Genomic DNA, 144,179 nt, shown 5'->3' on the forward strand with positions numbered 1-144,179 from the left:
TTTTCTACCTAAAATTTAAAGTAGGTAGGTATGATAATTAATGCTATAAATATGAAACAACCACCTTTAGGCAGACTAGTGTATTGTAGAGAGGCATTGTATCATTTAGCATACATAACAAATGTGCAGGTTGTAAAGTTTTATTTGTTTTTTTTTTTTTAATCTGTCATTCAGTTTTGTATTTCAAGAAATTTGACATTGGGACCACCAATCTTTGAAGAAAAATGTAACCCTTCACCTGACATTTGACAAAAATCTTGAGAAATTATCAAACTTTAAAAAAACAGCATAATAGTTTCATCATTACAGTGTATACCTTTGCCAAACAGAAGATTTTTATGTCTGGTATTTCTGAATACCTCAATCCATACAGACTGCAAAATAAAAATACTTAATTCCACACCACTTTTATGATGTTCTGATTTTTACAGTATATTTAACCAAATATTGAAGTAACCACAATGTATAGCCTCCTTCAGTTCATGTAGAATGAAATTATCTCTAAGATCCCGAAACCTCAACAACTTTTGTTTCAGAATAGTACCAAAAATATTTTTAAAATTTTTGCTTAAAAGAGCCTGCCACATTTGCTATAGCACAAAAATAACCTCAGTCAAGCACAGGTATGCAAGGGCTCCTTATGATTCCAGCCTCCAAATACCACATCTGTACAGTAACAGGCAATATTGCTGTAAGAGGTGTGTTTACTCATTTTCCCAACTAGCAACGCTGTAGTGATTTTACATAGCACATATTGCTAAAATTTGAGAAACTGCATCAGTGTAGTGATGTCTAGAGAACTGTGCAATGTATCAGCTTCAACATTCATGTGGCATGTGTTCAAAATGAAGGGGCTAAATAAACTAAAGTTTGCATCACTTAAAAAAAAAAAGAATGTAGGGCCTCCCTGGTGGCGCAAGTGGTTGAGAGTCCGCCTGCCGATGCAGGGGATACGGGTTCGTGCCCCGGTCTGGGAGGATCCCATATGCCGCGGAGCGGCTGGGCCCGTGAGCCATGGCCGCTGGGCCTGCGCGTCCGGAGCCTGCGCGTCCGGAGCCTGTGCTCCGCGACGGGGGAGGCCACAACAGTGAGAGGCCCGCATACCGCAAAAAAAAAAAAAAAAAAAAAAAAAAAAAAAAGAATGTAGTGCTATACTAGATTTTAATAAGAAAATTTAGGTACAGAAAAAGTAGGGTATGAAAATAGTGTTTTCCTTCTGGCATTATAACTAAATTACATTAAGGTTTTTGTCAGTCTCACATATAATATTTAAACTCCCTTGTTGATGGAATGGGAAATATTCACACATTAAGTGAGCATCCTGGTGTAAACGTGCACACAGTAACAGGGAGTAGCTTTGCAGAGGATTATGACAAACCCTTACAGATTAAATGAGGTATTGCACAGATTAATAAAAAAAAGCAAAAAAGGCAACAAAAATATACAGCAAATTGGTAGAACATTTACATGATAATTTTACAGAATCCATAGACAGAAAGCAGTGTTTAGTATTTCACCTTAAAAATATATATATAATATATAGATCAGTCTTCCCATTCATCATCATCCTCAAAATCTTCTTCATCATCTTCATCCTCATCTTCATCTAGAAGAGAATCATTAATACAAACAATTAAAACATATATATAAATCGAATGACATTTCATAATTCTTAGGGGACTTCTCTAATTATTCAGCTTCTAAAACACAAACCTGGAGGAATCTAGTTACTAAGATGGTTTAAAATGAATCAATAAAATACATCTGAGGGCCTCCCTGGTGGCGCAGTGGTTGAGAGTCCGCCTGCCGATGCAGGGGACACGGGTTCGTGCCCCGATCCCGGAGGATCCCACATGCCGCGGAGCGGCTGGGCCCGCGAGCCATGGCCGCGGAGCCTGTGTGTCCGGAGCCTGTGCTCCGCAACGGGAGAGGCCACAGCAGTGAGAGGCCCGCGTACAGCAAAAAAAAAAAAAAAAAAAAAAAAAAAATAAAATACATCTGAAGAGTATTTGATAGTAAGTTGAAGATTAGAACATGACTAAGAAGACTTGGGTTCTAGTCCCTAAGTATCTATGTAACCAGTTTCAACCTGTGTTTCTTTATGTGTAAAATCACATTTGAGTTGATCTCCCTGAATTTTAGGCTCACATATTGCAAATCCAACAAAGGCCCCTTCAATGGCTGTCTTTAAAGAAAAGTTGTAAAAAATATAACCAGTACGTTGTTTGGCTACCAATTTCAATTATAATTCCAGTGACAGGCGGGAACCGCATCAGCACTAAGCCATAAAGGAAACGGAGTAGGCAGTCCCAATACCTAATCTCCTTTTCTACCCTCTTCTCCCTTGAACCCACTGACACCGCTCTTTCCGGGTCACCAAGGACCTACGGTCACTAAAGTTGAAGCTCAGCTCTCTGTTCTCATTTTCCTGACCCGTCATACCCACCTGACCCAGATGACCACTCCACCCTCCTTCAAACACTTCCTCACCTGACTTCTAAGATACCACACTCTCCAGTGCTCTGAACTCATTAGACTTTCTCTTCTCCATTTATACCCACATTGATGATCTCATCCAGTTCCATAACTTTAAATACCATGTATATCTTAATGACATGCAAATTTATATTAACCGTTCACATCTCTCCCCTGAATTCCAGACTCATAACCAAATGTCTACTCAGTATCTACTTTTCATTTTTTAGTAAGTATCTCAAATTTAGTATGTACAGAATCCAATTCCTAATCCTTCCTTTCAAACTTGCCACTCCTAAATCTTTCCCACTCTGTTAATGAAACTTTCACTCTTTCAGCTGCTCAGTTCAAAAACCTCAGAGTTATCCATCACTCCTTTTTTTTCCCAAACCTCACTTCCAATCCATCAGCAAACCCAATGACCTCCACATTCAGGTGTAACTGGTATCCAACCACTTCTCAGGTGCTACCAACCTGATTCAAACCTGCATCATCTCTAGCTTGGATCACTGCCACTCCTCTGCTAAGAACCTTCCAGTGGCTTCCCATCACATTCATGGCTTCCAAAGCCTTACTCCTGGCCCCCTGCCACCTCTCATACTACATTCCTTATTCTTCTTTCTCTTGCTCTCTTATTCCAGCCCTACTGACCTTGATTGGCGCTGTTCCTCAACCTCAGGAACTTTGTACTGGCTGTACATACTTTCCTGTTTTCTACATGGTTTACTCCCTGAACTCCGTCTGGTCTTTTCTCAAATGACATCTTAGGTATAGGCCTCATTATCCTATTTCAAAATGAACTTCCCTCTCATGGCCTGTTAGTCCTTATATCTCCCTTTTCTGATTGCTTTCTGTCCTTAGTACATATCATCATTTAATATACATATTTTCTAATTTGTTTTATTTATTGTCTCTCTCTCACTAGAATGCATGCTCCATGAAGGCAGGAATTTTTGTTTTGTTATTTTATTATTATTCCACAATAAATATCTGTGGACTGAATTAACCTATCCTATCTTTGTAACACGGTATGGAAATAAAAAATGCCTATTTAAGAAAAACAAATGTTGCTAAAAGATCTTAGATACCCACATCCTTAAGGAGAAAGAAAGAGAAGGAAAATAACATTTACTGAACACCTACTATGTGCTAGGCAATCTGCTGGTTAGTTGCATATTAGTTTACTTACTGTTCATATCAATCATCTGATTTATGAATTCTCTCCATGTAACAAATTGGAGAATTGAGGTCCACCACAGGGAGTAAGTAATAGATTTAATAAGAACAAAGATCTGCTTCTACTACATCATGCTCTCCAGTAAACCTCAACCATCACATCAGCAAAACCCATATTCTTTCTCTCTTTTAAAAGTGATATTCATTTACGTGGTGGTGTGCATATGTTTAATAACCTCAAATAAGTACTAGTTTATTCAAATAAACCTTTTAGGAAAAAACAAAAAAGAGGAAACAAAAAACTTTAGGATTCTTTACTAAACCCTAGAAACAGTATAAATTATCTCATTTCTCAGCCCCAACTCTTGCAAATCAGGGAAACCTAAATTTCTTATGTCACAAGAATGTCACAGGAATGAGATTCAGGACTCTCCAGCCTTGATAACAAGTTGTTTGCCAGGCATTCTATTAGTATTTCTGGTTCAGGAAACAAAATCGTCATTTTGCTAAAGTTGTTCTTCCAATTTATGGTTATGACAGTGGTGTCTTGACATCCATTAAGCTTCAAATAGACTAGTCACAGTTGCAACAACTTAAAATATATCCTAGAACCTACATCAATAAGTTATTCAATAGCAGGGAAAAATCTAGCAAAGACTGTGTCACAGAATAAAAAGAGAAGCAGAACTTCAAATATTCAAATTTATTAAATATACATATATACACATGCAAATATACCTGAAGAATGAATGGCTTTGCTCCTTTTCTGCATCACTTCCATTAATGCACCTACAATTCCTGAAGTGGGTGCAGGTGTTGGTGGTGTAGACTCTTGGCCATCAGATACCTTGGAAAGGAAAATCAGCAAAATTTAGTAACACATCCTTAGCAACAAATCTCTGTCTCCAGAAAATCTTTCTCTCTTAGAATCACTTTATTATTTTAAAACAAAACAAAACAAAAAAAGCAAACAATCAAGCCTAGAATAGGATTAACAAAATTAAGAAGAAAAAAACTGCTGCCTTAAAAGAATTCTCCAAGATACATTTCCCCTCCTTAATGTATAAGCCATTAATACATTTCCAAATTTAATACAACAGTCAAACTTTTTCCTAAATAATACTTGCCCTTACAGCTGGGTTACTTCTGTTCATTCTAGTACACAAAGCCTTGGCTGATGAGAAACTTTAAAACGATTATCAAAGGACATCATTTTACAAAACTAAGGTAGTATTTAGATTCCTAGAGTTATCAGAGGAGAAGAACATTTTAGGATATCTAAGAGCAATTAAAGAGACTTACGGTTTCCTAGAAAAACTCAGCTTTACTAATAGGCTTTATAACTTTAAATATTACACTTAATATAAAGTTATAATGTAAATATGTACAATATATAATATATATACTAGAATTCAAAATGAACCTTCCTTCTCATGTAACTTTTCTTTAAGAAGATCAGATGCATAGCTTTCAAAATGTACCTCACAAGGCAACTAACTATCCCTAACTAAAGTACTTTACCTAATATAAACTACATTTGGGGGAAAAAATCAATATCAAAGGGTCTCATTAAGATCTAATTTCTATATAAAATAATCCCTGATTCCAACACTCATTAAAAAAGAGACTATAGGAAGTTTGTAGAGATTTAGGGAAAAAAATACAATTTAGAAACTATTGCTGTATGTGCACTCTGACTAAAGTGAGCAGTCGTTTATACAAAATAGTCATTTTGTTAACTTTGTCCCTGGTATGATATTGGTATAATTAAAAATGAAACAGCACAGCTATACTAAATAATTACATACACACACACACACACACACACACAGAGTTGACCCTTGAACAACACGAGTTTGAACTGCATGGGTCCACTTATATGCAGATTATTTTCAACAAATATATTGGAAAACTTTTTAAGGATTTGCTACATTTGAAAAAACTTACAGATGAATCACACTGCCTAGAAATATGGAAAAAGTTAAGAAAAAGTTAGATATGTTATGAATGCATAAAACATATACAGATACACATCTGTTTTATCATTTACTACCATAAAATATACACAAATCTATTATAAAAAGATAGAATTTATTAAAGCTTATACACAGACTGTACACAGCACCATTCCCTGTTGAGAGAAATGTAAATAAACATAAAGATGCAGTTTTAAATCATAACTGCATAAGATTAACTGTAGTGCACATTGTACTACTGTAATAATTTTGTACCCACCTCCTATTGCTATTTCAGTACGTTCAAGTGTTGTGAGTATACGCTTAAAACTCCCTATGATGTTAATAGTGTGAGCAGTTTGTCCCTCCAATAAATTGCGTATCACAGTAAAAAGTGATCTCTCGCAGTTCTCATGTATTTTTCATTGTATTTAGTGCAATACTGCAAACCTTGACCAAAACCACGGAACCCATACGAAGCACCACTAGTAATGCTGGAAGTGCTCCCAAGAAGCGGAGAAAAGTCATGACATTACAAGAAAAAGCTGAATTGTGTGATATATATTGTAGATTGAGGTCTGCAGCTGCAGCGGCTCACTGTTTCAAGATAAATGAATTCGGCATTAAGGACCATAATAAAAAAAAGAACAAGAAATTCATGAAACCATCGCTGCAGCTACACCATCAGGTGCAAAAACCTTGCACTTTTTGTGAAATAACTTTATATCTCGTATTGAAATGCAGCTTCCACATGGATGCAGGATTGCTATAAGAAAGGCATACCTATAGCCTCTAATGATTTGAGAAAAAGTGAAGTCATTATATGACAACTTAAATGAAAAGGAAGGTGAAGGATCTAAAGCTGGAAAATTTAATACTGGCAAAGGACGGTTTGATAATTTTAGAAAGAGGTTTGGCTTTAAAAATGTGAAGATAACAGGAAAAGCAGCTTCCGCCGACCAAGAGGCAGCAGAGGAGTTCCCAGATGCCATTAAGAAAATAATAGAGGAGAAAGGATATCTGCCTGGATAGGTTTTAAATGTAGACGAAAGTGTCCTAGAAGTGCCCTGGAAGAAAAATGCCACAAAGGACATTTATAAGTAAGGAAGAGAAGCAAGCACCGGGATTGAGGAGGGATAGGCTAACTCTGCTGCTCTGTGCAAATGCAGTCAGGTTTACGATCAGGACTGCCCTTATCTATAAATTTGCTAACTCTTGTTGAAGGGAAAAGATAAACACCAGCTGCCAGTCTTTTTGGTTAGATGACAAAAAGGCCTGGACAAGGAGAACCCTTTTTCTGAATTGGTTTCATCAATGCTTTGTCCCTGAAGTTAGGAGGTGCCTTGCCAGTAAGGGACCACCTTATAAAGTTCTTTTAGATATTGGAGAGTGCCCAGGCCACCCAGAACCCCATGACTTCAACACCACAGTGGTCTACTTGCCCCCAACACAACATCTCTAATTCAGCCTCTAGATCAGGGGGTCATAAAGACCTTTAAGGCTCATTACACATGGTACTCTGTGTAAAGAACAGTCAACTACAGAAGAGAACTCCGAGAGAGAGAACATCATGGAAGTCTGGAAGGATTACATCATTGAAGATGCCATTGTTCTTACAGAAAAAGCGGTGAAAGCCATCAAGCCCGAAACAATAAATTCCTGCTGGAGAAACTGTGTCCAGATGTTCTATATGACTTCATAGGATTTACAACAGAGCCAAGCAAGGAAATCATGAAAGAGATCATTGATATGGCAAAAAAGGTGGCGGGGGGTGGTGGCAGTGGTCGTGAAGAGTTTCAAGATATGGATCTTGGAGAAATAAAAGAGCTAACAGACACCACACCAGAAAAATTAACAGAAGATGACTTGACGAAGATGAGTGTTTCCAAACCAGTGCCAGACGATGATGAAGAAAATGTAGAAGCAGCAGTGCCAGGAAAACAAATTGACATTAGACAATCTGGCAGAAAGAAGGGTTCTCGTATTATTCAAGACTGCATTTGACTTCTTTTACAACATGGACCCTTCTATGATATGGGTACTAAAACTAAAACAAACGAAATTACTGGGTTGGCCAAAAAGTTCCTTTGGTTTTCAAGTAAAAATAAAAGACACATTTTTCATTTTCACCAAGCACTTTAGTGAACAGTGTAGTCACCCTTTTGTTCCACTATCTTCTGCCACTTTTCAGGCAACATCATAATTCCATCTTCCAAAACCTTTTTATCTTTTTGAGCAAAGAACTGTCCCAGGTGCCCTTTATAGTCTTCCAGGGAATTGAAATTTTTTTCATTAAAAAAATTCTGTGAAGACCGAAATAAATGGAAATCCGAAGGTGCAATGTCTGGTGAATATGGAGGACGAATCAGAACTTCCCAGCCAAGCTGTAACAGTTTTTGCCTAGTCATCAAAGAAACATGCAGTCTTGCATTATCCTGATGGAAGATGATGCGTTTTCTGTTGACTTAATTCCAGATGCTTTCGTCAAGGGCTGATTTCAGTTGGTCTAATTGGGAGCAGTACTTGCTGGAATTAATTGTTTGGTTTTCCGGAAGGAGCTCATAATAGAGGACTCCCTTCCAATCCCACCATATACACAACATCACCTTCTCTAGATGAAGACCGGCCTTTGGTGTGGTTGGTGGTGGTTCATTTCGCTTGCCCCACAATCTCTTCCATTCCACATTATTGTACAGTATCCACTTTTCATTGCCCATCACAATTTGTTTGAAAAACGGAATGTTTTCATTATGTTTCAGTAGAGAACTGCATGTGGAAATACGGTCAAGAAGGTTTTTTTCGCTTAACTTACGTTGAACCCAAACATCAAAGCGATGAACATAAACCAAGCTGGTGCAAATGATTTTCAACGCGTGATTTGGATATTTTGAGTATGTTGGCCATCTCAAGCGTGGTATAACACTGATTGTTCTCAATTAATGTCTTGATTTGATCGCTATCAACTTCAATTGGTCTCCCTGACCGTGGAGCATCATCCAGCGTGAAATCTCCAGCACGAAACTTCGCAAACCACTTTTGACACGTTCGATCAGTCACAGCACCTTTTCCATATTTTGCACAAGTCTTTTTTTACGTTTCGGCTGCGTTTTTACCCTTCTTGAAATAATAATGCATAATATGCTGAAAATGTTTTTCTTCCATTTTCAATATTAAAACGGCTACACAAAAATACACCAATTTTTGGTAAGTTTTATTTTTTTTAAGGCACGCTGATATGACAGCTGTCACAATACAATCTAATAAAATTGTTTCGAATGAAGTTAAAGACAACTAAAGCACTACTAGAGCCACCTTACGGGAAAAACTGAACAAACTCTTTGGCCAACCCAGTATGATATAGTTCTATAAAATTAGTGTGCCTGCCTGCCTCTCCTGCCTCCCCTTACCCCTCCCTCCACCTCTTCCACTGAGACAGCAAGAAAGACCAACACCTCCTCTTCCTCCTCCTCCTCTTCAGCCTACTCAACGTGACAACAAGGATGAAGCCCTTTACGATGACCTACTTACACGTAATGAATAGTAATCATCATGCTGTACAGTTAATAAATTTATCTGTTGTGTATGTGTCTGTGTGAAAATCTAATAACTATACGGCAAGAACTGTATGAAATATTTTTGTGTCCTAATCATCATCACCTAAGTATTCATCATGTAGAACACTGTGTGTAAGAGTTGAAGTGGACAGCCGCTCCTTACATAGGCGTAAGGTGAGGGATATTTAATATAAAATTAATACTGTGTTAGTTTTCTTACTGTTTTACAACTTTGCTTTTGAAGAACTACATTACCATACAGTATGCCCCTCTCTCTTGTAACTGGAAAAACTGCATATCTGCCTACCTTCACAGGCAAGTGGTTTTTGAAAAAAAATATAACAATGTTCCCAATACAGTATTATGAATATGACTGTACTAACATATGCCATAAAAATTTTATAACGATTCATTCACTAGTATATAGGCTAGCTACTGTGAAGCAACCATATCGAATATGCTAGGCTACCATAAAGCAATCATATGGCTGCCTCTCTGTTATCGCTGCATGAATTATTATACCTGTAAATAAATATAAATCTCACATTCTTTTCATTTTTGATGTCTACTGTTAGTATTACATGTAACATCTACAGTGTTTGTATTATAAATAAGACAATATTGACCAAATTGATGTAGGTACTAACAGATTATTCATCTTGTAAACAGATGATGTAAACTTACAGCATCGATAAATACAGTTCAGTACTCTAAATGTATTTTCTCTTCCTTATGATTTTCTTAATAACATTTCCCTTCTCTAGCTTACTTTGTTGTAAGAATACAGTATACAGTACATATACAAATTATGTGTTAAATTAACTGTTTATTAAATGCTTCCAGTCAACAGTAGGCCATCAGTAATTAAGTTCTGGGGAGTCAAAAGTTATACACAGATTTGACTGCTCAGGGGGCTGGCACCCCTAACTCCCATTGCTGTCCAAGGGTCAACTTATGTATTTGAAATTCTAAAGTATATGACCCCATTAAAATCTGCTATTCACCTGGGCTGTGGTCATTTTGACAATAATTCTCCCCACCAACAACTATTCTAAGTTCTTCAACTGCTCCTGAGAAACCTGTAGTCTGAACTAAGTGGGGAGAGGGAGCAGAGGTGATTGTTCACAGGCTGATCTAAGATCTGTGCTAGGTTAACATTTAAATGCTTTCATTCGATTAGCTGTGTTCCCTAGCCATCATTCTCTTCCTAGCTAAAGCTTCTGAGATTTAGAAAGTTATCATAATTCTCTACACATTGCAAAGTAATTTTCAATTAAAGTCTCCTTTCAGCTCCATTTACTGCATAGAAAAATCTACCATCCATAACCTGCCTGAAGCCCTGCAGAGCAAATGTTCCTCCTGGAACTGAGAGACCACACATAAAGGCCCAGAGGAAGCATGTGAATGTCAGGCAGGTTAGGCTCTAGGTCAGGGGTCAGGAAACTACTGCCATGGACCTAATCTAGCCTGTCCCCTGGTTTTTTTTTTTTTTTTTTTGCGGGACTCGGGCCTCTCACTGTTGTGGCCTCTCCCGTTGCGGAGCACAGGCTCCAGACGCGCAGGCTCAGCAGCCATGGCTCACGAGCGCAGCCACTCCGCGGCATGTGGGATCCTCCCGGACCGGGGCACGAACCCGTGTCCCCTGCATCGGCAGGCGGACTCTCAACCACTGCGCCACCAGGGAAGCCCTGTCCCCTGTTTTTGTATAACTTTTTTAAAGCTAAGAATGATTTTTACACATTTTTAAACGGTTGAAAGAAAACAAAAGAAGAATATCTGTGATATGTGCAAATTATATGAAATTCAAATTTCAGTGTCCATAAATAAGGCTTTATAGAACACAATCATGCCCATTCACTTATGTGCTGCCTATGGCTGCTGCTTTTGTGGTATAATAGCAGAGTTGAGCAGCTGTAACAGATACCATATGGCCTGCAAGCCTAAAATGTTTACTATCTGGTCCTTTAAAGAAAAAAGTTTGCCAACCTCTGCTCTGGAAGATTAAACGATGACCTCAACCAATTCAGAGAATCCAAAATTATCTGTCACTATAGAAATTCTAATTAGAACTCTTTGAATTTTCTGTGGAGTCTGATTCTCTACTAATCTAAATTTCAGACACAGAAACTTTAAAATATGGTTTAGTTTTCATAAAGTTAATGGTTTGACTTTGCCAAAATGATTACAATTGGTTTCAACAGGGCTATTTTTATTTCTGTATAGTTTAATAAAGATTTTTCTTTAAATTAAAATTATTTAAAAGTCTAGAACGACAGATTGCAAACATAGTGCAATATTCTTTATATGAAGTTCCAGAATAGGCAAACTAAACCTATGGTGATAGAAATCAGGTCAGTGATCCTTTCTGAGAAGGGAGAGGCATGAGGGAACTTTCTGGGGTGATATTTGATACAGAAGTATGGACCACACAGGTAAAGGTATAAACTTATGCATTTTAGGGTATGTAAGGGTTAGAAAAACACACACCAAGAGAAAAAGTAAAAACAAAATTTTTTCAAAGATGTCTTGTAATTGCTTAAAATTCCATTAAGACAGGCAGTCTAAACAGAAAGGTACAGATTACTTACAGATTTCAGCTGAATACCCTGCCGTATCTGGTCTAAAAGCGCATCCCTTCCAGAGCAGGACACCGGTCGACTGTTCTGTTCCACTTTTTTTAGCTGAGCACCCTCTCTGATTTGATCTAAAAGAGCTGCTTTGCTTCCTGCAGAAGTTGGAACCTGATGGTCACCATCGGAAGGGAGGCCGGGGGGAGGTGGCGGCCCCGGCGGCGGGGGAGGTGGAGGCGGCGGGGGCGGTGCCGCCGGCCCCGCCACCGACATTGGCGGAGGAGGTGGCGGCGGCCCGGAAGGCGCTGAGGAGGGCAGGGCTGGAGGAGGAGGGGGGTACATCCTGTTTGGCGGTGGCGGAGGCACCCCAACACCTGGCCTGGACGGAGGCGGCGGTGGCGGCGCAGCCGAGGGAGCTCTTGAAGGGGGCGGGGGAGGAGCCCCTCTTCCCCGGGCAGGAGGGGGAGGAGGGCCCGAGCTGTGCGGAGGTGGCGGGGGAGGAGGCGGCCCTCCCCGGGACGGTGGTGGAGGTGGTGGTGCTGAAATGAAAACAAAAAAAGAAAAGCATGCTTTTCCCCCAGCAAACATGATACTGAAAAAGCGGCTCATTTCAACATGTATTAAAAAAAACCAATATGAGGGGGAAAAAAGAGACCTCATCTTTGTATGTTACTTTACAAAGATATCTGGGCGCAGATGATATGTTACAACTCTGGAACTACTCGGCCTGAAGATCGCCTTCCTGGTCTATCTTGAAAAAATATTAGCTAAAACAGCAGAATTTAGTTTTTGGGAATCAGCACCACTTCTCAAGGTAAAGGAATAAACACATTTTTATGTAATAATAATAAAACTATAACAATGATATCAAACATTTTGGGCAATAAGCAACATTTTACATTTTCATAAAAATTAATGGATACCTTCCCTCTTTAAAGAATCAAGTATATTTAGTTGTTTTATAAAATTAATTTACATTCAGAATTAAATAGCTAATGTAGTATAATCTATTAGAATTTATTCAAGTTAATCTGAGCTAAACTCAAATACTTTTTCTTGGACAATGTAAATCTTTGTCACCTAACTTACACCTGTAATTTATAATGTCCTACATTTTTACATGTATAGAACATATAATATATAATACAAGTTATGTAATAAATATATATTATAGTGATATATAATATAATATATCATGTATATATTGTATATATTGTACTACATTAATAAAAGATGGTCAGCAATTCCAGTGATGGCATTAAGGGAGGCTGGTTGCTCAGCTGAAATGTTCAACTACTTATTCAGGAGACATTAACAAATTAACTGAGAATTTCTAAACACTGTAAAATTAAAGTTATTAATAAAATATTAACATTATCCTGGTAGTAATGACATATACATTCTTATTTTACTTAAGGGAAAATGTAAGCTAAAATAGAGAAATTCAAAGTACAAAATTTATTACATTTCTAGAGACATGATTTTACCAACAGCATACACAAACTTATATAATAATGAGCTTCATTATTTCTCCGTTCATTTAAAGAGTGACTAGAAAAAATAACTATTTTTAGGAATAAAGAAATCCTAAAATCCATAACAGCTATTTGTATTTACTGGTACAAACTAATATATTACTGATGGATATTTCTACAATCTATATAATAAAAATACCTACCTTAATTTCAAATAATAATAGACTCAGATGCTCAATAATGCAATGATACCAGAGAAGAAAAAGCCCCCCTCAGTTCAAAGGAAATCAAACATTATCTTCTGATTTTATTTGGGACAATCATGGGAAATACACTCTAAAATATGCTATCAAATATAGTCATAAACATTAGATAAAATATACAGAAAGGCCAAAGCTCACAAGAGTATTGTCTCCTGGCATAGAAACTTTTAAAACTGGAAATAATATATAGCTGCAAACAGGAGAGTCATCCTACTTGGATACAGGCCATCACTGAGGGAAGTTCCTATGATTTACACTCAAGGCATACTGGAGATCTGGGTGTTGCAGCTAAGGCTCACCCAATTTTCTCACCAGATCCAAGGCAAGGAGATTTAAACTTGCTAAAACCCCTAACATAATTTGTAATAACAGGGTAAAACCAAGAGGATATGGCATATGTATATTATGTACACTCTCTGAATAAGACAGTACATCAAATCCTTCAAGCAGATACAAAGATTTCATTTTAATCAGCTGAGGTTTACATTTCAAAAAACAATGTTGTCTGAACTAGCATTTTTATGATTTAGTTGTTTGTTAATCAAGAGGAAAAGGACCCACTCTATTCTACTACAAAAGGTATTAGTCCATCATTTCCTGTGGTTTCACCAAGGACTCTGGAACCATAATCTTTTCTATGTACAATGATGTATCTCTTCAATAGACAGATTTAAAGTTCTTTTGAACCGGGAATAAGCACATTTATTGGAATAATTTGGGATTCAGCTAATACCCATTCAAAGAGACAGTAAATTATTGTTCAGGCAAAGGGAGAGCCTTAATTGATAGTGAATAAATTATCAACTGCACCAAGTTTGGGTACAGCACAAGTTCAGCATTTCTATTATCTGAAAAGTGAGTGGAAACATCTCTATATTTTCATGAGGAAAACATCTATTATGAACTTTCTATTTTTACAATCTGTATTATGCCTACATAAAAAAAGGAAAGTAAGCAAAAGATATGCCATATCCCAAGGTAAAAATGTGAAAGAATTAAAACAGGAGGAGAGGAGAGACGGCACGTTAGTTAGGTTCATATGCACAAAAATGTCTGCTGAGCAGATCACACACCACTGTGAGAAAGTCTGGCGGCCTACAGATTTTCAAAACTGAGTCACACAAACACCAGAATCAGAATGACAATGATAGTTCTTAGATATTTAATAAATAAAGTAAAAAGCATGACACAAAAGTTACAACAAATAAAACTGTTCTTACTATCAAAGCTTAGCTAGAAAAGAAGAAAGACTGAGGCTTATGGAAAAAACCTCGTCTTGATGCTGCACTATAAAGAAAAGTTGATATACTTAACTTTCAGATATTATTTCAGATCAAATTAATATTAAGAGTAATTGGTAGATAACTCTAGATATTTATTTAAAGGAATTATAAGCAGATATTGTAAAATAATATAACTAATATCTAAAAGAAGTGTAGTTTTATAGAATTCAGGAAACTACTCTCATGCACTCTCATCAAGATTAAGCAAACCAGGCAAATATTATTCAACACAAATTTAAATTTATGGGAATACTAACAACTCTCTGAGTAGTCATTTATAACTACGTGTTTGCTTATGTTTAGTCCTCCCCACTGCCCCAAATTAATGTAAAAATGTAAGTATATTTTATGTAGGTTATTGAAATAATGCCAAGTGTGAAAAGCAATCACTAAAAATAAGTATATTAAGTAATAATAAAAACAGTGGTGCTGTTAAGAGGTAATCCACAGAATTTCAAAAAAATTATCTAAATTACAGATGAAATATGAGCTCTGACTCATATAGAAATAAACTTCCTTTTTTACTTTAGCATCTATGTAACATTAGTTACAAAGCCCCAAACATTAGTTTGAATAGAAGGCAGAAAACCTTACTGGATGTTAGATTTGGAGGCAGGATAAATGAGTTCTAGCTTCTCTGAAAATAAACACATGCATAATTTAGTACACTGGGCCAAATAACAGCCCCTATACATACCACTCCACTGTGGTGGACCTAAGAACAGATTATTAGAAATTAATGGACTTCAAACAATTGCAAAGACACACACACAAAAAGATACACTGGAAATCACAAGGTCTCCTACTTAGTACAAATTTGATTACCTGATTTTGCAAAATAAATTTCAAGAGATTTGATTCAAGTTTTACAAAATATATTTTTATGACAACTTCATAAGCTTCTGTCTCTAATTTTTTTCATACTTCTGACCACACTGTATGTTTTGCCTAGAAAACATTTCCTTAATAAAAATCATTAATCTGTCTTTTATTCTTCCTCTAAAAAAATGTACCTTCTATAAAATCAATCTTGGTTGTCTAAAAAGTTTCAAACTGGGAGTTAGATTCTTGAGTATATGAATCTTGAGTATAAGTTCCCAAAGCATGGTTTTTGTAATGCCTGTGAATTTTTTTTGTTTTAGGTAATTTAATTGAGGAAAGACCTTGCCTAATTTGATGTTTTAAAAGCAATTAGAATAAAAATCAGTAATAATAAAGTTTAAAAAACAAACTCAATCAAGTTAATACAGACAACTCTCAGTTACAGATATTCAGGTCAGAGGGCAGCAGTATGGACTAATAAATGTCAAGAGTATTTATAAACTTATAAATTCAGAGAACTCAGAGAGACCCTGAAAATATTTTGGTATAAGGTGAAGGTGAGTGGTAACAGTGGAGAAAAAGAGAGTCAAGGAACAAACTAGGGGTCCTCAAGACCTTCCATCATCTGTATACTAACTGTAACTACAACTCATTCTGGCAGCATTAAAAAACAATAATGTTGCTGTGCCCCAGATGTTTTTATTAAAAATCCAAAGAATTTGGAAATGTAATCTTTTCATGAAATAAGATAAATTAGCATCACTCTAGTTTCAGTGGAACTAGCATTGTGTTTCCACAACAGTAATTATGACTGTATACTTGTTTACATACCTGTTGTCACACCAGACTAAGATTTCTGAGGGCAGAAACCGTACCCTTTATATCTAAATATCCTGAGTAGAGACCAGTGCTGACATAACAATGTTTACTGAATATATGAATGAGTGAATGAATGAACATCAGCAGTGAAAAAGATACAGGTAAGTCAAATACCTAATTGAAAATGAGTTAAATTCTTCAGAAGAATGCTATGATTAACTGGAGCTTTTGTTTTGCTACACTATCTACCATGAGTATGCAAAAACTAGGAAGAAGAAAAGTAACCCCAAATGAATAAGGTGGCAAAGAGATAACTGTCATATTAGAAAACTCAGAATTAACTGTATTTGCATTTTATTGTGATAATTATTAAGATATGACCAAAAAACAAGGTGATTTAAATAAAATATCAGATCTTAAAAGGTTGCAACTCGTTTGTGCTCTCAGGTACCGAATGACAAATTTTATACTTTAGCCAAGAAAAAAAATGTATTTCAAAATAAATAGATTTTTCATTATTTATATTCTGAAAATGCTTATTATACATTACAGAATTCATGATTATATTTAAATTACTACTTCTGAATTGTAATAAAAACAACATTGATAGTGGTCTCTAAGATTCAGTAAGTGAAATATTATGTAACTATTATTTTTTATTCTAAAACAAATAGCCAGAAGATTTTGTATGAATTTTCATTAATTTAATATAAGACTTTTTAATAATAAGTAAAGCCTTGACAAGTTTTTCAATTATACTGAAATAATGTAAAACACAGTACACCGGGCCAAACTAGTTCTCCATAAATTTGAACATTCTGCTTAAGGAAGGTTCACATGAATGTATGTAGCTGTCATCCATGAAACTGACCTCAAAAGATTCAAAAGAAAAAATAGATCAGAATGCCTGAATAGAAATAAAAGTTACCTTGCCTTCGTAGTTCATTTTTAACAGCTTCAACACCTCCTGTTTTTTCAATGAAGTCATATATAACTTTTGATGTTTCTCTGTCTTTAAGTTGTGCCTCTGAGATTCCACACAGATCAAAAAGATTCTTCAATTCTGGATCCAAATTATTCAGCTACAACAGACAAAATAACTGCTAACTATAAAACCTATGTCAAATTTTTTACAATAGCAAGTTGAAATATTATTCTCATATCTATGCCCTTTATGAAATTATTTTTTTATGTTTATAAATTTTTAATATAGTTAGATTACTTATATGCTAACTAAACTGTCTTACAAAAAATAGAAAAGATAACAAAGAATAGGTTTTATATTTTATCTCATCTCTTTGTTCCCTACCTTTAAAAAGAAGGCATTCTCATTTAAATTTTTACTAATCCTTTCATGACTCAGACATTTCTAATGCTCACCTACTATTCCACCTTGTCCTAAATAAGATTTAGGTATAATCACAAATAACCACAAAAAAGGTAAATCATTTGAAAATTTGAGGTCAAGGACCTCTTTATGACCCAAGCACCCTGTACAGTGCCCAACACAAAGAGGCACTCAAAAACTTTGTGGTGTTAACATTGTAGTTCTAACAAAAATAACCAAAATAATTTTTGACCCCAATCACAAATAATATTTCTTTTCAAAATAATTTTTCCAAACCCTGATTATCTGCCAAATGTTAAATACGTGACTTAGGTAACCAAGTTTCAACTATTTTGCTCACAATGCTATAAATTAATGAATGATGAAATTGCCAAAAAGAAAAGTAGAATAAAAAGATCTAGATAATTTTAACAACTGGATATTCAGAATTTGATTATAGTACTTTCCAGTAATTTGGCATATATTCCCCTCGAATGATCACTTTGCAGAAATAATTTTCTTCTCTTGGCTTTCAAAACATAGAGTTTTTATATTATAGTAGATAAAGCCAAGGAGTTAAAAAAAACTTTCTCTTTAGAGACTTGGCCATCAATGATAGAACAATCTATGATTTAAAACCTCAGTGGAATATGAACATAAATACAAGCACATTCCAATAAACACTAGAGTTAACAAAAATGAATAAGAATAAAAGTCTAAAGATAGGCCATGACATTCCCACATATTTAGAATAATAATGCTTATGGCTTGAAAAGACACTTACATCAAAGCCAGTATTCGGATCCCAACCAACATGTCCAATGTGCCTAAAGCAGTAGATAGAAAAATATAGAAAAATAAAATGCATAAATGGCATTAAAAACCTAATATATATGAAATCCAATCCACTCAGTGAATTTTTGGCCTGAACTAATAGTTCTCATAGACATAACCATATTCAGGGAAAAACTGTACAAGTAGTCAAGAAACCAGGATTCTAGCCCAGGCTCTGCTACTAATTGAGCCGTAACATTTTTGCACAATCTTTCTGAGTATCCATTTCCTTAACTGACAAACTAGCATAAGAACACAAGCATTATATGTATGAGAGGACAGGAGTTTTGTAATGAAGTAATGAAATAATGGATAAGAGAATGCTTGAAATATGTCAAATAAATACCAAAGGTTTGATGCCTACTATAGACTGAGTGTGTCTTCCGAAAATTCCTATCTTGAGACCTAATCCCCAATGTGATAGTTCTTGGAGATGAGGATTTGGGGAGGTCATGAGAGTGGATTCCCCAAGAATGGGATTGGTGCCCTTAAGAAAGAGGTCCTGGGGCCTCCCTGGTGGCGCAGTGGTTGAGAGTCCGCCTGCCGATGCAGGGGACGCGGGTTCGTGCCCCGATCCCGGAGGATCCCACATGCCGCTGAGCGGCTGGGCCCGCGAGCCATGGCCGCGGAGCCTGTGTGTCCGGAGCCTGTGCTCCGCAACGGGAGAGGCCACAGCAGTGAGAGGCCCGCGTACAGCAAAAAAAAAAAAAAAAAAAAAAAAGAAAGAGGTCCTGGAGAGCTCTCTCGCTCTCTTCCAACATGTGAGGACACAGTGAGAAGATGGCTGTCTATGAACCAAGAAGTGGGACCTCACAAGACACAGAATCTTGCCTGCCTCTTCCTTTCTCACAGCCTCCAGAACTGTGAGAAATAAATTTCTGTTGTTTATAAGCTACCCAGTCTACTGTATTCTGTTAGCAGCCCAAACAGATTAGGACAATGCCTTTAGGCAATTTTCAAATATCATTTATAGGGAAAAGTGAGATTTCATTTTCATGTCCAACAATTAGTTGAAAAAACAGCTCTAATTTTTCTTTTCTCATGGGTGGAAAAGTAAATAAACTAAGATTAATAAAATGTCTATTGGGCAATAGCCTTTAAAAAACTCCAACAAAATTTATAGCTAAAAAGGTATGCAAGTGATAAATATAAGTGTTCTCCCAAAAAGCAAACCAAACTTTCTAACAATTTAAAAAATCAAGAGCAGAAATGAGTAAATCAAAAGTAAAGATAAGAATAATAAAAGAACCGTCTTACTGGAAATTGCTTGGCGTTCCAATATCTGCCTTAGTTAATCTCTTCTTTTTAGCTTTTCCTTTTTTCTTTTCTTTGGTATGGGAGATGTTGTTGACTTGTGGACCATAAAATCTATTTGTTGTAATTTCTGGATTTTTTATGTCAACTGTTGCCATGGGTAGATTAGGACCTGCAAATAAAGTCGAAATAATATAAAAGGGATATAATTTAAGATAACAATTATTACAATCATAATTTATAATTTTTTTCCTGAGGTAGGACCACTTCATTACTATAATTTAAATTTTAAACCTGCATGTTAATTTTTTATAATTTCAAAAATTCCTAAATTTCCAAAGTCTATAATAAATTTTTTTTTAAGTGTCTGTCTTTAATTCCATATAAATTTCTTACAGATTATACCATCAGTTACCTGAAGTGAAAAAGCAAAAGGAAGAGAAAGCAAAGCAAGACGCATATGCCCAAAACAGAGCAAGGGCAAAAGAATTTCATAATGTGAGCAGCCACTGCCCACCCCCCCCAATTTTTCATGTCTAAGGCACATCAGAACTATAACTGATAAATGTTATTATTCCCTCCACAGAAAACATTAGAGACACTTCGAGCCAAAAATATATGCTGACTTTCCGCACAAAGTGTAAAGGGTTTTTTTTTTTTATTATGTGCAACACAAAGTTATTTAAGTCAATAAATTTTTAAGGAATTTCACACGTTCTGATTCTTTCCACTGCCAATCACCTTAGTTCCTCCAAACTCATAATCTTCAAGATAAAACAGCCCTTTCAAAAAGAAGTTACCATGTGAGTCAGCCCACAATTCTTTTAGTTAGGCTTCTTTGATCTCCAATGAAATATGGACACACTTCAAAATTCCCCACCTGTAATCTTTGGGATCCAATTTCCTCAAGCAATTTACTTTAGGACCATGTTTAGGGTCAGGAGATGGATCTGCCTGGTTCTGAATTTGACACCCTCTAAAAATGTATTAGGTTCAAATCATATTCACTCCTAAGCCATCACATCCTAGAACAGTACAGATCACTGGGATATGCCAATACCTAAGATAAAAAGTTTGTTAGGTTTTTCAAAGTTTACTTGGCAGCTCTGTCTTGTAGTTCTTTCCCACAGATCTAACAGGTAGTTCTATGAGTAAAGGAAACCACACAGTTAATCTATGAGGCGTTTCCAACGATGTAGATTCACAGAAAAAGCCCCATCGGGATAGACCTCAACTATAATAAATTCTTAAACAAATTAGCATAGATACATTATTTCAAAGCAAACTCTTTTTTTTTTTTTTTTTTCGGTATGCGGGCCTCTCACTGCCGTGGCGCGGAGCACAGGCTCCGGACGCGCAGGCTCAGCGGCCATGGCTCACGGGCCCAGCCGCTCCGCGGCATATGGGATCCTCCCAGACCGGGGCACGAACCCGTATCCCCTGCATCGGCAGGCGGACTCTCAACCACTGCGCCACCAGGGAGGCCCGCAAACTCTTTTTATAACATTAAATCTCATGAATATAAATTTTCAACAAGAATTTAAATTTAATTGATCTGCTCCATCATATCTTGACTATAACAGCCTCACATCCAACACATTACTCATTGGTAAAGTGGCATATATTACATAGGAAGAGTAAAAGAAGCATCTACTTTGTTTTAAATCTAGTAAAGAAGTCTAGTCTTACTTCTTTATTTCAACTTTATTAGTCTATGATGAAAAAAACTTAATACAAATATTACTACCATTTTTTTCCAAAACTGTCATACTGAAGTCTAGTAGTATTCTCCCCATTATTATACATACACTTTGGCTAGCAGAAGTACAGAGCTCAAAAATCTAAAATAGAAAAATTCTCAAAACATTCCATCTTCCGCAAGGGATCAACAGTAAAAAGATCTCAGGCATCTTCAGGTATTATTAATAGCATCTTCAGGAATGACACTAAACGCAGCACACAAAAATTTGTTTTATAATTCACAAAAGTATTTTGGTCTTAAAAGTATGAGAGTCTGAACGAAATATATTCATCTTAAAAATTCCTTAAAAAATTGAACCAAAGGGCAACACATGTTCCTTAGAGATCCCATTTTAACATATGATTCTCTGACATAACTTCCTATTAGACCAAATTCCTCTGAGATGATTATATTAATGACGACTTTTAAAATACTGTATAAAATATAATCACTACTGTGCAGAGAAACAGTCAACATAGCAGGCCTGAGACTGCTATCTTTAGAAAGCCCTGCTTTGCAAGGTTGGCCCTTAGCTGGCATCTAGGATCTAGGATTTCAAGAGGGTTCCCATTATCCCCTGATAAGATGGGCTCATTGTGTCTCAACTACTTGTGCTAACAGTGTGGTTTATGCTGAATACTTGCTTTCCTTCTGGGAGTCTAGAATCTTGGTATGTCCTAGACAGAAGATGCCACGTGACTAGCCGCCAATAAACCCTAAGCACTGAGCTTTTCCTTTAGGCAACAGTTCATGTGTGTTGCAACAATTCATTGCTGGAGACATTAAGCATATCCCCTGTGACCAATGAGAGAATACTCTTGGAAGCTTGTGTGTAGTTTCCCCCAGACTTAACCCCATATGTCTTTCCCTTTTGTTAATTTTTGTTTTATATCCTTTCACTGTAATAAATCTTTGCCATGAGTACCACTATGTGCTCAGTCCTGTGAGCCCTAATGAATCACCAACTGGAGGGGTGGTCTGTGGAATCCCCAACACAAGCATAGAATGGCAGACGGAAATTCCAAGACATTACAGGCTAATGTATATTGAGTGATCACTAAATGCCAACTTGACTATAATTCTTCAATTGTGCTGAAAACCTTAAATGCATCCTATTCATAAAAGTTGTCTGAAATAAAATATTTACCTATATGAGAAATTATATATAACTAATTTTCTCTCCCTCAACTCTACTATTAAAGATGAAATAGAGTTAAAATAAAATTATAAATGCCATCTGCCACTTTATCAAACAATTTTGAAAGAGGTGCAAAATTCAGCTATTTTCCCTTAATATTCAAAGTCTAGGTCTAAAGTTCTATTTATAATTTCACACAAAATTCCATGGGAAGTTGCTCATATTGGCAAGAAATAAAAATTCTTCTTGGAAAAAAGGAAGCTAGTGAACAATACGGATAAAACCTTTTAAAGCTGATTCAGTGTCAAGGAATAATCTGAAAATAATTGGATCAAAAGTTAAAGGTTAGTTAAGCAATATAGAAGGCTTATTAAATAGTAGATAAAGAACTGGATTTTCAAATTGGTTCAGATTCAAGATTTCAGAATTCACTGCAGTTTCACAAAATAAGGGACTTATTAAAAATATCCAGAATTTGAGCGTTAGAGGGTTGAATTGGGGTGATACTAATATCTTCATAGACTTAATCTAGTGATACGTTTTCACTTCTCATTCTTCCCTTTCTGCTTTTTCTCCTCTTATAGTTTATCATTACTAATCATCATCAGCAACACCGTCCAAATTAAGATGTTGCAAATTATTACTCTCCTATCTGTACACTTAATAACATTTAAGAACTTCCTTAAGACAGATTTAGGTAAGTCAGAGTTAGGCACTCTCTTTATACATGTCATCCTTCCTGAAATAGGTGTCCAAATAGTAATAATGAAGGAACAACCAGATTCACCATTAAAAAATAACAAAAAATTTGGGAATTCCCTGGTGGTGCAGTGGTTAGAACTCTATGCTTCCACTGCAGGGGGCCCGGGTTCGATCCCTGGTCAGGGAACTAAGATTCCTCAAGCCATGTGGCATGCCAAAAAAATGAAAACAAAAATTTAAAAATTATAATTAGTTTTTAGGAAAAAAACAAAAATAAAAACATTTTGATGCTACTTTAGTTTACATAAAAGTAACCACTTATACTATGGATGTCCTAAATGGTATAGAGTTGGTAAGGTTAATAGTTTAAATTATCCAAACCAGTAAATTCTCTTCTGGGAAACAATAAAGTTAAGGTTCTTATAAGCCTGATTTATAACTCGTTAGAGAAAATAACTCAGCCATCTCTGAAGAAAGCTCAAGGATGAAGAGGACAGGAATAAAATATAAGTGATACGTAGAATGAATACCAAAGTTTCCCCTCCTCTCTCTACCCCAAAATCAGGTGTGGATATATTGTTATGCATCCACCAAGCAGTTCATAAAGCTGTGGCATTAGGTCCTTAGTGTCCTTACACATGAACTTCATTAGTAATGGCTAAAACATTATTTAATTAAGTCTACACAGAAAAATCGAGATTATAGAGATGTACAGAAAATTGATATTAGCTGGGAAATTAGAGAGCTTTTCTAAATCTTTCATTTTATAGATAAAAACTAAGTACAAGAAGAGTCAGGTGACCTGTCTAAAGTCACACAATTAGTGACAAAGGGAAAGGTGGACTCTGCTATCTTGGTTCCTACTCCACTACTCTTTCTATTAACTATTATAACTTTTTTCACAAAAGTTAAATGACAAGGTGATTGATAATGCTAACTTTACAAATGTTGTATTTTATTTCTTTACCAATTTATCAGTTCTCTTAGTTTGCAGTCCAACAGTTCATCATTCAAGAAATACAAGTAACTTTCAAAATTTAGAAAAAAGGCTTTTTACACATTTAAGAGATTAGGTATTTGGATATTTCTGTTGACAAGTCATTTACTTTACAGTTTGAAGATGTTAGGAAATAAATTTAAAATAATGTTCTAAAGCCCAATTAAATATTTGTTTCAAAAGTGACAGACCAAAAAAGTGATAAGTTGTATAAGGCACAGAGTCATTTTTTAATAAAGTTTATGAAAGATATGGTAACGGAAGTACTCAAATCATATCTAGTGAAGTTTAATTATTCCATTTCCGAAATTACACTCATTCTGAGAATATGTACTAAGTAAATAGATAATAAAGGGGACTGTTTCCCTTCTTTTTCAAAAAGCAGTCAAATGACAAATTACCTTCTGATTAAGGACAACTGTCAGAGAAAAGATTTTTTAATATTCTCACTGAACAGCATTTCTAGTTAATTTTAAAACTAAAAGAACAAACTAAAGTCCTCCCCTTAATTACATAAAAAGTAGAGAGCTCTCACCAAGGTAAAATAGTTGAGAAATAGGGGGCCTAGAGGCCTCTAATGTCAAGCAGTCATGAAGCTGAGAACAAATCACTGGAAAGCATCTAAGCTAAAAGGTGAGACTGACCAATAAAGAAAAAAAAGAAAAATATATGGATTAGGAGTTAATGAGGAAGACACTGAATTGTATTTCAGGAATATATGTTACTTCTACATAAAGTGTCTTTTTAGTAGGTACAATTTGAAAAGGTTTGCTAAACTGATCTTCTAAATGAGGATCTGGGACAAAGCTCCTGTATGGACACTGCTAGGCAGGTAAGGTGTCCACTGCCACCTAGTGGCAGTGCAGCAAATGCAAAAAAGTAATATGCCACCTGCAAAATAGTGGTCTCCACACCATGAGGAGAGCAAGGCAACCGACTGCACAGCAGGAGAAAATATTAAAACTTCTATTAATAATTATTTTATGTATATTTTAAAAATATATAAGTATGCAAATATTGTCAAGACATGTTGTATAATTTCGCATTTTAACAATGACCTTTTTTTAAACTCTCATTTAATGAAAAAAAGTTTGGGACCACTGTATCAAAGGGTTAAAACTTTAGATCTAAAGATTTAAAACCAAGAACAAACTTAGAGAAAGAAACTGCATTTAATTATGAGTATCTCTCTTACTATGGGTAATAAAATTGTAAGACACCATTGTCACATAAAGAATAGCCAAATTCTATTATGGATTAGGTGCCTTTTCAAAAATATATTTTATATGTATTGAAAAGATTAAATTTAAAAAAATCATGAAGTATTTACATCCTTAACTTTAATTATATTATTTGTACAACATCTACACTTTAAAATCTCAGGTTACTTTCCCCAAAGATGCTACCACTAGGAAGCCTTCTGCACTGGTATTTAATATATGCTCACAGAATGCCAAATAGTTTAATAAATTTAAAAAGACATTAAAATATTGAGCACAGAACAAGGGGAAAAAATTCTAACGCCACATTAAAGGTTCACGGATGAAGGACTTCTGGCTCAGCTGCTTCTGCTTCCTTTGTTTCTGTGACATACTAGCTGCATACCTCAAGGCATGTTATTTACTCTCTCCAGGTCTCAGTTTCTCCTTCAAAATCATCTTGACACAGCACAGTGGTTAAGGGAGCAGGCTCTTGAGTTAGAACACTTGAGACTGAATCTTGCTCCACTTTCCTAGTTTTGTGACCCTGAGCAAGTTACCTATTTGTGCCTGTTTACTCATCTGAAGTAGGGATAATAGCAGCTACTTCATATGGTTTCTGGACACTGCCTGGCAGGTAGTAAGTGATCACTAAATAGTAGCTGCTATTATTATCACTCTCACTGTCAAAAATTTCCATTTAAAAGAGAAAGTCAAAGTATACAACACTTGGCACATGGTAAGCACTACTGAAGGTATAGTCAGATTTTTTTTAAATTATACTAAAGTAAGTAAACCAAAATTTAATACAGCAATATTTGGTTCATGTTTTTGTATCAGGAAAACAAATTTAAGGACAAAATCAGAAGGCAATGTATTGGTTTAAAAGAAAAAATACCCAACAACCACTAACAGTTGTCATATATTAAGGACTCTGTACTATATTAAGTGTTTCCCTGAATAATCATTCTAAATTCTGATGAGAGAATTTGAGATGCCTTTAAAAAGCAGCAACTATATTCCCCATTATAATGAAGGCTCCTGGAGCAATGGTTCTTTACTGTCATAGGGTCAGGGGTCCCATTTCAATCTGATGAAATCCACGGATCCTCTCTCCCCAGGGATGAGACTCTATGCCCTAGAGATCTGGGACCTTCGTATTCTGCTTTTATTCTTTGGTATAAATATATATATTTTAAACAAATGAATCCACATTACTTCAAGTATTCATTAGCAAATTAAGGAGAATTATGTACAGTTACTATGTGTTCTAAACACACCAGCACAGTAAGCACAGCTACTATTTGTTTAAACACACCAGAATAGTTAAGTGTTCATTCTGAAAGGGGCTAGTTTTATATTCCCAGTGTGAAATAATCTTTTGAAATAAGAAAAAAAAAGACTAACATGAAAGTAGGAACTGAACAAATATGCTAGATAAAATTTACCACTTTTAAGGAAGACATTAAGACCAGGTTGTACGATTTCTAAACTTAAACAACTGTGAATAAGGAATTAAGATATAAGTAATAGTGATATTCACCCTATACAGTCTTCCCTCATCCTAGAAAAAAGCCAAAGAATAGTACATTTCTAAGTCCCATCTGTTATTTATTTTAAAATAAGAACACAATAAACTACAGTATTTAATCGTAGATATTAAATACTAGGTATTAATGTATGATACATGTTTCCACAAGGATTAAATTATAATCTAAAATCTTTTTGATCAATAATTACCAAAGAGCTTACCGTTTGGAGGGTCTCGTCTTTTCTCTGTTAGGAAATAAATTAAAGGAATATTATTAGACATATGCAATACAGAAATCAACATAAAAAAATCAACTCATCTAAACTGTCTTATTCCTACGTCCATATATAAGTGGTTAACAAGTTTCTCTGAGGAACTGACATTTGAGCAGACAGTTAAATAAAGCAAGAAAGGGAACGACATAGTGAAAGGCCCTCAGGAGGGAATAGCATGAAGGGACACCATAATACTGGACTGCAGTGAGCCAACGGAAGAGTGGAAGGAGAGAAGTCAGAGGAGAACCAGGGAACTGGAGCGTGTAGGGTCCCACAGGTCATGGGTTAAGGAATATAGATTGTGTTCTACATATGATAGGAAGCTCTTATAGGTTTTTGAATAGGGGAAGTGACACGATCCAATCTATGTTTTTGAAAGTTTTGCCTGGTTACTATGTGGGAAAGAGCTACTAGGGGGCATACGTGACAGCAGGGAGACGAGATTAGGGTGGTCCAGGTGACAGACAATGGTAGCTTGGATTAGGGTGGTAGCAACAGAGGTGGTGAGAAACAGACCCAGGACTTGTTTTTGAAGATAGAGAAAATGGGACTCACTGGTAGGGTTTATGAAGAACCATTGTGAGCCAGACTGACAAGGTGGAGCCAATGCCTTTTACTGGGATGGGGAAGGCTAGGAGAGGAGGAGGAGCAGGTCTAACTGGGGCTTGGGGAACATGGGTCAAGTGTTCTGCTCACACATACTAGGTTTGAAGGCTATTCTGACACCCAACTGGAGCACACAAGTCTGAAAGTCAGGGGCGAGGTCAACAGGAGAGATAAAACTTTGGGAGTCAGCAGTATATAGACAGTGTTCAAAGCTATGGGACTGAATGAAAGCATAAAGGTAATGAAAATACCTAGAGATGCCTGAGCTATAGGGCAGACCAAAATAATACCTAGAAGCTATAGCTAATTAAGTAGGAGTAATACCAGGAGAACTATTAATCCTTTGCATTCATACTCTTACATACCAGGTTTGACACAATTTTGGTTTCAAGAAAGCTCAAAACTGGTTGAAAAATTTTCAACAAATATAATTTCCACAGATTTTTCTAATATAAAAATTTCCAAAATTATAAGACAAATACCCATAAATAATAATATAATAAAATATTTAGTTTATAAACAGCCACAATCCTAAAATTAATAGGATTTAATTGAGGGACAAGTTGAAAATCCTGGCAATGGGAAATATAAATGTATTACTCCATCTGGTGGTCTGATGAAGTAATTTTCTGAAACATTTGATGTAAGCACATCCTATCTAATGTCAATGAATGTCAAATCTCCAATTTCCAAGGTGATGTTACCTCTGCATCCACAGAGGAAATACTTCTTAAATTGGAAGTGACACAAATATGGAAATATGCTGAGATAATGTAAAGTTCAGAGTATAAGTTCTAAAAAGCAATTACTTAGAAACCTGACACTATCCTGAGAGGCATTCTTATGAAAAAAAGAGAAGGTTTGGTTGAACTAAGAAGAATGGGAGTTGATGGTGTGATGTATTTGCTAGAAACATTAGCAGAACAGTGTTTAATCATATTAGGGGACGTTTTTAGTATCACAGTACTAGTCATACTACTGTTGGATTACTGTGTTCAAATCTGGACATCATATGTGAGCTGGACCATTTTCTCAAATCTGGATCATTTGAAGAAGACATAAAAATGTACAGGGCATTCAGAGCACAGTATATAGTGCTCTGAATACAGTATGATGAGTCTGTAAGTTATACAGTATGATGAGTCTATAAATCATATCATGTGAGGAATAAGAAACTGGAACTGGTTAAGCTAAAGAAGTGTAGGCCTAAGGAGGGCATGGTAGATGGCTTCCAACATTAAATGGCTAATAGAAGGAAAAGAAAACACTAATTCTTTGTTGCTCCAAAAGTTGGACCCCATGCATCTCAGTTAAAGAGAGGCGAGGTTGAAGGCTGACTTAGCACGAAGGGGCTACCCAACAATGAATCAGCTGTCTCCCATACGTTGTGATCTTTCTGCTTCTGAAAACACTGTGCCTAAAAGCTTAGGAATTGTATAAAACAGAATTCCCATACCAGTTAAAAGACACCTTCAAGTGACCTACCTATTTCAAAAGTCAATTATTCTATATTTTAAGAAGTATTTTTTACTTTTTTTAATTGAAAATGTCACACAGTTTGACTAAAAGAAGTCCCAGGGAGTCCCTGGCCTGGCACCACAACATGTCATTGAAATAAGAACTGAACCGTGAATTATTCCACAGAATTAAATTCTTCCACAGCATGGAATCAAGTGGTAAACACCCTTGGCCCCAAAAAGAAGTAACAAAAAACAATAGGCTCCTAATAATTCTCCTATTCACTCATTACGAGGGGGATATATAAGATGACAGTAAGTGAGGCAACAACTTAGCTCATTTTATTTTCGTTTTTACATTACCTTCCTCTCGGAAACCCATTAAAATAACAATAAACATATATAAAATGTAACACACATGTTTACATTTCTGTTTTCAGGATCCAGTGCCTTCCTTTTTCATGAGTTATTCCTTCCTATTGGTAAAGCACATCCTTGAATACAGTGATTTTCAGACTGGGGTAACATGTATACTTGGATGTACAGACTTTTCAAGGAATATATGGGCATGGTTAGTTTTAAGGGGATTTACTTGCTGATCTCAACTCCCATATGTTATTTCTCCTAAAAGTGATCTGCTTAAGAAGAAGATTTTGGAGAGGTTCACCTTTCCTAATCACCCTTCTCCCACGTTACAACAGAAAGGCCTGGTATGTGACAGCTGTCAAATAGTTCTACATCAATGAATTTAAAGCTTTACACTATCCTGCATCATTCTCTAATTGTCTTATATGTATTAAAGTCTCATGCATTAAACTAAGTTCCTTATAATTTTACAATATACAACATTAGGGACAAAATAGAGACAAGGCAATGTTTACAGATCTTGTTTGCAACTTTGCTTATTTGCTTCTAGGCTTGCCTAAAGTATTTGTTCACAAACTATAAAATATTTTTGTAAATGTAAGTTACAAATAATGTCATAAAAATGCAAATTTAAGAGTCAGTATATGTAAAACGTTATCAACAGAAAAGGTTATTGGAATGAGTTATTTAATAAATCTGAAAAAAATCAGCTCTCAATAAAAATAGTATTTCTTGTACAGTAAGGATTAGCAACCTGTTTTTTTGTAAAGGGCCAGATGTGCGTCACATAGTCTTTGTCATAACTAGACAACTGTGTTGTGGAAAAAAAGCAGCCAAAGACAATATGTAAACCAACAAGCATAGCTGTTTTTCAATAAAACTTTATTTACAAAAACAGATGGCAGGCCAGATCTGCCCCATGAGCCATAGCCAGCTCCTGTTTAAAGGAATTTTTTTAAAAAAAGTTTACCAGATTTCCTTTGTCGACGGCCCAACAAGTCTGTAACTGCTTTTCGAAATTTTTTTGCTTCTTCTTCATTGGCAAAATTAAGGGCAACTTGACAGGTCTGAAATATTTTCATCAAAAAAGGTAAACAACAAAAACCACAAATCTAGCTTTACTTAACAAAAAAATTAATAACCAATAGAAGTACACTCTGAAGAAGAAAAGCTTCATTTTATTAGCAGACAAGAACTTACTTTATGACCTGAATAACTTAAGAAGGCAAAAAGCATAGAGAAGGTAGAGTAAAAGAGTACTATTAGAGAGGTTACCTATCACAGTAGACACTCAAATGTTAAACTGAATACTTCATCTTCAATTAAAAAAACAAAATAGTAAGTAGAATTTGATCCTTCAAAAGAGCTCTATAAACATTTGGATTTGAAAAGGCAAATGCTGGAAACATTGATCAAATGCAGATCAACTCTATCTATGTTTTTCAGGTATTACTTAAATTATAACCTTAATTCATGTAAATTATTAAAAGTGTGGAAACACCCTGCATTATTATGGCATTTAGTCCACACTTTTATATATGTACATATATTTATATACAATCCAGAAAAATGGGAAAAATAACAAAAAAGGAAGAAAATACTTTTTGAAAGATGGACATATCATCGAATCCAACCTTTTATTGTAGAAAATTTAGGAAATACAAATATGAAAACAAAAAAAGTTAAAGTCACCCATAATCCAGTCACTCAGACAAGTCCTGTGAGTATATGGTATAAAAATCCTTCTAACATTGTCCCTAAGTACAGGCAATAAATTTTTAAAATTCTGTTTTTTCCCCTCCTTATTGTATTTTAGTACTCTTCTAGATCATAAACTATTCTTTCACAAAATAATTCACAATATAATCTTCAATTTTTAAAAGTTACCATGGATTAGTGGTTTCACTTTTATAGATAAGAAAACTAAAACTCAAGAGAGGTTAAACTATTTGTCCAAAGTCACACAGAGGTAAAACTATCTGACTAAAGACAGAGAAGATGAAAAACAAACCTCTTTTCTACATACCAAATTACATTTACAGTACTCTTTGAAACCTTTTTCCCTTAAAATCTTAGCCATTGCTTCCTACTAAGCCATAATATGGAGGCTTTTAAAAGTAAAATAATTCTTTATATCTTATACAATGTTTACACAAAAAGCTCATAAATACTTTCCATAGACAAATGTAACAGTAATTACATTAAACAGGGCAATAAATAAAATATGACTTACATCTCCGGCAAAGGTATGAAAATATCCTCTAGGACTATTATATACAAAGTTATTGTATAGCTCTTGTTCCCACAATAGTTTCCCATCCTAGAAAAAAGTAAAAGTTAAAGTAAGAACTACCAATAAGAAAACCTTTAGGAAAAAAAAAAAACACAAATAAAAACAAAGCAGACGGGCCTTCCCTGGTGGCACAGTGGTTAAGAATCCACCTGCCAATGCAGGGAACGTGGGTTCAGTCCCTGGTCCGGGAAGATCCCACATGCCGTGGAACAACTAAGCCCCTGCACCACAACTACTGAGCCTGCGCTCTAGAGCCCGCGAGCCACAACTACTGAGCCCACGCACCACAACTACTGAAGGCCGTGCGCTCTGAGGCCCGCATGCTGCAACTACTGAACCTGCATGCTGCAACTACTGAAGCCCGAGTGCCTAGAGCCCATGCTCCACAACAAGAGAAGCCAGGGCAATGAGAAGCCCATGCGCCACAACGAAGAGTAGCTCCCACTCGCTGCAACTAGAGAAAGCCTGCACGCAGCAACGAAGACCCAATGCAGCCAATTAAAAAAAAAAAAAAGCAGATGACTCATATTAAAGAAACTGTTTATATTAATACTAGCTTTTACATACACACAGACCACATATATGTATAATACTTAAGTATCGTATCACATAATTTAGTAACAGTAAATACTGGATGTTTCTTTCATAAAAACTACATATCAAGTGAGTTGAATTCAGTATGCTAAGATATAATCTCATTAGCCAAACATTTCCAAATATAGTTACTTGGTCAAATACATAACCAAACACTTACTAGATCATCAACGTTAGACAGAAGGGGTAGGATACTTTTATACATGCACTGATTATCAATGCATAGTTCCATCAGCAGTACTTAGACTGTATGCTATCAAATATTACAGAAGGATTTCATTCTTTTCCTCAATTCTGTAGATGCTGGGAGGGTCAAATAAGCCTTCTCTGTACTGCTCATTAACAATCTTTGAATTCCTAAGTTTTGCAGAGTGGTCTCCTAATTAAACATTGGTATAAACAGTATCAATCACGTGCAGAAGGAGACTGAGGATTAAAGTGCACCAAGGTTAAACTATGGTTAAGGGATCCATGGTGATTGTCATATTGATAGCTGTAGTACAAGAAATATAATTAACCTTAATACCAAAGGTGGCTAATTGCAAGTATTTAGCAATGGCTACTTATAATTAGAGATGAATGGTTAGAGAAATATAATCATTGCCCTATTCTGAAATGCAAGGTTCTACAGAGACCACAATTTTAAAGTATTTTAAAATGTTGTACACACGTTATGACCATTATAATAGAATCCCTTTCTTCTCAGTGGAGTTATATGTACATTTGATTTCTAAACAGTGCTTCTCCTAGGTGGTGAGAAATAAATATATCAAAGGACTTAGGAGTGTCTTTCAAACTATGCATGTGTTCCCCATCCCCCAGAATCACTGCCATAGTAAGTAAGCTACTGTTAGTAACAGGAGTATGCCACATCTCTCAGCTGTCTTGGGGTATGGAGAAGGGGATGTTACAAATTTCTAATGTACAAAGTGCAGTAACTTAAATCTCATTTAATCTCAGGGAAATACTCTGCAACAGATCCAGATGGTTATCCCATTTTACAAATAAGTAAGCCAGAGCCCAGAGAAGTAAAACAGTTTGAATACAATCTGTCTAACCATAAGTATCATCCAGGAGTTCAAATTCAGTTTTATTTTTCTGTAACTACAATCCCATTATACTTAGAGCCACATATGAATATTAAGCAAGGAGTCTTACCCACAGAAAAGATTTTAAAAGATAAATGGAGACTTTATCTCAGCCAAAAAATTATTTTTACAGTGATTATCAGAGATGAATTCCTGACAAAGGGCATCCAGTCTAAGACAAGGTGGATTTATGTTTAAGAGTGAGGGATACAAAGCTGTGAAAATCGGAACACACCTATGTTGACAAACAACATAAAATGGGTAGCAAATACATTATTATAGATATTGTATAATCCTTTAAACCCAGGCCGAAGTAAGTAAGTACACACTAGGCTAAATATACTTTTGTAGTTCTCTGAAAGAACTATATACATTAGTCTGTAATGGACAGGATGGGATAAAAAGAGTATCATTAGAAAAGGAGAGAATGTGGGAAAAGCCCAAGAATCAAAGGAATAAAAACAGACAAACCAACAAAACCTTTAATGTGCAGACAGATAAAATGGGGAACTATTCATGTTCTGGTTTAGAATGTATTCCCAATTTGGTCACAGTGCCCATAGTTCAATATCTAGAACCAAGCTTCACTCTTCTAGTATTAATTTAAGTAGAATATAAATATTACATACAGGATAAACAAATCTATACTATTATAAATTACAATTGAGGTAGAAAACCCAATCATCTACAGTTTAAGTGGAAGCAAAATAAAACTCACCTTGATATCAAATATTCTTAAAAAATAAGATCTCTGTGGATTGTCCTTAACAAGACAAGCAACGCCACTGCACTTCTTTGACCACATACAGTTCCGATCTGCTGCATATAACTGTACCACTGCTGAAGACATAGTCTGCAAAATATAAAATTTATAGCCATTAGGTTCAAAGTAACACTAGGATAACCATAGCTTCTGCTAACACCTTGACTGCAATCTCATGAGAGGCACTGAACCAGGACCCCCTGCCAACCTGCTCCTAAATTCTGGACCTGAAGAAATAAACATTTATTGTTATTTTAAACTACTTTTTGAAGTAATTTCTTATGTAGTAATAACTAATATAATAACTATACTAAAAATAATTATTGAAAGCTAACATTCACTGAAGCTTAAAATGTGTAAGTAATGTGCTAATAAGCACTTTTAAATATTGGGTTGGCCAAAAAGTGCCTTCGGTTTTTAAGCAAAAATAAAAGACACATTTTTCATTTTCACCAAGAACTTTATTGAACAACATATTCATCCTTTTATTCCATCCTCCCAAAACTTATCACCTTTTTGAGCAGAGAACTGTTCCAGGTGCCTTTTACAGTCTTCCAGGGAAGTGAATTTTTTTCCATTAAAAGAATTTTGTAAAGACCAAAATAAATGGAAATCTGAAGATGCAATGTCTGGTGAATACCACGGATGAATCAGAACTTCCCAGCCAAGCTGTAACAGTTTTTGCCTGGTCATCAAAGAAACATGCAGTCTTGCATTATCCTGATGGAAGATTATGTATTTTCTGTTGACTAATTCTGGACGCTTTTCGTCTAGTGCTGCTTTCAGTTGGTCTAACTGGGAGCAGTACTTATTGGAATTAATCATTTGGTTTTCCGGAAGGAGCTCATAATAGAGAACTCCCTTCCAATCCCACCATATACACAACATCACCTTCTTCGGATGAAGGCTGGCCTTTGGTGTGGTTGGTGGTGGTTTACTTCGCTTGCCCCATGATCTCTCTGCTCCACATTATTGTACAGTACACACTTTTCATTGCTCGTCACAATTTGTTTTAAAAACGGAATGTTTTCATTACGTTTAAATAGAGAATCGCACGTGGAAATATGGTCAAGGTTTTTTTCTGCTTAACTTATGTGGAACCCAAACATCAAAGCGATGAAAATAAACCAAGCTGGTGCAAATGATTTTCAACGCTTGATTTGGATATTTTGAGTATGTCAGCTATCTCCCGCGTGGTATAACACTGATTGTTCTCAATTAATGTCTCGATTTGATCACTATCAACTTCAACTGGTCTACCTGACCATGGAGCATCATCCTGTGTGAAATCTCCAGCACGAAACTTTGCAAACCACTTTTGACACGTTCGATCAGTCACGGCACCTTCTCCATATGCTGCACAAATTTTTTTTGCATTTCAGTTGTGTTTTTACCTTTCTTGAAATAATAAAGCATGATACGCTGAAAATGTTGCTTTTTTCTTCCATCTTCAATATTAAAATGGCTACACAAAAATTCACCAATTTTGATAAGTCTTTTTCTAAATGCACACTGATATGACAGCTGTCACATATAATCTAACAAAATTGTTTGCAATGAAGTTAAAGACAACTAAGTGCTTACTAGAGCCATCTTATGGAAAAAACCAAACAAACCTTTTGGTCAACCCAATATAACTCAATTGTTATTACTATTACAACCTCACTTCATGTTCGAGAAACCCAAGGTTAAAGAGGATAAATAATTTGCCCAATATCACACAGCTGAGTGGCAGAGTTGGAAATTCTAATCCAGGCAATTTGTGACTTTAGATCCTGTATTCTTACTCCCTGTACTATATACTGCTTTCCAATAAAATGAACATTTGATCAACAAAGTAGTAGTATCAGTAGTCTGACTTCCATAAAGCAGTTAACCCCTTAAGTAAAGATACTAAATCAAACCTGCAAGCAAGATTTATGTTTACTAATTACAGTGCTGGAGACTTTGAACATATTATCATATTGGAAGATAAATTCTAACATCTCCTTTTTAAAAATTAATTAATTAATTTTTGGCTGTGTTGCGTCTTCGTTGCTGTGTGCAGGCTTTCTCTAGTTGCAGTGAGCGGGGGCTACTCTTTGCTGTGGTGCGCTGGCTTCTCATTGCGGTGGCTTCTCTTGCTGCGGAGCACGAGTTCTGGGCACGCGGGCTTCAGTAGTTGTGGCTCGTGGGCTCTAGAGCACGGGCTCAGTAGTTGTGTCTCGCGGGCTCTAGAGCGCAGCCTCAGTAGTTGTGGCGCATGGGCTTAGCTGCTCCGCGGCATGTGGGATCTTTCTGGACCAGGGCTCGAACCTGTGTCCCCTGCACTGGAAGGTAGATTCTTAACCACTACGCCACCAGGGAAGCCCAAACATCTCCTTTTTTAAAGATGATAAAACTGAGGGGAAAAAAAGATTTAAAGTGAACTGCACCTGGCCATACAGCTTGAAAGCTATACTGAAGATACAGAAAGTGATATGAGTGACGACTGTCCTGATTTTCCCAAGGATATACCTAACTAGTACTCTTTTAGATGCACAGTAAAGAAGCTAATTCATTACATAAAATGGACACCTTAGAACGTGCATTAGGGTTTTCCAGTACACCACGCTGCCACCTCCCTCATGACTATATCACGAACCAGTGGAAACTTTCATTTAACTCTAATTTAAGTTTCCTGTATATTATAATCTAGAATGTTAACTATTCAATCCCAGTTTCTGTAAGAGTAATACACCCATTACTGGTACATCACTTACAAATCTTCTAAAAATGATAATTTTTTCTGATCCAGCAATCTCACTCCTAAATTAGAAATTAAGGAAACAATTTAAAATAAAACCAAAAGTTGTATTTTTAATATAACTATAAAACCCAAAATAGTTATATGAAATATATTAATTATGGTTTTTTAAATAACCAGAAATAGGAGACAATTAAGTAATTTGGTACATCAGTTCAATGAATACTGGGCACTGTAATAAAAAACAGACTACATTAAGATTTGGAGATGACACTGTTTTGGGTTACTTAACTATGCCTGGGGAATGCTCTCCTTTGACAAGAGAATTCCAAAGACCTATTCTACACGCAAGTCTTTTCTAATAATAATAAAGTCAGAAATGTAAGATCAGTGTACTGCTGGAGATCAGAATTTCAGAAGAACTTTCTTTCCCAGATAACAGTGATTGATGCTGTTTTTAACTTTTGCAGACCAAACTCATCTTTGAATTTCATAGACAGTCATGAACAGGAACAGCAGGAAAAGTTCCACAAGAGCCATTTTAAAAATTATGAAGATAGCTTAGAAACTAGGACAGTGGGTTTTAAAAAAAGTAGATTGAAGAATGTGGGTGTGCCTTTGGCCTGCTCAGAACATACCAGTGTGCTGCAGGTGCACAGTCTCAGCATGATACCTCCACAGGCTCCCTGACCCTAAACCCCTAGCACTGAAACCATCAGAAAAATGGATTTTGCATACATTATACAAAGATGTTAAAGACCAAGCTGAAAAATTAAAACATCAGATGAGAAAATTTGTTTTCCAAGGAAAATTCATATAAATTACAGCCCTTTTTAGTATGGTGCTGTCAAACTGCAGTCATTTCTAAAAAGAAAAGCAATTAGTAAACTAGACACCAAGAAAAAGTTCTAAGAATCTTACTTTACTTTTTAACTAGAAAATAAGAAGTTACAGCTTGCAAAAGAAAAAAAATGTGCTATTAAATAGAGTATGAAATTCCATTATGGAAATCCCCTTGTCAAAAGAACCAAATATTAACAATGTAAAACACTGTCTGGATGTATATGTGAACTTAATAACAACAACAACAAACCCCCCCAAATCCCATTTAAACATTTACATAAATTTAAAACAAAATCTAAAACATCTGCTTTTAAGAAATAAAGACCCTGGAAACAATGTTATAATTTTCCACACAAACATGTTTGGCATTATAAACAATTCATAAACTTTTAATACTAAAGAACTCAACTAACCGGCAATTTTCAGTAATAGGATTTTCAAAAATTTGCTACAGTGTTATTGTCAGTCTAAGTGTGCCTATTTCATTCCTTCTTATCTTAACCTGTCAAAAGTCTCAAAATTATATACTATAACACCTTATAAAAGCCTTTTCTGACTAATTCAGAACAATTATAGTAAATGCAAGAATAGCATAACATTTAATATACAAATGCCAGAAATAATAACAACAGTGACTATCCCTAGAACTCTAGATTGACAGTGGCTTAATTAAGTTTTTAAAAACATTCCTTCCATTCCTTTAAAGTAATTATAGCTAATCAACTCTATTACTTTTTGTCTTTCATAATCAAGAAGGTATTCTTGAAAAACAACCTAAGGACAAGTGCTTAGGAAAGGAAATCTATTTCTTATTAGCTCAATAATGCTAGGGTTAAAATTTGTTAATTAAAAGGGGAAAAAAGTACTCTATCAATTTTTGTAGAAACAGAACCTGCCCTATCTCACACATTCCTGGTATTTCAGTACTGAGTTACTGCAATAAATAGCACATCCGTCCTCAGAACTTTCATTGTCAAGGGCAGAAATAAAATGGAGGATGAATTCTGGGATGTGAATCCCTCCCACTGTCCTTCAGCAGGGCATGTCCACCTCTCTGGTGCTGACTGCACCAGTCAAGTATTTGGCTGGGGCTTCCCTGGTGGCGCAGTGGTTGAGAGTCCGCCTGCTGATGCAGGGGACACGGGTTCGTGCCCCGGTCCGGGAAGATCCCACATGCCGCGGAGCAGCTGGGCCCGTGAGCCACGGCCGCTGGGCCTGCACGTAAGACTTCGGCTTTTTTTACGTGCATGTGTGGCCCCAAGTTCCTAAAAACGAATCTGGGAAAATCCATCCTAAGTTTTCTTAATACATAAAAACTAAGCTTTAAATATGTTCCTAGATACTCTGATGACACACTCACATGAAATGTCCCATTATTATCCTGAACATGAAATTTTAATATGAAACATAAATGAAGTTTTAAAAGTAAAGAAAGATAAGGAGTTTGGTTATTCCTCAATTAAAAAAAATTTAACTAAAAAATTTGAATTCTTATAATTACTTAATTATACAGTGATCTCAAAGAGCAATTTCCTAAATAATTAAATTATAACACCACCTCAGTTACATGGCAACCTAAAAATCCAACACAGAAACCACCCATTTAAAAAACAGAAACAAGATTCATAAGTGGTGAGTACCAGTAAAAATTATCCAGAAAAAGAAAACAAATAACTCACTTTGGAAAGAAGAGATTTTTATTACCTGGTAATGTCCACAATGAGAAATAACCAGAAAAAGAAAGAAAAAAAAAAACAATAGAAAAGGTAGAGATTGAAAAAGAATACATCAAAGACAGAAGGCTCCACAAGGAGTAGTAATTTTAAAAAAGCAAAGCTGGAGGACTGGAAGAGGAGGAGCACAAAAGCAGTAAGTAAAAAGCAGAATCCCAACAGTGAGGAAAAATGGAGCCGTATAAAAGCAGCTACTGCCTTAGGACCAAGCACAAGTAGTCTTTTAGGTCTTATTAGCTATTTAAGAAAACTGGTACTGGATGTATTCATTCATCAAATGTTTACTGAGCACCTACTATGAACAGAGGACTGATCAACGGGGGTGGGGAGGAATAAAAGTGGGGTCAAACACAAAAATGAATTAGACAGACACCATCCTCATGAAACATGAGTTCTAATGGGCAGACAGACATTAATAACTATTACAAATGCTATAAAGGAAAAATCCAGTATGCAAGGAGTGTGTACAGCCTACCGAGCATAGAAAGGCTTCCCTAAAGTGACACTGTACTTGAAGGATGAAAAGGGATGAGTCAGGTGAGCAAAGAGTTGGGGGGAAGTGGAGAGGAAACAGCATTCTAGGTAGACACATCAACAAAGACCCTACCACGGGAAAGTGCTAGGGGAGTTTTAGAAGCTGTTTGGGGTGGGAGATAAAAGAGTGGTATGGAATGAAGTTACAACCAATATTAAAGCAACATCAAACAGTTCAACTCCGGTTGAGAGAGATAAACAGAGATATACAGTTTGGAGATGTGGTACAGCGGGTTAATCGTTCCTGTATTGGCCCTTGATTCCTCTCAGAATCCAAGTTCTTTTATAAACTCTCCTCCCCCACTGACCCTGGGTATGTCTATATGACTTGCTTTAACCAATAAGATTTCAGCAAAGTAGAGCTTGAAAAGTACTTGCACATTGTGGCTTGCCTTCTTAGAACTGCTGCCCTAACACCTGGGGTAAAAGACCACATGGAGAACATGGGCCCAAATCATGTTACCTGCCCTTGCTGAGCCCAGTTACCATCAGACCTGCCAGGTGAATGCCACTGCATGAGTGAGCCCAGATGATAGGAGGAGACTAAACACCCAGCCAGTCCACAGAATCGTGAAAAATAAATTGATATTGCTTTAAATCATAAAAATTTTAGACGCTTTGTTTGTGGCAATACATAACAGATGTTGGGGATTGTTTTAAGATACTAAAAAGCACAGTAACCTGTAATAGGTAACTGTAGCTCCTTCCTCCATTCCATTTATATTGGACCTGTGTTTAAAATTACCAGTAAAATTATCAAAAAGTATTATCTACAAATCATAAAAATTCTAGAGCTCACTCTCATTACCACTACACTCTTTTTTGAAACCATTTAAAAAATCACTTTATAAATGAAAGCCTTACTAAAAGATATACGCTGTGCAACAGACGAGGCTCACTCAGTAAACTCACAGCCACACATCATCTCATATGGTGCCTGTGATTTAAATTCATACATCTAGAATACTGTAAATTATATGCCACAGATCTTCAGCATTACCTGCAAATGCTGGTATTTACAGACGCTAAAACTACAAATGGCAAGGCTTACTGTATTCTTAATTTTCTACTTCAAGGATAATTATATACAGATTAAGGCTCTGAGAGGGATACTGATCTCATTACAGACTGGGTCATGTTTGCAAGCAGGTGAGGACACTGTTAAAGTGTGAGCACACAGGTATGGCTTGCTCTCTTCTGCTTCTCCCTTCCCTGCAGCTTAAGTGGACCTGCTTAAAAGAAGTTTTTCTTCTCTTGTTGCCTCTTCCCTTTGTCTGCTTCTCTCTTGCAAGGTCAGTTGGCTTATGGTAAAACCTGAAGTTTAGGATTAGGTTTTCAGGGAATGAAGGTGGGAAGGGGTTCCCTAGGATGCTCACCTCAGCTAACCAAAGTTTAATGTTACCAGCCGAGACCCAAGCTCCCTGATGACAAACAATCCCCTCATTTTATAGATGAGGTCACTTTATTTGCCAAAGGTCATATATTGGTCAGCTCTGGGTGCATTTTCCAATTAGCTGATCATTTTCTATTCACTGTACACCATACTCATTGATTCATCTAGTTCCTATATTGTCATATTTTTGCCCTATCCCATCTAAATGATTCTCTAAGAAAAATATACCCTTAATATAATTTTATTTCTCTACTGATCCCATTTGGTTTAAGATTCTTACCTTATTTTGGGGGAGGGAAGGGAGAGGCTGGCGGTGGTGAAGGTGATGGGAAATAGAAGATTGCTAGTGCCTGAGAGAAAAGGATCTTTGTGAAAAGAAAAACTTCAAACAGATATACATTCTATGCTCTGAGGACACAGGTAGATTTACCATGAAGTCAATTAAGTTTAAGTTTCAGGTCCTTTACTTGGAAAAGTCCCTTATAAGGCTTGGCTTATCCTCTTTTGAGGACACATGAAGTAGCAGCAACCCCTCTCATTCCCAGGGGATCCTCTCCAGCTATCCCTGGGGGTGATCTTGGTATTTCCACCAATGATGCCTTATCCCAACATTTGCCCAGCCCCAGAAATAACCTGTCCCTCTTGGACCACATGATCCACGCAGACCCAACCTTTAACTCTAAGCAGAAGGATCTGAGTAAGTGCTGTCCAGCTCCCTGCTGGGGGTGGAATACTATGACCAAACTTCAAGGACATTTCTGGGGGAGGGGGCAGCGGTCCAGCCAACTGAGATCAAAGAGGTGGAGTTTTCCCAAGGCAAGAAGCACCCTCTAAGCAAAGTGAAGGAAATTAGAGATGTGCCATTACCTGTAACTGCTTTCAAAAAATTTCTTTCAGCTTTACAACTATCAATAAATAATAAGAAACAATAAATTTTGATCAAACATACTAAGCAGGAATCTTTTTCTGCACAGTGCCAGACAGTTAATATTTGAGGCTTTGTGGGCCATTTGGTGGTCTCTTTCCACTCTACGCTGTAGTGTGCAAACCCAGCCACAGATAATTTGGAGATGCTTGTGTTCCAATAAAATTTTATTTACAAACTCAAGCAGGCTGGATTTGGTATAGAGGCCATAGTTTGCCAAGCCTTGGACAAGAGGAAAGATTCTCTCTATAGAAAATATAAGATTGTTGTCATGTAAAGAGGCGATTGATAAATATGTGGCCAAAAACAGTAGATAAAAAAGTATTAACGGGGCTTCCCTGGTGGCGCAGTGGTTGGGAGTCTGCCTGCTGATGCAAGGGACACGGGTTCGTGCCCCGGTCCAGGAAGATCCCACATGCCGCGGAGCGGCTGGGCCCATGAGCCATGGCCGCTGAGCCTGCGCGTCTGGAGCCTGTGCTCCGCAACGGGAGAGGCCACAACAGTGAGAGGCCCGCATACCGCAAAAAAAACAAACAAACAAGCACAAACAAACACACAAAAAGGTATTAAGGAGATGTATCAGTCAGTAGTAGCAGAAATAAGTTACAACAGTAAGAAGCTATTTTTCTGAATTTTGTAATGTTTATGGTATTTTTTATTTGTTGTGATCCTTTCTCATACTAAATAACCATTCATTTTTGTATTTAGTTTTTGGATTCTTTTTCTTAAAGACAGCCTCTCCAAATTGAATAAGCTTCAGACTACAAAACCTGGATCAGCCTTACCTGGAGTGAGAAAATGATGCATCAATTAGAGCAACAAAATTCTGAATCTAAAGAAAATGAACTATCTAAGCCAATATATTCCTTTTGCCAAACCAAATTTAACAGTTATTTTTTAACATACAATGACCTTACCCACTAAGAAAACGGGCTAAGCAACTTAAAAAAAAACCACTGAATAAAACAGGCTGGAAAGGCCAATGGTTATGTGTTTTTTGGGGGTGGGCAGGAGGGAGGGGATGCTTTTATAGTCAAATCCTTCATATAACATTCTTAATAGATGATTAAATAGCATTTGCTTGAACGCCTGCTGTAATGAGGAGCTTACAACTTGAGGGAAAAAACTATCTCATCATGGAGCAGCTCAGTTAAATAATTATTAAATTATTAATACGTAACCTAAACCTGTTTTCCTAGCAATTACCACTCATAGGTATTTTAATCTTTAATTATCCATTTAAACACCTGTTGAGCGTTTGCTATGTGACAGGCACAGTGCTAGGTACTGTAGCTACAGCAATATAAAAGTGGAGGTGTGTACTGTCCTCACTAATTACAGCATACTAACTCCTGTGTAGCGGCAAGAACATTCACTTCCCTAGAGATATGTCCCCACAACCCTATTTCTCAGGTCATCTCCTTTCCAGCTAAAATTTATTTTGATCATTCATCATCTGACCTGATTTATGGATTCCTTATCAGTCTGGTAAAATGAAGTAGATGATATTTAGATGTGCTCTCATCAATGCAGGATATTAGCTAAATGATGGGGGAAATAATTTATTCCCAATCACAAAAAGGAATGCATGTACAGCCTCATTCTCATCTATTACGCTGCATATTGGAGACACACGGGATTGTCTCTGTCTAACTCATTATCGTTTCTCATACCCTGATCTTCTGTTTCCATTCCATGCTCCCAAAGGCAAAACACCCTGCATCTCACCCTCCTTTTACCTGGCTAACTCTATTCATCTTTCAAATCTCAGTTCAGAGGTCATCTATGGGACGCCTTAAGTGTTAACACTTAACCTACTATTATAGCCTACTACTTATGAGAATATGCAACATGAGCTTGCCTAACAAAACACTTTGGTCAGCTTCAGCCCTCAAAAATTAGAGGGAGAAAGCAGTGCCTCTTTTCACTAGGCCTTAACAAAGAAGACTCTTCAAAAATGTCAATGGACTGGTTAGGTAATTAGGTCCTTTCAAACTACACAAATGAGTGGGTTAAATATTTTTTAGTGGACTGGAAATACTAAAGAATAAAATGAAATACAGAATTAAAAGTCAACAAGAAGCAAACATGCTGAGAAACTTAAAGTTCGTTTGGAAAAAAAAAAAAAAGCCTGGAACAGGAAAAATTACAATCTCTGATGTAGCTAGTACAAGGGTTTCCCCATTAGTACTCACAGATACTAAGAACAACTCTCCTAGAAGGAAGCCTAATGGAATGTTTCCTTGACAGCAGAGTTGCCATAAATCCTCTGCAGTCTAGCCCATGTACTCAAAAAATATAGGCAAGCATTACTCAAACAATCTTGCCTATGTGGAACAGTAATAAGTTTATAAAACAGAGAGAAAAGTTTTTAGTAATTAAGAGGGATGAGAAATATTACACAATCAAAGATAATATAATATACAGTGTAAAAGAAGAGCTATAACTGATTGGCAATAACCCTAAAAAGTATTACCATGGTCAAGATGAATAAATTCATAAGATGATTAGATAATTTGCATCCTACAGTAACAACAGACTTTGGGGCAAGGAAATACAACACAGTAAAATATATGGTACCCAAAATGTTCACACAGATGACCTACCTTATCATATAGGCGTTAAAATAAGTTCAGTTCGGTCTATTTAAACCAGAGTAAAGGAGTAACTCATTTTAGAAAGACTTCCATCAAAACTATTAAAATAATTCAAATCTTACATTTATTAATCCAAACCTTCAGAACCTTAAAATTATCCAAAATTACTCAGGCAACTGGAATTTTCTAGATCATCAAGAAAAATACCCACTCAGTTTATTAAATAAGCCACAATTCAGCTATACAATGGGATACTATACAGCTGCTTAAAAAAAAAAAATAAAGAGGCTCTTCAACTCATGATAAAGAAAGACCTTCGAGATACATTGTTATGTGAGAAAAAAGCAAGATATAAAATGAAGGGTATAGTATGCTAACATTTGTGTGCAATAGCAGAAGCAAGAATAAATAATTTGCATTGCCTAAATATGCATAAAACCATCTGGAAAAAGACACAGAAAGCTAGTAACAGTTGCCAGCTCTTTAGGGGTTTTTTGTGTGTGCATGGGTTTTGTGTCAGGCAAGGAAGGACCGGGCAAATAAATGTAGGATAGGATGAAAGAGAAACTTTTCATACACTTAATTTTAAACCATTTCAAAAAATTAAATATTGATTTGAAAAATACACACACAAAAGAAAAACAAAAGATCTATTCATGTCATATCGTGGTATAAGTCTGAGAAAAATAAAAACATCATCTTTCTGATTTAGAAAACTACAACCAAGGAAGTATTTCTAGTAGCTTTTAAAAGCCTTCCCCTTAAAAAGAATTAGAAGTGAACGTTGATGAAAATAACATACTACTGTCTAAAGCTATAAAGTAAGAGAAAAGCAAACTTTGGCTAGTACAGGGAGATAGCCTATGTCTGTAATGAAGGTCAAAGTCTATGATTTCTTTCACAAACTTTCCCTTTGAGTCTTCTGAACTCTTAAACATGACTAATCAAGATAAGCAAGTTTAAAATACAGTTGGCTCTATCTCCCATATTTGTTATTATATATGCAGCAATTCATAATTATCCAAACTTTTAAAGACAATCACAGGAATGTGCATACATATTATATATATAAGCACATTTAATTTGCTTGACTTTCATATGTACAATCAAGCTGGGGAAGGACATGCAAAGAGAAGGTTAATCTAAGAGTAAGTAACAGTTTAAATTCAATGTACAATCTAACTTAAGGACTTTAAGTACAACATCTGAGACTCTCCCATACACTATGCATAAGAATTAGATAGGCAAAAAGGGGGGTGGGGATTGCAGATAGGAAAGAACGGTTCTGAAGTTGTTTTTACGATTTACACTTTATAGGGCTTCCCTGGTGGCGCAGTGGTTAAGAACCCGCCTGCCAATGCAGGGGACACGGGTTCGAGCTCTGGTCCGGGAAGATCCCACATGTCGTGAAGCAACTAAGCCCATGAGCCACAACTACTGAGCCTGTGCTCTAGAGCCCGTGAGCCACAACTACTGAAGCTTGCATGCTTAGAGCCTGTACTCCACAACAAGAGAAGCCACCACAATGAGAAGCTCGCGCACCGCAACAAAGAGTAGCCCCCGCTCGCCACAACTAGAGAAAGCCCGTGAAGAAATGAAGACCCAACACAGCCAAAAATAAATAAATAAATTATATTTTTAAAAAAAGATATGTACAAGCTTCCATGCACCTATTTAAAAAAAAAAGATTTACACTTTATTACAATTTCAGAGACTTAAAACTGTAGTGTAAAACATTAATAATGATCTAGTCAGTAATTTGAAAAATAAATTTACTCAATAAAACAAGCTTTATATACTTCCTCAGAGAGCTCAATGTTGCTAGTTTCAAAAGGCAATTTTTATTCTAAATGCATGAGCCAACACTTCTAACTCTGGTTATTATTACTGAAATCGAATGACCATGCATAACTAGATGTTAGACTGCAACCCCTACAAAGGAGTAGGAAACTGACTGTATTTAAAAGGTATATCATACTAGTTTTTCTTTTAAAAGAACTTTACCATTTAATAGATCAAGAACTTGTGGGTAGCAGGGGCAGGAGAGTGGGGAAGATGTGAGGATTTTATATAATAAGAACAGCTCTACTACCAGCTTATAAAAACTAGTAACTGGAGTTCCAGCATTCCTCAGTTTTCAGCAAGTTGGTCAATGAAAATAAAGAGAACCAGGAAAAACCCCAAGCTTCCAAAAACATGAAAGACACTCTTACACCTTTACCATCTGCAAATCTAGGATCAAAGTTGTGACTAAAAAAGTACGCCAGTATAGTAGAGAGTAAACATTTTTAATAATGGCACCTAAAGAAGGTTTAGGTCACTGAGAGACCAAATAAATAATCATGTACTGTATCTTGGTAGGATTTTCACTAGCTTTTATACATATGATAAACTTACCTTGCAGGTCCTGCCTGTCCCCCACCCCCAATACTTCTAATTGTTAGAGACCTGCTGTCTCTCCCCAGGGACAAGCACAGGTGCTACAGCTCAGTCAGTTTTGATTCTCTCCCCGGAATTTAGAATTCCAAATTGAGTCATAGGACTGAGGAGTTCAGGGAAGAGATGAATGGAGTTGAGAGAAGTTCCACTGACTCCTGTTGTTCTCAGAGCTTCCCAGCCTCCTGCTGTTCCTGAAACTTTATTGTTCAATTCTGTTTTGGATTCCATGGGATCCTCTGGTAGCCAATATATTCCTTTTTCCTTAAGCCATAACATTTCATTTACACATCCAATGAAGCACTTATCACTGAATGACTTGTTATAGATTCCTATGTGAGGTATGCTTCACCAATAAACTGTTCAACCTCTAAAGACAAGGGCCATGTATGTACCCTCAGCCCTAGCACAGTACTTAAAATGCAGTGTGCACTCATTCACTGGATGAAATAAAGTGAGAAAGGTGAAAAGTGAAAGGATTCTTTCTTAGAATCATATTAATTATTGCTACATTATCAAAATTATTTAAAATACTTTTTCAAAAAGGTAGAAATTGCTAATCTGTGCTATTTAAATTATTTTTAGATGACAACAGTTCTCTTCTTGGCACTTCATTGACCAAAAAAAAATCTACATGACATAGTGAAAAACTTCAGTCAATGCAACCCCATTCCTAATATTTTAAATGCCACAAAACACAGGAATTTGCTTCCACCACAACCTCCACCCACAGAAAAGGGGAGTGAGCAAGGGTTTGGGGACAAAAAAACGCATACCAAAGTCAAAACATATTTTCAAAAATAAGAATGTACTTTCCCCACTAATTTTCAAAGCATGTCAAGGCCAGTAAGATGAGCACAGAAGCAGGAAATAATTTCCAGTACATTCAGTTAAATAAACAAACAATGTCGTGGTTTTCAAGTGAACCTAAAAAACAGACAGTGCTCATCTTTTAGAGAATACTTAGTCCCATCCATCTGGATCTGGTTCACATTTATAGAATATTTCAACAGTAGAACACACATTCTTCTCAAACTTACGTGGAATAATCACCAAGACAGACCACATTCTGGGCCATAAAACACAACAACAAGGAATTCATACATTGTTGTCTGTTCTCAGACTACAATGTAGGAATCAGTATAAGAAAGACAGCTGGAAATTTTCAAAACATTTGGGGATTAAATATACTTCTAAATAACACATGGATCAATGAAGTCTCAAGAGAAACTTTAAAATATTTTGAACTAAACGAAAGTGAAAACATGGCTTACCAAATTCTGTGGGATGCAGCAAAAGCAGTGCTTAGAGGGAGATTTATAGCACTGAATGCATGTATGAGAAAAGAAAAAAAGATCTAAAATCAATAACCTAAGCATCTACTCTGGGAAACTAGAAAATGAAGAGCAAATTAAATCCAAAGTAAGCAAAAGAAAAGAAGAAAAATAAAATTTATAGCAGAAATCAATGCAATTGAAAACAGGAGGAAAGAAATCAAAAGACAAAAAAGAGATAAGACACAAATTAGTAACATCAGAGTCCAGAAGTAGACCCACACAAACACATCCAACTGATCTTTGACAAAGGAGCAAAAACAATTCCGTGGAGAAAGGATAATCTTTCTGAAATATGGACATCCACTTACAAAAACAACAAAAAATCTAGATACTGATCTTACACATTTCACAAAAATTAGTTCTAAGTTGATCACAGATTTAATTGTCAAGTGTGAATCTAAATAACTTCTAAAAGATAACATAGGAGAAAATGTACATGACCTTGGGTTTCATGATGACTTTTTAGGAACAAGAGCAAAAGCACAACCTGTCAAAGAGAAAACTGATAAATTGGGCTTCATTAAAATTAAAACTTCTGCTCTGCAAAAGAAACTGATAAATGAGTGAAAAGCCACAGACTAAGTAAAAATATATACAAAATGCATATATGATAAAGGATGTATATCCAAAATAGGCAAAGAACTCTTAAAACTCAATAAGAAGAAATGAACAATCCAACTAAAACTTGGGCAAAAAGACTGAACAGACACCTCACCAAAGAAGATACACAGATGGCAAATAAGCATACAAAAAGATACTCAACATCATATGGCATTAGGACTTGCTAATTAAAATGATGAGCTATGACGATAAACCTATTAGAATAACTAAAATCCAAAATACTGCTAACACCAAATGCTGATGAGAATGTGTAACAACAACAGGAACTCTCATTTATCCCTGGTAGGAATACAAAATGCAACAGCCAGTTTGGAAGACAGTTTGTCAGTTTCTTACAAAGTTAAACACAGGTTTCCCATATGACGCTGCAATCATGCTCCTAGATATTTACCAAAATCAACTGTAAACTTACGTCCATGCACAAACCAGCAAATGAATGTTTATAGCAGCTTTATTCATAACTGCCAAACATTGAAGAAATTGTGATTTCTTTTAATAGGTGAATGGATAAATAAACTGTGGGATATCTACACTAAAATGAAATATTTTTCATCAATAAAAAGTAACAAGATATCAAGCCACATACAGGCATGGAGGAATCTTAGATGCATATTGCTGAGTGAAAGAAACCAGTCTGTAAATACCACCTACTGCATGGTTCCAACTATGACATTCTGGAAAAGGCAAAACTATAAAGAAGGTAAAATATCAACAGACCCTAGGGTTTCAGCAGGAGAGAGGAGGGATAAATAGGTGGAGGAGAGGGTATTTTTAGGGCAGTGAAACTATTCTGTGTGATACTGCAATGGTGGGTATATGACATGCATTTGTGAAAACCAAAACCTATAGATCTGTACAGACTTAAACCTAGTGTAAACTATGGACTTTAGCTAGTAACAATGTATCAATATTGGTTCATCAATTTTAACAAACGTATCATACTAATGCAAGGTATTCATAATAGGGGAAAGTGGGGGTGGGGAGAGGGAGACAGGGTAATGTAAACCGTCTATACTTTCCACACAATTTTTCTGTAAATCTAAACCAGCTGAAAAAACAAAGTCTATTAATAAAAAAAAAAAATACAAGCTAACTATTTATATTAGAAATCAGACCTTCAAACATAAATTTGGACCACAGCCAAGAATAATCAGATAATTGAGGAAACAGGAGCAAAGAAGAGAGCAACTACATGAATATTAATTGAAAATTTTTTTTCAATGATGAGAACTTAAAAAAAAAATTAGTATCTTCAGATATATTTAATTAGTTATTATTGCAAAAGGAGGGGGGAGGCTGCTCTTAAAGTACAGCAACTAGCAAATGCAGAATACTTTGATGGAAAATAAAAAAATAACACCTTACCATTAAAAATTCAAAGATAGGGCTTCCCTGGTGGCGCAGTGGTTGAGAGTCTGCCTGCCGATGCAGGAGACACGAGTTCGTGCCCCGGTCCGGGAAGATCCCACATGCCCCGGAGCGGCTGGGCCCGTGAGCCATGGCCGCTGAGCCTGCGCATCCGGAGCCTGTGCTCTGCAATGGGAGACGCCGCGGCAGTGACAGACCCGCGTACCACAAAAAAAAAAAAAAAATTCAAAGATAAATGTCACAATATCTGGTATCCAATAAAAAAGTTACCAAGCATGTGAAAAAGCTCTTACCATGCTAGAGCAAAGAAAGAACATGTTAAGTAGAAACTCAGAATATACTTTTTTAAATCCAAATTAAACCCCAGAGATGAAAACTATAACATCTGAGATGAAAAAACTAACATCTAAATGGTATTAATGGCAGATTAGACATTGCAGATAAAAGATTAGTGACTTTAAAGACATAGCACTAGCTACTATCTAAAACAGTGAGAGAATAAGACAGAAAGAAAAAAAAAGAGCTGTACAGTAGTGAAGTCTAGGACAACTTCAAGCAGTCTATATGTGTCTAGCTTTTTTGGAGTCAAGCTTTTTTTTGGGGGGGTGGATATCTGGGGAAAAAAAAGACTGAAAAATTTCCAACCTTGATATATACTTACTATAAACTCACATATCCAAGAAGTTTAAGAAATCCCAACATAAGAAACAATAAGAAAACTAGAGCAAAGCACATCATAATCAGAGTCCTTAAAACCAGTAATAAAGAGAAAAATCTGAGAAGTAATCAGAGAAAAAAGACATGTTGTATACAGAAGATTAAAGAAAAGGACAACAGCAAATTTCCTGTCAGCAGTAACTGCAAACCAGAAGATACTGGAGCAACATCTTTACAGAAAGAAAAAAACCAAAAAACAAAAAAACTATCAATCTAGAATTATATATCCAGAGAAAATATCTTTCAAGATTCAGGGCAAAATATAGACTTTTTCAGAGATACAAAGCTGAAAGAATTTACCAGCAGCAGACCTGTACTACAAGAGATGTTTAAGGGGGAAAAAAAAAAAAGAAAGAAAGAAAGAAAGAAAAGAAAGAAAAGAAAGAAAAGGGAGGGAGGAAGGAAGGGAGGGAGGGAGGGAAAGGAAAAAATACTCTGAAGAAAACTGATAGCAGAGAGAAGTCTGGATCTAGACAAAGGAATTAAAGGCAACAGAAATGATAACAAGTGGATAAATACAAGAATTTTTTTTCCTTACCATCAAATCTCCTTAAAAGATACTTGAATCATTATGGCAAAATAACAATGTATCAAGGAATTTAAAGGTAAAATGTATGGCAACAATATAGCATAATGGCTTGAAGGGAAGAAATGGAACTGTACTATTGTAAAGTTCTTATACTAAATGTGAAGTGATATAATAGCCTTTGCAAGTAGACTGTAATAAGTTATATACTGTAAGCCCTAAAGCAACTACAGAAACAAAATAAAGAGTTACAACCAATAAACCAGAAAAGGAGGTTAAAGGAAAATTTAAAAATACTAATCCAATCTAAAGAAAGCCAGAAAGAGGAGGAGGAAAGGAACAAAGAAAATGTGAGACAAACAGAAAACAAGTAGCAAGATGGTAGATTTAAACCCAATCATATCAATAATCATCTAATTAAATGTAAATGGTCTAAACACCCGAAGTAAATACTACCAGACTGGGCTTAAAAAGCAAGACCTAACTATGTGCCGCCTATATGAAACCCATTTTAAGTATAAAGACTCAAAGATATTAAAAATAAAAGAATGCAAAAAACATTGTAACACCAATCAAAAGAAAGCTTCAGTAGCTTTAATAACAAAGTTGATTTCAGAGCAAAGTATATCAGGGACAAAGGGGGTCATTTCATGACAGTCAACTCTTCAACAGGACATAACTGTTGTAAATGTTTATGCACATGATAAACAGGTTCAAAACAAGTGAAGAGAAACTGATAGAACTGCAAAGTGAAACAAATTCGTAATAACAGTGGAAGAACTTAATGCCTTTCTCTCAAAAAATTGATAGAGCAAGTAGACAGAAAATCAGTAAGGAGAGAGACAAACTACACTACGGACCATCTTGATATAATTAACATTTGCTGAACACTCCACACAACAGTGGAGTACACATTATTTTCAAAGGCATGTGCAACGCCAATTTAGACCATATTCTTATCAATAAAAAGGATCCATGTATTTTCTAACATAATAGAATTAAGTTAGAAATCAGTAACAGAAAGACATCTGGAAAATCCCTAAATCTTTGGACACTAAATTGCATACTTCTAGAAAAGCTGTGGGTCAAAGAAATGAAAAGGAAAATTAGCAAGTATTTAAATGAAAAATAAAATACAACACGTCCAATATGTGGGATGCCAGTAAAGCAGTATTTACAAGAAAATGTATAGCACTAAATCTCTACATTAGAAAAAGAAAAAGGTCTCAAATCAATTACCTGAGTAGTTACCACCTTAAAAAAGAAAAGCAATTTAAACCCAATGTAAGCAAAAGGAAATAATAAATATCAGAACAGAAAACAAGAAAATAGAAAACAAGAAAAACAACAGAAATCAGTTAAACTTAAATCTGTTAAAAAAATCAATAAAATTAACAAACCTCTAGCCAGACTGATTAGGACAAAAAAACCCTTATATAATGCCCACTATTTACTTCCAAATAATACAGGAAAGGCAAAAGTGGGTAGCGATATAAAGCAAACAAGACTGGCCATGAGTTGATACTCACTAAAGCTCAGGGATAGGTCCACGTAGATTCATTATCCTATTTTACTTTGTATATGTTTAAAAGTTTCCATAATAAAAATGTTAAAAAAAAGCATGAGGGGCCTCCCTGGTGGCGCAAGTGGTTGAGAGTCCACCTGCCGATGCAGGGGATACGGGTTCGTGCCCCGGTCTGGGAGGATCCCATATGCCGCGGAGCGGCTGGGCCCGTGAGCCATGGCCGCTGAGCCTGAGCGTCCGGAGCCTGTGCTCCACAACGGGGGAGGCCACAACAGTGAGAGGCCCACATACCGCAAAAAAAAAAAAAAAAAAAAAGCATGAGGTAAATCTATATGTACATGATATAATCTGCCCAGAATATGACCCCTTTCAGGTAAAATGCAGAGATACGTATTCATATACATACATACAAATAAAAAGTAAGGGAAAGAGACACATCAAAACCTCAAGAGCTTTCTATGGAGCCTAATTGTATTAGGGGATGAGAGGTGTAAAGGGCTGTTTTACCTTTTAACTCCATATAGTGCAGACTGCGTGTGTGTGTGTATATGTGTGGTGTGTGTGTGTGTCTAAACAATGAGTATAAATGGGTATCACTTTTGTACCTAAAAAAAAAAAATTTAATGGCTAGTACGGATGATATGAAAACTATATAACTACAGAAGGAAATAAGACAAGTGGCAAATAAAACAGATTTGCTTGCCAATGGAAATCCCCACTATGTCAATTTTTCTTAAATTAATCTACAAATCCAATGTTATTTTAAAGCAAATATTCTTTTGGTGGGAGATGGGGTGGGAGGTAAAGTCTTGAAGAAATACTAAGCATAGGCATATAAAAATAGCTAGAAAATATTGAAAAGGAGAGTAATGAGGGACTTTAATCAAACTATGTCATAATTATAAAGCTACACTAATTAAAAATTTGGTATACTGGCAAAGAAATAAACAAAAAAAATAAGAGAATGTAGAAATGGATCTAAGTACATCTGGTAGGACAGCGTTTCAAATAGATGGGAGAAAATCAATTGCTCAATAAATGACATCGTTTGTAAAAAGGTAGCACTGGCTTTCTACTACCTTTGTTTTCCAAAGTCACTTCCAGAAAGATCAAAGATAACACGTACAAAATAAGACCACAGAAGTACTAGGAAAATGTGAGTAAATATTTTTGCAGTTCTCAACTAGGATAGTATTAAATAAGAACTTGATATACTAGAAGGACTATCATATTTAACTACACAAAATTTAAAACTTATGCAATGACCAAAAATACTTGTTGAAAAATAAAATATGAACTGCCAAAAAAATACTGTAAAATTACTATCCCTAAAGAGCTCTTTAAGTCACTAAGAAAAAACAACCCAATAGAAAAATGGTCTAAAGACAAGAATAGGCATTTCACAGAAGAAATATAAATGACCAACAGACATGAAAAAATATTTAACTTCACTAAAAACTACAAATCAAACAATGAGATTTTTTTGACCAGTGAAACTGTCAGAAGCAAAAAAAGATTTTTAAATTCTAGTGTTGATGTGACCATACAGAGTTTGGTAACACCTGTTTTGTAAGACAATTCAGCAGTATCTATTACTATTTTTTAATACTCATGCTTTCTGACTTCACTGCTTTGAATTTACTCTATAGAAATACTTGGAAAGGATACATAGAAATAGGTATTTGAATGTTCATTACAGCACTGTTTATAAAAATACCCATTGTTATGGGTTGAATTGTGTCTCCCTAAAAAATATACTTAAGTCCTAACCCCTGTATCTGTGAATGTGACCATATATCAAAAAAGATTCTTTGCAGATGTAACCAAGTTAAGATGAGGTCATTAGGGTTGACACTAGTCCAATGACTGGTGTCCTTATACAAAAAGAAGACAGAGAAACAGACAAGTAGAGAACATCCTGTGATGATTACATAGGTAGAGACTGGAGTGATAAATCTATAAGCCGAAGAATATCAAGGATGGTCAGCAGATGCCAGAAGCTAGGAGATGCATAGGACAGATTCTCTTTCAGTGCCGCCAAAAGGAACCAACCCTACCAACACCTTGATTTTGGACTTCCAGCCTCTAGAAATGAGAGAGATTAAATTTGTTTTTTAAGCCAGACAGTTTGTGGTACCTTGTTAAACTAGCCCTAGGAAACTATTAGAGGTTAATAAGCTATAAGAAATACATAAAATGGGGCCTCCCTGGTGGCGCAAGTGGTTGAGAGTCCGCCTGCCGACGCAGGGGATACGGGTTCGTGCCCCGGTCTGGGAGGATCCCATATGCCGCGGAGCGGCTGGGCCCGTGAGCCATGGCCGCTGAGCCTGCGCGTCCGGAGCCTGTGCTCCGCAACGGGGGAGGCCACAACAGTGAGAGGCCCGCATACCGCAAAAAAAAAAAAAAAAAAAAAAAAAAGAAATACATAAAATGTAGGATGTAGTAATGAAAAGGATGCAACAGATATAAATGAACATGGAAATGTTTGAAAGATATACAATACAAGTGAAAAAGTTAAGTTGCAGAATACCATTTTTCTGGTAATTTAAAGAGAACATCTTTTCCCCCCTTCAACTCCTCACTGAAATCCATCCTTTTCAAATGTTGGTCAAGTCAAATATGGACTAGACTGCCTCCCTCTGTAATCTTCACATGCACTGACACCTTCATGATCTAACTCCACTCCTAAGGCCTCGATAACCAACACTGTACAAAGGATTCCAACAGCTCTAATCCTACAATTTCTACTATTTAGCCATTTCCACAAGGAGGTTCTGTTGTCATCTTGAATTCACAGAGCCAACCAAATATTGACATTTTTTTCTTCACAATGTTTCTAGAATAGAGCCTTGGAATGGCAACTAGATTTCACCAACTGTGAACTTGGACTGATTGGTAGTGGCTGTGTGTAGGACAAAGTAGGAAAAAATGCTGTGAGTGATAAGTGGTGTCTGCCATGAGAGCAAAGGCCAAGGATTCACTATCCTTCATAATCCTTTTTCTGTACCAGATGCTGCTACAATTCAGGCTCCTTAGCCAGGCCAGGTCTGGTTGCTAAGATAATGAATAAGAAACTGTTTAGTAAACTTTAAAGTGTTAATTATTCTTATTATGAATAATAATTTCCAGTTTTCCCCATTCCTAGATCCTTCCTATCTTGACATTTTTTGAATCAAAATCTTTGTGACTTCTCCCTACTTAGGGACTAAAGCTCAATCCCTAGGTTTGACGTTCAAGGACTTCTAAAATCTGGCCTCGATTTATCTTTTGAACTTATCATTCACTATCTCCTCAAGCAAATACCATTCTCAGTTCTAGCCAAGTCAGTCTATTCAGTATTGCTGAACACTCCATGAAAATCTTCTACTCCTAAGTTGCTCTCACATTTCCCTACACTTGAACAGGGCTAATTCCTTGTTCTGACATAAATTCTGTAGACCACTGAAGGTTCTCATGCTCAAACCCCACAATGATGTATTAAAACCCACAGTTTTACACGTATCTCTCCTCTCTATTATTCAAAACTTTATTACATGCTGGCTTGTAAAACTATCTTTACATGCATATTTTGTCTCCCCTGGCTACTTAGTGAACAACTGAGGGGTAAGGACTAAATCTTCCCTACCCTTTCCATGTAGTCCAAGATACCGGGAAGGTGTTATGTACTCAGCAAATCCTCAATTCTTGATCATGGCTATATTTTATTAATAAGAAGAGAGGAAATCATTTGATTAGCTTCATGTACTGCATACAAATCAATAAGCTCCTTTACTACTATGAATATTTCTTAGGTATTTAGGTATCCTCTGGTATTTTTATGGCAACAAAAGTATTCACCTTACTGGAGGGAGAATTTCACTTAAAACTTTTTATTTTGGAACCAAAAAAAAATGATAAACAACTTCACCTCTATTTTAATACTTAAAAACACTAGATAGTTTTAGCTTCTCCAAGTTTAATATGAAAGTTTAACTTTAAAATTAAGCTTTAAAATATTTCATTGTCCTAAAGTTACTGTGCATTTGTCTGATGATAGTTTCGATCTCCTCATATTTTTAACAGCATTTTATATTCCCAGATGTCTTTCGCATTTCCCTTTTGTTTCAATTTATCTGGTCTTTAATGAGTACTCCTTTTATAGAGGCAGATTTCTATAGTAATCTTCAGGTCAAGTAAAAAATAAGTTAAAAAGCCAAATCATCATGGCAGAGGAACCGAGGACACAGAGAACAATTAAACTAACAGATAGTCATTGAAATATGAAGTTACTACAAATCTTTCATTTGATTTTATTTTCTAAACGGAGTTTTTCTAGATTCACCTCTTCAACATTACACCAGTTATTTGGTTTCTTTAAAAAAAAAAAAAAAAAGGTAATAGGGACTTCCCTGGTGGTCCAGTGGTTAAGACGCCATGCTCCGTACAGGGGGCCCGGGTTCCATCCCGGTCAGGGAACTAGATTCCGCATGCCGCAACTGAAAATCCCGCATGCCGCAACTAAGCCCCGGCGCAGCCAAATAAATAAATAATTAAATAATTAATTTTTTAAAAGATGCTTTTCTAAATAAATAAAGGGTCATAAAGTCCTTTACAACACATTAACTCCAAAGGGAAACTAATGTTTTCTAATAATTCCACTCTCTTATATTAACACTATAGTAATGTAATCCTCTATTTCCAAGAATACTGATAGATACAATAAAGAAAAACAATACATTTTTGTTACACTACATTTATGAATATAGTTAAATATGCCAAATGTCTTCTAATTAGTAAACAATACTTAAAAAATACTAGATTGTTCAGTTATACACCAATAAGAATTTTATTTACAGTTAACAATATATATTATATTACTCTGGAGAAGAGTGTATAAACTTGTTTTGCTTCCAGACCTTTACAATGAAAGTGAACTCTATTAATAATGCTGAGTTCTTATCTATTGGATCAAAGCTATGGCTCTCAGACAGAATAATTTATAATGGAGCTGAACTCCATCTGCTCTTCTAAACCTCAACTTTTAATCATTCTAAAATAATGAAGTCAGTTCACTATAACTACTGAGTCTAACACTTAAAACTAAAAACTTAAAAAAAAACCAACAACCTTATTTTTAACCTTAGATAATAAGCAATAAAAGGTAACACCAAACTATCATATCACTAATAAAGTTTCATGTAAGAAATGAGGTTCTAGATGGAACTGGTTAACAAAAGAGGAACTCTTTAAAATAACTCCATCTTAATTAAAAGGCATACTTATAATAAGCCAAAAATTCCTTGTAATTAGAATAATTAATAATAATAATTCAAAGTTAGTTGAGAGCTGATTATTCTATTACTAATGCTTTTTAATTCTGTTTACCCTGGTCTTTCTACGGTAAGATATCTATCAAATTATGATGCTAAGAAAAAGGAGAGTTAGAAATGGGAATCTGCAGTGAAATGACTGTAGATTATCTACCTTGCACTTAGATATATACTATCTTTGTCTCCACTGAGCAAAACACACATATGCCAAGGTTAACAGAAGCTCTGTTCTTTCCCTGCTAGAGTCCCTGGCAACTAGAACATTTAGAGTGGTAGAGCATTAAAGGTGGAGAGACTGTGGTGTTATCTGTCCAACCACTCCTTTTCAGACCAGGAAAGTGAGGTTCAGGAAGGTGGATACTTGTTCACATTCACAATTAATTGGTGGCGAGCATGGACTAAAACCCAGGAACTCCTAACTCTTATACCAGTACCCCTTTTTTCCTTTCCAGTCAGCAGCCAGAGGGGCTTAGGCTGCCCAGAAATTCCCCAAAGAGGTCTGTTCCAGCTGCTGCTTAACTCTTAATTTACATACTCTATAATGTACTGACTTTAAGCCAAAATGTTAGAATTAATTTACCTAAATCAAAACAAATACAATATACAGTTCAAGATTTTACTTTAAAACCTCCCTGCCAGTAACAAGAAATCTAAACCAAGTAGTGAATAGTATTAATGACAACATTCTTTCACGTGCTTCTTCAACTCCCAGAACACTTTGTAAGTGGCCGGCGTTCTAACTGCTTTACACACGTAATTGCATTATTCTCTGAAATCCTTGACTAAGTCCATTTTACAAATCTAGACACTAAGGCTCACACTTGTTAAGAAATATGACTATACTATAGAGCTAAGAATAATAAAAAAAAGGATATAAAACCCAGATCTGCTGGATTCTTCTAAATCTCCTGTGCTTATAGTTCACCCCATATGACACTCACTTTTGTACTCACCTTTTTCCTCTTCACTAGCCTAGGTTGCCTTCATGTCTTTGTCTAGTCCAAATCCTGTGAATTTTTACCTTTTTTTCTCCTTACATGTCACCCAAGGTGGAATACATTCCCAGCACTAACTTCCCTTTGGGACTGCCTCAATTTAGGGCTTCATCAAGACAATGATCCCTCTTAGGCACCTCTCTCCCTAAACCTATTTAAGAATTTAGAACAGAAACAAATGTTGGACAGCTACTGCTACCAACTACATTCGTTCAGCAGAAGAATTAAACCACTTCGTTCTCCTAATAAATGAAGACTGAAGTCCAGATAACATCTGTATTAGAAACTGAAGGTTTTAACAACCTGATCAAGCAATGAGAAATGCTGAATGAACTCCTAAGGAGTAAACAAGTTAGCTATTATGATTATGCAATCAGTAAGTATTCAGTGATCTGTATGCTGGTTATTATAAAAATTATAGAAGACTATGTAGGCATAAGGTCTAATCTCCCAGAATTATATATAGGGTGAGAAAACAAACAAAAAACTCAAGACTTTAAGCAAGTTAAAACAAGTGCTGAGGAACTAAAGAAAATAAAAATTAAACTTAGTTAATAAAAATGCCTTCTTAAATATCACTAAATCCTGAAACAAACCAAGTGAGTATGCAGGGAATGGTAATACTCAACATTTCTAACCCCAATCCATCTGGACCAGAGGGATAGTATAAGGTTTTGTTTTCTCCCAATCCTTAATTTCTTACTTATTCAGGAATGTATATATATATTTTTTGGCAAGATGGATATACTCTTTTCTTGGCAAGATGGATATACTCTTTACAGAAAATAAGTTAAATCACACACATGAAAGGCAACAGAACTAACTACAAAACTAGACCTAGTAATCTTGTTTCTAACCCTTCTTAATTATTGTTCTAAGAAAATACCACCAGCTAATAAATTGCAACAGAACTATTAACTTTATGCAAAATTACATAACATATATTTACATATTTACATATAACTTTAAATGAACCCTCAACTTTTTCAAAATCTATTTTTAAAAACTGTGGTAAAACTATAGCTTTACTGAAAATTCACCTCCTCCACGAAAACAATCAGTAACCTAGAGTTTCATTAACATCTAGGCATATTTACATCTAGTGACACATGCATGTTTCTGCATACTTTTTCTGCTGGTGGTTTTATACCTGCCTTTTCCCCAGTGCCCTTCCTTCATGCCCTCTACCTAAGGGGGATGAAATCCTATTGGAGTCTTTTGCTCCTTTATCCCACTAGCACTGCTTTAATTCACACCCTCATCATATTTCATGCAGATGATTGTAAACATGTATCTGATCTCCTTTGCCTCCAATCTCACAACCCTCAATCCACCTTCTATAATAGAGTGCCTCCACCTTTCTCCCCAAACTTTCTAAAAGTCAAATCTGATCTTGTGGTACCCCACTAACTAGTGCAATACTTCCTCAACTGCATCTCTTACACCTATGAAATACACATTGTTACCTGAAGGGGTTAGAGAACTGCTGTCCTGAAAGAGTTTATGGACCAAAGATTGAGGGAAAACCTATTAACACTTCCAATGTGCTTCAGAATTACCCTATTAGAAAACAGTGGATTTTTGCAGTGGTTCTCAAACTGTGATATAAGTTGAAGACTCCTATTATTGTTGCTAAAAATAGAAACGTCCAAGTTATGCCTCAGACCCAATGAATTTGAATATTATCTAGGAATTTGGCCTAGCCATATGCATTTGTAATAATCTCCCCAATGATTCCAATGCATACCTAAACTTGAGACCCCTTCTTGCTCCATAACATGCTATTAGGAGGTCCCCTGACTTCCCAAGCTGTTTCATACCTCTCATCAACCTGGGGGGTAGTCGGCCCTCCAAATCTCTGGACATGGTGGGCTGACTGCAAGGGACTTGAGCACCCGATGACGACTATACCTACTAATCTTAAATGTTCAGGTACTGACCATTCTAAAAAGCGTTTACTCATCCTCTCTTCTGATCTCCTAAACCTTTATAAAAATAATAGCATCGGGCTTCCCTGGTGGCGCAGTGGTTGAGAGTCCGCCTGCCGATGCAGGGGACACGGGTTCGTGCCCCGGTCCGGGAGGATCCCACATGCCGCGGAGCGGCTGGGCCTGTGAGCCATGGCTGCTGAGCCTGCGCGTCCAGAGCCTGTGCTCCGCAATGGGAGAGGCCACAACAGTGAGAGGCCCGCGTACCGCAAATAATAGCATCCACACATACAGTCCTTCTAATCCACACAACCACCCCAAGAGACAGTATCCCTATTTTAGAAAAGAGAAAACCAATGCGAGGACGGGAGCTTAAGAAACTTGTCCAAAGTGACCATATGAGTTTAAACCCTGATCTGCTGATTACAAAGCCAGGATACAGGATTTTCCATTGTGACATGCAGCCTCTTGCACATTGCTCTGAAGTATTGACATACTCATCAGTTTACACATTTGTTTCTCTTTTTAGATATAGTAAGCTCCCTTAGTGTAGGCATCAACCCTGATTTTGACCTCAACATTTAGTTACTCAATACATATTTGTTGAGTGAAAGAAGGAATGAAACTCCTTGAGAGCTGGGACTACAACTACTCCTGTTTCATTTCCTGAATTATTAGATAGAGTTCTGAATACATCTTGCTAAACAAATTTGGTCTGACCTATATATCTCATTGCTTCATTTTTTTTTTAATGAGACAATGTATTTCAGTATTGTACAAAAAACTGCATAGTCAGCAAAGGAAGAAAAAAAGATTGTTCCAGAAAATTAACATATCATTCTTTACTCTGTAATAATTGGAGACGTCAAATATTAAAGTTAATCTCCGCAACCATTTCACACCACAAGAGCAGGTAACTACAACAGTGTGGTTTTAAATGACAGAAATTCATTCTCTATCTATCGCTGTATTCTTCCACATCAGTCATTTTTTTGAAACCAGTAAACATGACAGGTAAGCACAGAGCAATTAGTCAGTATACTTGGGTATAAATGTCATGTCCTTCCTGCTTAAAGTTAATGTGTCTGGTAGGTAACACACGGTACAACTACTTGCTTTCTGATACAGATTACACAACAAAAGTGGTAAACCTGCAAACTTTAAATAATGTCACTTTTAAAGTACTGAAGATTTTCCCAAGTTGAAAATATTCAAAAATTAGTGCTGCTTTAAGTCTTACACTTTAATTATACCAGTTTCTGATGAAAAACAGAAGTTATTATTCCTTTCATACCACTTTTAAATAAGTCAATAACAAGTAAGAAAAAAACTCTTCTAAAACAACATGATGTAGTGGAAACTACAACGGAGTAGGCATCAGGAGTCCCGGTTTTCTAGTTCTGGTTACATTACTAAATTGCTGGGTGACTTCGGGCTCACTGGCTCAGTTTTCTCATTGGTTTAAAAAGTGTGTGTGGGGAGTAAAGGACTTGAGTGCCCTTACCGTTGTTTCCCCCGTTCTCATTTTAAGCCACCCCCCTCATTTTATTCTTCTAATCAGGTCTAACTTCTGAAATCTGAAACACATCTGAACTGAATGTAATGATTCAATCTCCTACTGGATGGCACAGGATACAAAGGGTAAACTCCTATAAAGTTAACAATCTGGTAACTTCCCAGAACCTGTCTAATCCTAACTTCTCAAACAGGCAGGTGGAGTCTGGTTTGACACACTTAGCACTACTAAGAAAAGCTGTAAAAGGTACAGCCCTGTTGGCATTTCCCTCGGTGCTTCCCGGGTTCCAGTGGCATATACTCCGCAGGTGTTAAGCAGTAAAGGGGGGAGAAAGGGACCCAAACAGCGTTCCAACAAACTCAACCACAGTTCAACCCAGCCAGCGTAGTAAGATGCAGCCTAACGAGGCCTACCCCGCAGAGCAGAACCTCCCCACCCGCAGAAGTGCCAGCAACCCGTGTAATGAACGCTTCCGTCAACAACACACATTCCCCTTCCCACAGCAGAGCTGCTCGCTCCCAACCGGCCATCGGGGCTTGGACCAGGCCGCACTGCACCAACCTAAGAACCATTCTCAGACCCCCAAAGGCCAAGAACTGCTGGAGACTGCGGTTCCTCTGCGCTTGGTGTGGGAGAGCAACATCTCCCACCAATGGAAAGAAAGAAAGAAAACAAAACAAAACAAAACAAAAAACCCAAAACAAAAAAAACCCCAAAAACAGTGGAGAGGAGAGAAAAACCAGGCCCGGGCGAGACCGCTGGAGAAATAAACCTCGTTTTTCTGCAATGGGGAGCAGTAGCATTTCCTGCCCTCGTTCTGAACAGACGCACTCGACTTCATTCCCTCCTGAGATCCTCAAAGGAGGTTAAAAAACCACCTTATGGTCCGATTCATTCATATTTGGGCCTCGATCCCCGACCGACCCACTCCTGAAACCTCTGGCATTGTGAAGAAAGGCGCCCCCAGATCGGCTGTAGGAGGAGAAGCGAGGGCTAGTCCAGGGGCCCAGTTACTAAGATCAAGCAGCTCGGGCAAGAAGAAAATCCCCGTGAGGCCTGACAGTAAAGTCTGAGTCAGCAGCAAAGGCACGGACCCGGGTCCGACCGAGCAGGGCTCCAGGGCAGGCCTGCGGAGGTGACACTTCCCTGCGTGCTCCCCGGGCAGGTCCGGGAAGCGGCGTCCGGCCGCGCCGGCCCGCACCCAGGAAGCCGGGCCGGAGGGCCGACGCGGGGCCGGGGCCGACAGGAGGCCTGGCCGGCAGTACCACCGCCCCCCCGCGCCGCTCCCGCCTCCTTCCCCACTCCCACTTCCCGGCCCTCCAGCCCGGGCCCGTGAGGTAAGGTCGGGGGCGGCGACGCGGGTCTCGGCCACTGACCACACATTTCTTGCCCAGGAAGGTGAAGAGGGACTCGTTCTCCTGCGGGGTGAGCAGCAGGGACCCCACGTTGGTGACCCTCCGCGGCGGCGGCGGCTGTTGCTGGCCGGAGCTCATGGTTTCGCCGGCGGGGTAGGGAGGCCAGGGCCGTCTCCTCCAGCGAGTGGGCGAGCGCTCGTCCCCTTTCTCGGTGACAGGGGCGGGAGGAGGGTAATCAGAGGCGCAGCATCTCGCAGCTCCGCCGGCGCGGGGAGGAGGCCACGGGAAGGAGGAGTCGACGGCGGGCCGCGCTGAGAAAAGGAAGCTCTCAGCTCCGGCCGGGCCAGGATCTGGCCGGAGGCTCGTTGTCTTCGCACTCCGGCGACTGCGCTAAACTCCCAACTCCTCCTCCAACCCTCCTTCCGCGGCAGCGGCGGCGGCGGCGGCAGCGGCGGCACCGGCGGCGGCCGCACAATCCAACATGGCAGCGGGGACGGGCGAGACCACAGGACGCAAGACGCGGGGGAGCGCGCCGGAAACGCGCATCTGCGGCCCCGGGAGGACGCCCCCACACGCCGAGGCTGGCTACGCCGCGCCGGATCGAGACCACGCCCCCTTCCGGCCGAGGGGCGGCCGGATGCGGGGCTGCGGGTCAGGCGCGGGCTCCCGGGTGTGGGGTCCTTTTTCGGGTGTTTTCCGCCGGTAGAGCCCTGGAGGGAGGAGGTGTTTGGTCTCCGTGGCCGAGCTGCCCGTCTCTCTTCTGCGGACGCACACCTTTGCGGAGCCTCAGTGCAGACCCAGGTCATCCTCCGCGGACGAGGTCGCATTTCTGGGGCGCGACAGCCGGACATTCACACCGCTTGTCAGAAAGGTCTGGAATCTGCAGACGGAAAATGGGAGAAGGGACGCGCTCTCCCGTGCTCCTCGCTGGTTCCGTCAGAGCCGCAGGTGCCTACGGTTTCTCAAAGTTTGTCCGGACTTCAGCAGTGGGAGTGGGAGTGGAGGACCAGGTCTCTCCCAGAATTCTGAAACAGAAATCTTGCTGATGGATGTTCCAAGAAAGCAGATGCACTTAGAAAAGATTTCTACCGCCTGCTGGTGTGTCTCGTAGGACAAATGTATTTGTAACATTTCAGTTCAGCCTCTTTTCTCGAAGGGTCCTCCACACATCCCCCCCCCCCGTTTTGTGAATTGAAAAATATTTCTTTTTCCCCCCTCTCGACTTTTTCTTTCTCTCAAACCCCAAAGACTTTGTTTTCTTTTTATCCAAAATGAATGTGCCCATTTTGGGGTGTCACCCAGGGAAATACATATTGTGATTTAATCCTTAGAACTAATAGATCTCAGGAGTTTTTTTTTTTTTTTTTGTATGCCTCAGAATACTGAAAGCCACCTAGAATAACCCCCTTTGTTCAGTAAATTAAATACTAGACAGCTATATTAAAACCAAGTTTTGGAATATGTAAATAATAAGTAATACCCACTGTTGTGAATTATAAATAAGCATCTCCACTTTAAACAAATTAGCATTTGTTGCATAAACTTTACCATCATGTTTGCTTGCTATTCGGTTAAAACAAAAGAGTTACCTATATTAAACTTAGGACATCTGTCCTTTGATTTTAATATTTCTGAAAGCTCCCAGTACAAATCTTGGATGTACTAAACAGATTGCTAAACCATTATCAATACACTTTAAAAATATAAAAAATTTAAATGAAAGCTCCTTTAATGAAATTAGTTAAGTAGTAATAAATCTAAAAGGAAAATGAGATGATATAGTCCTAGGAGTCCTCACTTAAAATATGGACATTTCAAGGTTAACCTTGATTAATAATGTTAGGGAAAAAAGTGATTTTTAAAAAGCAGGCAGACTTTTTGTAAAATAATTAGATTTAGAAAGACAGTAGTAAAAATATAAACCAGGAGTTGCCCCTGAATTTCAGAGCTAACAGAATAAACTTAGAAGCTGAATCAGTTTGTCTCTTGTATCAAAAGTGAGGTTCCTATATATCAAAGCCACAGTGATAGTGGAAAGCATTACCAATTCTTGAGAAGTAGAGATTAGATCCATAATATTTTCAAACCTATGAACCAGGATAGTAACAGAAGTATAGGCTTCAGATAGGCCTAAGTTGGAGTTCTTATTCTGTCATTCTAACCTTATGGACTTTGGCCAAGTTGCTGTTCTGAGTTTGTTTCCTCATCCATAAAGTGAAAATAATTTCTGTTTAATAAAGGTGTAGCATAAACAGATAGTTAAACATACTTCAAAGTTAAAAAATTTACCAAGATAACGTGTAAAATACCTAATACAGAGTAGTTACTCAAATACTATTTGTCCTGTCATTGACCATCCTTGCCTGTGGTCTGCTCTGCCTTCCCTTAGCTAAGGGAACAAGCGTTGAGCTGAAATGTGTACTTTTACCTTGGTCTTATCTAAGCATGCTACTTTGAAAATTGTCCTTCGTATTTGGGACTCTATATAGTTCTTCAGATAGATAGCGGTGAATTGGGGGCATAATTTCTTTGTTAGCAGAATTTCTAGTTAGGCTATACGTTATGTCACATAGGTTTATGTGTCCCAGTATGCTGAAATTACAAAACTTTTTGAAACTATCAATCTAGAGACAGAATCATATTAATTTCTAATAAAAACTGAAAGATAGCAATTTTTATGCCAGAATGCCAGCTTTTAAACGTTGCAGACTACCAAACTATTTTGAAGATGGACGAGAGAGAGATGTGGAAAAGGACTGTGAAAAAAGAAGCTATAGGAGGATAGTTGAATGGACAGTAGCTATGAGTTGAAGAATCTGTCCCGTGCTGACAACTATTGGGTTCCAATCCTTTCACAACCTGTTGTTAGTCTTGACTATTTATGTTTTAATTGACTTTTTTTCTTTCAGGAAATTTTCAACAACTTATCTATTTCTAAATGCAATTTTCTGTCTCTTTTGCCCTTGTTCTTTTTTCTTTAGAAATGAGGATGGGAAATTATAATGACCATAGGCTTTTGTCTCAAGCCCAAAACATGTCTTTAACTTTTCCTCAAAATTTTAAATACGGTTTTGTCCACAAAATTGCAACTTAAGTTCTTATTTTCTACCCCTTCATTGTCGTTTTTGCTTTAGGCTTTTTCCAACTTTTTGTTCTTAAAATGTGGGAGATGTAAGCGTGGACATTGCATTGGCAATAGGACTTCCTTACTCTCATGAACATGTGAACAAGCGATATTTGGATTTTCCTGCCTTACCATGCATACAAGGATTCTATTTTTCCACGATCATCCTGAGACCAAGCAGTACCAGCTGTATTTGTTTGAAAAGTTTTAGCAAGTCCCCTTCGTCCTTTGATTCTTGAGAGCATATCCTTTATCTGGCAGAACACAAGACATCTTTCTCTCTGTTTTCTTTGGCAAGTTATTTTCTTATCTCAAATTCTTTTTACCCAGTTTGAGAGACTGGATTTGATCCAGGAAATAAGAGGGATTCTATTTCCCTTCAACTAAGTATCTTGAAGTTTGTAAGCTAGGTGAAGAAGACTGTAGGGATTCTATCTTCCTGTAGGTATAAAATGCATAAGCTGTCTTAAAATGTCTATGGATATCACTCAGAATAAGGCAATTCATGTTTAATTTTTCCTATTTGACTTTCCTTGACTTACTTAGAATCTATTTTAGGTCTTTTATTTTCTTCTTTCTTTGCTATAATCCTTTAAGGTAAAGTCCTCATTTTAACAGAAAACATTAGGGTAGCTTATTTATGGAAACGAAGGCATTTTTTTCAGATGCATTCCCTGCCGTTATTGTTATACTTTGCCAATTTCTCCTGTCCTGCTGCTCTGTTAATCCACTTTTCTCCTTTACAAATATCATTGTTTATGTACTGTTACAAGTCCTCTGAAACACCCTGTTCCCCTTGCTAATGTTAATCATTTAAAAATGGAGTGACACCCTTCCTTGTAGGGGAATGTAGAGGTAGCTGCACACGGGGATCTGTGACATTCAACAGCCATTGTAGTCATAATTACCACTCCTGACCTGCTGCTTTCCCACGGCGGAGCTGAGTTGTAGAGACAGAACAACAGCAAACCTGGCTGCTGCAGGAGTGGTGAATGTCGCTTCCCACACGCAACCTCCAAGTGCCATGGGTTTAGAATATTCGCCTTGTAAAATACCTCTGCACGTTTATATGAATGTTGCATATAGAAATGTTTAAGAGAATTTGTCCTTGTCCTCCCAAGTTAAATGTTTTATTTTTCATCAACTAAAATCTTGAAAAGTAGGCTAGCAAACGATATTCCACTCCCTCTCCCTTTTAAATTCATTTTAAGTACAAGCCTCTCTGGGGCTTACTTTTTTAGAAATAGACAGCTTATTTACAACCCATTCTGATTTTTTATTGGTCTTAGTGGAAAACTGAATTCTTAATTGTGCTAGTGAATTACCAGTGATACTTACTACCACTATATGGCCAGTACCACTGGTCTCCACATACCTAATACATACCTTTATTCAAGAAAGTATTTGAAATATGTATGTTATAGTTCCCAGGATGCTGCTTACTGTTTTTTTTTTTTCTTTTCCACTGCTCTTTAACTTTAATGACTACTCAGTGGTTCTCAGTTGGATTTTTCCAGATGAGAGAGGGCAAACGTTGGCTTCTTTATTTTAGTGTGCTCAAGGTCAATCTACCTTATGGATGAGTAGGCAGTTTGGATACTTACGGTGTTTTGATGATGACATGAGTCTCCATGGATTACTTCACTGAAAGTATTGAGATGAAGGATATAGACTCTTCTACCATATAACTTTTTTGTTGTAATTTTGATCAAGTTTGTTATTTCTATTTCAGTAATTTTTGTGTTCATTTTTATTACTCTTTTCTTCAGGTTTATTAGTAGTTCATTTTCCATTTCAGAGTTGAAATCTAGGCTTATGTATTTTCTTTTTTTTTTAATTGAGATATAATTAACATATAATATTAGTTTCAGTTGTACAACATAATTCAATATTTGTACATATTGCAAAATACATATAACTTTTTAAAAATCAATTTTTAGCTTTATTAAAAATGATATATTCACATGATTTAAAAAATAAAATGATACTACAAAGCTTATAACAACAGCATAACCCAGAAGCTCCATGCTTCCTTCTCTACCCCCATTTACTACCCCCCAGAGTCATCTTCCACTCTGAACTGTTTCTTTTGGTATTTACATTACAATATTTACATTCCTGTAGGGCTTTTACTTTGTTGGGTTTATTTTCCCCTCGATTTCTTCAAATTTTCCTTTGTTTAATTGTTAAATTTCTTCTGTATTCTTTAACAACTGTAAAATCCCTCCCCATACTCTTTTCCACATAATCAAATGTATCGGGAATCTATTAGATGTACTTATGTTGTTTTTGTTTGTTTGTTTTAATCAGAGACCTGTCTCCCAGGGCCCTGCACTTAATCTAGACTGTTGCTCTCTTGACTGCATGGCTGTTGTCTGGGATTTCCTTTCACCTCTTTTGTGTTGGGCTCTCTGATTCTTGGATCCTATGTTAACTATCTTGGTTTTTCCCTTGTTTGGATAGCATGTATTCATTAGTGACTTCCCTAGACAAATATATGTAAAAAGTAAAATTTTTGAGAACTTGCACATCAGATGTCTTATTCTAATCTCACAAGTGGCTGATAGTTTAACAGGGTCTAGAATTTCAGATTGAAAATCACTGTCCTTCAGAATTTGAATGTGTTATTCCATTGATTTCTAATTTTAACATTGCTGTTCAAATATGATGTTATTCTGATGCTGGTCCTTTGTGTGTGGATATTGTCTCTAGAAGTTTTTAGGATCTTCTGTTTGCTCATGGAATTCTGAAACTTGATGATATACCAACAGTGGGATCTTTTAACATTTATTGTATTAAATGGGTATTTCAAATGCCCGTTCTATCTAAAAACTCATGTCCTTTAGTACTGGAAAGTTTTCTTGTGTCACTTTCTCATCATTTTCTCCTCTCTTTTTCTTCTCTTTTTGAAGTTTTTTTCTTCTCTTTCTGAAATACCTGTTGGTCATATGTTAGGCCTCCTGATTCATTCTCTATGCAACTAGGAACTACACCCAAGTTTCACTCTGGAACTGCTGCAGTGAACTGTGATCTGTTGTCATCTCTGGAGAGACACCATAAATCCAATGCTAAAGTTGAGAACTAGAAACTAGAACTCTTCCGGGTTTCTAAAAGCTGTATATTTCTGCTGCCACCTTTGCCAGAATGAATTCCTTGTGCCACCTGCTTCTTTATGTGCTTTGAAGTCACAGTTGCCCATGAGTTGTCTGTTTAGAGAAAAGTCACAAAGCTGTGCCCTAGCTGGAAGAGAGCCTGAGATTTCAGGTTCAACTTTAGGGATCTGCAGATTCATAAGGTCAGAAACTCCCTGAACGTTGGAGGAGTTTTTATAGGTACTCAGCAACTAGTTAATTTAGTTGGGGAGAAGTTAGCAAGAGACAGTAGGAACTTTAGGACACTGGATGACTGGAGAGGAGGTCTTTTTAGACAAAGCAAGAATATAAAATATTAAACATAAATAGTACTTGCTTTCCAATTTTATGAAAGTGATACGATAACATTTTGTGTACTGCATTACATGCATATAACATACATACCTGAAAGAATTATAAAACTTTGTCTCTTTGAAGTAAGCAGTCCTTTTTATTCCATTTTTTTGTCTTTTATATGAACTAACAATTTTTTTTTCCCTCCACATTAATTAGGCTATTTGCCCTTGGAAAGCTTGTAATGGTTGAATGGATTGGTACCATAAGATAATACATTTTGATGTCATTTATCTATGAATAGCTACCTAGCTAATCCATTAAAGAAAACTATGATATCATTTTAATATAATATATTGTCAGAGCCAGTGATATACAGATTTTCCATTTGGAAATTATCATTACTTTTTAAATGTCTGTCTCCATTGTTAGTCTTAAGGCTGTCTGAGAGCTGGGAGCATGTCTTATTCATCTTGATATCTTCTTAATGTTGAACCTATACAATATTAAATGTATACTTATAAATCAAGTGATCACATCTGATCCAAGGCACAATATGTGAATGTTTTTCATGAGGTATAAAGATAGCTATACATGGTCTGAAATCAGGTCAAGAAACTTAAGAGTCTTGTCTAAACTCTGCCACAGAGTACTAAGCATGTGATATTCTGCGAGCCCTGGGAGAGAAAATGCCATCTGCAGAAATCAGCACACAACCTAAGGGGAGCAGGGAGAGGGGTCGTGGCTAACAGCAGTAGACAGGAGTGGCCTCCACCTTGGATGACCAGCAAACTAATCCAAGTCCAGAGCATGAAGTGATTTTTTTTTTTTTTTTTCCTGAGCAGGCGTAGATATCCAGGGTCCCAGTCTGAGAGGAGAAATACAGGGTATGTTTTATGGGTTTCTGGGAATAATAGTTTTTAGCTTGGTGCAATTGCCAGAACAGTAAATCAAGGTTGACTTGGTTTGGGAAAGCAACTCTGGAAACAAATACTGGAGTAAGAACAAGAACCAGAACAAGATATAGTAGACTGGCCATCCCTAGGATCTTGCGGGGATAGACCAGTAGTTCTGAAAATGTGGTTCCCCCGACCAGTAGCATCACTTGGGAACTCGTCAGCAATGCAAAATCTCAGGCACCACGTTGAATCAAAAACTGAATCAGAAATGTTGGGGGTAGGCCTCATCAGTTCATGTTTAAAAGAGCCTTCTGGGTGATTACGATGGCCGGGCCTCCATGAGGGCGTCCAGGGGATTCAAGTTACCTCCACCAACAAGCACCTTCCCTTTCCTCCCCCAACATTTGACACTCAGTAGTGTATGTCAGGCTGTATCTGAATCCCATTGCTTTTTTGGGAGGGAACTATAAAACCCCCTGGGATATATTCATGTCAGTTTGAGGCCTAGATAGTATAGATGATGTAGGGACAATGTCTTCATTGTTCACATCTGGCAAAACAGCTGCTAGGGCAAACAGGGATTAGCAGTTCTAATCTGAGTTCTGATATTAACTAGCCATGTAATCTTAGTAAAGTTACTCAGTTTCTGTATGCTTCCATTTACTGCTTTGTGAAATGAAAGGAATGAATTACTGACTGCTAAGGTTCTTTTCAGCTTAAAATTATATAATCAATCCCATGGGAAAAGACATCCAGCTTTTTAAAAAGTAATGGGTAAAAAGGCAGTGCAGAAGAGAATATAAACAATATTTTTTTATTATTACAAACAACCTTTTGGTGGTATAAAAATGAATATGTAAGCCTTATTATAAGCCTACCTCTAAGAGGGGGTGATAAGAATTACAATCCCATGAGCATAAATATCCTACTTTTAATTACCTCAGTAGAAAGGAATGGGTGATTGTGACTGTGGTTTCATGGAATTATCACTCTAATATGTATCATTTATATTCAAAACTAGATTGCGTAATACTTGATCATTGTTAAATCAGTCATGCCTCTCAATTCCCCATGGCTGGAAGCTAATATTATTGGGTTGCTTTTTTTTTTTTAAGTAGTTGAGGAAAAACATTGAACACTCAAATAATTTAGCCAAAGTCAGTGGTCATGTTAGAATAAGTTCCTTATTCCTTGTTTGGGAATCAAGGGACCTTAGCAATTATTAGTTCAAACTCCTCGTTCACCCATGTCTAAAAATGGAAAAGGCAGAAAAGTATAAGAGAATATGTTGATGTATATGGTTTGTTATTTAGCAACAGCTGTCGATTAAGTGTGTCTAAAAATTTCACTGAGAGGCAGCATAATATAATGAAAATAATGCAGTCCTTGTAGTCAGACAGACCTAGGGTGAAGACCAGCTCTACAGCGGTCAGCTTACTTCACTGTAGCTCAGTTTTCTCATCTGTAAAATAGAGATAATACCTATCTCGTGGTTGTAGGGAATAAAATTAAAATAATGTATATAACAGCACCTGCTACAAAACCTGGCAGTTAATGGTTGCTCACTGAATGGTAGCTATGCTACTAAATAGAACTAAAGTTAAAGGATCTCCCACAAAAAAAAAAGATTTTCAAGAATCCTTTTTTTTACTCAGCCATAAACTTGTAACCTGAACACCCTATAGAGTGTAGAACAAGTTTTTTTTTTTTTTTTTTTTTCTTTTGGCGGTATGTGGGCCTCTCACTGTTGTGGCCTCTCCCGTTGAGGAGCACAGGCTCCGGATGCGCAGGCTCAGCGGCCATGGCTCACGGGCCCAGCCGCTCCGCGGCATATGGGATCCTCCCAGACCGGGGCACGAACCCGTATCCCCTGCATCGGCAGGCGGACTCTTAACCACTTGCGCCACCAGGGAGGCCCTAGAACAAGTTTTAAAACTTATTTCCCTTCTGTTTTCTCAGTTCTTAAGTTTCCAATACCAAACAAAATATTTTGCCATCTCATCAATAATTACAATTTTGCATATTATTTAAGGATCGAATCCCTAAATCTTAGTATTAGAGTACCCATCTTTTTTTTTTTTTTTTTTTTTTTTGCGGTACGCGGGCCTCTCACTGCTGTGGCCTCTCCCGTTGCGGAGCACAGGCTCCGGACGCACAGGCTCAGTGGCCATGGCTCACGGGCCCAGCCGCTCCGCAGCATGTGGGATCTCCCCGGACTGGGGCACGAACCCGTGTCCCCTGCATCGGCAGGCGGACTCTCAACCACTGCGCCACCAGGGAAGCCCCTAGAGTACCCATCTTATTGCTTAAATTATTTCTGTGTTTCTCCAGAATCTATTTGTCCTCTAGAGATTTTTTTTTTAAAAATCATCATTAGTGCTTGTATTAGAGCAGGTTCCCTAGAAACCAAACCTGAGACGGGTTCAGGCACACATGCTTTATTGAAGGAACGTTCTTCAGGAAACACAAGGGAATGAAGGAAGTTGCATAGGGAAGAGGAAATCACTGCACAATTGACATGTCAGATGAATTCTAGCCTTAGCCTGATCCAAGACAATGAAGCACTGGATCATAAATGAAATTTCACTTCACAGAAATGTCACGTTGAGGCAAGAGGATCAGCCTTTTGTGTGTCACTTATTATACACTCAGCCATTGGCTTTGGGAAGAGGGAGCTTTGGGATTTGGGCGCTGACTCCCATTAGCCAGAAGCAATGCCAAATCTCTGGAGAAGGGAGCAACTGTGAGCTGTTAGCAGGCAGCACTCCCAGCAGCTGGGAGCTGGGTGCACGGGCTGGTCAAGAGAAACTGTCAACAGTGTAGTTCCTTTAAGTGGAAGGTTTCTAAATCCATGATTTTCTATTGCACTCACAGGATGCCAAATGATAATTTCTATATCTGTACGAGCTGAAATCTGGCTCACACTCTGTTAGCCAAGTCGTGTGCCCTGGCACCCGGAGGAGACATCTTTTGCTAATTCCTACAAAAGCATTGAATAGACTAGTGACAACTCTAAAGCATAAGCTGCAAATGAAGGGCCTCAGTAACTAGTCCTAAGCAGGGCAAGGAAAGCAATACTGACAAATGTTTAAAGTAAAATAGTACTTGGATATAAGTTATCTTTTCATCAAAGTCCAATAATTGTTTTTCTCTGCTTGGTCAGCACTCTCACTGAGTGAACCCAGCTGGAAATCAGCTGATTTGGAAGCTGGGAATTGTATCTTGTAAGGGTGACCCCCCGCTACAATACAGAACCGAGCAGAGACAGGGTGAGAAATTGGTTCGATAGCAATTTCTCAAGGACAAGTACCATTATTTGCTAAAATAACCTTAGAAGGTTGTATTTGGCCGTCTAAGTTCCCAGTCCCTGTATCTCCTTTGTGCGTAGCAGCATATATATATATATATATATATATATATATATATATATATATATATATATATATGTTTTCAAATCATTTCCTTTAGGCTGAACTTTTCCCATTCAGTTTCTGCTCATTGCTAGCTTTCAAATCACTTACTGATCACTGGAATCCATATGTCATCTTTACTCTTCTATATTTTCCTGTAATAGATACCTATTCTTTTTCAAAAGCTGATGTTCATGATCCTGAGTAGCGGTAGCCACATTTATATTTTGTGACCTTGCCCTTAGAAGGTCACGTCTAAGGTTTAAGACCCTTCTGGCCTTAAAGGTTGGACCAGGGCTAAATAATCTCTGGGCCAACAAATTTGTTTCCTGAGATCTGGGGATCATGTATTGTAGATGTTAAAATATGCTAATTGCATGAACTAAGGACATATAAATTCAAGGAATGTGGGGTGGCTATTTTCTGCTGTGTTCATGAAAGAAGAACAAAGCAATTTACAGAGAGAAATTGGAATGAAGCAGACTTAAAGAAGCAAAGATGTGAGATCATGTGATCTCTAGAGAGGGAGATAAAAGGAAGAGAAGTCTCCATCCCTGCTAGCTTTCCATTTCCTAGTTGAGGCCCAGTATCAGTTCTTGTTCCTGGATTCTCCATTGTCCTATGTAAGTTCCTCTTTTTTGGTTTATTCCAGAGCTCTCTGCAAGTGCACCTCAGGTGGGACTAGAACTCAGTTGCACCTCAGATGGAACTTGAACCCACAATCTTCCAGCTGAAAACCACAACTCATCTCAGGACTTAATGAAGCTCAGGTTCTTTATGTCTCGGCACAGAAGGAATTCAGTGAGAGGCAAAGTGATAGGTAAGAAGTCGATTTATTAGAATAGGACGCTTGTGAAGGATTCAAGCGGGCAGGCAAGAGGGCTCTGCCCCAAGAACTAAGTGGGCTATATTTTTATAATCAAAGGAAAAGTGGGGAGGGGGAGAAGACCACCTTCCTCAAAAGATGTTGCAAGAAAATGGGGCACGAGAGGATGGTCATATCCCGGGTCTCAGCTGAGTCCCTGGGACAGGCCGCCAAATGAGAGTCCTTGGCTTCGTGCAGGAAAGAATTCAAGAACGAGCCAGAATAAAGTGAAAGCAGGTTTACTTAGATACTCATTCCATAGGCATAATGGGGTCCGTCTCAGAAAGTGAGACAGCCCTGGGAGATACACACTCCATAGATAAGAGTGTGGACCATCCCAGGAGGTGAGAGAGCCCCCAGGCTGAAGGAGTGGTTAGTTTTTATGGGCTGCGTAATTTCATAGGCTAAGGAGTAGGAAGATAATTCCAACTCTTTTGGGGGTGTGGGTGGGGATTTCCACGAACTGGGCTACTGTCCACATTTTGGCCTTTGATGGTTGGCCTCAGAACTGTCATAACACCTGTGGGTGTGTCATTTAGCATGCTAGTGTATTACAATGAGTGTATAATGAGGCTCAAGGTCTACTGAAAGTCTAATCTTCCACCATCTTGGGCTTAGTTGGTTCCAACCAGTTTATGTCTTATCCTCAGTGGCTGTGTCATTCTTTTAATGGTTGTGCCCTGCCCCCTTCTCTCCTGTCTCATTTCTATTACCTGCACCTAAAAGATCCTTGACCAAGATAACATTTTAAACTAATTTGAACAAGTTGTTTAAAAATTAAGTTTCATATTTTCTTTCTCACATTTCCATTTTCCTCCTTTAAGATTTGTAGGAAGATAAAGACAGTAGAATACTGGTACTTCTTTTTTACCTGGATACTCTTCATACTGAAATTCTTGTATGTTTACGTTATATTCAATTAGACTAGGACTCTGAATTGATGAAAGAGGGAAGTTCTAATAAGCATCACAACTGACTTGGTATGTGATGACTCAGCTCCTACATGATGATGGTGTCTATGTGCATGCACATTATAGTGTTCTGACACACATAAGGAGAATGTGTCATCCTTTCACAATTTCCTGTTTTCATGCAGGTTCATATAAATCCCAATCTTATCTTCCTCAGGGTCTCCAAGCACCACTGGATTTAATCTAGATCTATAGCTCCGACTGATAAGCTCCTTAAAGGCATGGTGCACAAATTCGAACTCATTGATCTTTGTTGCAAATCTCTCTTCTTCAGGTGTTTTCTTGTCTTAGTGAATAACACAGCTGTGTACTCTTTTCCAGTCAGAAACCTCAAAACCATCCTGTCCTCCTATCCCTCACACTGTCCCTGTCCTCTTATCTCCAGTCGCTATAGCCTGTCAATTTTACCTCCTATTCACCCTCTATCGTCACCTCTTTTTCATCTCTTCTGCCAGTGCCCCAAATCAGACCATCCTTGACTGCCTTCTTGGTCTCCCTGTTTTAAGTCTCACTGCTGTGCCCCCAGTTCATCCTGTACATTTTTGCCAGCAAGCAAGTGAGAAGCCAATCATGTTAGCCTCCCTAAAAAATTCTTCAGGGATTCCTCATTACTTAACAGGGTACGATTTAAGCTCCTCACTCAGATATATAAGGCCCTTCAATATCTATCCCTCCCACCTTATTCAGCCTCATGCTCTGGTAACTCGTCCCCCTGCGCCCAACCCCTCACACTTCACACTCCGTCAGTGCTTAGAGTTGCTTCAACAGGCCACATTTCTCACACCTTATTCCCTCTGTTTGGAGTGTCCTGTCTCCTGTTTCCCTAAGGTTGTCTGTGTGGCAAGCCCTCCTTCAACAACCAGGTCAAGTATCTACCACTTTTGTGAAGACTTTTCTGAATTTCCCAGGTAAGGTGCCCTTGTCTCCTTGGTTCCCACATCGAAACTTGCATGCAATTCCGCTACAGCTTAAAATGAATTAAATTGATGTGTATTTATTTGTTTCCTCATTTGACTCTAAGGTGATGGATCCTGTATTTTTATGTGCATACGACCCCATATATGTGTATTTTTCAGTTACATGATCATGTGCCTAGCACAGATTCTCAATAAATATTTGTTGACTAAGAATTAGAGAAACATGAAAGGGAAGGGAGGAAAGAAAGGAAGGGAGGGAAAAACTAAAGGAGGACTGTTCAGAGTTCTAAGAAACTGCTTCAGATCCTTGTAGTTCTCAATATCCTTTTCTTCTAAATAATCCTGGCTCTCCCAATGCAAAATTTTTGAATCACGGCCGAGACTTCCGTTCTCACCCATCAGGATATAAATGCTGAAGCTACCCTCTGCAGCCAGGTAAGCCTTCAAAATTCTCCAATTTTCGCTGGGAGATCTTTTGCCAGGTACCAGCTTCCTCTCTAATCTTACTTGCTTTTCTTTGACACTCTTGATACATAACACTCTCATAAGCAAAGAAAACAAGAATTTATTTTTGAGGTGACAATGACTCTGAATACTAGAAATACATTCAACAGTAGTACTGGATTACCCAGGAATTGTATATTATATTTAAATAACCAGTCTAAATATATTTCTACTGCAAAAATGCAACATTAAAGACTTAGAAGCTAATCATTGTGGACATTTTATTCACCATTCAAAGTATATGTTAATCAAAAAACTTGTCAGTTTCTAATGGAAAACTGAACATTCTTCTGGAAGCTCTTGCCTTGTATTTCTTTTGAATTAACAAAGCTACAAGTGATAAATAAAGAAAATGAATTGTCACACTGGTATTGCCTGTATAGAACAATCTTCTTGTTTTCTAAGCAAGTTGGGCAGGAGTAGGAAAGAGGGACCATGTCAGTATAAGTAAAGAGAGAAATTGACAGTATACAATTGTTGGGGATACAGTATGTTAGGGATTTTTGCAAGTCAGGGGTTTAAAATGTAATCATTAGGTGGAGAAATCACTGCTGTTAATAGACTATTGGGTATCTGTTAATTCTATGGGAAATATGGTAAGAAAGGGACTTATGGTCTCTTATTCTAATATTTTGCCTTTAATTCCCTTCTTCGTTTCCATAAATTTCTGAGAAGTAGTATATGCTAATGAAGTAGTTTTTCCTGCAAATATTTATGCAAGTAAAAGAAAAAATAACTTACATGTTTAAATTACCAGAAACGAAGACTTAAAGGAATAACTGCTTTTGTAGTCCCTCTTTCTAGAGTCATCATTTCTTCAACTAATTCACTACAAAAACAGTTCAGGTCTTTATCCTAGTCTTCATATTTATTTAAACTAAGGCTATGATTAAAACTATTTTCATACCTAAAAATAGAAAGCAATACATTCTTCTTGCTTCCTTAGTATAGCAAAACATTGTCCCAAGGAGCTTTATTCTGTTGATATGTTCTATCACTCTCTTCTGTTAGGTCAGGTTTCATTTTTTATCACTTTACTCTTCCTAAAGCTGTTTTAATTTCCTTCTGAAGATAAGCTTTCCAAGGCCAATTCCTGATGTTTCTTTCATGTGCGTGTTGCTGTTGTTCCATTATAATACTTATTCTTTCTTCAACAAATAAATTGTTAGGTTTCCCACTCTCCAACTTCTATTCCTATAGTTCCTAATTGAAGAGGCCTACTAAATTTGGATGTTGAATAGCTTATTTTCTCTTCTGAGGGACATTATGTTGATATCTTACCTATTATGACAAGGTTCCTAATTGTAGTTGCTACAGAACTCTTTGAATTACAAAAAGCCTTTTCTTTTGGTCATCAATAATAGTTGCCTTTTGTTTTCTTGATTTTGAAAACGTCAGAGTCTGTCCTCAAGTAGAAATGTAGAACACCAGTCCTTCAAAACCACCTGAGACAGCATAAACCATAGTTTTTTGCTATTCAGCTACTCTCAAAACCCAGTGAGAAACGTGGGATTTTGAAAAGTTTTCAATGGAAATGCTCTCCATCGAAACCCCTAGGTAACCTAACTTTTATTTTTGCATTAAGTTCAATCCCTGGGAGGCCGCATGGTTGTACTGCATTAACTTAAGCCTCTTATAGAATCAAGTGCACTAAGTTATAGTGTAAAAACTCTTGATTTTAATAGAAGATTGTTGTAAGAAAAAGTATTATGAATTCACTTTTATATTGATAAAACTATTGTTCAGGATATTTTTCTTAAGTAATATAAGTTAATAGTCTTTCTAGAAGAGTGCTAAGTGAGAAGTTTCTTTCGGAATTTAGTTACAGAGAATAAGCTCTCCAGAAGCATTGGTACAATTTCTCTTTTCCGATGATAGTTGTAAAATAATGTATTTCTTTCCACACACTCCCTCCCAACCCCACCTGCCCCACCTCAGGCTGCTCAAATACTCAGAGCAAAATTTGATGCTATCATATCAACTATGTCAATGCTTTCAAAATTTCAGACATTTGCATGATACCTTCATGACGTTTGCCATATCCTCATACCTCCAGAAGAACTTATATTCTAATTTTAATCAAAGCAGTTTTTTACTTTAACAAATGTATTTTAAAAGAAAACTTGGGTTTGATATGCTAGCTATTTTTTTTTTTTTTTTTTTTTTTTTTTTTTTTTTTTTGCGGTATGTGGGCCTCTCACTGTTGTGGCCTCTCCCGTTGCGGAGCACAGGCTCCGGACGCACAGGCCCAGCAGCCATGGCTCACGGGCCCAGCCACTCCGCGGCATGTGGGATCTTCCCAGACCGGGGCACGAACCCGTTTCCCCTGCATCGGCAGGTGGACTCTCAACCACTGCGCCACCAGGGAAGCCCTGCTAGCTATATTTTTAATCCACATCAAAGTATTATTAAACTGTCAAATGATTTGTATAATGCTTAAAATCATCTCACATACTATCAGTAGTACACATATCATGCGCTGGCAAACATTGAACTGTGTTAACTTAGGATTAGCTTATTTTGCCGTCCTATACCTGGTTCTGATTTTCTCTTAAATAATTTTATTGTGTATGCCTTTTGTTGCCTCAAAATATCTTTGATAAAAGGGACTCTTGACTGCAGGTGTCAGAATCTAAGTGCAACTAACATATGTAAAGAAAAGAAGAAGGAGAAAGGAGAGGGAGAGAGAGAACTGGGTCTGTTAACTGACAAGTTCAAGATAGACCTCTTAAGGCTTAGCTGGATCTGTCATTCATTGATGTCAGTAGGTCTCAGCCCTTCATTCTCTACCTTTCAGCTTTGTTCTATGTGGCCATGATTCTTGGTCAGACTCTCAATGTACTGGCTTCCTGCAGCTCCAGGACTTACCACCTACCAGTTCAGCAATAATTCCAGGGGAAAACACACAAGCAAATTCCTCTTTTCGCACAACTAGAGCAAAAGTCTTAGGTCTGATTCTCATTACTCTGACAAGCATCATGTTACTTAACTAATCACTGTAGCACGGAGTTTTGCAGTGTCTGACTAATAAATTTGCATCATGCACCTGGGGAAGATGGGTCAGTTCCACCCACACCAGATATAAGAATACTAGGGTAGATAGTTTCTAAAGTAAAAGAGGGTATGGTTACCAGCTGTAATGGACTCAGTGTTTATGTCTCCTCTCCCCCAAATTCATATGTTGAAATCCTAACCCCCCAACATGATGGTATCAGGAGGTGGTGCCTTTGGGAGGTAATTTGGTCATGAGGCTGAAACCTTCAAGAGTGGGATTTCAGCAACTATATATTAGGGTTGCTGGGCCTCGGCACTATTGATATTTTGGGCTGGCTAATTCTTCGCTTTGGAGGGTTTTTAAACTAAAAGTTAGGTTGAAATATCAGAATCAAGGACAACTGTTTACTTTTTTGTTGTTTTTGTTGTGTTTTTTTATTTTTAAAAATTTTTATTGGAGTATAGTTGATTTACAATGTTGTTTAGCTTCTGCTGCACAGCAAAGTGAGTCAGTTATACATATACATGTATCCACTCGTTTTTAGATTCTTTTCCCATATAGGTCATTACAGAGTATTGAGTAGAGTTCCCTGTTCTGTACAGTAGGTCCTTATTGTTATGTATTTTAGTGGTCCCCAACGTTTTTGGCACCAGGGACCACTTTCGTGGAAGACAGTGTTTTCACGGAAGCGTTGGGGGGTTCAGGTGGTAATGTGAGCGATGGGGAGCTTCACGTGAAGCTTCGCTCACTCACCTGCCGCTCACCTTCTGCTGTGGCCCGGTTCCTAACAGGCCGCGGACCGGGGCTTGGGGACCCCTGATCTACTTTATATATAGTCGTGTGTATATGCCAATCCCAATCTCCCAGTTTTCCCTCCCCCTCCCCCAAGGACAGCTGTTTAAATAAGTGCAGCCGTGTTTATATAATAAATGCTGCTTAATGCAGCATCTGTGCAGCCTTAAGATGTTTAACAACATCTCTGGCCTCTACCCACTAGATGCCAGTAGCATCCTCCATTGTAACAGCCAAAAATGTTCCCAGACATTGCCAAATCCCCCGGGAGGAAAAGTTGCCCCAGTTGAGAACCACTGCAATATATGTAGATATAGATGTACAAATGTAATGACATTTATAGTTAGAAATGAGCCTCATTGTTGATCCAGGTTTGTGATTAATGGTAAAATGCTATTGATGGTATTATAACTACTCCATGACCAGCATTTCCTTCCTTATTACATCTACATAAAGACTATCCTTAGTTGTATGGTAACTGATAAGATTTATTGAATTTATTGCTTGTGCTTCTGTATCTCTACCTCATGGATTCATAGTTATTTTGCATGACAAAGGAGAGAAAACAACTTTACTGTACATCAGGGGAATCTGTCAGTTGCTGCTCTCACACATAATTCTATAGCCATTACTTATGTTTGAAATTGTATTTGATTTCAATCCATATCAATTGTTGTTCTTCTCTTCAGGTCATCATTTGCATATGTTGGTAATTCTATAATTTTCCTCCATATATATTCTTATAGTTGAGCTATGCTATAGCATTTCACCTTCCTGCTAGTATATTGGTTGCAGTTTAGAACATTTTGGTTGTTATAATATTCTGGCATTTTTGTTATGGGTAGTTTGTACATGATTCCATTACTTGGTTTTGGAGAGAGGTCACTAAGACTGGAAGCTGAGTGGTTAGTGGATAGAATCCATGGATAACTGCAATATCCGGTCACAATTCAAGTAAAGTGGGCACCAAAGCTTACAGTGGGTGGAAAGAGCATCATCAGACATGTGATACTCTGACATCTAGATGCAATTGTCATCTGTGAGGGTGGTGCACAAATAATAGCATTTCCAACCATTAAAATGATGTTTCTAGTACAAAATTTCAAACCCAAAGACTGAAGTTTAAAAAAATAAATGGCCCCTAATCTAAATGGTGGGAATGAGCAACTAGGCAAAAAACTGGAATTGAAACTGAGAATTCTGGACAGCACAGAGGTCCCATTAGTTGAACAATGTGGTATAGAAATTGTGACTTACGGAATAGTAAGGGAAACCAATGGTAAGTGAGTTATCTTTGGAACAGAATTATAGAAAATTGGCTTAAAACTGAGTTTTGCCTGATGAAAGCTTCTTGGGCACTTTCTGCCTCAAGTCAAAAGTGGAAGTGGGGCTTCCCTGGTGGCGCAGTGGTTGAGAGTCTGCCTGCCGATGCAGGGGACACGGGTTCGTGCCCCAGTGTGGGAAGATCCCACATGCCGCAGAGTGGCTGGGCCCGTGAGCCATGGCTGCTGAGCCTGCGCGTCCGGAGCCTGTGCTCCACAACGGGAGAGGCCACAACAGTGAGAGCCCCGCGTACCGCAAAAAAAAAAAAAAAAGTGGAAGTGCCATGGGGTGAGCAGATCAAAGAACCCAGAGGGCTATCTGCCAACTGATGAGCAATGGAAGCTGATAGCCGACGTTCCAGTTAAAAAACTGGATTTGATGGCAGGCTATACAACACCTCTGAAAAAAGATTCATAGTACCAGCTATTGATGACACAACATGATGTCTCCTAAGATTCATTGGTTGTCTTGATTTGATTTTCTTTTTTCTATGTCACTGGTACCTGTATTGCCTCAGTAGAATATTTTTATAATGGTTTAAGTCTATTCTTGTCTGTGGAAGCTACTGGAAGTCTTTAATCTTTTTCCTGGTTCTTGCTCAGACTTATTATTTGCTTCTTTAGATTTGGCAGTCAATTCAGAAGTTTTTGCTGTTAATACAGTGGTCCATGTTCTTCTTGTATGAGTTCCTGTTTGTGCACTTGTATGGGAAAGAATTGCACAAGCTGTACTTTATCAGGCTTGAGCCTAGTTTTACATTTTTAAAAATAAATTTATTTATTTTATTATTTGTTTATTTTTGGCTGCATTGGGTCTTCGTTGCTATATGTGGGCTTTCTCTAGTTGCGGCGAGCGGGGGCTACTCTTCATTGTGGTGCGTGGGCTTCTCATTGCAGTGGCTTCTCTTGTTGCAGAGCACGGGCTTTAGGCGCACAGGCTTCAGTAGTTGTGGCACGTGGACTCAGTAGTTGTGGCTCGCGGGCTCTAGAGCACAGGCTCAGTAGTTGTGGCACACAGGCTTAGTTGCTCCACGACATATGGCATCTTCCCAGACCAGGGATCGAACCCCTGCATTGGCAGGCGGATTCTTAACTACTGCACCACCAGGGAAGTCCCTAGTTTTACACTTTTAAAAAATTAGACATTTACTATTTCAGTTATTTAATAATTATAATCATGAATAATATACAAAGGAATAATGTAAAGTTTGCTCTGTTATTCTTTTTAATTTCTTTCCCTCTTTTCTATGGAAAATAAGATAAGTATAAAGTATCACTACCTGAGATTACATTATTGGTTTTTAAATTTTATATTAAATTGTACTAGCTCAACTTTATACTAGTTTGGAAAAGGATAACTACAGTGTATTTATATGCTCATCACATAAAATGTTTTTACTTAGCATGCATTTCTCACATGGTATTAGCTTTCTCAGTTTTACCTTGGTGTATGTATGTGTGTGTGTGTTCTCTTTACATCAACCAATGCATTGTTTGAGTCGAATCTTTACTATTTGCTTTAGTTAAATCCCTTAAGCTTGTGATTCAGATCTCACAAGATATCACAGAAATCTCAACCTAGATGGGAATTTCGAGTTGTTCAAATTGAGCTTTCTTCTTCTTTAGCAAAGTTCATTTGTTTTAATCTCTCCCCTCAGGTTCTGTGCTTTTTTAATTAATAAATTTATGTAGTCAGTCAATCAGTGAATCCATATTCACCCATCAGTTCATAAAATATTTGCTTCACACTATGTCCTGCATGGCAGGTGGCTAGGCAGTGGAGAATCAAGGGTGAATGGACATTACCTCACAAACCAGATTCTTGCCTCTATGCTTTGCTCACCAGTGAGGTATGCTCCCCTGCCCTGCCCTTTAGTTAGTGAGCAAATCCTGTCAATTCCGCCTCTTCTTCCTGCTAAATCTGTCCTTTGCTGCTCCTCCCTGTCTCTGTTACCACAATCCTAGATCAAGTGTCTAACTTTTGTCATTGGGATACCTACGACTGATGAATCTCTCTTCCTCTGATTCTTTTTCAACTCTGCAGTCATAGGATCTTCCTGAAATGCAAACCAGCTACTCATAACCCCTTGGAAACCTTCCATTCTCCTACAGTGAAGTCAATATCATTAACATTCTTCAAGGCTTTTCCTGATCTGACTCAAGTATATCTCACCTGCCTCATCTCTTGGTACTTCCTCCCTGAAACTCTTCTTGTCCTTCTATCCTTTATATCTTTGTCTTCTTGTTTTTATGTCTCTTCTTGTCTTTATGAGACAAGGGAATTGTCTTGTCCACTCTTTATACCTGGAAACTAGCTTAGTACTTGTTACATTATAAGTGTTAAATAAGTTCTTGTTGAATGAATGAATAATTGAACAAGAGAACAACTCATCAAGTATCTCAAATATTTAAAAAAAACCTTCTAAGTCTTAAAAAATGCCATTAGAGTCTATGTTCTATACTCAATACTAGGATTATAAATAGAAAATAACTAATGACTTTGTTGTTAGTTCTAAACCATGTCTGGAATAAGACAAAAAAATACATGCAGGAATAGAGTCTCTTTGCTTTGTGTCATGTATAAAATGCTGAGTGCAGCTAATTTTCGACAGGGACTTAGATTTAGGTTTCTTCATTTCAATCTCTGGATTCCCTTTTCTTTTTTTCCCCCCCATTAAATGACACACAAAAAGAGTGCCCCCCCAAACACCTTTTTGTCATCATTCTCCATATGAATCCTTAAAGTAGCAAACTTTCCTAGACAACTGGTGTAATGGAAAGCCCACTGAACCAGAGGTGGAAGACCTGCAGCAATTTGGAAAAATAGGGGAGACTACATTTATCTCAAGGGCATGCTTAAACTGGTTGGGCCACTTTATTCATCTGGGAAATTAGAGGAATTGGATCAGAAGAGGCTATTCCCAGGGAACATCAAATACTTACTATTCTATATTCCATTTTAAATAGGAATTAATTTACAAATTTTCAATTTATATAAAAGTTTCAGGGCTTCCCTGTTGGCTCAGTGGTTAAGAATCCACCTGCCAATGCAGGGGATATGGGTTCCAGCCCTGGTCCGGGAAGATCCCACATGCCTCAGAACAACTAAGCCCATGCGCCACGACTACTGAGCCTGCGCTCTAGAGCCCGCGAGCCACAACTACTGAGCCCATGTGCCACAACTACTGAAGCCCGTGTGCCTAGAGCCCGTGCTCCGCAACAAGAGAAGCCACTGCAATGAGAGCCCGCGCACCGCAACAAAGAGTAGCCCCTGCTCGCCACAACTAGAGAAAGCCCGCGCACAGCAACGAAGACCCGACACAGCCAAAAATAAATAAATAAAATAAATAAATTTATTTTAAAAAAAGTTTCAGGAAAATACTACATAAAGTAAGGTATATTTCTATAGGTCTCTGCATTTGAATTACCTTAACTTGCATGTAAATCCTTATGTGACAGGGATCTCAACTTCAAAGTGGACTGGGTCCACTGCCAGGATTTAGTCTTGACTAAGCATCTCTTGAAAACTGCTTGGACAAGCCTCAGAAGAGCCTGCTTTTCATGGGTTGCTTGTCAGGAGGACTTTGGTTTGGAGTTATGGGAAGTCTGAGGAAGTTTAGTGCATGGGAGCCTGGGCTCTAGAAACAAATGCTATGGAGGGCACCATGTCTCTTTCCCGATCTCCTATTAAATGAGAGACTGGGGAAGAAGTGATTTGGGTGGAAGCTGAACGAGCTGTTTTTATGACAGAAGATAAGATTTGGGAGAGGGACATTTTCTACATTTTGGAACAAGACATTGCTGCACTGGCACAATAAATTGTGACTGGAATGTGGTGCCACTTCTGATCCTTCAACTGCAGAATTGGGATGCACTGGGAGACACAGCTTTTGACAATGATGATGCATCCCTTCAAGTGGCTTCTTAACTGAAGTAGGTATGGGGATTGGCTGTGAACACAGGCAAGACATCCTTGGACACTGAAAAAATATGCTGGTGAAGGGGAATATTGCAACAGACGATTGTCCTGTGAAGTGTAAAGAACAAGCTCACCAAATTTGAGTAATTGCTATCAATAAAAACAACTTTTGTATCCCTAGGATGATGACACCAGGGGAAACTTGGATTACATTTACCGAAGGGTCATTTAGGTACAGTCTAAGCCATAACTACCATTGTGCTATTTTTTTAATTTTGTTTTTTTATTTTATATTTTTTACTGAAGTATAGTTGCTGTGCAATATTATATAAGTTATGGATGTACACTATAGTGATTCACAGGTTTTTTTTTTTTTTTTTTTTTTTTTTTTTTTTTTTTTTTTTTTTTTGCGGTATGCGGGCCTCTCACTGTTGTGGCCTCTCCCGTTGCGGAGCACAGGCTCCGGACGCGCAGGCTCAGCGGCCATGGCTCACGGGCCCAGCCGCTCCGCGGCATATGGGATCCTCCCAGACCGGGGCACGAACCCGTATCCCCTGCATCGGCAGGCAGACTCTCAACCACTTGCGCCACCAGGGAGGCCCGATTCACAGGTTTTAAAAGCTATATTCCATTTATAGATATTATACAATATTGGCTAATTCCCTATGTTGTACAATATATCCTTGTAACTTATTTTATACATAATAGTTTGTACCTCTTACTCTCCTACCCCTATATTGTCCCTCTCCTTTTCCCTCTCCCAGCTGGTAACCACTAGTTTGTTCTCTATATCTGTGAGTCTGATTCTTTTTGTTATATTCATTAGTTGTATTTCTTAGATTCCACATATAAATGATATCACACAGTATTTGTCTTTCTCTGACTTACTTCACTTAGTGTAATGTCCTTCAAGTCCAACCTTGTTGCTCCAAATGGCAAAATTTCATTCTTTTTTATGGCTGAGTAGTATTCTACTGTGTGTGTATATATATATATACATATATGTGTGTGTGTGTGTGTGTATACATATATACACAGCACAGTTTCTTTATCCATTCATCTGTTAATAAACATTAAGGTTGCTTCCATATCTTGGCTGCTGTGAACATTGGGGTACATGAATCTTTTTGAATAAGTGTGTTTGCTTTTTTTTAGATACATAACCAGGAATGAAATTGCTGGCTCATATGGTAGTTCTATTTTTAGTTTTTGAGAAACCTCTGAACTGTTTTCCGCAGTGGCTATACCAATTTACATTCCCATCAACTGTGTAAGAGGGTTCCCTTTTCTCCATATTCTCACCAACATTTGTTATTTGTGTTCTTTTTGATGACAGTCATTCTGCCAGGTGTGAGGTGATATCTCATTGTGGTTTTGATTTGTATTTCCCTGATGATTAGTGATGTTGAGCATCTTTGCATGTAAATGTTGGCCGTCTGCATTTCCTCTTTGGAAAAATGTCTATTCAGTTCTTCTACCCATTTTTAATTGGGCTGTTTATGTTCATGTTGAGATGTATGAGCTGTTTATATATGTTGGATGTTAATCCCTTATTGGTCATATCATTTGCAAATATTTTCTCCCATTTAGTAGGTTGTCTTTTTGTTTAGTCCATGGTTTCCTTTGCTGTTCAAAAGCTTTTAAGTTTAATTAGGTCTCATTTGTTTATTTTTGCTTTTATTTCCTTTACTTTAGGAGAGGGATCCCCAAAAATATTGCTTCGATTTATGTCAGAGTGTTCTGCCTATGTTTTCCTCTAGGAGTTTTATAGTATCTAGTCTTACATTTAGGTCTTTAATCCATTTTGAGTTTATTTTTGGATATGGTGTTAGAGAATGTTCTAATTTCATTCTTTTACATGTAGCTGTCCAGTTTTCCCAGCACCACTTACTGAAGAGACTGTCTTTTCTCCATTGTATATTCTTGCTCCTTTGTCATAGATTAATTGACCTTAAGTGCATGGGTTTATTTCTGTGCTCGCTATCCTGTTCCATTGATCTGTTCCACATATCCTGTTCCATATGTGTCTGCTTTTTTTGTTTGTTTGTTTTTTGCTTTTTTTTTTTTTTATGGAAGAAATTCTCCCATCATGATCTATACTTGCTCTGTGCAAAATTGTAGCCACTGGCCATATTGGTCTGTTGAGTCCTTGAATTGTGGCCACTGGCCATATTGGTCTGTTGAGTACTTGAATTGTGGCTGATCTGAATTGAAATGTGCTGTAAATATAAAATACTGATTTCTGAGACTTAGTATTAAAAATAGAATGTAGGGCCTCCCTGGTGGCGCAGTGGTTAAGAGTCCGCCTGCCGATGCAGGGGATACGGGTTCGTGCCCCGGTCTGGGAGGATCCCATATGCCGCGGAGCGGCTGGGCCCGTGAGCCATGGCCGCTGGGCCTGCGCATCCGGAGCCTGTGCTCCGCAACGGGAGAGGCCACAACAGTGAGAGGCCCGCATACCGCAAAAAGAAAAAAAAAAAAAAATAGAATGTAAAATATCTCAATAATTTTTATATTGATTGTATGTGGAAGTAATATATTTTTTTCTTTTTATTAATTAATTTATTTTTGCTGTGTTGGGTCTTCGTTTCTGTGCGAGGGCTTTCTCTAGTTGCAGCAAGCGGGGGCCACTCTTCATCGCAGTGCACGGGCCTCTCACTATCGCGGCCTCTCTTGTTGTGGAGCACAGGCTCCAGACGCGCAGGCTCAGTAGTTGTGGCTCACGGGCCTAGTTGCTCTGCGGCATGTGGGATCCACCCAGACTAGGACTCGAACCCATGTCCCCTGCATTAGCAGGCAGATTCTCAACCACCGCGCCACCAGGGAAGCCCGGAAGTAATATTTTGGATATATTGGGTTAAATAAAACATATTACCAAAATTAACTTCATCTGTTTCTTTTTACTTTTTTAAATGTGGCTCTAGAAAATTAAAAACTACATAAGTGGCTTGCATTGTATTTCCATTGGACAAGGCTAACCGATAATTAACATTAGGCCAATCAATCATATGCCATTTATTTTACTTTTTAAGTTATGCATACAAAAATTTTTAGGTTGATAAAATTATAAACTCCTTAAGGATAAGTTCTCTGTTTTTATTTTTCATTTTTCCAGGTACTTATATCACTGATAGTATGTGATAGGTTTTACTGCATGCGTGTTCATTTGAATTGATTTAAAAAGACTATTTTTTTATTTCTATAAAACTGTGACGTACTTTTAGATTGTGTCCTAGATAAGTGTATTTTGGTTATAAACAGAACTTGGTATTGTTATATAAAGTATTCAGTTCAGAAAATGTGTTAATAAATAGCAATTACTTTAATTCCATCATGAGCTCATTTATCCATTTTCTTTATATTTTTTAAAATGAAAGTTAAGAAAGGCATTAGGGCAATTTTCTTCATTAATGTGTTTATTTCTGTAAGCCTTTTGATAACTTAGTCTAATCGAGAGAAATTTTAGCTGAATTTCTAAAATTCCAAATTAGTATTTTTATTTTTAACTACTTATTTTGAAATAATTTTCCTACAGAAGACATAAGAGCACAAGAAACTCCTGTGTACCCTTCAATCAGATTCATCAATTATTTACATTTTGCCACATTTGCTTTATTACTCTGTATTTTATCCTTTATCTGTCTATTCATATTATTAATTTTTTCATGAGCCATTTGAGAGAGACAGACATACTTTTTTACCCCAGAATACTTAAGTTAGTATTTACTGAGAACAAGGATACTCTTATAAAATCATAGTACAATGATCAAACTTATGAAATTTAACACTAATTTAATGCAATTATCTATTAATCGATACATATTTAAATTTTGGCAATTGTCTTTGTGTTATACATCAGGCATGAATCAGGCATGATCATTATCCTCAAGTTGCACATAATTATATGGATTGATTTGCCTCCTCTATCAGTGACTTTTCCCCAAGTTTTGGTTGATTGGTTGTTTTTTCTAATTGTATTTCTAGTTCTTGTCACATTTCCAAAATTCTGTAAATGTTAGTGGAGTTTAGTAGTAGAGCACACATTATCCTGTTAAGTACTGTAACACAGGTATAAATAAACAAAGTGTTAGTAAAACACAGAGAGGGTAACTGCTCAACACCACCCCACCAAGGTCATTGAAAAGTACTTCACTGAGGAGGTGCTATGTGAGTAGAGAACGTTAAAATGCTCACAGACACAGAAGGAGTAGCAGTATTTCCAGGCGAAGAGAATTGTTTGTACAAAGAAGCAATGCCAGAAAAGTTTGTTTCATGCTGCTGTGGGTAGGTTAGGTGTGACAGAGGACAAATGTAAGTTTGGAAAGATAATTGTGAACCAAATATAAAGGTTCTTTAAACACCATTTAAGGATCTTGAAGAAATCTTGAGAAGTACCTATGCTTCTAACTACTATGACTTTATGACCTGGATGAGTACACATATATATTCAGGCAACTCTTGAAGAGGAACTTCCGTAGGCGTGTTAAAACTCTACCAAAAAAATACTATATGCTGAATCACCATCGTGCATAATAGCATTTAGTCACTCCCTTTCAATCAAATAATAGTCATAAACTGTGTTCATAAGCTAATCTTATTATTTTAGCAAGAGCTTCCTGCAGAAGGTACCTGGCTGCTGCTGCTGCTCTGCTGCTGGTGTGTGTGCACGCATGTAATAGCAGCAGAGTATACTTGTAAAAGGGGGCTTAATTCTGTGGTTTGAATGTGATTTCCTTTAGTTTCCCATCTGTCTAATAATATTATCCTGGTATATTAAAGTATCTCTAGTTTTGATTTTTTTTCAAATCCTTTCATTTCAGTCTATTTACTAAAATAAGACGGCAAGGAAAAACTAAACATATTGTGTATTTACACAATAAAAAAATAAGTTGTCAGATGAATGAGTTCAACCTGTTGGAAATTTAGCACAGACTTTTCGTATACTCCATAATAGCAATATCATGGTAGGTTTTAGAAACTATTGGGATGTTTGTAATCAAGAATCTTCATTTTTCACCAGTTGAGAAGCTGCTTAATTCCACTAGAAAGTGTGACATAAGCTCCACACTGACCTCACTTAATGACTAGCCAAATAAAAACAAGTGTAGAGGTTTCACAGCTGCTGAAGGAGAGTCCTTGGAAAGAATTACATTGGAATATTCTTACTGTTGCTAAGGAAAGGAATTAAAAGGTTCAGAAATAAGAAACGAGGAAGAAAACAAGCCTGTCAGCATTCAAAACTGATTACTAGGGAATACTTTGTGGTTAAAAATCCACAGTATTTCAGCAACTTATTTAGGAATGTTTATTCCAAAGGACTTTCATTGCGTATATTTTGCTACAAATAAATTTGCTTACCTTAACTCTATAAAGAGCTTTACAAACCACAACTGCTTGGATTTGAATTTGCCAGTTTTCACAACAGCTCCCAACTCCACTGAAAACCAGGAACCTTCCAGGATGTGGGAGGGGCCCTGGCAGTCACAGGGTCCAATTATGTGGTTGTCCTTTTTGTTATGGTTCACATTTTAGAAGAAGGCAGATAATGAGCTGTTGCTTCCACCATTATCAACTGGGAGCCTGATAATTGTGTAGGGACCCCTTTACATTGAGTGTCAAAAAGGGAGATGTGGTGTTTTTCTAATCTAAACCAGTTGGATGATTTACTTTCATTCTCTCATTTGCTTTAATACTTGTGGCATAAACCATTATTGAAAAATTAAGTATATTGATTTCTTTGAGCAAACAAAAGAATCTCTCACTTGGATTAGAGAATCACAGTGCCTGTTAAGGGGGCTAGTGGGCAGTGCATGAATTGAGATTCGGAGGACCTACACTCCATTTTCTACTTATTTATTGTTTGATTAGTCTCATCCTAAGGTAGGTTAATTTCCTCAGTTTCAGTTTCATCATCTTTAAAACGGAAGTGATGATACCTATAGCAGAATGATGTAGGGATCAAGAGAGATGGTGTGTTGCCAAAGTATTTCATTAAAACAGTAATTTACTATACTGCCTCATTTGCCATCCCTGCCATAAATACATTTTTGCTTCTTAAAGTTCCTTGAACTCAGAGCTAGATTAAGGTGTGGGCCACATGGACAGCCCCAGCCAGGTGCCAACTTATAAAAGTGCTGCACAGCCCTGAATTACATTGAAAATATGTTGCCAGATAATGCAGGCTTTGACCTGCCATCCTTGGAAAAATGTAAATTTTGGTCCCACTTCTGCCAAAAGAGGCAAGCCCTTGAGCAGAAATAAAAATACAAAACAAAACTCTTCTTGCTAGAATTAGCTAGCTATACTGAGTTTTCTCGCAAACTAGCAGTAACAGTCAAGATGCCGAGGTCCAGGATACGGGTCACAATGCTGCTTAATGGGGACATGATTGATCTTTTTATTTAGATTTTTAATCTATGGATAAGCATCCCACTAAGTGGTCACATTTTTTTCAGAACATTGACTATGCTTTGACCAGTAGAAGTCAATCAGTAAAGGAATTTGTTTCTATGAAGAATTTTTTGTTGATATAATTTTCCACACTCCCTAAGTAAATCCTCAACAAGTAGTTTTTGTATATTGGTTAAAAGAGGTGCCAGGCCATTTGTCTGCCAATGATGTTCATATTTTCTTGCATTCACGGTGCTTTTTCCATATATTTCCATCTACAGATATTTTGTATTTACTCTATTTTGTTCACTACTCATCTTTTGAGTCGGTTAAAAAAAATCAATTGCTCTATAATACCTTCCTGTCCCCCTTAGTTCCCTACAGGGAATTATATTGATAATATTTTCTTGATTCTAAAATAGCAGCGTTTTCTGAAAATCGAAGCAAAACAAATAGAATGTTAAAGATATGCATCAAGTTTAAGACATTTTCCAATAGAGAAACACTAAAGCTATCAAACAAGTTTTAAAATCTGGCAAGTGGGGTAGTTCCTTTCTTCTAGGAACATTTCCAACACAGTACATTCTCTGTTTTAGTACTTCTCCATCCATGTATCTGACTGTAAGGAATATGAATTTCTCCATGAGATTTGGGTGAAACAAAAATCATATTAACTTATTTTGAAAAATCAAAATAAGTCTTGCTCTGAACTCTCTTGCCAACATGTTTAATACCAATTACTAGAGAGCTCCTCCTTGAGGTGGTTCATGATTCCCAGGGGACATTATATAGTTTATCCTATGTCATCATGGAGGAAAGGATTCTTTTTTTTTTTTAATATTTATTTATCTATTTCGCTGCACTGGGTCTTAGTTGCAGCACGAGGGATCTTCGTTGCAGCACGCGGGATCTTTGTTGCAGCATGCAAACTCTTAGTTGCGGCATGCAGAATCTAGTTCCCTGACCAGGGATCGAACCCAGGCCCCCTGCATTGGGAGCGTGGAGTCTTAGCCACTGGACCACCAGGGAAGTCCCCAGGAAAGAATTCTCGACTTGAGTTCATTCTAGTTGCTTTAGTTGTCATGCCCGTTGCTCAAGCCCACATGACCTATTTTAAGGTAAGCTACTCTCTTGCTTGTGGAGTACCCTTCCTCCATGGTCATCTCAGCCCCGGAAGCCTCACAGCAATAGAGACTGAGCCACCAGCTTCCTACATACATTCCCTATCAGGGGTCCTTCCACCTAATGAAATTCTGAGTGGGAATAAGATCCAAGTCCCTACCCACCTCAGGAAATCACCTCCAGGTCCCAGTCACACCCCTTCTTCAATTCCAAATAATAACCTCTATCCACTCTCCTTCTGTGATAATCCAGTATAATCTTCCTGAGTAGGCCTGAATCCAGAACAGTTTAACTTTCTTTCTGAAGAGTTCCGTTTGTGTTTACTGAGCCGGGGTGGGGCAATTGCAATATAAAGGGAGAAGAGATCTCACCTTTTCAGGTGCAAGGTAGAAAAGGAGATAATTTATTTTACCACAGTGAATTGACAGCAGGGAAAACTAAAACTAACATTAAACAACAATCAAGATTTACCAGTTGGTCTGGTGTATATGTCCACCCCCTCCCAATAGTCAGTGGTCTTCTTGAGGGTGGGAGCTATGTTTTCTTCATGGATGGATCCTCAGCACTCAATATAGTGCTTATGTGCTTATAATTATATGTTATCAATCAATAAATACTGGATCAATGAATTGAGTGTACTATAGATTATTATTCTCATCTTTTAGAGTAATGCTGATTTTAGAACTTTTAGGTGCATTAAAGTGTAAAACTAGTTGATTAGAACTCAAAAAAAATCCCTGCTCTCCAACCATACATTTCAATGAATTTTCATCTAGAGATGTAAGGAATATTGGTTGCCAAATGTGTACATTGGAATTTTAAAATTCAGGGATCTAAAATAGATTTCAGCTCTGCTTTTTACCCCTGAGAAGTCATTCTATCTCTTTGTGACACTGTGTCTATTCACATAATGTGAAGTTAGTAAAGTGTTCCGAATTTAGATGGAAAGTACACACTGCTCATTGAGGGCAGAGCAATATCTTTGAAAGTGAAATATTTGCTGTGTACACAGATGCTTGTACTTTGCTTTTGTTACATATTTAGCAGTGGGTTTATATCACTGATAAATATCAAGAACACTTCATGGGAGAGCAAGGAAGTACCTTGGTTACTATGCAGTCATCAGAGTACACTTCAAAGCCTGTGTGATTTCACTACCTCTGTTCATAAAATTCCCTCATTTAAAATGTCATTTTAAGCCAACTTTCAATCTCGCAGCTAAAGCCCCATGCTGCTGCTTTTCATTCCTTCACGACCTAATAAATGTTCACCACCAGACCACTACCACGTATGAATGATTACACTCTGATAGAAACTACTTATAGGATTTGTTATAGCACAAATTAGAGAAAACAGCTTAAATTCGAGAGACCAAAATGACCCACAAAGGTTTATTTATTCAGTACGTATTTATCAAGATACCTTAGGCAAGGAGCTGTAGGAGGCTCTGATGAAAACTATGATTTATCAGTAACTACTGTCCTCAAGAAGATTGCTATTTCCAGAGGTGGGAACAACACAAACATACAAGTACCTGTAATTCAGGACATAAAGTGATGAATACTGTAAAGAGGAACAGAGATCAAAAGAGGTAGTGACACCTTTCAGTTACAGGAATTGGGCATTTCCCCTTAGAAGAGTCATTGAACTGTGCCTTAGAAAATGGGCTACATACCATTTGGACAAAGGATGACTAGGAGGGAAAGTATTCCAAATGCAAGGAGTGCCTTGAGCAAAGACACACTCATGCCACAACATGCAAATCAGCCCCCCCCCAAAGAAAAGCAAACATTCTTTTTTTATCATATTTCCCACTTGGGTATATTAAGTGTATGTATTTCTTTGGAATAATGAAATATTATCATGTAACATCCTATATATTTACTATTTCATATATATTCAAAACTGGACCAACAGAAAATATGTTAAGAATAAAATAGTACTTTCAGAGTTTTCTTTGATTGCTTTTCACATTTTTCTTGTCAAAGTAAGTTCTTCATTCAGAGCAGCTATTGTATTAGTGTTCTCCAGAGAAGCAGGACCAACAGGATGTGTGTGTGTGTGTGTGTGAATGTGCATGTGTACCTATACATGTATGTGTATATACACATACGGTCAGCTCTCCCTATCTGCAGGTAAGGAGGGCCAACTCTATTCATTGTACTACATCATTTTATATATGTGACTTGAGTATCCATGGATTCTGGTGTCTGTGGGGGCTCCTGGAACCAATCCTCCATAGATACCAAGGGATGACTGTTTATGTATGTATACTCACACACACACACACACACACACACACACACACACATATACATATACCTTTCATATTGGTTGGGGAGAGAGAGATTTATTTTAAAGAATTGGCTCATACGTGTGTAGGGGCTGGCAAGTCTGATATTTGCAGGGCTGGCCGGTAGGCTGGATATTTTGGCAGGAGTTGGTGGTGTAGCCTTGAGTCTGAAGTCAGCCTGGAGGCAGAATTCCTTTTTTTTCAGAGAACTTTAGTTTTTTCTCTTAAGGTCTTCAACTTATTGGATGAAGCCCATCCATATTATGAAGGGTAATCTGCTTTACTCAAAGTCTACTGATTTAAATGACAATGTAAAAAATATTTTCACAGCAGCATCTCGACTGATATTTTATGAAACACCTGGGTACTCTATAGCCTCGTCAAGTTGACACATGAAAATAATCATCATAGTTACCATGAATCATGAAAACATGGCGCTGATGAAAAGAGGGAAACAGCATCTCTGTTTGTGTAGTTCATCACAGTTTTGTAACATTTTTGCAAATGTTAAAAACCCTGTGAGGAAAGAGGGGAGCATCTTGCTAGCAACAGTTTCTAAATGACAAATCTGAGGCAAAGGGAAATTCAGAATCTTGAAGGTTAAGGAGCTAGAAGTGGCATAGTTGGTGTCAGAATTGGAACTGACATCTTCTGACGCGTTATCTAATGATCTTTTCCATTGCACCATCTACTAGTGATCCAGTACATATTCCTAAAGCATTGATTATCTGTAACAGTCTCTTGACAGTTAAATGTACCTTTACCGATATATGTTCTACTCGCCAACTAAATTCTAAGACGTGCCTTATCATAGAAAACCCTGCTATGTCCTATATGTAATTGACTATCAATAAGTGTTTTATAAGATTGAATTCTGCTACAAATCCTATTTACACTAGGTAACGATTTGTTTATATAGCTTCTGGTGACAGACCCCTTGAATTAGTTTTCAAGGCATGTGGATGATGCTGTGTTTCAGTGCCTTTTATATGGCTGGCAAGTGTGAAAGGTCTAAATTCTCTGTATTAAGAAAGGCTTACGAGTTGTGTGAACATGGGCAAGTTGCTCAACTTCTCAGAGGTCTAATTTCTTTATCTGTAAAATAGAAGATGATAGTAGAACCTCAAGAATGTTTTATGTGAATAGAAAGTGTATAATAAGTATGAATATCTCCATAACACTCAAGGTACAAGAGATGTCACGGTTCTTTATTTTCTAAATAAAGCCATCTCCAAGTCAACAACTTATCAAGGTCAACTTATGAAGTCCAAAGTAAGTGATTAACTGAGGTTATCCTCATTGGAGCTTACACAATCCCTGGGGCTTACATATTCCTAGGAAAATGGGGAAGGGCCTGGCTCTTGGTCAATAGGGATGACTCTTTTTCCCCTTGGCTCCATCTAATTGCTATATAATGGGACACAACCTTCACAGACACGGATGGTAACTCAGTCTTCTAAATGCTCAACAGTAGTTGAGCACTACTTCTATGCCATATACTGGAGATGGCCTCCTTGGATGGGCTGACCAGTATATACTCGAGATGTTCCTCTCTGCTGACTCCTTAGCCACAGACGACTTACTTGAGGTGCTCAAGCTGCAGCACTTAAGGCCAATTCTCACAGGCATTCAAACATCCATTCTCATAAAAGGACTTGTTATCTCCAGAGTGCTGAGTCCAGGCACTTGAAGAAATCTACAGTCCTCCCCATGATTCAATCGGGGAACAACCTCCAGGGTTGGGCCACTTTCCTGAATCCTCCATTTTCATCCCCTTTGGGATAGTTCAATTTAATCCCTATATTGGCTGAGGGCTTTGAAATGAGTCCTATTACTCTCACTCTGAGGATAAAGGGAATCTAGATTTCAAAGACCTAGGCCACTGACATTATTCTTTGGTGAAAAGACAATAGAAAAAAAATCAAAATATTAATTAATTTCTCAGAAAATCACACTGATGCATAGGCAAATCACTTAGCATAGAATTGTTGTTCAACATGTGTTGCTTTTTACCACTTATTTGGAAGACTATAAGTGCATGCTGTTTATGCTCCATTGAATCTTCTGTATCTCCAGAAGCAAATTGTATAGGGGAAAGATCCTGGCTTTTGGAGTCACACAGCTCGGGTGTTGATTCTTGTCTCTACTACTTATTATCTCTGTGCACTTAGGTGACTTACCTCACCCAGCCTCAGTTTTTCTTCTGTAAAATCCATTGTGTAGATTAAATGCACATAACCCATATAGCCTTAGGCTTCACCTGACAGGACATATTTCACATTTATAATAATATCCCGAATCTCAAGGCTTTGAGTCCACAGCTGCTCCGACTAGTAGAAAAATCAGTTTTTTGGTGGCAGCCCTTCCCATTCATTTAATTCTGCCTGGGAGGCCCTGTGGGTGAGGTTTGCCTGCAGTCACTTTGTTCTCACATCCTCTGCTCTTAGCCCCAGGCTGCTGCCCTCATGCCTCTCTCCATCTCTGGACAGTAGAAAAACTCCTTTCAAGTCTCATGATCAGAGATATTTCAAGTTAGGCCCCTAGAACCAGATCTTCAGGTAGGTCCCAGCCATGGCACACTCATGCTTGGTGAGGAACAATGTCAGGGAAGGTCATGTGCAGCCTCCTGCTGCCACATCCATGGCTCCCTTTGACATTCAGGCAAGCTACCAGCTTAGACCTGCTCTTCCGTATCTTCTCGTAGTTTCTAAGGTCCCTTTCTCCAGGCCAGCCTCCTTCAAGGAATCCCAGTCCCCTAGACTTGTTTGTGGTTGCCTGAACACAATATGTGGACCAGGTAAGTTCTCACCTACAGATATCCTGGGCCCATGCAAAATAAGATGTGTGTCTGGGCATCTGTGTCAGTCCTTAGGAGCATTCAGTGATGGTCACCAAGCCCCTGGGACATTTTGTAACAAGAAGTTGTGCTATTAGGCACAAATAGAGAACTTCATGTCATGCTTCAGCCTTGAGCTGGTCCAAAATATTAATAAAAGCAGTTAGCATCTGCCGCATAGTAAGCTCTCAGTAAATAAAACTCCCCTTCTGTCTTCTTTGCTTAAGAAAAATTTGATGTATTTGCTAGATAGTTGACTTTAAGCATATTTTACCTTTATGCCAAGCGGACTGTTTTTACAGTGATAAAATCTGAGACCCAATGTCCTTTGAGTCATATTGTTAAATAGAGCATCACAGGATTTGAGAGCTTACTATCAACATAGTCTCCATGGTTGTAAGCATGACTGGCTTAATCAGAAATACGATTAGTGGAATGTATAATAGTTACCCGGGAGAGTCATGGTACTGCACCATGGTGGGAGCCATTTCACCTTGGACCCCAACAAACAAGGAATTCTTACCAAAAATGGAGCAGAATAAAACTGACTCCTTGAGTCCTGTGGGACAGAGACATATAGGGTAAGACACTAGCGTTAAGAGTATTGGGCCAAACAAATAATTAAATATCTTCCCCACAGCTTACAAGTAAAGCAGGAAGGCAACTGTTTGCAAGCTATACTGCAGGGAAACGAAACCTCTATAAAGCTTATATTTAAGTGAACTTTGATCTTTTTCCAATGTAAAGAATAAGCACTATTTATTAACCTCTATAAGGCACTAAAGAAAAGAAGCCACAATTTAAACACAGAACAATGTGGGGTTAGGCATTCTGGGAAAACAGAAAATGGTTAATAGAGTTAGGACAATACAGGAAGAATTGTCCAGATCTGACCAAACCTGAAACTATTCCTTTTGTCATGAAAGGGACAGGGAAGAGGATATGGAAATTGATATATATATATATATAAAACACTTATGTGATATTTATAGATATATTATGAGCCTTTGGGGGGAAAAAACATTTATTTATTTATTTTGGCTGCACTGGGTCTTAGTTGCAGCATGTGGGATCTTTGTTGTGGCATGTGGGGATCTTTTTTTAAATTTTAGTTGTGACATGTGAGATCTAATTCCCTGACCAGGGATCGAACCTGGGCCCCCTGCATTGGGAGCGCAGAGTCTCAGCCACTGGACCACCAGGGAGGTCCCTATGAGCCTTTTATATAGTAACTTCCTTTATCTTTAAAACAAGCATATGAAGTACTGTTGGCTCCATTTTATAGATAAAGTAACTGAGGCATAACTTTCCTAAAAACACAGAGCTAGAAACACCAGAGCCAGGATTAAAAATCAGGTACTCTATTAAACATGGTTATCATATAACCTAACAATTCCATTTCTAGGATCTAGTCATTTCATTCCAAGAGAAATTAAAGCATATGTTCATGTAAAAATGTGTACACTAATGTTCAAAGCAGTATTATTCATAATAGCCAAAAGGTGGAAAAATCCAAATGCCATTTGGAGGACGAATGAATAAACAAAATGTGGTACATACATACAATGGAATATTATTCAGCTACAAAAAGGAATGAAGTGCTGATATATACTACAACATGGAGGAAGCTTGAAAACATTATGCCTAAGTGAAAGAAGCCAATAACAAAGAAGCCAATTGCATTCACAGGAAAGGTCCAAAATAGGCAAATCTGTAGAGAGAAGGTAGATTAGTGGTTGATTAGGGTGAGAGGGATGGGAAATGGGGGTGGGGAGGGGAGGGTTAAACTAATGGGTAACAAGATCTCAAAAGAGAAAAAAATCTGGTTCAAAATCTGGACTTTCAGCTCCTGGGCTAAGGCATCCTTCTTTTTTTTTTTTTTTTTTTTTTTTGCGGTACACGGGCCTCTCACTGTTGTGGCCTCTCCCGTTGCGGAGCACAGGCTCCGGACGCGCAGGCTCAGTGGCCATGGCTCACGGGCCCAGCCGCTCCGCGTCATGTGGGATCTTCCCGGACTGGGGCATGAACCCGTGTCCCCTGCATCGGCAGGCAGACTCTCAACCACTGCGCCACCAGGGAAGCCCTAAGGCATCTTTCTTGACCCCCGAAGCCTGCTGACTACAACTTCTTGCTCTATATACTTGAAGACTATAAAATACATTTGGCTTTGATATGCACAGGGGGGAAAGTCAGGTGAAAACAGTCCCTTAAGGGAGCCTGGCTTAATGAGTTTCAATGATAAACTGATGGGTAACATGTATGAGGTTTCAACATCTGTTCGCTGTGACTATTCTTGTGCCTTCTCTTACTGTAGATCAGGTCTACCATTGTCCTGTTGCTGCCGAACATATCAGAAAAAGCTGGGATTAAAGTGTTCCAGTCAGGTATTCCAGAACAGGTTCATTACATGGTTGCTCTGTTTAAGTTCAGCTTTCAAAAATGGCTCAATAGAACCCCAAATTTAATTTCTCGAGGAAGCTATGAAAAATTAATAAACAGAAATCTCAATTAAATAGAGTTGGGAGACCAGAAAGAGGAGCTCTCATACCCTATAGAAATACCAGAGCCCATTGGACAGAAAAAGACCCCTCTTCTTTCCTGGCAAGGACTCAGGCAATGAAAAGCCATGGACTCATTGTTTACTAGAGTCCTCCTAACTTCCTTTCCCCCTCTATAAAAGCTTGCTCCTTCCCTTGCCGTGCAGGGACTTGCACATGGCTTGACGTGGTTGCAGACCCTGAACTGCAGTTCTTTACTGATCCCAAACAAACCTATCTTGGCCGGAGAACTATCTGGCAGAAATATTTGTTTCAGGTTAACAAAGGAATGTCCAAGCTGTATGAAAATGTCAGCTAGATAAATGGGGCACAGATACTTGAAAGCTAAAAAGCTGAAAACTTTGGTTGTTCTTGCCTTTTTCAAAAAAAATCTCACCATTAAATTCTGATACTGACCAATAAACAGATATGAGGAAGGGCCCCCTGCTCACACTTTACTAATAAGTACTAAGTGAGTTGGAGGCCTATGCTCAGTGCCTTGGCCTAGCACGTGTAAACTTTCTAACATTACCAAGACTCTCGGCTCTTTGATGATTATAGTCTTGGGTTGGTTGTAAACCACCCTCTCATCACTACCACAGGCCATTTTCACTGACCTGGGTTTCCCCAGATCGCAGTGAACAGCCATCAGTCAGAAATGGTAAGGTGAAAAGTCATACACCCTCTATTTGTCCCTGTTTTCTAAGGAGAGAATTTCATTCCTCAGGTCTCAATTCAAAGCTCTCAGAAGGCTTTTGTTTGAAAACTGATTATATCTACAGCAATTGTAATAATTTTTTAAAGCGCCCACAACTACTCATTTCTTAATAAGCAAATCTCCAATTTCTCCTGTCATTCTTACCCACCAGGTGGTGCTACTTCCTTACATTTCCTAAAGACCTCAACTTCTGAAGTAACTTTTTATAGTAGGTTCAAGTTCCCTGTGTTAATATTGACTCGCACACTTCTGTTGTTCGAGACTCATAATGTAATAAGGAATTCTGTAAACGGAAACCAGTTAGTTGAAAAGCCAGTTGCAACACAATCAGATGTTTAACTCTGAAGTCACTCTCGTGTATTTAAACCAGAAGTAAGGCCAAGGTTATGGGCAAGCTGTGGTGATAGAAACCATGCATTCAGCAGGCTCCACCCGTCTACTTGTGTGGTGCCTTATTCCTAACAGGTGTAAGAGTAGATGAGTTCTCGTGCCATAAACACTGCTTCATTAAAAAACACACGCACAAAATATTACCTACAATGATCTTAGGACTGTAATTTAGCCTTTAATAAAGCTTTGTAAAGATCTTGCAATATTTTTCCTTGATCACAATATGTAAAGCAGTCTCTAAAACAAGGATAATAATATTTATCCTGAATTTAAAGGCAACGTTGGAAATGAAAGAACTTAAGTAATGAGGAGGCAGGTGGCTGGATATATGAATTATGTTCATGGGGCTGTGGCAGGGGCACATCAAACCCATTTGCTCTCCTGCCATTTCCTGGCCACCTTGCAATTAGATGGGTTCAAAGGACTAGTTCTGACTGGTGAAATACTAGTGGATGTAAGTGTATTATTTGAAACTCCTTTGCAAGTGCCTCGTTTCCCTCTTTGCCTAACAGAACACCAGAGGAAGCTGCAAGCTCAGGCTGGTGCATCTACAACATGGCGGCAGCTCCACTGGCCTGGGTCTCTGAATGACCATGTGGAGCAGAAAGTCTGCCAACTCATATGAGAGGTGTAATGTGGACAAAAATGTAAACTTATTGTGTTAAGCTACTCAGATTTTGGAGTTGATCGTAACCCTTGAGCACATGCCCAGAATAATGCCAGCTTTCTCTCTGCAAGGATGTTCTGCTCTCTTATGTCATTCCTAACCAATACATGACTTGATTCTGTTTCAGATTATTTACTTTTGGGGCCCTTGTTAGGGTGTAGACTTTAAGTCAGTCTATAGTCATCTGTATTACATATCGTGTTGGAATCCTCGACTTTCATTTTCTTCTCTTTGCAAGGATTAACCACAAAAATTTCAAGAAAAGGCATTTTAGCAGGAGCTTGGTAGATAGAATTGTTTGAAACCCCAATAATGTCATCTTATAATTTGTGTTACATAACCTTTATGAGCATCGATTATCTGTTTTCTAAAATAGAATTAATAAGCGTACCAATCTTAGAAGTTTGATGTGAGGATTCGTAATTTTTAACATAAATAATATAATTTTCTTTTTTGCTTTTCTGAACTCATGACTTTTACCTTGGTGTTAAGAAAGCTTCCATCTGTGCACGATGAATCTAAAATTTGTTTATATGATGAATGCAAATGGAATAAATTAAAATTCTTCTTCTGACGTATACATTTGGATTGTGCAGTAAGACTTCAGCCTTATAATCTTGGAGGACTCAGCTTAGCAGTTAACCAGTGATGGAGAGATGTTTCCCCCTCTACCTATGGCGGCCAGCCAGGCCCTGTCTGGGGTAAAACACACTCCTTTCAAACTAAGGGTAATTATGGGAAGAAGAGGACAGTAAGAGAGTGAAGAGAGTGGATGTCTCTCTGCATTTTTCCTTCTCCGGGTTTTGGCTCTGGCCTAGACCCGGGCATTCTTTAAGTGCAAGGAACACAGAGAATGGAGAGGTACTCTTTCACCCTTATACTCACCATTTGAGATTCTGGGAGGAAGCAAACATGTGGGCTGCCATGTCCCAAGTTGCAGCACAGGCACATAAAAATGAACTATGGGGCTTCCTTGGTGGCGCAGTTGTTGAGAGTCCGCCTGCTGATGCAGGGGACACGGGTTCGTGCCCCGGTCCGGGAAGATCCCACATGCCGTGGAGCAGCTGGGCCCGTGAGCCATGGCCGCTGAGCCTGCATGTCCAGAGCCTGTGCTCCGCAACGGGAGAGGCCACAACAGTGAGAGGCCCGCATACCGCAAAAAAAAAAAAAATTCTTTCTACTCATCCATTTCAAATCTCAATGTTATTTTGAAAGATAATTTATTATGCAAGATTGGTTTCTATGTCTATATCATCCTCTTGAAGTAGAAGCTTCACTAATCTTCCTTTAGCCACCACTCATTTCCTGTCCCTTGTTGGCTCATGAAGATGTGATCAATTTAGGCATATATTTATGTTAGTTCTCATTCACTTCTGGTTTCCATACTGAGGCACTTGAAAAAATCTTACTGAACCAACTAGTTAACTATCCATCATCATACATAGTTACAAAGATTTTTTTCTTGTGATGAGATCTTTTAAGATTTACTCTCTTAGAAACTTTCAAATATGCAATACAGTATTATTAACTATGGTCGCTATGCTGTACATTACATCCCCATGGATTATTTATTTTATAACTGGAAGTTTGTACCTTCTGACTACCTTTACCCATTTATCCCACTTCCTCCCTCCCACCCCCCAATCTGACAACCAGCTATCTGCTCCCTGTATCTATGGGCTTTGTTCTTTTTGGATTCCCCATACAAGTGAGCTCCTATTACATTTGTCTTTCTCTGTTTTCACATAGCATAATCCCCACAAGATCCATCCATGTTTTTGCAAATGACAAGATTTCACTTTTTATGGCTAAATAATATTTCATTATGTATACATATGTGTGTGTGTGTATCACATTTTCTTTATCCATTTATCCATTAATGGACATATAGGTTGTTTCCATATCTTGGCTACTGTAAATAATGCTTCTGTGAACATAGGAATGCATATATCTTTTCGAGTTATGTGTTTTTGTTTTCTTTAGATAAATACCCAGAAGTGGAATTGCTGTATCATGTGATAGTACTACTTTTAATTGTTGAGGAACCTCCATACAGTTTTCCATAGTGGCTACACCAATTTACATTCCCACCATTAGTGTACAAGGGTTACCTTTTCTCCACATCCCTCCTCACGAACACTTGTTATTTCTTGTCTTTTTCATAATAGTCATTCTAACAGGTGTCAGGTGATATTTCATTGTGATTTTGATTTGCATTTCCTAATGATTTGTGATATTGAGCATCTTTTCATGTATCTGTTGGCCTTCTCTATGTCTTCTTTGGAAAAATGTCTATTCAGATCTTCTGCCCATTTAAAATCAGATTGTTTGTTTTTTTATGATTGAGTTGTGTGAGTTCTTTACATATTTTGGATATTAACCCTTGATCCAATATATGATTTGCAAATATTTTCTCCCATTCAGTAGGTTGCCTTTAATTTTGTTGATGGTTTCCTCTGCTGTGCAGAAGCGTTAGTCTGAGGTAGTCCCATTTGTTTATTTTCACTTTTGTTGCCTTTACTTTTAGTATCAAATCCAAAAATATCATTACCAAGATGGATGTCAAGATACTTATGTTCTCTTCTAGGAGTTCTATGGTTTCAGGTCTTACATTCAAGTCTTTAATCCATTTTGAGTTAATTTTTGTGTATGGTGTAAAAGATAATGGTCCAATTTCATTCTTTTGCATGTGGCTGTTCGGTTTTCCCAACACCATTTATTGAAGAGATTGTCCTTTCCTCGTTGTATATTCTTGGCTCCTTTCTCATAAATTACTTGACAATAAATGTGTGGGTTTATTTCTGGGCTCTATTCTGTTCCATCAATCTATGAGTCCAAAACTATTGTTTCTTAAATTTAAGTGGAATTGAGTTGGTTCAGGGGTAGCACTGGTAGTTATTAATCCAGAAAAGGAATTTTGGTGTATTCTATATAAATGGATCTTAACATGCTCTTAAATAGAGGTGAGATGTTTCAGTGTGCTCATTAACTCGAGCCAAAAATTACATGAAGCCTTTCCTCTCATGAGGAGAAAGAGTAAAAAAGTACAAATTGGTTTATTGAAGATGACTAATAATTCTATAGTTAAAATTTCAAATAAAAAAAAAACCCTACCCTTATTTCTAAGCTGTTAAACTCTTATAAATAAAGAATAAAGTTAATAAATAAAATTATCATATTGACTGATGTCACCAATTTTATTGTTTGTTTTAATTTTTTTTGCAATTTCATATTCCTCCAGTTTGTAGGTTAATTAGAAAATACTTTGAAACTTCTTTTTTTGTTGTTTGTTTTACTCAGGCAGTGTCCTCTTCCTCTTGCTCTCCCAAAGGAAGAGAAGAATGATCATCAGTGGCCAATGGCAGTTGCAGAACCAACACCAAGAACCAGCTTCACACTCATGAGAGAACACTAAGCTTCTTCCTCAGAGTTTCAAGGGCTCTACACATTCAGAGAAACTTCTCTCATAATGAACTATAGAAATGATCCCTGAAAACATAATCTTTGAAATTTCCATTTTCGGTGCAGGCAGTTCCTGACTTATGGTGGTTCCACGATTTTTCAACTTTACAATGATGCAAAAGCAATATTCATCCAGTGGAAACCATACTTCAAGTTTTGAATTTTGATCTTTTCCTGGGCTAGTGATTTGCCCTAAGATACTCTCTTGTGATGCTGGGCAGCGGCAATGCTGCAGCTCCCAGTCAGCCACACAATCACAAGGATAAACAACTCGTACACTTACAACTATTCTGTGCCCATACAGCCATTCTGTTTTTTTCTTTTCCTTACAGTATTCAATAAATTACATGTGACATTTCAACATTTTATTACAAAACAGTCTTTGTGTTAGATGATTTTGCCCAACAGTAGGCTAATGTACGTGTTCTGAGTACATTTAAGGGAGGCTGCACTAAGCTGTGATGTACAGTAGGTTAGGTAGATTAATGTGGTTTCAACTTAACAATATTTTCAACTTATAATGGGCTTATTGAGACTTAACCCACCATAAACTGAGAAAGATCTGTGTTATACTTCTCGAGTCTATATAGGGCAATTGCTACATATGTAGGGTATACATATAATTTATTTTCTAAATTGGAGCAAAACTGAGAAATAAAAGGTACACTAGGACCTAGGACAATGGGTGTAATTGTGACTGTCCCCAGCACACCAAAATATCTCATCACCCTATAAACATGTATTGGAGAAGCACATTTCTTTCCACCGTTTTTGTGTCCTGAAGGGAAAGAAATTTCCAGAATAGTATGGTAGAAACACTTTTATCTTTTCTCTGCCTCTTCCCTTATCCCTCCCCAGAAGAGGAGGAGATTGATGAGTCTGGGAGAAAACTGAGCATGTAATCTCCAAGTACAACCACTGCCAAAGCAACCAATGTAATATTTGATACTTCCAAAAATAAAGATTTTCCCAGATGCTTGCTGCAGAAGGTTCTGATATTATATAAAATGATAAATGTTTGCTTGATAATTCTAATTTTCAATATCCATGTGGAGTTTTGAAAAATTAAATTAAAAAATATCTCTCTCTTCACTACAACTCCCTATACTGTAAATCTTTTCAAAGTCTTCAGGTAGAAACTTATTTTTAAAGGAAAGCTTTCCTCTCATTTTTACGTATCATCAAAAGATGCCTTCTCTGTTTCTGAGAATCCTCTGTTTAATAAAATTTAAATTTAGCTTTTGCCTTTTTGCACTCGTTAAGTGTGCAAATCAAGTTCAACCTACTTTATTTTGTGTATTCTTGAGCTACATTTATTATTAATTTAAAATTTAAAATCTAACCCAAATCGTGGAGCCCAGGTTGGGAAGTTTTTGTTTTGGTTTTTCATCTTTTAAAGACTTCCCTACAAAAGAGTACTGATGAGTATATGTCACTTTTGAGCAGCCTATAGATCTTTCCATGGTATTGAATCTTTAATTTTAAAGACAGAAACAAAAGATACTAAAAGCAAAGCTAAACATTAACAAATGCCTATTTTCAACTGCTTGAAAAAATAAGGTGGCTTAGGGCTTCCCAGGTGGCGCAGTGGTTGAGAGTCCGCCTGCCGATGCAGGGAACATGGGTTCATGCCCTGGTCCAGGAAGATCCCACATGCCACAGAGTGGCTGGGCCCGTGAGCCATGGCCGCTGAGCCTGCGCATCCAGAGCCTGTGCTCTGCAACGGGAGAGGCCACAACAGCGAGAGGCCTGCGTACCGCAAAAAAAAAAAAAAAAAATATATATATATATATATATATATATATAAGATGGCTTAATAAGTAAAAAAGGAAGATGCAGTACTGTTCCAAATATATCTTTTAGATTATGAAATATCTACAGTCATATACTACTGTATCAGCTAGCATTACCCATATCTCTTAAATCCACTAGTATTTCAGGACTAAAAGACATCAAGCTCCACACACCTGATTATTTACTATGACTCTAAATATAGTGTCAGTTTGTTCTTTTACCTCTTCAGGAGTAAATTCAGTTGAGTATATGGGAGTCAAGAGGCCTGAACCATCCAGGCATCTTTTTTTGAGATGGAATCCTCTCTTTACTCTAGCTGAAGGATCCCTAGGGAGAGACATCAAGAGGACACAGAGACTGCACTTGAGTCTGAAGAAGAATGCTGCCTTCACTAAGTGGATTCACTCATAAAACCCTTAACTGTCTTGAAACTGCTATACTGAAGGTCATTAGTCAGCATCTGATTGCCTCAGCAAGTTGTCTTTTCTTGGTTCTCATCTTGCACAGCTCATTACCTTCTTTAAATGCTTGTGGACCCTTATCCTTGGGTACACTGTCGTGTCTTCCCTATTCTCTCATGGCTTTTGTTTTTTCCTTCTGTTACTGGATATTTTCTCTCCTTCTTCAATTTTGAGGTGATTTCCAAAATCTTCCTGTCTCACCTTTTGTCTGTAGATATTTTCTTCCTTTGTGTCAACCGCCTCCTCAACAAAGAAGATTCCCAGTTCTACACTTCTAGAAAAATTCCTAACTTCCTGCTAGACTTCTCTCCCTCGAGCTATCTACACCTCGCAAAGCAGTGTGTGTTACCGTTTGTGCAGGCCCTTTGTCTCTCTTCCTCTGTAGTTTTCTTCCTGCTCTTCCCTCCATCTGGAGTCCCTTTGCAAATTCAGCCTGTTCAAATCCTGCTTAAGTTCAAGCCTCAAATACACTTCCAGCTCAAAGCTTATCAAGACTTTTTTTTTAACCACATTTGTATCTTCATGTTTTGAACTCAGGTGGCACTCTGGGTTGTCTAACTTACAGAAATGATTCAACTTCGTATAATTTGTTGGTTGTTTATATACCCTTATACTGTAATTCACAATTTACTCGTACTATACTATATACACGTTAAGAAAATGTAACTTTCCCCCCCTATAGCCAGGCTGATTACCTTCACAAGCCACCACCCACCTGATGTGAATAAAGCACAGTAGTAAATGGCATATATGACGTGACACTTTTTTCCTAAAGAAACGTGATGAGTGTGGTTATTCACATATTTTTCCTGACTTTACCCACCATTGAGGATAAATGGTTCACATGTGTAACAATACACAGACTCCAGTGTCTGAGACCCCTCATGTGGCTATACAATACTTTACTCTGTCCCCTCCAATTTGTAACTGGAGGAGTCCTAGAGGAAGGGAGAAGAAAGATTCTGACTTAATCAGCACGTTGCATTCCTTCTGCTCAAACGTCCTTTGCTCTGACTTTATGACCCCTTGTCACAGTTTGCTCCAGGGGTTTGTCCCAGCCCTTTTCTGTGTGGCTACCAACCTACTCCACTCCTCAAAATAGTGATCTTCTTATCTCTCCCCAGATATCTGAGAAGCTTGCTATTTTAATTCCACTGGGAAATTATAGGTCCCTGTGGCAGTAGGAATCACAGTGCTTTCTTCTAAATCATTGTTCTCTTTTACCCAGAGCAGGCAAGCTCTTGAAGGGAGGAGACAAAGAGGGGTCAGAAGATGGTCAAGCCCAGGCTCACACTGTACTTGTACCTGTTCCCTCCAATCTTTGGATGCTGGACCTCTACCTACCCTTCAAGAATACTATACTCTTTTGTACCCCCTCCAGCCAACTCTCTTTCAGGGAGCCTGAGTTCATCTGACAGATCTTACAAATTGGAAACCTATCTGCAGGGAAGATTCATGCTTTCTCCCACAGTCCTAGACTCCATGAAGATCAGAAAATATGTCTGGACTCCTGTTCCAGTGTCCTTGAGGCCATCAGGCTGGGGTGGCTCTAATGCCATGACAATCTATGTAAGTAAGCAAACCAAAGTCTAAGTCTGTATTTTATAAGCTTTATAGAAAATTTTTTACTCCTTTGTTATTAATTTTTTGTAGGGAAATTTAAATAATTGGAATTTGACCTGACATCATTTTATTAGAAATTGGAAATATGGGTGAATTTGAACAAATGCTCTATGGAGTCAAATCTGCTTTAATCATTATTTCTCTTCTTTGCTTCTTAGAAAACTACTATGACTCTCTCTGAGAAAATCAAAACCGTAAGTAACCTGCAGGTTAAAAAAATCTGTTGATGCCACGTGGCTTCTACAGGGCTCCAACTTTCATGCAAACAAGTCATGCCCTGAGAGAAAATTTCATCTATGTCTGGAATGCCCCACAGCACATTGTAAGAGGCTCTATGACGTTATTATAAACCTTTGTTGGTTTAAAGTTGTTGTAAACCGCAGTGTGATTTTTTACTGGATCCTAAGTTAATTAAGTGTTATCATAATGAACTTAGTGGTTGTTGATTTCATCATATGTAAAAAATATATCTATCTGGGAGACGTCACAGGGTTTACTGTCATTGAGTGGAAAGAATGAAACCCCCAATTACATATGAATTTGGAGATAAATATAGACACATATATCTGTATATATGTCTCTATACACACACACACACACGTGTGTGTTTAGAACCATGTTAATTGGTTCACATTTTAGTTGAAGAACATGCATAACAAAAAGCTAAACCACATCTTTTTCACCTTTGACACTGTCCTGGGCAGAAATGAAAGTGAGGCCCACAGAACTCTGAATGCTGCTGGCAAAATGATGTCCCTTTCCCAATACTTCTCACTACAAAATACCTAAGATAACAATGACAAGTAGGAGGCTGTAATTGGAACTGATGATTTACCTCCCTTTAAGACTCCATCAGAATGCATTCCATCATGCCTTTAACACATAAAGCCCAAACTCCCAGGTTATTTTTATCACTTGTATTTTCCTCTAAACCCTGTCATGGAGCCAAATTCACATCCCTCCCTGACCTGACAAACCTGCCCATTATATCCTCTATAATTTAAAATCTGTAGTCAAGAAAATCCCCTAGATCATACATCTCTTTTTCTGAATGGTCACCTAACTTTCTTGATATAACAGAAAACTGGCTGTCTTCTGCTTCCCCTGCAGCATTCTTTTTAAGTTTATTTTTTAATTATGGTAAAGTAAACATACAATCAACTTACCATTTTAATGATTTTTCAAATGTACAGTTCAGTGATATTAAGTACATTCACACTGTTGTGCAATCATCTCCACTGTCTACCTCCTGGACTTTTTTCCCTGAAGCCCTCTTGATTGATGGTTATTTTCTCTCTCACCTGTCACCTCCCATTGGACAGGGAAGGAGCAGGTATCCCGGGTGGCACAGTGGTTAAGAATCCACCTGCCAATGCAGGGGACATGGGTTCCATCCCTGATCTGGGAAGATCCCACATGCTGAGGAGCAACTAAGCCCATGCGCCACAACTACTGAGCCTGCGCTCTAGAGCCCACGAGCCACAACTACTGAACCCGTGCACCACAACTACTGAAGCCCACACACCTAGAGCCTGTGCTCCACAACAAGAGAAGCCACCACAATGAGAAGCTCACGCACCACAATGAAAAGTAGCCTCTGCTTGCTGCAACTAGAGAAAGCCTGGGTGCAGCAACGAAGACCCAACACAGCCAAAAGTAAATAAATAAAATAAATAAATTTATTTTTAAAAAGTTGCAAATGTGTGGCCTTCCAATACTAAAACTTTCTTGTAGTTAAACCCTAGGACTTTAAAATAGCGTAATAAAATAAAATAAAGTAATAAAATAAAATAGCATAAAAGACACTTGTATTTGGATCCTACTTATATACAATGATTCAGATGCCTTTACTTCTCCCCAAGTCCCCTGTGCTTTTTACCGTAAGAGTTACTGGCACTTCTCTGGATGGATCATGCTCTTTCGTACATATGAGCCTCTGCCATTTTTCTTCCTTCTGGATATAAAACTCTGCTCTCTCTAGTCTATTTTATCAATTTATACTCATTTCCAAAGACCCTTCTAAAATTTCACCTCTTGAAGGAAGTCTTCCCAGACTTTTCCATGCAGCATTAAGCACTTCCTCTAATCTCTATATATCTTGTTGGTGCTAATATGTAATCTAATTTGTTACGCTGTAGTTATATATGTCTGTCTCAGTCATCACAGTAAAGCACTCCCTCAAGAACAAGAACTGGAATCTATTTCATTTTTATATTCCTAGTGTCTAGAATATTGCCTGGAGCATCATAAACATTTATCAGGTAAGTATCCCAGGCAGAATTACCCTTTCCAATTCTGCTCTATAGTCCTTTGTTTTAGACACAGAGATAACATTATCAATGCGCTCTTTACCACAGTTGACGGATTGAGACTTACTGAATTGTCAATGACTAAATATGGTTGGCACAAACCGCTTGTGATCCTTCTCTTTTCTAGGAGGATTTGGTACATATAGTTGGTGAGAGTGCAGCATTGGTGACGGCAGGAATAATATTGTGGGGAGGATATGAATATTCTGATTCAAAGGTAAGCAGTGATTACTCCATCAGCCTCTTGGAGGTCTTCTAGATATTGATTTTTTTTTAATTTTTCAGGTTGGAGACAAACGGTTGCAGATTATCTACTCACTTGGCTTTAATAAAGTGCAAAGAGGACAGGCACTCATATTGAGCACTTACTCTGTACCAGCCACTGTTGCTGGTAGTAGCGTGGAAAGAGCACAAGTTTTCCAATCAGACAACCCTAAATGAGAATTCAAATTTTACATTCTAGGGGTGTAATCTTGGACAAGTTAATTAACCTCTCTGAGACTCCATTTCTCCATCTAAAAAAAAAGGACTGAAATAAAACCTACTTTGCCAGAATTTTGGTAGATTAAATGATGTAATATATATGTGGCAAAGAAAGAATACTAAACTTTAAAAATAAATATTTTTTCATCCACATGGAGGATGGATTCTCCAAAAGTGATTCTTTATTTTCTGATTATGTATGATAGAAATGCTCATGGGAGGAAAAATATATTTATATAAACTTTATTAACAATCTACTCTTGATAGAAATGCTCACATGGAATAACTCTATTATTTTTCCACAGCTGACTTTGGACATGTTCAGTTGGTGGCCTGTCACACTACCTAAGTGAAAATTCTGAAACCACAGTTTTTCCTCACTTCTAGGTATTAACAAATAGTTCAATTTTCAGGTATTAAAACATCCATTCTCATAAAATATAAAAACAGCCACATCTTTCTCGTTCAGCATTGCACAAGTCAGCATGGTGGGGTTAGAAAGAGCAGGAGGCCTGGGGTTGAATTGCTTGGGTTCCAGTGTTCACTTTTTGTTACCTACTAGCCATTTGACCTTGAGCAAATCTCTACAATTTCTTTATCTGTAAAATGGGGTGAATAATAGTATCTATCTCATAGGGCTGTTATGAGAATTACATTATTCATACATGTAAAGCACTTAAAACAGTACCTGGCACATGGTAAGTGCCATATAGGTGGTGGTTGTTACTCTCCAGGTTAAAACTTCTTGCTTCTCCTCCCCACACCCCAAGTCTGGGTCTCAGTTATGGGGAAGAGGAGTACCATCAATTTTGTTGCTCATTTGCTTCAAGGATGGGTAAGGAGACTAGGGTGGAGAGGAGACAGCTGGGCAAGGTAATTTTTATTTATTTGGTGACATTTATAATTATTGTTGTCTCTTGAAGACCTTTGCACATAGCTGCCATGTAGGGTCTGGCTCCTTCTTGCATGAGGGGCCCTTGAGATTTGGTTAGGGACACTCCCAACACCCACAAAACTTGCACCTCCAAGCTTTTGCTCCTGAGGCATTGGAAAGAGGGAGCTGGCATATGCTGAGATGGGGAGGGCTGTCAGAGCAGCAGGCTGGGAAGAGGATCAGGAGATCAGATTGGAGTAGGTTAAGGTTGAACTGTTTGTGAGACATCCAGGTGGAGATGTCAAACAGGCAGGTAGGTGTACAGTCAGTCAGGGATAAAGTCTGGGAAATACACATTTGGGAGTCCTATTTAAGGCAGTGAGATGGGATGAGTTTATCCAGAGAGAGTATAGCTGGAGAAGAGAAAGGGTCCAAGAACTAAGCCTAGGGCACTCCAGGGTTAAGAGCTAGGGAAGTTGAGCAGGAGCTGGTAAAGGAGATGAAGAAGGAGCATTCAGTGAGATAGGAAAAATCCAGGAGAGTGTGACATCCTGGAAGATGAGTGAAGAAGGAATTTCAAGGAAGAGGGCTGGGACAGAACAGGGGATGCCCCAGTTGAACTTGATTGGGTTTACCTGCGTTCTATGCTCTCTTTGATTACAGTCTCCCCCCAATCTTTTCTTTTCTCCCTCATCCCTCCCCCTTTCTTTCTTTCTTCCTTCCTTCCTTCCTTTCTTCCTTCCTTCCTTCCTTTCTTCCTTCCTTCCTTCCTTCCTTTCTTCCTTCCTTCCTTCCTTCCTTCCTTCCATCCTTCTTTCCTTCCATCCGTCCTTCCTTCCTTCCTTTCTTTCTTCCTTCCTTCCTTCCTTTCTTCTTTCCTTCCTTCCTTCCTTCCTTTCTTCCTTCCTTTCTTCCTTTCTTTCTTTCTTCCTTCCTTCCTTCCTTCCTTTCTTTCTTTCTTTCTCTCTCTCTCTTTCCCTCCCTTCCTTCCTCCCCCTTCCCTCCCCCCACTTTCTTTGTTTTTCTTCCTTTCTTTTTTATTCTATGGTTTCCTGGTTTTATTTTTTTCCATCAGTCCTAGAAACCTCCTCAGATGCCTCAGGTAAGGAGTCTTGCCCTGACTAAAAATGGCATTTTTTCCTAAATATAGTATGAAGCTGGCCTAGACTGAATGTGCCTTGAACAAAAATATTACACACAGGATTTTCAGAACTTATAATTGCCCAAGTGATCCTTGTTCAACTGCCTGCCATTAAGTGCTTTATTCTGCCTTATGATTTTGCATTTGGACCCCTAAATCCTTATTAGATGGATTCACATTTCCAGGGCCTCTTCTCCCAGAGAAACTATCCCACTGTTTTAAATTAATTGGAGTTCTTTATGCAAAATAACTGACATGCTAGTTGAAAACACACTTTATATTTGTTGAATCTACTAGGATTTTCCCATGGTCCTTCCTTTATGGATCAAGGCAGGCATTGATGAAGATTCTAGCCAGATTATTCTGGGTTAGCTGATGATGTCATTTCAGTTAGGCTAGCCCATCCTAGCCACACAATGTGATCATCCATAGGTGAAAATGTGTCCTAGTGTTAAAGCCCCAAATTGTGGACACATCAATGGCACCCAACCATAGACTTGTGGGAAGAGAACCTTACTTTCTATATGCTATACAAGTGACTTAGGCTTTTGATTGTAAATAATGATCTTTTATAGACTCTCCTACAACCCAACTGATGAATAAATAGTGGATGATATATTTATACTATGAAACTGAATCACAGCTAAATTTTTTTTTAAAAGGGCTACATGTATGAACATTGGGGAAAAAATCTCAAGAATGTTGTTTGAAAAGCAAGTTGTATAAAATAAAATATCCCATATAATATAAATTTATATAAAAATTTAAAAACACACTGGGACTTCCCTGGTGGTGCAGTGGTTGGGAATCCATCTGCCAACGCATGGGACACAGGTTCGATCCCTGGTCTGGGAGGATTGCACATGCCGTGGAACAACTGAGCAACTAAGCCCGTGCCCCACAACTACTGAGCCTGTGCTCTAGAGCCCGCGAGCCACAACTACTGGGCCCACGTGCCACAGCTACTGAAGCCTGCACGCCTAGAGCCCGTGCTCTGCAGCAAGAGAGGCCACCACAATGAGAGACCCGCACACCGCAGTGAGCAGTGGCCTCTGCTCGTCACAGCGCGGGGGAGCCCACGCGCGGTGGCGAAGACCCAACGCAGCCAAAAATAAATAAATAATTAAAGAAAAAAAAGTATAAAAAAATTAAAAACGCAAAATAATATTACATATTGTTCATAATTACATTTATATGTAGTAAAGTTATAAAAACATGGATGCAAGGACTACGCCCCTCCCCCAACTTCAGGAGGACGGTTATCTCTGCAGAGGTAAGAAGAGGAATGGCATAACTTGGCAGTCTTAGAAAAATCTGACCTGATATTAACATAGATGAAGTATCAGTATCAAAATTGTTTCACAATTAAATTTAAATTAAAAAAAAACCCACGTTAATGATTTTCTTTGTAAAGTGTTACTACAAATATCTCTTTAAGGATAGTCTCTAGGGGAAAAATGTGGAATCATCTTCCCCTGAAAATGGTATGAAATTGGTTCATTAGTGTATTCCTAATCAAAGGCATGGATCATCACTTATGGGACTTTATAAGGGTTTAGTCTATCATTTAAATGATTAATCACTGAAATGCTCTTTCTTCCCAGCCTTACCAGATATAAAATTCAGGTATTAATAAATACCACCTGGATAATGGAATCACATTTGGAAAGTGATCTAAATAGATCTCTGTTTTTCCTACAGGAGACCTGCTTGTCTGTGCAAAAATTTATTCAAGGGCCATTGGACCATTATGCTGTTAATGTGACCACAGCAGCCAAACTCTGCAAAGTCTATGTCACAATAATGGAAGATGTGTTCGAAAAGCACCTGAATCCTCCTCCTATCTGCATATGCCTGAAAGTAGCAGTAAGAAATATGTCCTAAGTAAGAGTTTGAGAGTCATCATTTCTCTAGCCAATAAACTGAAGACAATAAAGGACATGAAGGATGGGTTTGTGTGTCACTGCTCTCATGGCTGGCATGGAGAGTCTTGCCAGCAATGTTCGTCGGATGTCTTGAAAGGGAAGGATAAGCCTCCTATGGCTAACTTTAAATTATCAGTTTCTCTGCATGACCTTCTCTGTGATTCTGTTGATCTTTTTTACCCCCTACGACAACGTCAATCCTTCCTTGAAATACTGAAGGGTAGGAGATGCTGATTTTTTTCTTTAACTTCAATCTACTTCTAAAATAATCTGTTGGCTTTCAAGTAAAATAAATAAATAAATAAAGGGTATTCATTGGCTCCATAGAGCCATTAGATAGAGCAGTTATCTACTGGGTGCTTACTTCATGTGAGGCACTAAGGATAAGGATGTGAATGTGCCGAAGTCTCTGTCCTTGGGGAGCTTAAATTATTGTGGGAAAATGGACGATAATAAATAAACACATACATTTATATCAAATGGTGCTAAGTGCAGTGGAGGGTAACAAAGCAGGGTAAAGGGATTAGGGAGTGTGAGAGAGCACTGGAAATTACATCTAAGGTCATGAAATGTGGCTCCCTAATGAGAGGACCTGAAGGCAGGAGGAGCAGATCACAGATGTATCTGAGAAGAGCATTCTTGGATTAGGGAAGAGCAAATGCAAAGTCGTTAAGTGAGAGCAGGTTTGGAGGGTTTCAGGGCCTCAAGAAGGCCACTGTGGCTGATGCAGGATGAAGAGTGAGCCAGGTCATTAACTGACTTTATTTGAACTAAGAGTTTGAGTGAAGGTAACTTTAAAAAAATAATTTAAGAGAAATTTCTGGAAGAAAATGGGTCAAGTAAGATGTATCTACATTTTATTATTTTTTAAGAAAATAAATATACACTTAAATTGGACAGCAACAAGAGCTTCTATTATGATTAGATGTTGCTACAATAGTTTTGAGACTGATTGCTAATAGCAAATTGAGAAATGTGTAATAAGGTCATTTGAGATACGGAACGTACAATAACATGGGAGCTACAGAAGGCGACCACTGTGTTATAGCTGTTTCTGCTCCAACGATTGGGAATTCCTATATGATACAAGTGACCCCAGGATACCAAGTCATGGGGCAAGAGGGAATCTATACTGAATGCTGTAGGGCTCAATTTTATCCAAAGTATCACTAGGGCTCTTAGAAATTCATTTGGCAATCATCAATATCAGAAGGTAAGCCCTATTAGACTCCCATAAGATGGAATTCATATAGGAAATTCTTTGATGTGGTACCTGCTGGTTTATTAAAGTGTACTGTATCTAAAGCAATTCCCTTTGAGTTTTGAATGCATGGCAAGTCATTTGAAAAATTCATATGACGACTTGATCTGACCTAGTTGTAATCCACATCATTTTCTTTCATAAAGATTCAAAAGAGATTATGCTATCTCAAATACCGTTTCCCTCCTTAGTTTAGGGAAGATGTTTTCCTGCCTGAAACTTTCCAAATATTAGACTTTTCTTGGTACTTTATCCAGGTATATAGAACGTTGATAGGTAGATCACACTCAGATTCAAACTTCATTTGTTTGTCTATTTTCTCATTTTCAGGAGAAGTAACTTTAAAGAGGCAGTGAAATATAGTAAGCTAAATTGGGGGCTATCTGTAAGTTCCCCTATTTTGTTGGTATCCTGCTGCACCAAGGCTGCAATTACAATAATTCGATTCTTGTGCCCAAGCAAGAAACGTTTCTACAACTCTTAAAAATTTGGTGCTAAGCCATGATAAGTGAAAAAGAATAGCTCCTTCTATCCTTACAATGATAAGTTTTTCAACGATTATTATATGAGTTTCGATATGCAGTGAATTCCAGTAAGGCAGGCAAAGGCAAATATTAATACATACTATCACCATTTTGAAGATAAAGAAAATAAGATACAGAGATATTGAGAGGTATAGCCAATTTTACCCACTAATCGGTGAATATATAAAAGATGGCATACACATCACTGCTTTCCACTGTTTAAACTAACAGTGCCTCCAAAATAGTCAAGGCATAAGAAGAAGGATTAAGGTAGAGGAAAGAAAAAGGGAAAACGTATGGAAAAGACATAGAAGAAAATAGGACCCCCCCAATTCTATTCCCACAAATAATCATTTAACTTTTTCTAAATAAAAAAGTTATATTTTATTTCACTTAAATTTAATAGCAAGCAAAAGAAACTAAAACCAAAGGATGCCACATTTCTAACAACAGATACTTCAAAATGACTTGTTAAAAAAAATATGCTCAAGTTAAAAACAGATTATGAAAAACATTGAATTTTTGTTATTTATTTATCTTGCATAACTTTGGGTTTCCAGACCATCGTGCTTAGTAAACTGTCTCATAAAAACTCATCAATTATGTCTAATCCAAAGACAAACACATACATCTCTATTTTTCTTAAATAAAAGATCAAAATTTAAACTCCATTACTATGTTTATGACAATTCTCCATGAGACATTAATAAAGGATACACTGTAATCAAAATATCTTATAAATACTACAAACCACTTTAGTAAATGAAACATACCTTGTAAGATGATAGGTAATACCTGTTAGAAACCCTGAGAGTGCTCCTGAATTACCAGAACAATGATACTTTGTCGTCTAGGGCAGTGTTCTTTCTTACCTTCCATTAATTGTTAAAAAAAATCACAGTACCCTTTATTGGACACAAACTTTTTGATGAGATACTTGCTTTTTTCCAGTCTTCTAATTGTTCCACACCATTAACTTTTAAATCAGAAAGAATGTATGTCTTCATCTCCATAGCAGTATGTCATACTTTCTGGTCCTTAGTAAATGCAGTTCATTGTGTTTATTTGTATATTGGAGATATTCTTTACAAAGCCTTCTAGTTTTCTCTCCTAATTTAAACTCCCATCTTCAGCTCAGGATAATTTTCTTTCATTATTTTTCATTCTCTCTGTTCATTTAAGAAATTACTATTAGATGGATCTTAGCACTCCTAGATCTATACTCAGTGTTGCTTTTCTTTCATGTATTCTAAGCCTTTGTCTTTTTTGTTTTGTATTATGGATTTGCCCACTTTTTCTTCTGGAATGCTAGTTTAGTCTTCACAATATTCTGACACTCATATTTTTAATTCCAAAGAATTCTTTTCTTGTGTGTGTATGTGATCCTTGGCTATCCATTTATATTTATGAGGGAACAGAGTGATTGCAAACCGTCATAAGGATCACCCAACCCCTGCCAACCCCCTGCCTTTGTTTGCATATATTTACTCAACAGGACTCTTATGTTGAATGAAAGAATGGGCTGTAGACTGTGAAAGGGGCTGAGGCAGGCTGACAAGTAAGATTCCATCTGGGGCGTGTGAGCAGAAAACAGGCAGGTTGGTAGGAACCCTCACAATCATCAAAGTAAGGAGAAAATTACCTTGGAAGAGGAGTGTAATTCCCTCGAGGGCTGAGAAGCCTTTTTATGCCCTCTGTGCCCACTGGGGAGACCCACTATACCCAGTTCAGCACTGCTCTTGTATTGGGTCCCACGGACACTCTGAACCCTACCTGGGAAGGTCTTTCTCTATATTTCAGCGTCCCGGGGTCACATGGCTCTTTTACTTGTCGTGCTCCATACTCTGAGAAGTTGAATGGTCTGACTGGTTCTGCTATACTGGAGTCAATATTTTAACTGATTGCTCAGATAATTGGTTCCCCATGCACTTGCGTTTTTTGGAGCTGTTGTCTCTGCACCTAAGCTTTTTTTCTCCAGTGGAAGGGACAGTTCATACCTCTAAAGTAAATTTCTACTGTTAAAAATTTCTGATTCAATTCAATCTATTTTCGATCTTTGAGTCATGTCACATCTTCTTGTTTTCAGCTTTATACTGTACTTTTTCTGAGGACATGTACTGCAGATGACACAGTAAATACATGATCTCAATTTATCATCTTGAACCAGTGGTTCTAGTAGATTAATGTATTTACTCAGTATGATAACTAAAACCCCACTAAAAGTTAATTATTCTATTATCATCAAGGATAGCACATCCTAGGAAATCTTTCCAATGTATGGTTATTTTTACCTCTATTTTCCAACTAAAGTCTCAATCAAAGTTTTCTTTCTTCCTTCTTAAGTCAGTGAATTTAAATTGGGTATTTTCAGAAACAATGATCACTTATACCAATGTGCTTTTAAGAGAGTCTGACTTTGGTTATAAAGAGATGTAATGCCAGCCTCCAGTTTAACTTGGAGGACTGAGTCACCTCTGTAATGACATGTTTCTCTGAACAGCCATAGGGCATCCTTTTGCCACTGAACCTCTGCTGTGCATCAGGTGACTAAAGGACGGGCAGCAAAGAAAAGCAAAGGTAAAATATACTTTCTGTTTTGTTTGAAAATATTTTAAGGACTGTTTTTAGAAACATGCTTTCTCAGAGGAGTTAGTTAGAAAAAAACTAGTTTTGTTTCATTTCTTGGAATACTCTGATTTCTTTTCTGGCCTAACTTATTTTATTTAGTTTCCAAATTCAGTATCTTTCAAAACGTGAACTTGCTTTTATGAAGCTAACATTGTAAAAAATACATTTGTCACTGATAGATATAACTTAAATTCCAGTTCATTTTTTATTATAAATTTGTATTTGAGGATGATTCTCACATTAATATCTATTTGAGACTTGTTTCATTTCTCTTCTATATGAACAATTTCTTTGAAAAGCAGCTTTTTGCAGTGTGTTGGGTTATCATAACCTAATACTTAATCCTTAATACAATAGCATCAGAATGTATCCCTTAAAGCAGGTTAGTAAACTAACTGTAGATAAGCCATAGAACATATGGCTTTATGAGACAGCCACAATTTTAATATTTTTTATAACTGATAGCTGTACAGAATCCCTTAAGCTAACTTTATATACCTAAATGGTTTTCTTTACATATAAGTGTATTTCTTTATTTGATAAAGATTTTATTTTTGCATGATCATTAATAAAATGTATTTTAAAAGATACGTTACATAGTTATCATACCTACTGTATTAGATAGTATTAGAGGGCTGTTATTTGGAACAAGTATTGCAGTTTTTAGGAAACATACGAACATTTAAAATGGTTCAGAAGATGGTTATTTTTTTGGTCATAAAATATGTTTTAAATTTTCTTTCCAAATACTAATAAAGGGACTGAATATTTAGAGATGAAAATCAACAGGCACTCCAAATAACAAAATCAGTAATTGGGAGGAGGATGTAAACATATATATACATAAAGATAGATAGATTTAGATTTTCCAGAAAAGAAAGAAGAAGTACCAAAGCAATATGAGAAAGACAAATCTTAAATCATTTTAATCCATTGGAGAAAGTACATCTTAAAGTCAAGAAATAGCCTGAAGATGGAGAAAAAAGCTGTCTACTTCGGTGGCTACATACACCAAAGGTAAAGTGAAAATTTTGAAAAATTATGAGTTGAATAACATAGCATAGGCAATGAAACTTGATTATCTCTAACTCCCTCATGGCCAGCTCCTGAACAACGATCTTTAATCTAGAGCCATTACTAATTAAGATATTCATATTACTAATAAATACTTATATTATAGATTTACTTAAGAGAGTTTAGTCACATGATTTATTTCAGCCTTGTCTGTAAATTTGAATTCAGTTTGATGACAGAAAGAAGGTTTCTTGTTGAAGTATTTATTCATAGATTCTTAATGTTTAAGTAGAGCCAGGAGCAGAGAGTTGAAAAGGTATTAAATGGTGAAGTTAAGAAAAAATTTTAAAATAACAAGTTATAAAAACCTCATGTGGGGCTTCCCTGGCGGCGCAGTGGTTGAGAGTCCGCCTGCCGATGCAGGGGACACGGGTTCGTGCCCCGGTCTGGGAAGATCCCACATGCCGCGGAGCGGCTGGGCCCGTGAGCCATGGCCGTTGGGCCTGCGCGTCCGGAGCCTGTGCTCTGCAACGGGAGAGGCCACAGCAGTGAGAGGCCCGCGTACCGCAAAAAAAAAACAAAAAACAAAAAAAACCCTCATGTGCAGAGATTCAAGATTCATGTCCTTTATAATGTTTTTGAGAATCATCATATGTACCATATTTTCTTAGCAATAAACTTCTATGGGAACCTGACTCTTTCTTGGGAAAAACTTAGCAAATTCAGTAATTAAAGTTATAGTTATATTTACATCATCATCTATAATTACTTGTTTGTTGAAATCTAGTTCTCCTTAAGTTAGCACATCCTTGAATTTTTCTACATATAATAGACTTGCAGTTGCTATGAATTTCTAACAGGAACAATCTCCAGTTGTCTTTTTCACAGAAGGAAGCTTTTCACCTAAGCATTGGTCCAATGTTCATAATAGATCCAAATGAATAAATCCCATGTTCCCTCTTATCAAGTATATTTGAAAAAAAAATCCACTCTTCAAGGGACACTATTTCTTAGATGCATTATATTGGGTGGTTCAAGAATTGGCTATTATCCTAGGCTCAATTGCTCTGCCTTTATCATAGGTATCCCAGAACAACCTTGGTGCATCCTTAGTCCAACCCAGAACCCATGAATGGAACATTTCCAAATTTCCTTATTGTATTAAGAGATTCTGTCAAGGTTACATTTGGAAACCAAATTCTATTTCAAAATATTTTCAAGTTATATGGTTTGTATAATTAAACTGAGTGGAATTAATGGTCATGAACGAGTAAACTTTTTAAGGAACTAAAAATTCATTGTATGAAAAAGCATTTACTTCACATTTATGGTTAGTATATGCTACTATAATTAACTCAACTTTCTTTACTAATATCCAAGTGCAACACACCTCTCATATCATGTGAACGGGCAACCAAAGTAGATATCAAGTAATGATCTTTTTCAAATTCATACAAATTAATGACTAGTTAGCTACTATATTTGGTGTTTCAACAGTTTATTAAAATTTTTTAAAAATAAAGCATAATTCCTTGGTTACACGATAATACATACTATTTGTTATTAGAACCTGGTGGAGCTCAGGCTGACCAGCACATTCACTTGCAACATCAAAAACTTTATCATACATCCAGCAGGTGTACCTGAAGTGGAAGCCTAGAGCCTTAGAAGGAGATATGAGATATCTAGGTAGCTAAGCATACCTAGATCCAAACCTGAAAAGTGAAGAAAAATACATGCAAACATAATTTTGCCAGCTCTTAATTTTTTATGTGCCACAGTCTTTTCAGATTGCTTAATTGTAATGGGTTTAACAGTTTATAACCAAGTTTACTGAAGGTTGACAGGGATATTTTAGGTAGGGAACATTAGTTGCAATGCCAAAGGGCACTGCAAACTCAGGCATGAATCAACTGAGTATCAGGAAGCGAGACCATAGTGGTGAGATGTCCAGAGAGCAATCCAGTTCAGAGGGATTGCCATCTTGGTTAGAAAATCTGTCTTTTGTGAAAATGTCAGCCAGAGGGCTATAAAGTTGCAGAGGGGTGTGGAGGAAGGGGTGGTGGGCAAGATTCCATCCTATATTCATAAATTTAAAAAGTGGAATTTAAGTTCACAAGTATAATTTAGAAAAACTGAGATTTCAGCTCATAGAGGATAGATGTCAGTACTATATTTGCATATATAAAATGCTATCATTTATCATCATACCCTTGCTGCGCCCCCCAAAAGACAGTATTGTGATATGCTATAAAGGCAAATTAAAACAATATAAATAAAAATTGAAAAGGTGAGACAATGAAACTTTTTCCAGTGTGCTTTTTCCAGTAACCTCTGCTTCATACTGACTTCTGTTATATTGCACTGAGATCTCCTCATTTTGTGTTGTAAACACACCAGGGTAGTTGGATAGAACTCAAAGAAAGAAATATGATTTGAGAAAGGGTTTATAATAGGGAAGTGTGAGGAAGAATAAAAAATAAAAATAATGCCATAAACATTGAAGAATTTTTTTAAAAGTCAGAAGTTAATTTCCGTCAAAAAAGGTACTATTGGATAAAATACACTGGAATTGAAGTGCTTAAGAAAACACAAGAAAAAATAATCTGAAGTTGAATGGGTAAAATGCAACTTCCTGAGTTATTTAAAATTAGTTGGATAAATCACCAAAATTAACGTATAGGCAAGGAAATAAAAAGAATGATCAAAGCATCTTTTTCATACCAAATACTTCCAAATGCTTTTATTGTTATAGCTAGAGCTTTGCATTGTTTACCATCAGAGAAGGCCTATTACCCTACAGCGTATTTTTCCACTTGTAATAAGTAATGTAGTGGCATTGTGCACTGCCTTTTGTGGTGCATAATAGCACTAATCAATTTCTTTCTTTCTTTCTTTCTTTCTTTTTGCGGTACGCGGGCCTCTCACTGTTGTGGCCTCTCCCGTTCCGGAGCACAGGCTCCGGACGCGCAGGCTCAGCAGCCATGGCTCACCGGCCCAGCCGCTCCGCGGCATGTGGGATCTTCACGGACCGGGACACGAACCCGTGTTCCCTGCATCGGCAGGCAGACTCTGAACCACTGCGCCACCAGGGAAGCCTCGCCATCATTCTTTATTCTTTCTTCATTACAGGGAGTTTCGAGCCAGTGCTTGCACATTTCACCTTGCTCAAATTTCCTACCTTGCTAAAATATGTATGCTCGTACAGAGGAATGGGTGCCGTTAACAAAACCAGGCCAATCCTAGCTATTCCTGTCAGGACAAAGGCAGAAATTGAAATTAAGCTATGCTTACTTAAGAGAAAACAATGTGACCTGACCACAACCTTTTTCCTCTCAGGTGCCTGCCCTGCCACTCCAGTCTGTACCTTGACATTCAGATCTGGTATCTAGAGAACCCAGATCAAACTCTCCTATATAAATATCCTTGTAGTTCTTAGGCCTGAGGTTCGGCCTCACCACTACCCACCCCCAGCTTCCTAGTTTCTGTCTGCTTACCCTGCCTGGTATCCCAGCTCTTCTGGTCAATGGCTTGGGTCATATTATGGGAGTAGAGGGTGTTTTAAGTTATAATCTTGACTATGGACATTGAAAAAAACCTTAGTAACATTTCACAGACCACTAGATGGCTTTACAGTTCAAAAAATTCAAGTAGAAAACTGAGGATTCAAATCAACCTAATGTTATTTTAAGGAGCTCAGTTAAAAATGGTTTGACAGAGGGAACATTTTATTCAAAATGTGGTTCTAAGACTTTGTGTGCTTTTCCTAGAAGCTGTTGATCTTGGCTGCAAGAAATTTCAAGTCCTAAAGGAGAAGTAGTACTTTTTAACAAAGACTAAGTATATACACTTATGTAAAGACAATTATATTCTCTTTCAGGTTTTAAAATGCTCTTGCTTCATAAAAAATGTGGCCTTTCACACCGAAGAGTGAATTTCCCATTAGCACAAGCAACACTGAAATAGTCATTTTTATATACTTACAAAACTTAAGCTCATTTTTAGGAAGGGAAGCCGTTTTGTACAATCAAGATAGTCCAGTAGTTCTAAAATTTGTTCAGATGGAAGGACATCAGTGTTCTTTGATTATGACGTGAAACAGAGTTATAATAAAATTTAGTACCTAATGATGAATTGTGGAACTTAAACAAATCTTATCATATAGTATATTATATTGTAAACCAATAGGCATCAAGTTTTTAAGAAGAATGTATGGGAAAAACTCTATCCATTAAAATATATTTTTTCTTCTGCTGGAACACTTAGGGCCAGCTTTTACAATATTGATATTTCATAAGAGAAGAACTTAAGAACCATCAGGATAAGACATTGATTAACAGTCAGACTAAGGTAATAACATTCTTCAGATAAAAAAATGGAAGCCTATTATTGGCCTTTTCTCTAATAAGCTTTAATGAGAAAGCAGGTTAACAATTATTTCTACACAGTTGAGATGAACTCAGCACCTCTGCTCTATTTTCCATGTTGATAAATATTTATGCATATATATTTATTATTGGCAACAAAATATCACTTCAGTCAGTACTTCCCTTAAAGGTTTGGAAATAAAACATTGTGTTTTTAAATTTCCAATAAAAATGGGGATAATGACCTTCAGGATACCTTTTTAAACCCTTGTGGATTTAGGGGAAGACACTTGGAGTCTTGAAGATTTTGAAAACAAACCCCAATATCATGAAAAAAAGAAACAGAAGAGTTGTAGACTTGGAAAATTAATTCCTTCCACTAATACATTAATATTAAGAGATGAACGTGTATGTTTTTGGGGAATACTCCCCAAAGTATTCCCTCTAATCTTAAATATTAGTATGAATCATGATGTTGTATGAAAAAAAAACTACATTGTGTATAACAGAAGTTTAGAGTTGTAATCAAAATTAAAACAAAACTAGTAGGATTAATTGATAGGTTTATAATCTTATTATTTTTCTGTGTTGGTGATTATTAAAAATATTGTGAAGTTCTTCTAAATAGCTGGATCGTGCCACTGTCATCTCTGTCCTGGATTATGACAAGAGCCTCCTTACAGGCTTTCTGCTGCTTCTTTCTTGTGCCCTTTCACTTTCAGGCTTGCCTCAACACAGCAGCCTAAGGAATCCAGCTAAGCCCAAATCAGACTGTCATTCTTCTCTCCAAACTCTCTTAACTCCTTCCCATCTCACTTAGAGTGAAAGCCATAGCCCCAACAAGGCCCTATAAGACCCTCTCTCTTACCTCTCTGTCCCTTTTACTTAGTAACTGGCTTCTTTGAAGTTTTTTAAACATGGCAGGCATGTGCCTGCCACAGGGCCTTTGCACCTGCTTTCCCCCCCATGCTTCCCCAGACATCCTCCAGCCTTACTCTTTATCTTCTTTTCAGATTACTTCTTTTCAGATTAATGAGGCTTTGCCACCTAAAATGAATCTTTGCTTAATTCTTTTCTTTGTTGTTACCGCCATCCAATGTATTGTATATTTTACTCACCTTGTTTACTGTCTGTCTCCCCTGAAAGGATTTAAGCTCTGTGAGGGCAGGTGTTTACGTCTGTTTTGCTCACTACTGTATTCCTAGTACTTGGAATGGGAGCCTGATGTGTAGAAGGTGTTCAATACCTTTGCTCTCACCCAGGTGCCAATTCCCCAAAGACCACCAGGAACACACCTGCAGTTCCATGAGTTGGGTAATGAATGACATGTTGCAACAAAGGAAGACACACACCACAAGGAGCTGTGAGGTGTTCCCGTAAGATGGTGTCAGAAAGAACCTGTTACAGAATTTAGGTTTAGTTGGGTGATTTGGCAGAGGGTCTGAGAAAACGGATTTTCTCCAGATTGGATATGGTCAGAAAGCAGGGGCATTTCTATGTGGGTAAAGAACAGAAGTCATTCATTTAGCAAGAGAGGGATGCTTGGTGTTCTGTGGGTAGCACAGTGATCTTCGTTTTATTTCTGCTCAGACACAATGAAAAAGTGGCCTTGTTTTATCTCATGTTACTATAGTCTGAGAATAAACTTGAGGTTGGCATTTTGTGAGATTGTTTATGTCTAATAGGAGAATAACATGGCCTGGCTGTGAGTGCTGTCAGCTTCTGAAATTGGGGTCGGGGGGTGATTTTTTGTAATGTATCACAAGCAAGTAAACTTTGGGGAGGAAGGAGTGAGAGGGGAAATAAGAATAAGCAGGGGATAGAGACTTCTCTGCAGACTCTTGTATCTGTACATGAAGGGCCTCCTCCCGCAAGGGGACCCCTTGTCTTCCTCACCATCCTTCACCAATCAGGAGGGGTAGCTATGCTGCGGTGAGGTCTGAGGCCTGCTTGATGGAAGGCAGTACCCAACTTCCTGTTGTTGGTGTCACGTTCTCTTCTCAGTGGGTGAAGAAGTCCAGAACTGTGAAGCCAAGGTCAAAGCAGTGGTGGCCAGGCCTTGCTCACTGTGGCTCTTGCTTCCACCAGGGGAGGTTCTGAGGAGAAATCTACCTCCCTTTACCCTCTGGGTTTCACAGATGTGTCACTTTGCTGGGAATCATTAATCCAGGCCCCTTCAAAACGTCTTCATGGAAGTTTCCCAGTTGGAGGAAGGGAACTAGTCCTTCATACATGTTCTCAGAACAAACCTAAGAAGAGAAAACTGGGTGGGCTTCCCTGGTGGCGCAGTGGTTGAGAGTCCGCCTGCCGATGCAGGGAACACGGGTTCGTGCCCTGGTCCGGGAGGATCCCACGTGCCGAGGAGCGGCTGGGCCCGTGAGCCATGGCCGCAGAGCCTGCGCATCGGGAGCCTGTGCTCCGCAACGGGAGAGGCCACAACAGTGAGAGGCCCGCATACCGGAAAAAAAAAAAGAAGAAGAGAAAACTGGGTGATAAAATTTAGGGGAAAAATCCAGATTGAACTCCTCGCCATCCCCACCCCCAATATCCTGCCAATTCTTCCTAAAATCCCACTAATTCGAGATTTGTTTAAAAAAGCAAAACTTCCTGGAAAGATTATGAGAGTGGGGAAGGGAAAAGACAAGGAAAGTGCTACTGGTGACTCATGGTTAAGTGCGGATAATTCACAGATTGTTATGCTGTGACAACTAGTCAAGATACAGGTAGAGCTTGGCTGTGGGGATTTTGATGGCCTGGGTAGGATGAGGGAAAGGGGTTTAGAGGGATTCTGAGGCCAATGGCAGGCCTGGGGAGGTTCCCTGGTGAAGGAAAGAGGGTGGGAGAAGCACACAGTTAATGATAGCACAGCCGGGGCAGGGGACAGAAAAGATTGTCTGGGAGGTGCAGAGCGAGGGACTGTCCTCCCAGCAAGCCAGGCTTAACTAGGAGAGTGACAGAGGGGGCACCAGTGATGTGACAAACCTGCGTGGGAAGCAGAAACCCAAGGCATACAGCAAATAGAAGACACAGGCACTGGATTTCCCTTGTTTAGTTTGCCTGTATTCGTTGTGCACCTGCACATTTTATCAGGGGCTCTGCCTGCCACCTGCCGTGGAAAGTGTGCCTGCCATTTACTGGAGAAAAGAGAATAACAATGTTCCAGGATAGGAGAACAGAACCACTAGGTAACTTTGTAGTAAATGAATGAGGACTTTCTGTGGCAGTGATGAGGAGACTGACCAAAAGGGAAACAATAATCAGTGGAAAACTATGTTTTGAATAAAACCCAAAGCAGGAAGTGTCCTGGGAGAATCGGGGGTTTTTTTTGTACACATACATAGCCTTCTCTAACATAAACTGAATTTTAAATTCAAAGAAAAAATGTTTTTCTATGAATGAACACCTTATGCACATCCATTTTTCTTACCCTGAGGCAGAACATGATAAAAACATTCAAAGATAAGAGGCAGTTTTGAGGACTGCAATTCTTATTGTACTCATAAAATTATACTCCCTTGAAAATACTGTTCTCTTCAAACCATAATTTATACGTTGGGTATATTTCATGTTACTAAGTAATCTTACTCATCTTTGCATTGTGGAAGGATACAGATATTTATTCTGTGAATGGATGAGGAAAATATCTACCTCCATAGCCTTAAAAACTGGTATTTTGTGTATATCCCAAACTGATGTTTTATGTATCACTTAGGACTTCTTAATGTCATTGAATAAAGTTTTACAGATTACTTTTAATTTTTGTTTACCTCTGTGTCCTAGGCCTGAGAAATGCTATAAGATTTGCCTGGTGACACCTGGTGGTTAAAAATGATAATTACATACAACATGCTGCCCACCATGATCACCTTTGCTGGAGGAAATACTCACAAGCCACAGATTGCATGGAAAGCATCTCTGTCAGTTAGAGTTCCTGGTTGTAAGCAACCAAAACAAAACCTCTCTGATCTGCGCAGAAGAGTGCTGTTCCGTGAGGACAATGCTGCCACTTTACATCAACACCATGGGTATCAGACTGTGGGTGCCCTGACAGGCTCTGCCACTCCTGGAATTTCTGGAATTTCTGTTATCACTGGCACCACCACCTTTTAGCCACTTTGATTCCCAAGATCTCAATTCAAAGTCTAGAGTGGGCTGCATCTAATTGTCCTGTCCATGGTCCCATACCAGTACCCTAGCGGCAAGGAAGCCTGGGAAAGCAACCAGACATTTGGCTTATTGAATGAAATAATAAAAAGGTATTACAAAATTAAATGAGATAAATATTTATTCATGAAGTAAGCACAGAGCCTGGGATTTGATGAGTTTTCCAAAATGGTAGTGAATACTATTTTACATCTTTATTTGATCATGAGCTTTTTTGAGGGCAAGGACCACATCTTATTCATTTTGTATTCTGGACACAGCATCTGATGCTCCATGAATGTTGTTGAGTTGCATTGCTTCCCCCTGAATAGAAGTTAGGTCACTGCACTCACTTCTATCTCAATTTATTTATAGGGATCTTTAAGACCTTTAACTAAAATGTACTTAAAGATGTAAATAGATAACACCTATAATAATATCCAGCCAACATTTGAGTCTTTTTCCTCAAAATTATCATTAACAGAAAATTAAATCTCTCCTCAGGTCTTCTAGAGTGCATTAAAGCAGAAGAGAAGATTTTTATCTTATCATGAAACCATTATCTGAAGGACAACTAAAGTTTTGTGTTGTTCAACTAATACATCTCACATCATGGCTGCTCGTACTTTTCATTCTGAAGTCTATCTCTTCCTTAAAACCTGCCCAACTTCCAATTTATCAAAGGAAGCCTTTTATAGCTGCCTGGAATGCTCCAACAGATCAGTGCTTGATAAGATATAATTTAAGACTAAATTTGAAAATGTTTCAGGTGATTGGAAGTCCACTGGCCAGGGCCAGGGGGCAAAATGTCACTATATTTTATGTCAACAGACTGGGATACTATCCATGGTATACACCCCAGGGAGTTCCCATTAATGGGGGTCTTCCCCAGAACATAAGTTTACAGGTACATCTGGAAAAAGCTGACCAAGATATTAATTATTACATCCCTTCTGAAGATTTCAGTGGACTTGCTGTTATAGACTGGGAATATTGGCGACCCCAGTGGGCCAGGAACTGGAACACAAAAGATGTCTACAGACAGAAATCAAGAAAGCTTATTTCTGAGATGCAAGAGAATGTATCAGCTGCTGATATTGAATATTTAGCCAAAGCAACCTTTGAAGAAAGTGCAAAAGCTTTCATGAAGGAAACCATCGAACTGGGAATTAAGAGCAGACCCAAGGGCCTTTGGGGTTACTATTTATATCCTGATTGCCACAATTATAATGTTTATGCCCCAAACTATACTGGGTCATGCCCAGAAGAAGAAGTTTTGAGGAACAATGAGCTCTCTTGGCTCTGGAACAGCAGTGCTGCTTTATATCCTTCTATCGGTGTCAGGAAATCTCTTGGAGACAGCGAAAACATTTTGCGTTTCTCGCAATTTCGGGTGCATGAGTCCTTGAGGATCTCCACCATGACATCCCATGATTATGCTCTGCCTGTGTTCGTCTATACAAGGTTAGGCTACAGAGACCAACCTTTATTTTTTCTTTCTAAGGTAAGAAAGATACCCCTTGACAAAGATAAGGAGATTTCCTCTTATCTCTAAAAGAGACATTTCTTTGCTAATTATGTTCTTTAAAGAATTCCAGAATAGTGGTCCATTAGATAGGAGCATAAGTCTTCCTTTGAGTAGTCATCCACTCAGATTCTTCATTTGTACAGACTGAATTTTGATGATCTCATTTATTATTTATCTTTCAAGAAACAAAGTACGGAGGGAAGGTGTTAAAGTGCAATGTCAGCAACTACTTCCCGTTCCCCAACTTTGATTGTGTTCCCTTACAACTGGCCTCTTGCGAAGGTTACTGAAACAATTGAGGGTGAACAGGTTGAGAAATCAGAGAGGAGGTTTTTAAATGGAGTAGTTTGCTCATATGTGTGGAAGTAGAATTGTAGACATTTCTGCTGCTGCCCTCATCGTTAAAAATCTTAAGAGGAAAAAAGTGTTTTCTTTTTAAGGCACAATAGTAGGTTTTATAAAAGATATAAGGGAGGCACAACAATATGAATATACTCAGAAATACCTAAGATAGTAACTTTTATGTGTTTTTTTCACACAATTAAAAATAATTTTTTAAGGAATAAGGGAGTTACAAATCTTCTAAAAGTAGGTGACCCCTATAGATTTAGCCATCTGGTTTATTCTTGACTCTATGACCACAATTAATGGAAAGTTGGTAAGAGTGGTGTGAGTTTCTAAATTCAATAGTAAATTCATCACTAGTAAAGGGTTTCATAACCCTGGGTTAAAACTTACATATAGAAGTTTTATTCTATTTACTTAAGTCATATATGCAGCCAAAGACCTCACACAAACTGTGAGTGTAGCTTTTAAGATAGATGAACTTTCAGCCCAATTTTCCCTCCCTTACTTTCCCTTTACTACTCTAGTCACTGAAATGGAAACTTGTAGAGATAAAAATCTCAAAGAAGATGCTACTCTAACCTGTGGACTTGGGTAATTATGTGTGATTATGAGAAGACTTGAGCCTTGTTCAGACCTTCACATTTGTGATGCAGAGGTGTTTAAAGATGTTGCTGCACACTAGGGGTTGATCACCTTTCTTTTTTCTCCACCATAACAAGTTTCAATTTGCCAGCATGTATCAAAATACAAAGATGTTCTGAGTATGAAGCATCCAAAGGAGACTCAGGAAACACCCCAGTGAGGACTCTACCATGAGCCGTAGGTATCTGTGGAGCAGACAGAGAGTAGAGCTTACTCCTCAGAGGGAGAAATGACACAAATACATCAGGATTTGGTAAATGCTGTGCCTCTGACACCACTGAGGAGATGAGTAAAGATAAAAATTCTCTCTTGTGAACTGACGTTAATACTACCCAGAAAAATCAGCAACAACTGACTGAGCACGGTAGGAAACTAACACTATTTGGAAGGTGTAAAAAAGTTATCTACATCTTTATAAAATAGTCTTGACTCTAGAATTGAAAATTAAATACCACCTTCCTCTATGAAACTTCTTTTGCTTTTCTATGTTTGGCTCAAACAAGTTCCTTTCTTTAGTGATAACAAATTTACTTTTGGAAGAAACAATAAACTTTAAAGGACAAAGTGTTCATTTCAATAGATTAGTTTAAACTACTGGTATATTCTGCACATTCTGCAAGCCAGTGGTAAGCTCCTTCTTGAACAGCTACAGCCTCAGAAACATTTCTGTTCCCTCTAAGGGAAGAAGGAACAACAGTTAGGGTCTCACCTAGAAACAATTTTCTTTGTTAGTCCCGTGGTATCATTCTGTAAACTGAATGGCAAGGCATTTCCGCATGTTTTCAACCATCAAACCACCATTTTATTCCATCCTCAATAAAAACCTGCCCACAAACTTTTAAAAACATTATACCAAACTGTAAATACTAGTAATGGCTTCCATTTCTGCCCTCCCAAAGATATCTGCGTTTTAAAATGTTTGTGTGTGTACACACATATAATGAAGATTAGAAAAACAACTTACCAATAAGTACCAAATCTCTTAACCTCTCCAGACCTCAGTGCCTCATTGTCTTAATCTACAAAGTGGCACAATATTACCTGGCTTATCTACTTAGGAGAAATATTATGAAAATCAAATAAAAAGATAAAAATGAAAATGTAAAGCACTACAGAAATATATGTGGTATACATAACACTTTTTAACAAGTATCAGAGTCTTAAACTTGAAAGGGGAATATGTAAGAATGAAATTTCAGTCAGCAGCCATAGCTTGGGGGAATCATATGCGGGTTGTAAAGCCTCATTTCACACAGTAGATTGCCTATACCACAAACATAAATGCAATTTAGATATTGTTGATACTATGCTTTTAAAAAATAATGAAAGGGGTTTTCTTGACTATAGGTTTAAAGATGTTTTCCCCTGAAATTAATTCATATTCCCTCTGATAACACACAAAGGGAGCACATTAGTGACGCTCCAGCCCCCCACAGTGGGCTCCTTACTTACGTGCACTGTGGTAAAGCTTCAGGGACTGAAACCCAAGGGTAAAGAATGAGTCCTCTGGGTGTCCCTACTCTTAACTTCCAAAACCTTGATTTGAGCCAAGAATCATGGGTAGGGCAAGGCTGCCTTACACCAGGCTGAGACCTGGAAGATGTGTTGCTATTACATCAGGTTCTCTTCCTTTATTTCTCCTTTCATGTGGCTTATGCGCTCAGGTGGTCCCAATTTACTCCTAGAGACATCTTACCTGTGACTTCCCTCACTGAGTAGTGCCCTGCTTTTTTGGCCCCCCCAAGAATAGCTGTTCTGTAATTCATCCAGCACCCTGCTCTCAGTTAGGTGACGGTGGGTTAATTTGTTAGAGGAAATTGCCTAAATATCTGCTAGTGACTCCTTACCTCTAGTCAACACATGCTAGAAGACTTGCCATTTTGAATCAGTCCCAATTAAACTCTCTTTGATAATGACGCTAAAGGACACATTGGAAAGAAACTAACGTTCCCTCCTAATATCAACCTCAGAAGCTGTGGCTTTCACCACAAACATCTGTAGTTTCCGTACTTACTGAATATGGATCAATAACCTGTAAATACAAAATGTGGATGCTGTGTCTCCCTCCTCCCTCTGATGACAAAGCCTTAACCCAAAGGAATTCATGGGAGGGTTCCAGTTTCCAGTTGAGCATCTAAGAAACTTGGAAGTTGCAGCTCAGTCCTAATAAGTAAAAAGCTAAACAAACTGAAAAATCAACTCTTCTTAGATTAATAAGAGAAGTGTGGACACACAGGGAAAATTGCTGCCCTCAAAGTTGGAGAGACAGATGGGTGAAAACAGAGAATCACAGCTTACCAGATTGGAAACCCACGAGCAGAAACCTCTGTGGGAACCACTGCCAGAGTAGGGAAACCTGAACTGTAACTGGGAAACTGCTCAGCGTCGACAAGTCTGAGAGATGAAAATTCCATGGGGACCCAGTCATGGGGGCTGGGGGAGCACACTTCTTGGAGTTTTACCTCCAGGAGCTCACCAGGTCCTCACAGTGAATATTGCAGAAAACCTCCCCTCATGCATCTAGCAGGCAAAGGAGAAAAGGAACCATTTTGAGTACTCTAGAGCACTCTGTTCTGAACAAGGTCCACCCTCAAGAGAAAGTGTTTAATCACAGCCAAACCTGCTGAGGTTTTATCAGAGCCTAACTCATCTGTGGAAAAGGAAATACTCAACTCCAGCTGGCTCTAGTTTTCCACTTGGAAGAAGGGAGATACCCATCTCTAGACCCATCTGGGCAGCCTGTCCCACCTAAGGGGGTGGAGGGAACAACTGAGAAGCAGTTGTGAGGTTCACAGTCCAGAGGAAAAGGCTCACTAAGACTGAGACCTAATCATAGGGCTGTAGAACCCTTCCATTCCCCCTACACCTTACTAGAATATTACTAAAGGCCTATTTACAGAAGTCCCTTTTATCCAGTATGAGTTATCTGCCTATTGAGAAAAATTAAATCGTGCCTAGCTATCAAGAAAAAAATTACAAGACATACTAAAAGGCAAAAACCCAACTTGCAGAGTCAGAGCTAGACTCAGATATAGCAGGGATGTTGACTATCAGACCAGGAATTTAAAACAACTATGATATGCTAAGGGCTCTAATGGATAAAGTGGAATGAATGCAAGAACAGATGGACAATGTAAGCAGAGAGATGGAAGTGCTAAGAAAGAACCAAAAAGAAATGCTAGGGATCAAAAACACTGTAACAGAAATGAAGGATGTCTTTGGTGGGCTTATTTTTAGAGTAGACACAGCTGAAGAAAGAAACTCTGACCTTGAAGATATCTCAGTAGAAGCCTCCACAACTGAAAAGCAAAGAGAAAACAGACTGAAAAAACAAAACAAAACAAAACAAAACCCAGAACAGAATAACCAAGAACTGTGAGAGAGCTAAGAAAGGTGTAACATACACATAATAGGAATTCATGGAAGAACATTAGGGAATTTCGCCCCTCTGATCACATCATGTGACTATCATATCTCTATATTCAGGAAAGTTTCAAAGTGAGTGGAGGGAGGAGCTCTGCTCCCTTAAGTCTTTGTCAAAAGAGGCAATGGACCTGGACCCAGCAGAGTCCTCATTCTGGGCTCTGCGTGGCTAGCTCCTCCTCTTTCTGGTATTCCTATATCATGGATAATTCTCAAAACATTTCACTTACACCACCTCATTTGAGCCTCACAAAAACTCCTCCCCTTCCTGTCATGTCAGCTCTGACCTGTTCGGTAGACACCATGGTCCTGGGAAATGGAAATAGATGTGGACTTGAAAAGAAATTAGTTTAAATCAAAATCTCTTCTTTATTTGAGAATTACCAGAAAGTTGCCCAGAAAAAAAAAAAAAAAAACTTTAAAAACTGAGATTGTAAAACCTTCATTTTAGTGAACTATAAAAGTGTCAGGTGAGGAGATTTCTCTCTCAAGTACTGGTATTAATATAAAGTGCCCAAGGCAAAATACAGGTTAAAGTCTTCTTTTAATTTCCACCAAGCTGCTCAATTACATTTCCAGCATACAGCTGTTGGAAATTAATCCTTGGAGTAAAAGGTGAATGCTTATTATTCAAAAGAGTGGGGGAATATATTATAATTTAAGAAACTTATTTAGGGCTTCTCTGGTGGCACAGTGGTTGAGAATCTGCCTGCCAATGCAAGGGACACGGGTTTGAGCCCTGACCGGGAAGATCCCACCTGCCGCGGAGCAACTAAGCCCGTGTGCCACAACTACTGAGCCTTGTGCTCTAGAGCTCACGAGCCACCACTACTGAGCACACGTGCCACAACTACTGAAGCCCGTGGCCTAGAGCCCGTGCTCTGCAACAAGAGAAGCCACTGCAATAAGAAGCCTGCGCACCTCAACGAAGAGTAGCCCTGGCTCACTGCAACTAGAGAAAGCCCATGCACAGCAACGAAGACCCAACGCAGCCATAAGTAAATAAATAAATAAATAAATTTATTAAAAAGAAAAAAAAAAGAAACGTATTTAGAAAATCAACTGCAGAAACTTTATTTAGGAAACCAACTGCACACATTCAACTTTTAATTTCCCTCTGAAATGACCTAGATTCATGTTAATCTTTATACACTAAAACAATAATCTTTTAGGGTTACAAAACCAAAATTCTCCCTGCTGAAATTTTGTTTTCATCTATCTTAACCATATTGAGAAAAATCCCGGCAGCCTTACCGTGACTGGAGGAATCATAAATAAAGCCAATTAAATCAGGTACTTTAAAATTAAATACAAATAATTTCAGGGACCAAATATAAGGGCTGGATCAAATCGGACACTGTGTTCCTTTGCCTATCCTGGGAATCCAAATGACACAACACCCTTCCAAGTCACTGAAGAGGCAAAGTTCTCAGGAGAGTGTTGCATACTGGGAAGGGAACTTGGCTAAGATGAATACAAGGCAGTCGTCACATTTAGAGAAGGAAAATTTTTGGATTCTGTTTCCAGGTCATATACTCATAGCTGGTTTGTATGTATACACTCCTAGTTAATTTCAATTAAACAACTTTTAGTGGCTATTTACAGGCTAATTGTTTAAAAGTAATGTCCTGTTTGGCAAAATATAAGTTTAAAAAATATGTATTTAATATGTTTTTATATGATTATAGAGTGAAATTTCTGAGCCCTGGTTCATTTAACATTTGCTTTACTCTAAGAAACTGGACAATAGTTTCATGTATTATATTGAATTTAGCCTCCAATCCTAATCCCTGGCAGGTTGTTTATATTCAAATGAATACAGTGTAATGAACTCTCTTCATTCTAGCAAGATCTAATCAGTACTATTGGAGAAAGTGCTGCCTTGGGAGCTGCAGGCATTGTTATCTGGGGAGACATGAATTTGACTTCATCTGAGGTAAGACAGTACCTTGGCAGTATAGTTAATATTACAATATTTACATTATTTGCTCTGTTTTCCTACAGAACTTACTCTAATCAGAGCTCTCAGGTCTCCCATAGTAAACCTGCTTTAGAATTAAAGTCCAAATCAGCACCTGATACATAGAAGGAGCTCCATAAAGATTAACTTTTGGTAAGATAGTAATCATAATACTGACGATTGTTGAATATTTACTATATGCTAGGATTGTGCTAAGGGCCTTTTTGTTTCGGATTTGCTCACTTCCTGATCATAATAACCCTTATGAGGTAGGGACTAGCATCCTCATTTATAGATGAGGAAACAAGAAAGGAAATCTAACTAGGGTAACAGTTAGTTAAGCTAGCTAGTGGTGGAGCTGGCACTAACCACAGATGGTATGACTTTGGAACCCTTGTATTTAGCCATTACATAAAATGTATGATATCATATTTTGAGAAGTGGAATCAGATGGTAATTTTTAATATCCACATCGAACTTATTTTTCTTCTATGGAGAAATTAGCTGAAAATTAATAGCATTTAAAATAAGAGTTATGTCTCTTCGAATTTCTTCCAGTTCAAATACTATCTACTCCAAGAAGTCTTCCTAGTTTTCTCCAATCCATATTAATCACAATCTCTTCTGTATTTCCAGATGTTGTTTGTTTATATCCCTATAGTGTAATGCATATAATACTTGTATCCTCGATGCTTTTATTTATTTATTTATTTGTTTGTTTGTTTGTTTATTGCTGTGTTGGGTCTTTGTTGCTGCATATGGGTTTTCCCTAGTTGCAGCAAGCGGGGGCTACTCTTCGTTGTGGTGCACAGGCTTCTCATTGTGGTGGCTTCTCTTGTTGCAGAGCATGGGCTCTAGGCGTGCAGCCTTCAGCAGTTGTGGCGCGTGGGCTCAGTAGTTTTGACTCGCAGGCTCTAGAGCTCAGGCTCAGTAGTTGTGGCGCGTGAGCTTAGTTGCTCCACGGCATGTGGGATCTTCCCGGACCAGGGCTTGAACCCGTGCCCCCTACACTGGCAGGCGGATTCTTAACCACTCTGCAACCAGGGAAGCCCTCAATGCTTTTTGTTAAATTGAATTTTTTGCAAGTTCATGGTGATCTGATATTATTCTTAGAATTTCACAGGCTCAATTTGTTGCTACCAAGACATTGTTCATGAAACTATTTGTGACAATATAAAGTTAAAAGTCTCCTCTGTCCACATATGAGAATTAGGTAGAAACTGAGGATCAGTACCTGACTCTCCAGGTGTGACATTTCCCCTCCAGCCCATGTGGCTCCTGAGAAGAGCATCATCAGGAAGCTGAGTGCACAACCAAGTGGCCTCTGTTTAGAACACACAATAGGAACCACACACAAATGACCCGGTCAGCCTTCCAGGCTTTCCTGTCTTTGAATTGTATAGAGGAGGCTAGATCCCAGGGCAGTCGGTATTTGAGCATAGTTAACAGGAAAATCCAGAAGGCTCAGGTTGACAGTCAACAACAATTTGGTAGAACATGATGATTCAGGTTCTATCACAACACTGAAAGGCACACACGCCTGAAAGGTGGCCAAAGGACAGCAACTCTGGCACGATTTCTCAATTTGGGTTTGTTCCTCTTTTTCTCACACCCATTAACTTGGGATCTAGAAGGAGGAAATAAAGGATGTAAACTGAAAGAAGGCAAGGTCATATATGCTAAGGCTGGGGCCCATTTGCAAGTTCAGATAGCCTATGGTAACATATTCTCCATCTCCTGTCACAATCCCCTCTCATTTTTCTGGTCTGGGTCCCCTGTATTACAGCACTTGAACCTAAGAGTTCATGGGCTGGAACCAAGCCATTAAATTTCCATCAAGTGCAAAGAGCTGCTTTGTGGATCTAGATGCTCTAACCTTACCAGTACCAGAAAAAGCACTAAATCCCATTTGTTTCTACATTTCTAGGGCAACTGTACAAAGGTGAAGCAGTTTGTGAGCTCTGATTTAGGGAGCTACATAGTCAACGTGACCAGAGCCGCTGAGGTGTGCAGCTTTCACCTCTGCAGGAATAATGGGAGATGCGTAAGGAAGGTGTGGAAAACGCCCGATTACCTTCACTTGAACCCTGCAAGTTACCACATAGAGGCATCCGAGGATGGAGAATTTACTGTGAAAGGCAAAGCATCTGATACAGACCTGGCAGTGCTGGCGAAGAGATTCTCCTGTCATTGTTATCAGGGATACGAAGGGGCTGATTGCAGAGAAATGAGGATGGCTGATGGCTGCTCTGGGGTTTCCTCTTTTTCTGGCTCACTAATCACATTGTGTCTGCTGTTTTCCGCATGTTATCAGAGCATTCAGTTGTGAGATAATTGAGTTTAAAGGGAATTAAGTTTGGCCTCTGGAGTCGTCACTTAGGGAAGAGATGAAACTTACAATCTTTTTCTCATATGAAATCCATTGAGAGGTATTGTAAGTAGACACGTGTGTCACTTAACATAAACAGGAAATGTATTACTTCATTTGGCTCCGATTTGGCTAAGAAACCAGATCCAGGAGTGAAATCAATGCACTCTTCTTCCTTACTGGAATGTTTAAGTTGTATTTAACCTAAAACGAATATATTTTAGTCTTCATATGAACATAGATACATAAAAGTATACATATAAATATTAAATTATTGATTTCAAAGACTGGTTTTCCAGCTAGCAACTTACTTAAGGACAGATTCCTATGCAGTTATCTGATTTAACACATGGGGTCACCTCAGGGTGTGACCTGGTCACCTGGTCCACCAAAGGGGACCAAATGCAGAATTCCTGTTCCAGCCTTAGGTTCAAACTTCTTCTTCAGGCTTCTTCTCCCTGCCTGGGCTCGGTGAGTGCAGAACCAGTCACTGATGTGACTTAACAGAAGGGCGCAGGAACTGAGGCAAGGGGAGCTGTAGTCACTGCAAAGACATCTATTCCAATATGGCGCCTCTCTCACCCACCATGAGTCCCTCCCTCACAGAGGTTGGTGATCTAAATACAGCAAAAGGCTTCAGGATAGTACTCATGCTTGCCTAGGCTGACATTGCTCTGGATCTAGAAACTGGAGCCATGTTAATGAAAATGCAGTTGGTGTCTTTAGCAAGCAAAAGTCATTACTAAAAATTTTTTAAATAAATGTTTTTTTGGGGTTTTTTTTGCGGTACGCGGGCCTCTCACTGTTGTGGCCTCTCCCGTTCCGGAGCACAGGCTCCGGACGCGCAGGCTCAGCAGCCATGGCT

General features: G+C 37.9%; 2 protein-coding genes and 2 non-coding genes across 4 annotated transcripts; 1 reads left to right on the forward strand and 3 right to left on the reverse strand.

Annotated features, from left to right (window-relative positions):
- Positions 1-1,114: 1,114 nt before the first annotated feature.
- Positions 1,115-65,456, reverse strand: WASL (WASP like actin nucleation promoting factor). The gene is made up of 11 exons (XM_060107592.1): positions 64,962-65,456; positions 34,513-34,647; positions 32,053-32,139; positions 30,790-30,886; positions 27,337-27,360; positions 19,811-19,979; positions 18,504-18,546; positions 17,321-17,474; positions 11,749-12,269; positions 4,390-4,498; positions 1,115-1,606 (listed from the first exon to the last, which is right to left on the reverse strand). Exons 1-11 carry the CDS (start codon positions 65,076-65,078, stop codon positions 1,545-1,547), a joined length of 1,518 nt encoding a protein of 505 aa, XP_059963575.1. The 5' UTR covers positions 65,079-65,456; the 3' UTR covers positions 1,115-1,544.
- Positions 20,912-21,042, reverse strand: LOC132496567 (small nucleolar RNA SNORA18). Its single transcript, XR_009533463.1, has one exon. It is a non-coding gene; the product is annotated as a small nucleolar RNA SNORA18 (small nucleolar RNA).
- A 42,874-nt stretch (positions 65,457-108,330) lies between the features above and the next one.
- LOC132496609 (small nucleolar RNA U3) lies at positions 108,331-108,541 on the reverse strand. Its single transcript, XR_009533502.1, has one exon. It is a non-coding gene; the product is annotated as a small nucleolar RNA U3 (small nucleolar RNA).
- Positions 108,542-133,595: 25,054 nt separating this feature from the next.
- On the forward strand, positions 133,596-143,275 carry HYAL4 (hyaluronidase 4). Its single transcript, XM_060108747.1, has 3 exons — positions 133,596-134,549; positions 140,833-140,922; positions 142,874-143,275. Exons 1-3 carry the CDS (start codon positions 133,596-133,598, stop codon positions 143,273-143,275), a joined length of 1,446 nt encoding a protein of 481 aa, XP_059964730.1.
- Positions 143,276-144,179: the final 904 nt, after the last annotated feature.

The sequence above is a fragment of the Mesoplodon densirostris genome, chromosome 9 (genome assembly GCF_025265405.1).
Source record: "Mesoplodon densirostris isolate mMesDen1 chromosome 9, mMesDen1 primary haplotype, whole genome shotgun sequence".
In the NCBI taxonomy this organism is placed as follows: Eukaryota; Metazoa; Chordata; class Mammalia; order Artiodactyla; family Ziphiidae; genus Mesoplodon; species Mesoplodon densirostris.

Excerpts from the sequence above, each read along its gene's own strand:
- WASL (XM_060107592.1), bottom strand. The coding sequence starts at position 65,078 with ATGAGCTCCGGCCAGCAACAGCCGCCGCCGCCGCGGAGGGTCACCAAC. Across the intron at positions 32,140-34,512 it reads TAAGAATATTTGATATCAAG|GATGGGAAACTATTGTGGGA; the intron begins GTGAGTTTTATT and ends ACTTTTTTCTAG. Across the intron at positions 18,547-19,810 it reads GGAACGCCAAGCAATTTCCA|GCACATTGGACATGTTGGTT; the intron begins GTAAGACGGTTC and ends CTACTGCTTTAG.
- HYAL4 (XM_060108747.1), top strand. The coding sequence starts at position 133,596 with ATGAAACCATTATCTGAAGGACAACTAAAGTTTTGTGTTGTTCAACTA. Across the intron at positions 134,550-140,832 it reads CTTTATTTTTTCTTTCTAAG|CAAGATCTAATCAGTACTAT; the intron begins GTAAGAAAGATA and ends TCTTCATTCTAG. Across the intron at positions 140,923-142,873 it reads TGAATTTGACTTCATCTGAG|GGCAACTGTACAAAGGTGAA; the intron begins GTAAGACAGTAC and ends CTACATTTCTAG.